Source organism: Plectrocnemia conspersa, unplaced genomic scaffold (genome assembly GCF_051122295.1).
Source record: "Plectrocnemia conspersa isolate PC_06_02 unplaced genomic scaffold, ASM5112229v1 ptg000002l, whole genome shotgun sequence".
NCBI lineage: Eukaryota > Metazoa > Arthropoda > Insecta > Trichoptera > Polycentropodidae > Plectrocnemia > Plectrocnemia conspersa.
This window is the reverse complement of record NW_028277166.1, coordinates 26,776,478-26,900,251: the sequence shown is the minus strand read 5'-3', so window position 1 is coordinate 26,900,251 and position 123,774 is coordinate 26,776,478. Positions and strand designations below refer to the sequence as shown.

The window sequence follows — 123,774 nt, the reverse complement described above, 5'->3', positions numbered from 1 at the left end:
CGAGGTACTGTGGCCGAGATTATTATCTTATCGTCCCTTTTACAATTTTTGCATATATTTAATTTATTTTAATTACTGAAATTTATTATTTTATTAATGTTTTTTTAATTATTTTTTGTGGTTTTAATTTAAAAGGCCAAGAAAACATGCTTGAAAAATAAAAAATGATTTTTAGACCAAAAACTAATCATGTCTTTGTTTCAGGGTCGACCGTGGGAGCCCAGGCAAAAAGTAAATTATCCATCTCTCCCATATATATTCAACTCATATGTTTAAAACATGGGTTTAATACATATAAAATATTTCGCGATTCAAATTATTCAATCGTATTATGATAATTTAACGCTAAAAAATAACGTCAAGAACAACTGTATGGTGACCACAGAACAAAGAATATAACGGTAGTTCACCAAAGTGTTCATAGTAAAGCGGAGGTGTAGAGAGTAAAATATATGGTTACATCGAGTCACTCTACTATTATGGGAGCTAAAACATATTTTATAAACCTTTGCTATGCTAGTATTAAAAATATTTTAATAAATATAAATTATTATTTTTGCATTTTTAGAAAAGTAAATATATTATAATTTAAACACAAATAAAAATATCTAATTATTGGTGGCGTTTTTAAGACTCCATGCCAACTGAGATTCTGTGAAAAATAATTTTTAAGTAATATAAAAGCAGGTGTGCTATAGCATTAATAAGTTTAAATAAATAAATATAATTTTATTATCCACTAGTACTACGAAACAATTTTGAGTGGTCTCTGATCGCATGCACGTGAGTAGATGTACGTCTGCTAAAAAAAATTTTTTTACGCATGTTACGCTTTAATATTGATTATTGCCTGCCTCTTGGGCTGACCCTAGTTGTTTCTGTAAACATCTATTAATATTGTGAGGCTTATTCTTATAACTACATTAATTTACTGTGAACAAGGAAAAATAACATAATGGATGGGACTAAACAAAAGCCCTCGATACGACCGGAAATAATCACATAAATAACACGCGAAAATTATCCAGTGCATTGAATGTATATTTTTTTGTTATAAAACGGTCACAGAAAACAATATAGCACCGTAAGGCCGTTACACATACGCAATTTATCTCGGAGATATCCATCAAGCAAATGTTGCTTTCTAAAGGCGTATACATATTTAGTTGACTCTAAGAAGCGAGTGCATTGCCAGCAAGCTTTGCACTTAAGCCTAGACTCAGATGAGGAAAAGGCATTCAGAAGCAGTCACTCGAAGAGACCAGCAGACTCCCGTCATGGACGCTCATATACAAGCACCGTAGCAGAGAGGTATCAAGATGCGCTATACAATTGCTGCAACGCCACCTACAAGACCTCTGAGGATCTTCCACCGACAACATCCCCGCGCCAGCTTCTCCACCACTGTTCGGAGAAAACATCTCGCCATTTATCGTCTGTCAATATGTAATATAATCTAATAAAATTCTCACTAGTTTCCACCTGCGTCTCACTGGCTGCGAAGTCACACCCCTTAGGGTTACTAAACATTAAAATATTGTTACAGATGCATAATATATACTATATATATGTTATAATGAACGTGTATTTTTTATCGAAGTTACATTTTCGAAGTAAGATTTAAAAATATATCTTCACTGAAAAATACACATTCACTTTAGCGAGTAAAATTATATTTATACTAGTGAAAATCTTTACTAGTATTCACTGTTACGTATATATGCAATGTCGTAGTAATAAAGTACAAACATAATGATGTTTTTATTTCCAAATAAAAATATTTAAAATGATTGGAAACTTCACTACATATCTCAGCGTAAAACATATGTTATTAATCATTGAAATTGAAAATAAAAATATTGAAAATAATAATAAAAATATATGAATAAACTTTGACTTTGAGTCACCTTGTTCAACAAAATTGTTTATTATCTATTCCGTTAATTTTAGTAGAATAAATAATAAACAAAGACAATAAATTGAGTTTATTTTTATTATTTTATTTCTAGTTTAATTTGAAAATGTTTAAAATGATTTTATAAGTAAGTATTATCTAATATTATTTATAGGATATTTTTAATGCTATTTAAAAGTTGTGAAATATATTTTTATCGATCTTTTATGAAGCGTTTTTACGTTTAAATATTTCTTAAGAAAGCAACAGGTGTCTTACGTTATCTTAAGTTATCAACAGGTGTCTTTAAGTTATATAGCATACGACTTTTAAACTCAATAGGTGTCGCTCTGTTATATAATATTAAACAAACATATATTTCTTTATGTTAAATTGTTTTTTTTTATTATTATAAATTTATGGTTTAAGAAAAATTAATTATTAAACATATTTTATTACTCAACAATGGATCAAAATAATTATTTCAATTCAATAGCAATACTGATAATAATACTAAACAGAATCGCGAGGAATTGGCACGTCTTCAAGGTAAACCACTGATAGTTGTATGAAATTTAAGATGACACAATCATGGTACCATTATATTAATAACAACATTAATAATAATAAAATGACGGTTTAGCAACAAAACATATTTATTCGATAATCAATATCACAATTGCATGTTAAATATAATTATAACTATATTACAAAAAAGTCATGGATATATTTATTATGGTACATTATAACGATACGACGCATTGCACATTGTCGGCCTGCAATTATTATATATGTACAATATATATTAATAATACATTTAAACTATGTTTAATATAAAAATAAAATATAAAAGGAACAATGGACATTTTGATTGTCCATTTTATTAATTATTTGCCTTGTTCGTGTGCATGTGTGTTTATAATGAATTTATTTATTTATAAGCACTAGTGTTTGTATGCGTTTAACTAAGAATTGGGTTAATAGATAACGTGCTTAGTGAATATATACAATCGTGCAAGGCAAACCAAACAAGTTTACTGTATAAAGCTGGCATTGCCATATTTGCACGCAAACTTGTCAGAGTCTAAGACTTATCACACAAAACTGCATATATTCTTTATTTAATGTACAATTTTAATCAATAATCTTATGTACAATATACATATTATTAAAACATATTAGATCAGCCTTGATTGAGGATGCTATTTTTTAAATGAGCAGAAGAGGCTAAGATGTTACAAAATACAAGACGATAAATATTAAAAGAATAAGAAACATAGTTAAAAATAAACATTTAACCAGATACTAAAATATAAGCGTTTAAAATAAATCATAAGTTATTTACATATCAAGTTATTCACAAACCGATGAGTGAGGGTCGCGATTTTGCATCAAATAGTGGTCAACAACATTTTCCAATAATTACAAATTGTGATCCGCTATTTGACGATACTTAATCCATAAACTAAATAATCTCATGGTACACATCGTTTAAAATTAAATTAAAAATAATATATACATCGGGTAAATCCAGGGAGGTAAAATAGTATAGGCCTTAAACTTTACTTGGCATATTATTTAATCCCTTTTATTGTTATTAACTTACTGGTAAGGCAAGCTCAAAGATATTTTTTGAGTAAATAAAATATCAATTTATTTTAGACGGAAGAGTGAAAAATATGCCAGTTCAAGTAGTAAGGTCTATACCCGTCGACTTTAGTGTAGCTTAAGCTTCTTCATCATCTTCATGACTTCCATTCCAGGAAGTGGACATGTCGAGTAGAAGACATGACATCCAATTCCATCCGAGCCGGAAATTAATTGTCCCATGTGAGCAGCGAAGTGATATTTCGATGGAACTTCAGCAAGAACGCCTAAAGTGGTGTCACTGAAAATATGTATTATTTGTTTAGTAAATGAATCATGGATATTAAAATATTATTAAAAAATAATATTTCTATATATTATTTTTTAATAATATAATTTACCACATATTCGAATAGTTACGAACTCTAATATAATACAGATAAGTCAAAACGATTATGACTCAAGTCACAAGTTATTTATTGTGTCTTCTTATTTATATAATATTTTACAATAAGCTATTAAATAATAATTTATAATTATTAAATATATATGATTTATATCTCTCATAAAATATCTACATAACTGTGCAATAAATCTGGTCGTTATAAGTGCGACACTTTCTAGTTGCAGCAACAATATGCCTTTGAATTATTAATATCCTTATAGTAGTAATAAAAACCATTAACACATATATTGTAGAAAATGTTTTAACGATATTTTAACCCTTTGAGTAGTGAGTTAATAAAACACATTTAATAATTTGTCAGTATAAACCTGGGATTGAGTTAATTTTATGTATTATTCCATAATTATTTTTGTCGTTATTTATTATTATTTATATTGCATTTAAAATAAATTTAATAAAATAGTGTTTCTCAACGTTTAATTGCTTTGATTGATTTTACTATTAGTGTGTTTTAATAATAATTTATTTTAACATTTTTCTAATATTAAATTTCGTTAATTTATTTGTCATAATTTTCAGCTTTTGTGAATTTTTATATCAATTCAGAAGCTCTTCATATTTTTTTTTTTAAATTATTATAACATATTTTTATTTTGTACATTTACATACTATTTTATTTATAAAAAAATATTAAATGTATTCAGTTATATATGTAAATATATTACTATCTGGGGTACCTCAAAACAGTGAAATATCGACCGCCGTACATATACGGCGATACCGCTCAAAGGGTTAAGGAAGACAAAATACTAAATTGTGCTGAAACATTTCTTTAGTAAATATATATAACACAGACCCTTAAATATTTAATTGCAGCACAAACTTTAAAATTTATCATAAAGCAGATATTTTCATTTTTTTTATCGACCTAATTACTTTGTATTTTTATATATTTTAGTAAACTCATACGATGTAGAAAAAGCGATGTAATTTTTATTTTAAATAATTATCTGCTGGTTTCAGGATGTCAATTTGTTTATTTAAGTTTTTAACCGTTTATGTGCCTAAATAATTTTGCGCAGTACGTCATCTCAACGCCACATATTTATATAGCTTAATTTTTTTTAAGTATTTAATACTTAAAAAAATTGCTTTTAAGAACTTGAAAATTATAATACACAAATTAACTTATTAAAATCAGTAGATAAATATTTTTTTTAAATAATTAAATCGCTTTATCGAATACATATATATACATTTATTTAATTTATATTTTAATATAAAAATTACTATACACAAGTAAAAAATACTACCTCACCACTATTCCCCTACATATATTGTTTTTATAATAATAATATAATAACTCTTGAAATTTGGCCGCGTAGTGCGAAATTTTGGAATATTCCATTAATCATTTTTTTACTCATTTCCGTTAGTCTACTACTAATTTACTCATAAAAGTTAAAGCACACATAATTTTCTTTATGGCGTTGATTTGTATGTTGTGTTGAAAAATCTTTATTACACTTGTATTTTAATTATATACAAATAATATAAATAATTTTATTGTAATACTTTCAGGGAAATAAATATTTGGAATCTGTTTATAAATTAATTGCTATATTTATGAGTGACTTTCCAATGACAAGGCTTACTAGCACGTGCTAAACACATATTTGCGCGGATTAGATGCACTTTCAGAAAACATTGACAATGCATAGTTAAATACTTGGTATATATTACGAAATGGTTCGGGTATATGAATGTGAGAAGCTTTTATATAAATCACAAAGTCTGCCAAATTAGAAATCATCGATGTTACACAAAATATAATATAACCAGATATTTATTAGACAATAATACATTTATGCTCTGAATCATTGCATTGGCTAGATGATTGAAAGCGAGAAGGGCGTATAATATGAAATAATAATAGATATACGGTGAGACCGCTTTTTTCTACCACTTCGCTTGCGACTTGGAACACGTAGGAGTTGAGCCGCACTCACTCCAAGCGGAGACGATCCGCAAAAGACCGAGAAAACAGCCGCTTTCCACTTCCATGTCAGACCAGGCCTAACTAAGAAGTCACTGGAATCCAAGAGTTCAACCAGATATTCTAAATGACTTATCTGCAGTTGTTGTTGAACGTGACGAAATACGGTGAAAATAATATTTTTCAATAAAATCTTTTTATATATAAAAATAAAGGAGCACACCGCTAGATACGATATTGTTATAACGACTCATATGCTTGTTTTTTTAAGCATTGATCTCACTAGCCTATAGAGTAATCCAGCTTTGGTTTGAATGAGGAATACAAAAAACAATGCCCTAAATATAATAGTTTAAAAATACCTTATGCGCCAAGCGGTCAATATTTTATTTAATATAAATACAGCAAGGTAAACCTAATCCACAACTACTTAGTAGTGTGACACCAAACTGAAATCAATTCTGTAAATCTATAACCTCTATTTTATTAACTGTAAACTACAATATTATTACAGCTTTCAATCGATACTATATTATTTATTGCTGGATTCCGAAAAATAATCTACGGAATCTTAAGACTCTATGAAATTATATTTTAATATATAAAAACAATATACATTTTCTTATTAATATTACAAGACATTTTTTTATTGTAATTTTATGAATGTAGTATTTATTATACTCTTTATTTTTTGTTATGACTTGTCCTTCAACTTGAACGCGGTTAACAATGGCCTCAAATATTTTTCAATGATCAAGAATTGTATAATACATGCGGATCGCTTAAATTAAATTACCTGTCGAAAACCTTTATTTTATGCTTATTAATTGTGACGATCAATGTCAAATATTATATTCTGAATTTTTAAAGCACTTTAGAGGTCAAATTAAGTTTAATATATATAATTTTAAAATAGAAGGTTAACACACAGTTTTGTATTTTAAATTTGTGTTTTGATTTATCTAGAATTTGAACAAACAAACATTTTATATAATTATCAATAAAATTATTCTAAAGAGGTATTGCCCTTCTGTTCTTCCGCGATCGTTATGGTGCATAACCATTTAATGAGTTGGATAACTTTCTCCAGCTCTCACCAACGCTATAAACACCTGCCGTAACGAATTTAATTCAGATTGAGATATATTACCTAACTTGAGGTAATAGATGTATTTTTTGTAATTTAAGACACTTTATTACCCAATAAGCTTCAAAAGAGCACTCTCATTTTCGGTTAGCTGACGACTGTTGGCCCCAGAGCTGAGTTCGCAAACCATCTTCGGAAGACAAACGTTCTTGACTATGGAGATCACTTCAGCTCTAGATTTGCCTCCTGAAATGAAAAATTGTAATTAATTTAATAACTTTAAAATGCTTCCTCAAACATTGTATATACAAGATTAATCAATCGATCATAAATAAGAATACAACGCAGTTGATAGAATTTGCACGTCAGGAAATCCTTGCGAATATGCGTATTAATGCGTAGTCTTATAAACACTACAAGGTAATTTAGTTTTTTTTAATAAATTAAAGAAAAAAGTCAGAGTTTTTATACTATATTAGATTAAAGGTCACATTCTAAACATTGTGTTATATAATTTGAAAATTATGTTAAGTACCTTCTTATTTAATATGTGATATATAGAGTTATCGATTTGATTAGCTCAATTTTTTTTAAATTTACTGTAATACGTACTTGAATGTAATGTAAAGTTTTTTATATATATTTATTTAAAAACTATATGATAAGAACATGTTATTATTTTTAAACAGTAATTAAAAAACACGTTAATTATTATCTTTAAAAAAATATACAATTTTTTCCATTTTTTCTGAACACAAAACAATTTTATATGTGATTAAATATAGACTTCAAATCAAATGCAGGTTACCTGAATTATAATAGTAACTATATAGATAATATAGATGCTCTTTTAAATGAACACTCGAATTACATAAAAATATGCAGGACTCTGATGTAAATAATAAGTTTACTTGCCTTTTCCATGGGGTTTTTCTATGCATATTTAATTTTTAACTTAAATGTGTTATGTTCTTGTTATGACGTTTATATTTAACGGCTTACTATGTTTTATATTATGTACTAAAATAAAACTGTTCTTATTTTTATGATTTTGTAGAAAATTTTTGTAAGGTATAAATATTTTTTTAGCAACAAAATAATAAGCTTATTTAAACATAACTTTTTCATAGGATCTTTATTTGTTAAATTTATGAAAATAATATAAAAATTTATAAAAATCTTATTTAAGCTGTTAATCATGCAGTAAGATATTGTCGCTTATGTCAAATGTATAAAATTATGCTTAAATATCGCACAGTGATTGTAAAACAGTATTTAGTCCAAAAGATTAATTTGTTACATATATGTTGTATATTTGATATTAATAAAAAATGTGCTTTGATAATATTTTTAGTTTATTTAAAAGCATTATTTTATTTATCTTCTATCATTCCTAATTATAATAATTGTAAGTTAGTTTATATTTTAAAACAAATTTTATAATTGAAACACTTTTAATTTTACTTCAAAATGTTTAAAAAAAGCTTTAAAAATGTTTTTATAATAATTTTTTTTCAGATAAAAAAAGTCAAGTTATATAATATTTGTTATTAGTTCAGATTACTACGTAAGTTTATAATTTTATTACAAATGATTAAAAATATATATTTTCTTAACTATCTATGCCTTTTATTATTAAAGAAAAAGTTGAAAAATATTTCTTAGCGTAATTCTTAAATTGCATAACTTATTTCTTGAGCCAAGTTGATACCAATAAAACAGTTAAAGATATCCTTATTAATTTTGGAGCGAAGAAATTTGGTATATATGTTACAGTGAATATGTATTACCAGTAAAGTTATATTTTCACTGACGTTTTAGTGAAATCATATCCTAATACATATTTACATATATTAGCGAGTGGAGCTAGTGAAATTATATGCTGCTCAAAATTATCGTTGAAGCTCAAAAGTCACGAAACGTGTATTTGCTGTTCAAACCCAAACCTAACATAGATTATTTAACTAAACCCAATATGATCTAATAAAATTATAAAACTAACTAAAGTTTTAGATTTGTTTAATTTGGAATATTTTAGTATTTTTAGTTAAAATAAAAAATGCAAGTTTAGCAAGGCAATTATTTTTCTAAATTAATATTATATAACATTAGCCAAATAATTCTGCCCTATGTACTTACAAATACAGGTACTGCCCCTCAGGGTGACCGACCAATTACAGGGCAAACATTTAAGAACACGTGCTGATCACCTTTCAACGATATTTTATTGAATATATAGGCATGCTACAATCAGTGGCCCGGGGAAATCTTTAAAATTGCCTCCCCCTCATACATTTTTTTGAAGGGTCATAAAATCAGCATTTCTTAAAATAATAAATTGATTATTGTTAAGCTCTTGCTATTCGTAGATTTACTATTCGTAGATTTATTTATATTTTAAGAACCACACTAGACGATTCCATCGCGAATATGCCGCCACCAAGCAAGTGCCGCCCGGGGCGGCCCGCCCCCTTCGCCCCCCTGGTTACAATAAATGTGTATTATTTACAATTTTGGAATAAGTTTAGCGTGTAAGTAAATGATTTATTGTTATATAAATGGAATATTATTAATTTCATTTTGCAATGTTAATTTTTATTACGAACTAAAAACAGAATCAATCATATTTTAAACTAAACCTAAGCATTTTTTTTAATAAGATATTTTTCGTTCAAACAGATAATAAATATTTATTAACAATAATATGTTTTGAATTTATTATGCTTAACTTTTATTATAAACTTAAAATTATTATAAAAACATGTTATTTTAAAGCACTTATTTTTTATTATTAAACCATGACGTTGTTACTTTGGTTTCTGCACTATTTTATTTATATTATTCTCCATACCTTTGACTGTAAAATTTTATGGACTTGATTCGTTAGCATTATTATTAATATCATTATTGATACTGACAATATGCAACCCACACTTCTAGCAAGCGGTTGCAACTTCAAGGCAATCAACATTATTTACAAGATGCAACTTTAACGCTGCAAGGAACATTAACTCGCGAGAATGCATAGTTTTTATTATATATGCAGGTATCAAATGATACGTCAAATTTGCCCTGTAACTGAGCAATAAAATAATTTACACAAATTGTAAGCACTATTCATTTAAATGGTATTGAAAAAACATGCCATATATATATATATATATATATATAATATGACATTGGATTATTTATAAAATAGATATAAATCTAAAACTAAATGCATTGGTTTTGAAAAACAGTTGCATGTTTCGACCTTCGATTTTCCATTCCAATTGCCAATGCCGCCTTGGAAGTAACTTCCTTCTGAATAAAATAAACGTTTGAAAAACCATAGTCGGCTTTTTTGATACAAAGTTCTCATCCCACCTTGAACGCGTGCAAAAAGTTTATTCACATGCAATTTTTTGCCGTTGATTGTCAGATATCAACGACCTTTTGTGAAGGAATTCGCTACTGAAACGCTAGAGAAGCATTGTTGAGACATTTAAATAAACATATAAGAAACATTAAATTGTCTGTATCGTCTATGAATACCTACAGCAAATATTTTTAGTTACTTAAGATATTTTTTATTATTTTTTTTGCTACTTTTTTTTTATTGATTTATTTTATTTTGATTACTATTATTCGTTAGATATGAAAAATATCACATTGTCCTCAAAAATAAGACCGTTTGAATAAACACTACATTAAAAAAAAATACGAACAGGACATGACTGGTTTTTTCCATAAATCGCTTACTCACTCTAATGTTACACTAATGGTATTATGCTATTTTTGGAATCAATTAAATTTTATAATATAAAATACATATTCATGTATTAGTATTTCATATCAAAACATATATTTATTTTGTAAACGCCTCTTTTAAAATATATATACAAAAACATAAATTGGAATGAAGTTATTAATAAATCAGATACATTGGAATAATTGCGGGTTTATCTTATTTTAGAGTTGTAAAAGATTCTTTGTTTTTTTTAAAAAAAAAAGTTTGTAAACAATTATTTTTATTTTTTATAATCTGAAAGTAAAAAACCAGTAAGGGCTGATTACGATGAATTTGCGGTACAAATATCTAATACATTTATTTATTTTACGCATTAAAACGTACCTAATACATTTATTTATTTTATCTAAGGTTATAAATAATGACGTTGACGACATTGAAATATATATGAAAGCATAAATACTTTATTAATATATATTTATAAACCTTAAAAAATATTTTTTTATATTATTTAAAATAGTTTCTAGGTTTTAATGAATTTTTTATTGGTTAAATTTGCATTCCTTCCTACAAAAACCGCAAGAATCAGGCATATATATCTGTACATAAAAAATGTGTATTTGTTATATACTGAAATTAGAAAACAGTAAACATTTCTGCCCTCCCGAATTTTTTTTAACGCAATTATAATATTTTGAATAACTGCTTTTTAAGATCGCGCTTATGATTTTTTAAATAGTCTTACAATTGTAGCTGAGTTTATTTTTAGAAAAAGTTTTATAAAGATCGGAAATCAGATCCCTAAAATATTTGTTTATTATTTTTTAAAAGTAATAATCACTTATAAAAAATACTTATAGCATAGCAGGGAATGTGTATTAAGCTATGCTACTTTTAAGTTATCTATGTAATAAGCAGTTTTTTGCCTAAAAACAGTACATGTCTACTGTATGGCTAAAAATATCGATATGTTGATTTTTTTTTTAATTTTTATGGTTTGTTGTAATTTTTATTTTTATACTATTTTTAAATAATGTAATATATCATAACAAAAAATATGTACAAAAAATTTTATTTTAAAAATTATTTTATTTTTTATATTTTAGTAAATTATATTTAATTCTATAAAATATATATAAATATATGTTTCAGTGTATTATCAGTGAAAATACGTATATTACTAGTCGCGTTCGGTCCACACATGCGGTAGATGCGGCGCATGCCTTGGAATTGTAAAACGATTCTAAAACCTAAATATTTTTTTTTTAATTTACGTAACATAATCTAATTTGAAACATAATCTATCAGAAAATCGGCTATAGACAACTATACCGAGGGAACGGCTAAAGCCGACTGCAGCGCAGGCGGGCTGGCTCCCCAACTGTCTGCGCAGTCGATATGCGTGCGACAAGTACTGCATTTTAATAAAAATATTAATGCTTCATGGGTTTTATATTACTTTAAATAATAATGCATGACACAGGGGTTGTATCACTGGACAAACTGTTGGCGAAAACATTTATCGACCGTAAAAGATTGTCTAAAAATGATTTAAAAATAAAATTTATAAACTTGTCACGTTTATGTGCTAATTACTAAAAAATATCTAGTCAATATATATTTACATTTTTAAATCTGAAATGACTTAATGAGAATAACGTGTGTTGTTATGTTTTATGAATATGAGAAAAAATTGTGTAATATATTATTTAGCCATAAAAATATCATTAGGTAATTTGATGAATTATTTATTTTTAATTTAAATGTCTTTAGTTATCATTGTAACCTTAAATGCCTTTACTTACCATTGAACTAACTAGTTTATTGATTGTATATATTAAAAATCATATGATTCATTAAATAACATAACTACCTATTTAACATATCACCATAAAGCTACTTGAGGTCGTTTAATGAATTATGGTAGGAATAAAATGTTTCGCCTTAACTAATTTAATTATAAGAAACAAATTTGGTAGGCGTGCAAAAGGTTAAGGATTCGATCAAGAATTACGATATTTCCTGACCGAAACCAGTTCTTACGCAACTATTAAATAAGTACCAAAACATTGTTCGCTTCCGAGTGAGAGTGAGTCTTTAAGAGATACCTTTCACCGGACGGTTGTACCACAATATGAGATAAACTTTACGAAAGAGACGTTAAAGAATTGCAAAAGAGGTCAAGAATTGATCTCCTTTTCATTCCATACAAATATCATTATAGAATACTAAATTGTCACATTTCTACCAACAAATTTGGAAAATTTTAATGTTGGTAAAACCTGTACTAATGGTAGAATAATTACGTAGTAAATCGACCAAAATAAAGTATGATATTTATGTATATAAATGTGATACAAATGCAATGGTGTGTACATTGAATGCGTCACACTTTACAATTCGCTTAAACGCTTATGTGTAATGATTCTACACTAATGATACCTGATTTAAATGGGGATGTATTATATTATAAATATGATTAAGAAAATAAAGCTCATGATTCAAATTCGACATCATAAGATAAAAACCAGTTTCTTTCCTTAAGTAACTTTCTCTTCGGTCATAAATATTGTGTAACTTTTGCTGAATTTCTTCCGGAAGTCAAAGATATACGCTTATGCAACATTGTATATTTTTTACTTGTTATGTGAACGAAATATATATTCAAGGAGATTTATAATCTTGGGAATGGATAACACAATAGAACTAGTTAAATGACCTTTTAGTGACACGCAATAATGTTACTATGGTTAAGCATTCTATAATATGTTTATATTGTTCATTATGTCATTTATATGTAATATAAAATATATTATGGTATAGGACAGATTAAAGCTTAAGATAAATTTGAAGGTTAAATAGTAGTTTATTGCATGATAATATTTTTTCAATTAGTAAATTATAAAAAATAGTTTCTATGTTTTTAAATATTATTTTTAGATTTATTTTTATTTTATTTTTTTTTAATACATATAATCAATGGTTTTTTTAATACAAATTTCATTTTTATATTTATACTTTAAATCAAAATAATTATACATACTATATCACAAATAAAAGAAGAAGAGTTATATATATATATATATATATATATATATATATATATATATATATATATATATATATATATATATATATATATATATATATATATATATATATATATATATATATATATAGAAATAATTGTAATAAAACAGATTAATCTTGCTTACAAAAATCACATAAAAAAAAAGGAATATATATTATAATATCAAATTAAATAAATAGAAACTTTTAAGTAGTAAATAGTTTTACATGCATTCAAGTAGTGTTTCTGCTAATTTTTACATCTTTAATATCCTTAAAAATAAAAGAAAATTAAGCAAACAGCTCTAGTTTGTTTAATGTATAGATTTACATAATAAATCTAAATATCTTTTCTTGTATCAATTGATAAATAATACATTGCATGAATTAATTGAAAAATATATACCGTTTCGGTTTGAACAATATAAAAATTCTATGATATTATTTTTATTTTTTAAAACAAATCTGACAAATCAAATATTACTTAAGAGGTTTACCCAATGCGTAATCATAGCAATTATACATTGAAAAAATAATTATGGCGCACATTAAAAATATTTAGATCTTACATATTTTTTCCAGCTCCTCATAACTATCGCCGAAAACATCCTTGTGTTTGGCAAGAGGAGGCCGTCATGGCCGCAATGGTAATTGAAACATATTAGATATTATTTTAATAATACGAAGTACTTGTCTTCTTAATTGATAATATATAAAAAACGATATTTTTACTCAAATATAATGATTGAAATTTACTTTTTTTAATTTATTTTTTACTTCTTGGGCCCTATGATTAATCTATAAAAACTATGGTTAAATTCCAAGTACATTTGAAATTAATTTTAGAAGTATTGTACAATATTAACAAAAACCGTTTGACTTATTAATATATACGCACGTACGTCTACAAAAATTTACATACACAATTATCTAACAGTTGCCATACATATATTTAGTATATATAAATTCTAATAGTTCAAGGTGATCTTCTTGTCTATTCTAATGATCACTGATACTGTTCACTACGATATAGGATTAGCGAAATATTTAACACTTCTATGCGAGATGATTTGAAGCTTATAAAAAAGTAGGAAACAAATTCCTAAACCGGCTTTTTAACATGCTCGTTTATCGTCAAAAATTAAAAATTCACAATGGAGAAACGTGAATCGTGATGAAAGAAAAATAATAAATGCAAACGTCAATAAGTAAACAAAGCATTAGAAAGTTTGGAAGAGGTTGCGTAACAATTTCTAATATGATAGTTATATCTTGATAAACGTTACGTTAACCGTAATTACGTTTTACGATTGGGATGATAAGTTGTTTTGTTATGAGACTCTTATCGATTTTGTGTACGTAAAAGAAAAGGTCAAATGCGAGTCAAAATTGATGTATTTTTTCTGCGATAATACACTATCGCTAGACGAAAACATTTTTTACTCAAAGCACAATGTATACGTTAAACCTGCGTTTACGAATCAATAACTCGAAGGTTTAGAACGTAATAATGAATAGTAAAAAAATGTGCATTAATTCCAATCAAGGCAATGGTAAAAAATTGACCTTCCACTATTGAACGTGCAGTTAACTATGTATTTATGTATTGATATGTTTTTAGTTAAATTATATAATGAACCATTTGAATGATTTATAACACTTTACACATTGCAACAATATGACACTAATATTTAATACAAATATATTCGACTTTAAAGCAATATATCTTGTTTTATAAGACAAACAACAAAACCACTATAATATAAACATATTTGAGTACCTAAAAAATCATTTTTTGAAATGCCATAAAAAAATGCAATTACTTTGTATTTTTATTTTGATTTTACTGTATTTTAATAAACGACTCATTCTATTATTTAATAAATATGTATATTAAAAAATAATGTAATTTTAGTAATGCAAAGATTCTGATAAAAATTATTTACAATAAAATTGTATATACATTTTCTATTTATATATCATTCATACATTATGAACATATGTAAAGTATTAAGTTTAAGTTTGCTTTAATTAGATATGGAGAAGTGTCGTTGATTTTTGAATAGGTGCAATGCTTGTTAGTAATAATAAAAAAAGATTTGTTTTACTCGGGATTGGAATAATATATTAACTAATGGTTCAACTAGGTTTAACTTGATTATTTTTTGTGCATAAATGTTAATATATGTACATATATTTATGTATTTATGATAATTTACATTGTGATTATTTTCACACTGTTTTTAAAATACACAACAATATTATCAAGGAGTACATGAATATTTTATGTACTTATATATAATAATATATTTTGTTTTAGTGATAGTTATATTTTTTTTTTTAAATATAACACTAGGTTTAATATTTCTTATTAAACAATATTTAAGTCACTTTCCATGGAATCAGTTTTTTCACCGACAAAATAATAAATTCATTTTCAAGTATTCATAATACAAGTACACTCAACTTTTTTTAGATTGGGAAATAACACGGTCCAAAAAAATAATGAATACATATTTGTATTTGATATTTTTACACGATTACCAAATATTCCAATTCGAAAAAAGACGAACTATTTCTTTAGATGATATTTTGAAAATTTTGGACCGTCTTGGAAGAGCCAAAGGTTTTACATATGTGGATAAAGGTATTGGTCTGATCGAAGCAAATATTAGAACAATTAAAAATAATGAAAATTCTATCCAAAAATCAGAAATTTCTGGATGAAAAATTAGTTCCAAAAAATCATCGTATAGTCGAAATGTTATCTTAGAGAAAATAGATTTTTTTTAATATTGTATTATTTTTCCCTAATTAAAATACGTATGTATAATATTTTATTAAAAATATTTTTAGAATTTATTTATTTGGTTTTTATTATTATCTTTTTTTATACGATTTTCTATTTTATTTCTGCCGATATTGCATTGATTTCATTAGGACTGTTGCCCTTAAGTTATTGCAATCTTTCCAGATATCTTATTTCCTTTTAAGACCTTTTCCTTCGAATACTAGCACAAAAAAAGCTTGGCACTGTAAGATCAGAAGATTTTGGAGGCCGGTTGAAATCATTAAAGCGTGAAATTAAACAACCATTAAGCATATATAAGCAGCACGATAAATGAATGGTAAAAGTTGTGTCTGGGAGATCGGAATTAATGATTTTTTTAATTATAATGCGTATCGATAATCACAAATTATGTTTACCTAAATTTTTCTAATCTCAAGGATGTATTTCGTGATTATTAATTTATGTCATATATTGTACATTAAGGTATCGAAAATTCAAAAAACTTTTGCTTATAATGTATAACTAATATATATAAAAATATATTTTTAATTTTTTAGAATCAGATATTTACCTAAGAATGTGATGTAATTTTTTAGCTTGCAAGATTTCAATATTTTTTGCAAATCTTTAAAATTCTGCTTAAACTTCGTCTAGCACGTCGCAGAGTTGCTGATTCAGGAGATTCTCATTTTCGACTACATTTGCAATATTTTCTTGATGTATATTTATTCGAAATTAAATCACTTAAAACCAAACTGACAAACTTTAAAATAGCAAAATAGGAGCAAAATAAAATATTAATTTAAAATATGGCATAAGTCGTACTAATAATACATAAATTATGAACGTTTAAATTTTAACTACAATCTAATCATAAATTAAAAGCAGTCTAAATTTAGGTTATTCAAGAAAATATTTATGCCCTAATTTGTGTATATATTTTGTATTATTGATATTGCTATTTTTGTGTACAACCTTTATACAATACTGTACCATCATGTTTTGTGTATATTACCTGCTTTTTATAAATAAGATATTCTTTCCGATAAAAAAAATGAAAAACATTAAAAATGAAGATACACAAAGAACAGCAAAAAAGTGACATTACTTTGAATAGCTGCAACCTCACGCTAATTGTGATTTTTAAAGATGGGGAATTCTGATTCTGCTATTCATGATCTTTTAGACATATTTTTTCTGCTTTAATTATAAATTTTTGTTCCCCTGTACTATTTATTACATGAAGGAGAGTATTAGTTAAATTAATGAATCGTATTTCTTTGCAACAATCAATTAATGGTAATGTGAGCGTAGTTTTCGTGCTAACATCCCAGGTCGAAAGAACAGTAAACGAATAGTCACTTACCGAACAGGTTTAGCTTGCTGAAGTCAACATCCGCCTCAAGGTCCATCTCGGTTTTATCCTCCCTGAAGCTCGACGGACTCTGAAGGATGTCCAGGGTCGAATCGCCGGTTCCGCTTTCGTCACCGTCCACAAACATCGTCCTGGACTCGTTGCTGCTCGCCACTGACTCGTACAGCTGAGTCAGCAGAGTTGTGTAGTCGCAGACCAAGACTACGAACAGCGCAGTCAGGATGATGGTACGAACGATGCCACCGGACTCCATGTCTACTGCACCAACGCATCAAACCGCTGTAAAAGGATCATTTTGTTTTAAAAATCAGACACGATTAATTTAAAAGTCATTATAACGTCAATTTCAAACAAATCAAAAGAAATATCAACTTGTCTCAGAAGTGAACAATGGAAGAGAGATTTCGAAACTAAGCGATTGAGTCATTAATTGTCATTATTTCAAGAACCATGTCTGTCCCAAAACATTAAACTGTCAGATTCAGCGCACATTGCAATGTACAATAATTTATTGTTTGTTTTTGGAGCCATTTTCGATTTATTTTCACTAACATTTTATACATCACAGTGTACGCCATATTAATTTAAAATACAGTAAAATATTTTTCATGCCCTTTTAATTCAATAAATAAAAGAATAATAAAGGAAGAAAACAAATAAATATTTTTTTTTATGAGATTTTTGATGAAATTAATTACCTAAAATATACACGATAGACAATGCGTTCTATTTCGCGCAAAAGACTATTTATTTTCTACCCCTTAACGATTGCTGAAAGTGGCCATCTGGAAGTTTCACTTTTGCAGCGTAAGCATATTTCATGGTTGTGTCCAAGAAGCGATGCAACTGGCCCGCCAACATACTCATCTGTGATTCGCCAGAGCTGACTCGAACCAGTAACATAAAATATGTGCCACATGCTCACAAGGGGGCGGACGGATAGACGGAGGAAGACGCATCATGGACTTGATTTACTATTTGCCAGAAATAATTGTCTTCTTATTGAAAAAAATGTATATTACTAAACGTTTGATTTGGGTCGAGATTGTTGAAGACAAAAATTAGAAAGACAGAACTGATATATTTATATAAATACACATACAATTGCTTAGAATATATTTTTAGAATGAAAAAATAATTAATAAATACGAAGCTTTAAATAAACAAATAAATATACAGCACCAATTTTCAATGCAAAAGAATAGACATTGTCAACTAAATTATAACATCTTTATGTACATAACTTTATTATGATTCACAGATATAAAAATTGCTAACCTTATTATCTAATCTGAGTTTTTTTATATTTAAAAAGATATATGTTATATGAAAAAATATTTTATTGAATAAAAAAACTATTTTAATGAAATTCATATTTAAAAAATAATTTTAGTAAAGTTGTAAACAAACGCGTGTTTAGTTTTTGTTTACTAAAGCTGTTATTTCTAAAAAAAATATTAATAACTGTAAGTTGCAACAATAAAATAAATTGTAAAAACATAGACAATCCTTTTTTTTCATAAAAAAATAAACAATCTAAAGTTACATTAATTTAAGGTGGATATGTCAATCAATAAATCGTAGTTTATTCCATAAATATTATAAATGGCATTATAAATATTATTAATAACAGTTTGAGAAGGCTACAAAAAATACTATATTAATAATATATATATAGAATAAGAAAAATAAAGCTGATATATAGAATGTAGAATTTAATTTGTCCATTCGATTAAGAATTTGCAAATAAAACTAAACAAATAAAGAAAAGTAAAAGCAAATTTTAGACATTTAGAATAGAATTTAAGATTAATATTATCTATTATTTTTATTATAGAGAACTTGTAAGTATTATATAATAGATTAAGATAATGTAAACATTCTAAAATATATAATAAATAATATATTATCATTATCCGACTATTATATAAATTAAGAACAAGTTATATTACAGATATTAAATTTAAAATATCAATCAAAATAAGGATATTTAATGATGTAGAATAAAATTAATTAATACGATTATTATAACCAATATTTTAACATTATTATAAACAAGCTTGGAGTAGATTAAGATAATGTGAACATTTTAAAATACATATTATATTTGTCATTATCTGACTCTTAAATACATATTATATATTATTATATTATTAAATACACATTACTAGAAAAATATAAGTCATAATATGAATATCTAAAGATGTAGAAAATACTTTATTGATACGATTAAAAATCGCTCAAAAGGTTAAGGTAAATTAAAGATAAATAAACATCGTAAAATATTAATTATATAATAGATATCATTATCTAACTATTAGATTTATTAAATTATATTAAAGAACATAACAATTTTAAAGACTAAGTTATTGAGTCTTGCATACGAAGACATGAAGAATAGAATATGCAAATCTTACAGAATATTAATTACTGGTGTTAAATAATTAAGTGTGAATGAAAAAGTGAAAGTACGTATATTTTATTATGTTTATTTAAAGAACTACTACAGGTATATTTACATATTTTATAAAAATAATTGGGGACCATCCGCAATCGCTTAAATGAAATTTGTCACAAAAGACTATTTTTTGTGCAATAATATTTATTTATTTATAAATAAACAATACTGCATATCTAAGTTTCAAAAGAAAAAATATAAATATCTGTGCCGGACTAATTCACTAAAAAGTCGATGCCAAAATACGAAGAAATCTGCTGCGTTTGCAGATTACACATTCCATAGAAAAACCCAAGAAAGCAGCCGCTTATCATATTTTTTGAGAAAATAAATAAATCAAAAGACTTTAAAATATGATATCCAAATAAATCGAACTTAACTTGATTTTGGATTTTACAAGTTTATTTAATATTTTACGTGATTATATTATTTTTCACACATTTATTGCTACAATACTATTTATTTACATCCACATTTCATTGGTAATAATGAAAAGCTGTTTATATCCTCAATCTGCAGGACAGATTAAATTATTTTTATTATTAAGGAATCGACACAGTGATATAAATACTGATTGATTTAACTCTATTTAAATATATTTGTTATCAGTCACTTGATAAAGCTTAATTGACTAAAACAAAAGTATAATACTTATAGACAAATAGAATATGTGTAGCTTATACACTTTTTGTTAATTTGTTTTTAGATTTAGTTTAGTCCAAGTCGTATATTTGCATAATATAATATTATAGATATATATCAAAAACTGTTTCTGATTGTTTTTTAAAACACAGACATGTAAAAACAGTATAATCGAATGTATTTCTTATAGTCGTTTCAAAGATTAAGGTATCTCAAGGTTATAAATAAAATTGTCTATTGTTCGATAATAAATTAATCGACGGACAAGCTTAACATTTATTAAAAAAAATATGGTTAGAAATATAATGTTTCAAACTATTTTTAATACACCATATCTTAAAACATATTAAATTCACTAACCAAAGATCGATGTTTGCAGTGTGACACTAAAAATTAGACTAACTGAACATATTGAATTATGATTAATCAACTGTTTTGATGCTAATTTCGTAATATAAACAACAAAAGTTTTGTTTTGATTTCGTTATTTGGATCAATATTATACTCGATTTGCAAATAAATTCTTAGAAAAACGTTTGTTTATTATGAGAGTAATTAGTAATGATTTTTTCATAATTATATTATTTTCTTACGTTTATGATCTTGGTGTTTTTCCGTCATAAAGTTTTATTCAACTGATCATTTTATATATGCTAAGTGAAATGATGTAAAATTATATTGCTATGACGCTGTATTTTTTACGCATTATTAAAATAAAATATGCTTATCAATTTATTAGATTATTATATTCATAATAAAACATTTGCTTTTGAAGATAATTTGAGCAAACTACAGCACACTATATTCTATTTTTGTTGAACTTATAGATAAACGTTAAAAAGTTGCGTTGCAAGTTATAGAAGCAATTGTATTTCGTCCCTTCTAATATACTTATAACAATATGAAACTAAACGTAAAAAGTGAACGTTCTCTATTTAAGTTCAGAAACGTTTTTATATAAACGTTGAAAAAAATCTGCGTAAACGTGATTGTTGTATTATATTTTAACAATAATATTTTTTTACAGATGTTTTTTTAAATATAAAAATATAATCTCTCTAAGAATATATTATAATATTTTTAATAAAATTGCAGTTAGTAAAAAGTCTCTTTTTATATTAGCTATTATAATTGTATGATTAAATATTACTGTAAAATCAATATCATTTTTTTTTAATCATAGTTATATTAATTAGTATTATTTATATATAAATAATAACCGAAATACTTTACGTTTAAATTGTTATCATCTTATAAAACAGCATTTAATAACAGACCGAGATCAAAAACTATATATGATTTATAAAAACAAATCTATTTGCGAAAAAGATATTTTTTATTCGTTCTTAAAACGAAAAACGCATATTTTAATGATTATATAAACACAATCTATATGTGGCAAATTTTCGATCACGATATTAATAAAAATTAATAAGTAACGCTGGAACGCTTTAGAAAAACACCTGTCATGTTTTAGTACTATATTCACAATCAATGATATTATTAAATAATTTGCTATGATATTATTAAATAATGTTAGTTAAAGTAACTGTATTTATAAAAGTTTTATTTAACTCATAATAAGTTACGTATTCAAATTTGATTTATACGTTCTATATGGCAAAGGTAACTCGCTACATTCTAACCATTAAGCTATTTATGTATGTTATGTAATAATATAATATTATCATTGATGAAAGGCTACAATCGGAATATGCAATGATTATATAATTATAAATTAATTGTGACGCTAAGAACGCACAAAATAAAAAAAGTCATAAGAATCAACGTTGTGAGTCACTGTTTATAAATTAAAAGTCAAGGGTAAACCCTAAATTAAAATGTCTTAAAAATCTCGTATAATAATAAAAATAATGTTTTCATAGCTCTTAAGCTAAAGAATGAATATTAAATTTGCAGCACGTCTTACATTAATATTATTAAAGTGCTCTATTAAAAATCATGCGTAAATTATTAGCAGATAAAGATATATTTTTAATAGATTTGTAAATGCCAATTGATTTTTAATCATAAAAATCATAAAAATTCAACATTTTTATATCAAAAATGACTCGAAGGATCACTGTTTAATGTATAATTTTATTTTTCCAAATATTCTAGTCTAATTTCAAGAAAAAAGAACTAACGTTATCGGCTCGCGCAGGCGCGTGACGCGTCGCTCCGGTCGTGGTACCGGCAAAGAACTGACAAGCACTCGAGCGGCCACTTCACCCACCACTTCTTTTACTTCTTCTCTTGGCTTCCTGCTTCGGCCGATACACATTGGCTAGCGAGTTAGCCACGCTTCCGGAAAAACCAAGGTCTTTAGAGCAAAAATCGCCGGTACGCCCATAAAAAAAGATAAAACGCGTCTTGGTTGCGATTTAGATGTACATATTTGAGTATCATATAATGATAGTTATGTGATTGAAATGATCTTGATTACATAGAAACTAATAAACTATGATTATAATGTTAAATTTATAATAGTATCATAAATTCATCAAATTAATTATAAAATAATTTACTCAAGAAGGTATAATTATTTGACAAATAATTTAAAAAAAAAATGATCAATGTACTGAAACAATAAAAATAATAAAAAAGCTAAGAAAAAGCGATAAATGTGCAAGTTTAATTAATTTTTCGTATACAGAGTGAAACATTTATATTTAAAATGTTATAAATATTATTTTAATGTAATATATACAATATGTAATGATGTATTTATATTCCATATGATATTAATGCTTCGTATATTAGAATATGGACCTAAAATATAAATTTATAGTACATATCTTAGTCAACAGATAATTCATAAAATATTTATGAAGAAGTACAGAGCTTCTTGTCAGAATTTCCAAGTAAGTTTCTCTTTGAAGAATATGATTCACTGATCTCTCGCTTGAATATTTATATTAAATTATCCTTTAGCTAAATAAATCCAACCTCGAACTAAATAAGCAGCAAGATAAATATCGATGGCTTAAAGTGTAAATTTGCTCCAGTTTTGGGTGATAATGATTTAACAATGCTACCTTGTACCTTTAATCGAAATACACTTGCTCAAAAAATATCGATTTAAACACTGAAATTTCATATCAAAAAATTGAGATATGGTTTTATTTTCATGTTGTTTATTTATATTTTGTACTTTTATTTATTAAGCCGTAGATATGTTTCTTATTGTATACAGAAATTATAATAATTCCATAATTTAGCTCCGTTAATAAAACACGTCACGGCTTACTGAGCACATTATCCAGGGGCGCAGATCTTTGCCAGCATGTTATCTTGGAGCTAAATTTTCAAGAGACCGTGACTGTCTTCTCTGTCGTAGTCACCGACTAAAAACAATATAACTTAGAAACTAAGAAGATATAAAATTGCATAAATTATACGGCAATATTTAAAATTATTTGTATTAAAAATACAAAAATTAAAATAAATATTATAGTATGATATTAAAATTCATTATTTAACCTCAAATATTGTCTTAATTAAAATTGTATTAACAATAGATATAGATGTATCAGATATAGTTTATTTTGTGTTACAGTTATTTAATTCCTCTAATAAAAAATATCAAGTAACTAATTCACCGCTTTGAAATAAATTATGTCTTAGTCAAAACGATGAATTTGCTCTCTGGTACCTGTCGAATATGTATGAAAAAATGCAAAAAATCGGAATGCTTGGAACGTACTTTTAATTATGTTTAGATATTTAATAATGTGATTAAGTTTTACTAATAATATATTCTAACTATGAAACAACATCTTTTTATCAGTTTCTACTGTTCAAATAGCGTTTAAACTGCTTTTTGCTAATATTTAGTATTAAATATAATATGTATTTATCAAAATGGTAATTTTGCTCCCAAGTATAGGCATAATATGATACAAAAAAGCTTGGCACGCGCTTTAGGTAGTTTGTTTTGTTTTTATATACATATCTAGAGTTATAAAAAAAAAGATATTATTCGCATCATAAGATTCCCTATCGAACTCGACGGTTTACCGTTACATTCTAATTAGAATCCACTACTATTTTCCTCTCAGCCATACACCGTGGGGGTGTTACCCTGCACTTCTAAAGAAATATTTACCATTTTATTTTTATTATATAATAATGCTATTTTCTTATAATAAATATAAATGTTTTATTGGTTTTGGAAACAAAAGTAGTAAGAATACATTTAATAATGACTATAATAATTATATTTATTTAAAATATCGTTGAAATTCCGCACAAAATTAAAAAAAATCAGATACATAAGTAGTAAAATTATAGAATGAAGTTAGTGGTATTGTAGGTTAATCAAATTTGTTCATTTAGCTATCCAGAACTGACGCCGATCCCCTAGAAATAAAAATGGGAGTGGTGTCACATGCAACGAAGAAAGAGATAAAGCATGCTCTTTCGTGTAACGGTATTTCGTCCAGATGACATGAGAATCTTATGAAGCCTACGGGAAGCTGTGGTTTTGTTTTACTAATAAGTTATTCTTAGTGAAGAATAACAATACGACATATTTGTGGGTTCCTACTGCTTAAATATTTTGGCAATATAATTATATTTAGTCTGCTCTCATTTATTTAAAAAAATAATATGCATTTTCCGAAACGATAAATATTTAATAAAAAAAATGGAAGGCTTGGAACTCACTGTCTTAATTACGTTTTTTAGTTCAATTATTTATTTAAAAATGAGTTAATTAAATTTAATCTGTAACAGAAATTAACATTTATTTCAAGCAAATTTAATTCATAAATTACACATTATTAAGTCATTACATAACTAATGGTTTAAATTGAGATTGTTTTATTTTATAGTATTTTTCGCGCCATCCAGTATAATTAAATAAAAATACAACACATAATAAATACAATTTATACGCAGTCTTTATTTAAAATCTATAGAAAGTATTGCAAAGCTATATGTATTATAAGTATTATATAAATTATCAATAAATGTAATAATATATAATTTAATTTGAAGCAGATAAAAATTGTAAAAACCAGTATTTATTACTTTAATATATATATTTTTGTATACTAATTTTGGTTAAAGAGAATGTAATTATACAAATCTTCAGTCATTATAATGCTGTCAATACAGTGGATTGTATTTATAATATAATTTAATTTATTTCATCAAATAAAAGTTATATAATTAATGATTTAATCAAAATGTATAAGACATATAAAATTCCATTTGCTCTATGTCAACTATCATTGAATATAATATTATATAATTGATTTTAAATTGCTAAATTAGTTAGAATTGAATTAAATGCAAATAAATGTTATAAATACAAACTAAAACTATATGTATTTATTTATACAATTTTGTTTCAAGAATATTACTAATTGTATATTTAAAATGATTATGAAAAATCACTAAACTTTTTATGTTACACTGTCGATCATATTGATTTGCATACGCAAGATAAATTAATTAATATATAAATACACGTTAATAAAAATTAAAAAATAATTAATAACGGTTGTATGTTTGTATTTTAAGGTTTTGAGATCAAAATGCGTTATAAATTCCGTGTGAATAAGGCATCTAAAATACCAAGTTCAATAGCATGTGAAAATTCATGACTCACAATAGGAGCAGATAAGACACGTAACAATATAAAATAAAAAATAACAGTACAATAGTTTACAATATGACTATAGTTTGTCTAACTTACGATGATCTTGCGCGATTAAATATTATTGCTCAGGTTCTATTGTATTATAAGTTATTCTTACAATTGAATGACAAAACGTCACCTTTAGTCGGTTTCTACTGTTTAAATCTTGTGACATTATAATATCATTCGAATGTGGACCGAATGCACATTGAATACCAATTAAAATGTAGAGATTGATGATTACGCAAATTGATTCGTGACCAAGCATTTTTAGTGTTTCTCTTTATGATGCAATTGATAATAGAATTGTAAATATTTCATGATTTTATCAATGCAATTTGCGTCACAAGACATTTGCAAAAATTTTAAATTATTTAGGCATACGTTAATATTTTTTCACACTGTGACTTGCAAAGTAAATATAAATACGAGTAACTACCACATTTATTAAATAAACATTTAAAAAAAATATTTGCCATCTTAACAGCTGTTATTATACACTTCACGTATTTATATTATTCAAGCAAAATGTTTGCTTATTGATTGTAAAAAATATTTAGAATAATTTATTAAGTAATAAAAATTAATTTCTTTAAAATAATTATCAATACGGAATTGTTGATATATTTTGATTAAATCATTAATTTTTTTTATTAAATAAAATATTTTTAATCCACTTAACAGCATCATTTAAATTTACTAAAAGCATATAAAATATTTTCTCTTTAACCAAAAATATTTAATTAAATATTATATTAAAAAAATGCACCCTAAAATTTACGTTAGCTTTTTACCAAGTGAAGAAATTATACAAATTGCAAATTTTATTTGTTTATTAATATTATGACTGGAATTTGTTACGAATGTTATATATCATCCACCATATTCTCTAGACCTTACTCCTTTTGACTACATAGACGTAAAAAATAAAAATGCAGACAATGTGAATAATTTGTAGCAAAGCTTCCAACTTATAATGCCACTGAAATTAAAAAATAAAGTCATAAATGGAAGAAGGGTGTATATTTAGAAGAAAATTATACTTTGATTCATTAAAATTAAGCTAAAAATTTTGTTTCATTAAAAAACAATAAATTTATAAATTAAATGAATTAATGTTGTTTTTTAGGATCTTTTAAGATTGCTAAAACTGTTATATGAAACAGTCAAATGTATTTACTTAATTAGTACAAGCTAGATTTTTATTATAAAAATAAGATATGTGTAACATATAACATAAATCAGGGATATGGAGTCGTTGGAAATTTTTCCTGACTCTGACTCCGACTCCGATTTAAAAATTTGGATAAGATTATTTTAAAATAAAACAACAAAGTAGAAAGAATAAAAAATAATTAAATATTTTTGGTATACAATTTACGTGATTTTTCTGTTTTTTGAGTTCTGAATTTTTATGACAGGATGTGAGTCAGACGATGTGTTAGTTAATACACACAATTTCTAATATGTCATATGTTAATATGACCGGTGTAGAAGCATGACCATGGATGTCATTCGCATGGATTAGTGCCGCGCCATTGTATGTGTACGCCGGCCGGGTACCGGTCGGCTGTTGTTGGGTATTTGATTAGGTACATAATAACTTTTGTTTTCTTCATATTACTGATTTAAAAACCATGGCGCACGACGACTGGTTAAAGGGTTAAAAAGGAGTTGTAGTCGGTCGATTTTTTACGACTCTAACTCCGACTCCACAGCCCTGGATTAAATATAAAAAACATATTCGAATAAAATATATTTTTGATATTAATTTATTAGCAAAAATAATATATTATAAATAACGAAAATCGAGTAAATTGAACCACACAGTAAAAAAACAAATTTATTAAAATAATTTTTGAATTTTAACTATTTTTTTAATTAAAAAAATCATACATTTTTTTAAAAATAAATACAAGAAGATATTAAATACAATTAAAATTTGTTTAAAGCTTAATTTTAAAATTTATGTAATAATAAAAATATTTTAAAGAATAATTTAATCACAGTATTTAAAAAAAACATTATTTTTGTTATTATAATGATGTACATAGAATTAGTAGTCTTAGATTTTATTTTTTATTTTTAATGTGGATTGTTTTTCATTTATATTAAAACTTAATTTTTTTTAGCTTTCTATACTCTTAATTGTATTAGTTTTTGCTTATGTAAATATATTTATATCTGACCTCTTACATTAAGATGTATGTATTAGACTTTTATGAAATTTTTAAATAATAATCTTTATTTTATTTATTTAAATCTTTATTTTATACTTTATGCTATTTTATTTTTATTAATATTGTTTGTTTAAAAATATATAAGTACATAATATACAACATAAATAAATACATATCTTAAAAAGCGAAATAAAAATTATTTAATAAATATTTATCAAGAGATATTTTTGGTCTTTAAGATATATTTTACCTTCCATAAAAAATTAATCTTCAACTCATTTGCTTAGAAATCATCGACTGAATCATGCATTATTAATAAAAACTAAAAAATAACATAGTTGATTCATATAACTTTTCCTAAATTATATAAGTTGCATAAACCAAAGAAAGATCATCATCAAACTCCGACGTCAGCGCTAGCAGACTTAATCGCTTCTGACAAAAAAAACATGCATTGCGCAACGCATTTCACTTTTCGTTTGTTTGTTATAATAACACCCTGTAATTACATACGAATTGCACTAAATCGTGCACATATGTAAGTTTCGAATCACAGAGCGGAAATTTGGTGATGAAAATAAACATAAACGACCGTGGCGCAGAAACGTACTATTTGTACTATTAATGTGTATCTATCACATGATTTATGAATTAGATACTATATAAAATTTGATAATAAGTGGCTACTTTAAAAATGATAAAATTGCGTAATAATTTAAATAAAGAAAGCTCGTCGCTATAACCGCGAATTTTAATTTATATTTTAACATAAAAGAAACCTTTTAACATAAATGTTTATATAACATCAGTATTCAAATACGTTAATGATAAAGTATGTATTAAACTACTAAATATCAAATTATTTCATGCATACACAAAAAAGTAAAAAATCGATAAAGTAACTAAACTTTCCACCTATTTAAAAATAAACCAATATTTGATGGCAGAAAGATTTCTATAAATATTCGAAAAAAGTTACACAACTCTTATATAAGAATTATATATAGATAACATTCAGAGTGAATGTTATTCTTCGCGTGATACAAAATTATGCGTCTCTTTCACTCTCCATGCACACAGAAAAGTGTGAGCGAAATAGGGAAGCGTTCATCGCAAAAGTGAAAGTATGATGACATCGCTTTCGGTCTCATTGTGTGTGCAAAACACGAAAATTTCAATCGTATAAAATTTTTTCACTTTTAACAATTTCGATTCAAATAGAAAATACCTTTGATAAAAGAACGCACTACAATAAAATCTATTGTTAATCATTTGATCAATTCCATGTTCCCATTTGGTCACTTCAATGGTAACTGTTAGAGCTAAAATGATCCTTTCTTTTGTAGTTCATTTTTTAAATCTGAACTTGACTTTAATGGTCAACGATAAGAGTTGAAAAGGACAGCTTTCAACTATCGGACATTGTGTATAGCAACCCGATGCCAATTATGGTTTTTCGGTCGCTTTTAATACATATTATTAAGGGTGGATTTATATATAATGCTCTTTCATCAACCCCTCTCAGAATGTATATTATTAGGGTAGAAGTTCCTAAGAGCAGTAATTTAAAAAAATAATATAATATATTTATATATTATATTATTTTTTTAAATTACATCTAAATATTTCATTGACTATAAAAACACGCACTAAAAGATAAAATAATCACATATTTTTAGTATTGAAAACACGTCCCGGATTTTAATGCTAATAGTCTGGTTACTTAATTCTCAAATAACAGTAGCAATAAAAAAGACGAGAAATTGATTCTAGGTAGAGATTCTAATTTGTTGTGTCTATAAATTAATGTTTTAACAAATATTATATTATTTTTTATTTGCATACAAAACACGCAGCGTCGTAATAATAAAAAAAGAAAGTAATAAAATTAAAAACGTTTGCTAAAGAATGGGTTTATTAATTGTTATATTACTGAAAAGATAATAAAATAAACCACTGCTTAATTCATAAACAAGCTTAATTTTTAGTTATGTATTAATAATTACACAATAATATTTATTTACTAATTTATATTCATTATGTGCAATGATTTAACTCTTAAGTGCATCATTTTTCCAAATTCAAAAAATACATATTTTCATACTAAAATTAGGTTGAAAATGACGGCAAAAATAATTTAAAATATATTTAGTCTTATTTGTGGATTATATTTATTAAAAAAATGCTTGTCGTGAATATGCAACATCATGCAGAACGCGACCAAATATATTAAAATTAAAAACATACAAAAATATTTACAAGTGATTAAAACATAAGACCACACCAAATTTTTATGGTCAATATGGGTCAATGTCTACAACTGCGTTTTGTTTATTTTATGCAACTATTACAAAAAATAGAAATCAAAAATAAATAAACAATGGTGGACTAATCGTTTTGGAATATATAAATTAATTTGATTTCTTTTTATATTCACTAGTACCAATGAAAACAAAAGTGACACATCTGCACCCAAAGATTTTTTTTAATAGCATTATCACGCGTGCAGAGACATTTATCGGAATAATTTGAAATCATAATGGCTCGGCGTTTGTTACACATATGTAACACTATGTTCCTTTATTGAATGTAGACTGAGTTATAAGCGCTTAAATAAACTGTTGCAGATTTGCTACACCATGCTTTTAAGGGTTATTGTATGTTTATATCTAAATTATTCAGATGTGAAATAAAAGTGATATTGTAAAATTGTATAAAAGTTATATTATATCATTTTTTTATATGCAAATGTTTTTTTTAAATTCATCTTATACATACGATACATTACAATTTTATAACTAGTTCTGTGGTAGCTCTAAAATGACTTGCAGTTAAAATATTTTTTATTTAAGATTTAGAACACCTCCTTAACTATATTTTTACATATAAATACATATATTTTATATAATTAAAATACATGTACATTAAGGAACATAATTATTATATATTTTTATTTTCTACAAAAATTCAACTAGGTATTCTAGGATTTTTATTTATTTAAATTTAATTGAGAACATCGTAACTTACCAGATTACTCCAATGCGTCACGATGGTCAGAAAATAATACATAAAAAAGCAGCTAAAATAAAATGTTAAGCATATTTTAAATATGAAAATTACAATAACATAATATTTAAAAAAATTATGGGAAATTTAATTCAATTTTGTGAATTTTTGGACTTTTATAATTTTTTTTTCTCAAAAAGACTTACTTTGAATAACTTTAAACTTAAAACTTAATCTTGGGAATATTTGCCTTTCGTAATTATATAATATATATGTATTTATTATTTTTTTATATTTATTTAAAACCTTTTGCAAAACATTTTTTTTTAAATTAATTTGCTTGCTTATGGTTCTAAAAAAATGCTAATTATACTCTAAAATAAATTATGTTTTAATAATATTACAATAAAAAAATATTAAAATAAAATATATACATGCAAAAATATAGATTTTTATTACAATTTGATAAGTATACGAAAAAACATGTTCATTACCCCATAATAATTATTCATATGAATTATTAATATGATATCACAGCCACGCGCCACAAGGCGATACTAATTCATTTTTTTATCCATAAGAAGCTTAGATGCGTTCTCTTCGACTAACGAGCCGTATGCGGCTCGCGATCCGCACTTTGCCCAAAAATGGCATATTAATAAACCGCGTCAAACAATAAAGAACAAATCCGATTTGGTGCTCACTTTGACCGTTGGACGCGTGCCGATGTGTGGTGCAAAAATTTCATTATCCACCTTTTGCCCAGGGGTGGACAGATTTCGGGGGGTGGCAGTTTCACGCGCCGGCGGTCACGTGACTGACGGCCGCGACAACGCGCTAAATGAAAACGTCAATCGGCAGCCGCGGTCCATAGACAGTCCGTGGTCGAGGCAATAATAAGTAATTATCAGAGGATAAATTTATACAAATCTATTCAAAAATTATATAAAATAATAATTTTATTGTGTCATCAATTGACATTAATAAAGTAAGAAACAAAGATAATAAACTGATCGAAATTGAGCAGTTTTTTTTAAATTGTAGGTAAAAGTATAAAATATAAGTTAGGGTTAAAGATGTAGATAAAGTAATAAATAAAAATTCCAGGAAGGTATTTGATCAATATGTTATCCAATCTGTCAATTCCAGGACTTTTTTATTTTTTAAATATTTTTTTAAATCATTGCATTTTTAATCTTTATCAACCCTAGATGAATTTTTAGTGAGTTCATACGATATAGGAAAAGCGTTATCTAGCATTTCTACCTTGTCGTGATCTATAATATGTTAGATATAATATTTTTATTTTTTTATGGTTTTTTATTTTTAAAGAATTTAAATAGTTTTCAAAATAAATTATTTGTTGGTTTAAGTTTTTTTTTATTTTTTTCATCACGTTTCGTTAGTAATAATCTGAATTTTATCCCGAATATTATCGGCTGATTTGCATATTAAATCTTTTAAATGCAGAAATTTAGTTTTTTAATACTAAGCTTTAATTTTAATTAATTTAATAAATAATGCTTTTCTAAATCAAATTTAGTAATCTACAAACACAAAGGAGTGTCATACTTTTTGTCAAATGCTAACATTTCTAAATATATTTTTCTATGTTATTTCCCAATAAGGATTACCTTACAGTTAATATGTCATCACTATTCTCCGCCACTGTATTTCATTGAGGCCAAGTGAAAATTAAATCGTTCCAATTACACATCACTCCGGAAAAAGAACAGCGATTGAAGTTCACCGCCCTTTCCTTGTTATTCTGACATCTTTCATGCCGATTATTCGGATCTGGATCTCTTTAACTTCGTAACCACCCTAAATAGCCCATCATCCCCTTTGCGGACCTGTCTAAAAGGCGGGGCAAATGCGTGACACCGAGATTTAATCAATCACATCTGCACTTGTTACTATTTCATATCATGCAGATATATAAATGAATATATCAATGCAGTCCATAAATTACTGCTTCTTTGCATTATATATTTTTGTAATGACGAGTTTCGTAAAATAATGCATTGTCATGTGGCGAAGCACATGTAAGTCACAAAGATAGTATAATTACACGCTGTTTTCAAATATGTAATTTGCTATGACTTAGGTATTATCATTTTTTTTAATAATTTTAACACTTTACCGACCGGCAGTTTCACACCAGACTTACGCTAAATACCGGCCCTTTTTCGCAAAACTTCGCGAATTTTACCTTTTTTGTTTAAATTTATGTATCTTTTGATACGGTCCGAATATTTCGTTAAATTTTTCTAGATATGTTATAAATGTATCAATGCATCAATTCAAGTTATTATTAGATGGTTCTCAACATGTGGTTCGCCTTATTACTTTTCCTTATTATTAGATTTTTCAAATGATTATCTTGATTTTAAAATTATAAAAACGAATAACCTAGAAATTTTAGTAAAACTAATTAAAATTAAGTTAACCAGCGGTTCTCAAACTTTTTTTAATTTGTAAAAACTTTTTTCAAGCAAACTTTTCTTTTGTATTGTGACATTTTTACTAATACGAGTTTACTGATATTTAATTCATTTGCAATAAAATATTCACTAACCGTTGTAATTCACTCCATCGTAATGTGGAATTTTCCAGACACATACACAGATAATTTACATTGTCTTTCACGTGTAAATCACTTTTCACAATAACTAGTTATATAATGAAAGTTTAAAGTGTCTCGATTTTTTACCGTTTTTCGAAATTGCAACAATATTACCCCATATCGTTTATATTTGGTTTCAAATATTCGTAATTTTGCATTTTTCAGATATTCTGGTAAAACCCGATTCTTCCTTATGGTACCACAGATTCTATTTTTTTTCAAATATATTTTTTTTGCTATTTCAACACTGTTATAAAAATTGTCCATATAAAGATGATGCCATTTTATTTATTGTCTGATGTTAGATGTGATATTGAATCTTGTAACGAAATTCCAGGTCCTGAATATATTTTAAATTTCGATATGTATCCTGACACTAATTCACATACCATTCTTATCACTATACCGTACTTTGTGAGCTTACTGGAGTTGTATACGTGAAAATTTAATCTTCCACACCATGGGATCATACCCTCATCCAGAAATATGTTTTGGCTTGGTTTGTACATATTTTTTAATCTTTCGGAGAAATAATCAATTATTTTTTGTACTTTGAACAGTAATCCTACATTATCAGGAACATTTTCATTATTGGAAAAACGCAGGTAACGTAATATTTGATAAAACCTATTTCTACTCATGGTTTTTGTAAATATCAAGGTCCCTATTAGTGGATTTATTGTCTAATACAGATGTAATGAGCCTCTTTTTACCAGGCCCATTAGCAGTATCAACTCAAACCAATTTTTTAATTCTGGTACCGTTACATCCACCCATTTTTTAGATTTTATTTGCAGTTTGTATCTGTTGATGTGTTGATTATGGTGTCTATTCGTTTCTTCTGCAATAACGGGAAACAAGTCATCTTCAATAAAGTTTTGTGTCTTGTAAAGTGTCTTCTAAATATTTTTCTTGTCCATCTTCCTCATTGCTCATGAGCATCATAGCATGTGGATGATTTCTTTCATGAACAGAGGAGTCTGAATCACTATCATTATAATTTTCATTGTCACTTGGAATATCTATATATATTTAACACTATATTAAATAACATTAACTGTAATTATTTTCACGTAGATTCTACACTCGTATTTAACTAAAAAACTATGTTTTATAAACAGTTCGTAATATTTTTCGAATATTCACTCGTGCACACGAAAACCAGATGCACTTCACACGATAGTATAACTTAAACTTAATTCTTATCCATAAGTTTTTATGTGTATCGTGCTAATAATTCAAAAATAATAACTTGAAAAAATTCACACTTTCTACAATAATGTGTTACTGAGATTCTGTATTTCCAGTAAGCCAGTATTATCTGACGGGAGATAATATTTACTCACAAAAAATATGTTGGAATTTCCTTATAACAGGATAGAAAAAAATACAATAGAATCTTACTAATCTGACAATCTTGAGATTCTCAGTAATCCAATACTATCTAATGGTTAATGATATGATAAATTTTTAGTGTCTTGTATTTTTTATATATGTACATCGTATTTTTTAATTTTATGTAATTTGACTTTATTTCTAAATAAACCCATTTACCCAATAAATTATTTTTAAATATACATATTTATGTTTGTGTATAAAATATCATATTTTTTCTGTTTTTACACCGTCCGAAAAAAAAGTGTGCTGGATAAAAGTTTTTAGAAATTTGAAAAAGTTTGAGAACCGCTGGTTAACTCAATTTAAATTATTTTTATTTAAATTCCTAGATTACTTACTTTTATAATTTTAAAATCATCAATCAATTTTAAAATCTAATAATAAGGAAATGTAATAATTAATTTCTATTTCCGGCGAACCACATGTTGAGAACCACTTAATAATGGCTTGAATTGATGCATTGTTACATTTATAACATGTCTAGAAAAATTTGTTAAAATATTCGGACCACATCAAAAGATACATAAGTTTGTCTGGTAGTGAAACTGCCTGATGAAAGAAATATAAAATATATTTATAAAACCTTCGCATTTGTCTAAATATAATTAAAAAAAAAAAAATTAAAATAAAATGAAAATTCATACATTTATTTAGTCATCTCTTAAAAAAAAGCAAATAAAACACTAAACATATATTTTTAATTTGACATGGAAACGAAAACATACACAGGACGCCAATTGGCGTCTGCGGTGTTTAACTTTCGGCACACTCAGGACGCCAATTGGCGTGAGCGGTAGATAAAGTGTTAAACAAATTTATTGTTTTACGACACTTATGCTACACTTTCTCATTATTTTATTATAATTTATTTAAATAATTTGTATATCAACACTATCTAGAAAACAGCTAAAATTCATATAATTAAAAAAATAGGATAGAAGATGGAATTCCCATTAGTTAATTATATTTGCTTAGTAAAATATTTTAATAATATATATTATCCCGCATAAAATAATCTATCGGTAGTCAAATTATTTCCGAAATGAATTCAACGACTCATCATTATAATAAGTACAGGATTATTATTGATGTACATAGAAAAAGCATTCGAAAACGTTTGACACGATAGTTTAACCTATAAATTATTTAAATATGAAGCTCCTTATTTATTCTACACACACGCTTATTTATAAATAATAAGCTCGCGATACCGAGTAAAATTCTAATTGGAAGTCCCGCAGGGTAGTTTTCTCGGTCCATGTGTCTTTATTTTATATACTAATGACATTCTTATTTATAAAAATTACTGTTTTATCAATGTACACTGATGACACAGCCGTCATAGCGCACTTAAACCAATTGTAATTAAATTACAAAAATCTAGAATATTGTATTAAATTGAAAATTATAATATACCTAGAATAAATTGAAGGAATATTATTTAAAATATGAATACAACCCTTGCCTTCAAAAAAATGTTTTTACCTTATAAACAATAATCTCGAGCTTATAACTGAGTAATTAACAAATCCAATAAGAACTATAATCCATTATAATTGTTAAATAATATTCAGTAAAAAGTTTTTTTTTTTAAATATAAAAATATAATTATAACATAAATTTTATAAAATAAATACTAAACATATTTTGTAACGTTTTTTCTACAAATAATTTTATTATTAAAAAAATAATAATAAAATATATTAAGAAAAAATCTACATGTATATTTATAAATATTTATAAAAAAAATAATTCGTAGAAACACGGCTGTTAAATACAAAAAATATGAATTTTACCGAAAATTGTCTACAATAAAATCAAAAATATCAGAAGATAAACCTTATAGTAAAAAACAATGTCAGATTTTAGATCACCATTTTAATTCAAATCAAGTCATTATCTTTGTGGTAAAATTAATGCTTGATTATTGATCTATAGCAATAAATGAGTCAATTTATTTACATTGTATTTTAAAGATTTTATTAAATTAATAACAATTGGTTTATTAGACTTTAATGAAAATATTAATTGCATTGCCATTTAAATTACATACAATCTTACATTTCTAAAACAGTATTCATGAAAAAGCGTCTTTACAATTATATTGTTAATAAAAACAATACTAAAAAATGCATAGAAAATACAACACTATCTATAAATAACATAAAAGCTATGTATTAAATAATATTTAAATCATTTTAATATTTTATTCTGTATTTCCTGTAAAATTTCCATTTAAGTAGTTTTTTGAATAAGGTATCATAACAATAGTCATGAATATTGTTAGTATTAGTCTTTTTTTACTATCTATGTACATTATAAAATATTGCATTACAAGCATTTCTGGAAAAATTTCCTTTTATGTATAGACTTTCCATTTAAGTAGTCAATTTGAATCAATAATCATGAATATTGTTAGTATTTTTAAAATATATATGTACATTCAAAAATATTGTATTACATGCATTTTAATATAATAATATTATATCATACAATCGATTGTAATAATTTCCTGATTTATAAAATGCAAAAGTTATGCTTTTTACATGTTGAATTAAATCGGAGCTTTCGCTTCCAAAGGTATGGTGAATTCGCGCGAGCTTTTCTCTACGCGCATGCTCGAAAAGCCCGACTTTTCCGACAATCGTTACCACGTAATTTTGCACCCCTACCAGCGAGGTCCCATGGTGTAATGGTTAGCACTCTGGACTCTGAATCCAGCGATCCGAGTTCAAATCTCGGTGGGACCTTCCTTTTTATTTTTTATATTTCGCATGTAAGCTTTATAATGTCGGTCAAGTTATATTTAGAACTAAATCGAAACGTTTTGCTTGAGCGAATATTTTTACACTGACTATTCCGGATTAACTTTAATCACAAGTAGCTCGTGTGTTAAAAAAATACACTTCAAATATAATCTGTTGATTGTTTGTATTTTCAGCAGTGCTTATTTAGGTTACGTACATAGGTTAAGCCAATATAGACAGATCGATATTCTTTGTATGTATTATACATATTGTAGGCACACGTATAGATTTTGTTATATAGACATTTCAAAGCTAGTTATGGAATACAGTATCACTAAAAAATGATCATGTATTGTCATTAAAAATATTATTAATTTTCAATAAATATATGACAATTGATTTAAAAAAAATAAGGTTAGGTTCATATAAACAAACATAGTATAAAATATCAATAGAAAATCTATAACCTAAATATCGAGATTTTAGACATGCTTTTTATTTTTTAAGACAAAATTTAAATAAGTGTATCGTTTTAAAGTTTCCCATCTGATAAATTCCCTAACAAAAAATATTTCAAATCATCCCTGACTTTATATTGTAGAGCTGTCAAGTTAATCTCTTTACTATTCAATTTATTTTCGTATCGTTTCTTGATCTGTGGAGATCAAAATTGTGTATCGAAAATTTAAAACTGTATTTAATAAAAAATAATATATCGTTAGTTTTTATTGTGAGAACTCAATTAAATATTATATATTATATTAGGGGTATATAACTTTTCACACCAATTGGAATCCTTCTAGTTTATAATTTTCTTCAATGAACCCTTAATTTATAATAGATAACAATTTTAGATGGTGTTTCTTAAACTTTAGTTATCTACTCACGTTCCACCTGAACATTATTTTATTTATCACAATTAACCATGGGGGTAGACTACTTCCGGAAAAAATGTAATTGCAGACCATTTTTTGAGAAGCACTAGTTAGAAAAATATGAAATAAAATTTCATATTCTATGAAACACGTTAATAAAAAACAAATTAATACACAAAAGATAAAGTAAATATTATAAAAATGAATAAAAAATATTAATGAATGAAAAATATTATTTTTTTATAGCAAAATATATTTATATACGAAATAATCATTGCATCTAACCTGTTTTTGTATTTAGTCTTTGCTGCTGCGTACAGAGAGAATGATCTTTCACATATACACCTTGATATAAACGACACAATTATATTACAGCTCGTGTAACAATCTCAGGATATTTATTCGTAATTTGAAGCTAAAGATGCATAATATAAACTTGAGTAAATATTATTTTAATTAAAGAGTAGGTCAATATAATAATGCGTTTTTTTTAATACTCCAAATCAAACATATTTTATGTAAAAACGCATGCATGTAATGTAGGTGCAAAAGAAAATGCACCTACACTTAGAACCTCTTCCACTGCCCATGCAATTTTGAGTGCACGCGTATCGCTAAAGATTTTTTTGTGAATACTATCCAATCGTATATCACAAATTTCGTTCTATGCCTTGATTTACGCGATATTTTCTGGAACGTATCTATCGCGCAAATCGAGGGATGATTGTATTTGGATATCCTTTCTTCAGTATTTGAATAATATTTCGCTTCATAATGTTACAAGAAAATAAAAAAAAAAATTAATTAGGTACAGTATTTATATTAAAAAATATACATACTATTCAAAAAAAGTTTAACATATGTTTTATTGGGTTTCATTTATATTTAACTAGATTAATTGAAAAATTCATTTTTATATCTAATATTCCATTTAGTGACTAGCAATATTTTAACGACCGATAAACTCTCAGATTTAATTCGCCCCAAAAAAATACGACAAAGGGAGATTTTAATAACAAAGCGCCGAATAAAATCTTAGCCGAATTCCCACTGCCCTCAGATTTTTCTCGCGCAAATCCATTTTTTTATTACCCGTCTCGAAAAATACATAATACACTTATAATCGTAAACGTCGATCGTAAAAATGAGAATTCGCGATTTTTATTCGCGGATGCTGTAAAAGTCTGAACTTATCCGTTCAAAGATCGCTTCCGAATGCGAATTTTTCAATGACAAAACAGAGATGCAAGGTGGAAAAACAAATAACGGCCGATAAAACAATAAACTGCTGCGTCTGCTCGATGACTTTCCGAAGATAAAACTGTTTAGTTTCAAATGTGTCTACTTAAAAATATACTATATGCAAATTGTATCAGGATATTCCTATTCGCGCAAATCGATATTGAAGCGAATATCCAATCACCATAAACTATGAAGAAAAATAAAAAAACCCATAAAATTGCTCTTCTTATTTAAAGAAGTTAACTGTAACACTTCCTACCATCTAACCAGGGGTTACAATTTACATTTAATTTTTATTTTAATCTACTAAATTTAAAAAAATAGTTATTCCTTAAACTTGATATTCGAATAATGTGCACCTTATCTCGGTTATTAGGGTCTCCTTATTGGATTAAATATTAATATTTGTCGGGTTGTTTGTGCGTATTGAGAATCACTCGATTAACCCTCCGATTCGCACGAACGCACACGGGGTGACTAGAGACCCCACTTTATTTATTTATATTCGCACATAAAACACGCATCTCATCTCGTCGGAAATTATGGCAGTTTAATATCTTCACGTTTTTATATACATACTTCCATATATGATACATATACGTATTTGTAAGGGATTATGTTATTATAGGGCGAATTTAAAAGCGGAAAACGTAAACGCACAGAAGACGCTCTGATCCTTGAAGCAGGGATTTTAAATTAAAGCTTGTATGTATAGACTAGACCCCATAGATAAATATTAATAAATATTAAATATGAATTATATATTATTCTTATCTATATATCATACTTTTTATAATTCAATTAAATCTAAAACACATTTTAAAAAGCTCAAAAGCTCAAAGCTTTGTTCCAAAAAAGCTCAAAATCCCAAATGTTATGTCGGAACTATGGCAATATTTTCTTGACATTTATTTTCACTATATTAGTATTATAAAATAATAAAATATTAGCCACTAAGTAAGTTGTTAAGACCAAGTTGTATGTATAAATGTTAAGGCCAAGAAAATTGATCAATGACTAATGAACGAGTGCGCGAGCAAAATCGACGTTTCTTTCCAAACCGGTCTAATAAATGTTTAATCAACTCCATTGACTGTTATTTCGCCGAGCTACTAAATACTAGATGTATATGTATTAGATAAATAACAAGAAAAACAAAAAAAAAATTTACACCGTAGAGACTATTCTTCACCAAAATTCTTGTTGTTAACTAGACTAGCTTCATCTGTTAAAAAACAAATTGATACATAATTTTAAATTATGTTTATTGTAAAAATACAATATCGGCCCTCACCAAGTCAAGGACGATCCGAATTCGGAGAAATATTGTGTCAAGTTGTAACGTTTATCTTAAATTCGAATCGAAATATTTCATTATACTGAGATCAGTCTTCGTTACAATGAAAACATATTGTATAAAAATATTTCCAGGACAAATTGAAGATTCGTTATACTGGGAATTTCGTTATTTTGGTATTCGTTACAAATAGATTTCACTGTGTTTGTATTCTTGAAATTTAGACTTTTACAAGTTATTTAAAATACAGTTTCCAAATAATCCTTATTTTAAACTATTTTAATAAAATTATACTAAATAATAAAATAATAAAAATTTTATGGCGTAACTCTGTGGAAAGCCGTTATACATTTTTACAATCTGCCGATTTTCACGTGGAGCGGTTTCTTCTTGTTTAATTATTAATGTAGTTTTTAGATTATCAAAGCAAAGGTAATGCTGATTGGAGTAGTTAAGACAATTGTATACAATTATTTACTACTGAAATACTTCCGATATCAATTAAAAGCTTCCAATAAAATATGCATATTTGAAAACATCTGGTATAGACCCACCCTGTTTTATTCAGCGGTATAAAATAATCAGAAATTTGTGCTAATTGTTCGAAGGCCGTTTTGTTAGGAATTAAATTTTTACTAATACTTTTAAATATTTTATTTAGTAGTAAAAAAATCAGCGGTTGTAAAATATTTAAAATTATTTGTTCAAATTTTTAACTAAAATAGGCTGCATGAAAATTTTAGAAAAATCTAAAATTTGATGATTTTTCAGAACATCAAAGCAAAGATAATGTCGATTAGAATAGTTCAGAAAATCATTAACATTTTTTGCCATATAAATATTTCCGATCTCTTGCAAATCTTTCAAGAAAGCACGCATATTTAAAAACATCTGGCATGGACCCGCCTTTTCTTATTCAGTGGTACAAAAAAAATCAGAAATTTTAATAGCCTATTCTGTTTAAAATTTAATTTCTACTAATACTTTAAATATTTTATTTAGTAGTAAAAAAATTATTTGTACAAATTTATTTTTTAACAAAAAAATCAACAAAAGTCAGATTTTTATACCACTGAATAAAAAAGGGTGGGTCCATACCAAATGTTTTAAAATATGCATACTTTCTTGGAAACTCTTAATAGAGATCTGAAATATTTAAAAGGAAAAAAAATGTTTATTATTTTCTCAGCTACTCTAATCGACATTATATTTGCTTTAGTATTTTGAGAAATTTATTTAACAAATAAAAAAAACCGCTCCGCGTGGAAATCAGTAAATAACAAAAATGTATGGGGGCTTTCAAATGAAAATTTTCAATTTGGCATATTTATTGATAGCTTTTCGATTAATTTCATTAATAATTTAACAGCGTCTGTGATCGTACCCAGTGGCGTAGCTATGGGGGGGGGGGCAGAGGACGGGCCGCCCCGGGCGGCACTTGCTTGGAGGCGGCATATTCGCGATGGGATCGTCTAGTGTGGTTCTTAACCCTGAATGCACTAAAACATACATGAATCCACGAATAACAAGAACTTAATAATAACCAATTTATTATTTTAAGAAATGCTGATTTTATGACCACTGTAGCATTAAAAGCGAAAATGCCTTGATAATAGATTTAATTTACAATTTTAAGTGAGTGAATCAATGAAGACATAAAAGTTGTAATGGTTATGATATTGCCAAGGTTTTTATAAAACTTCCTCTTTTGATAAAAATATCTTCAAGATTATAAGCAAATCTAGCTTTCATATCAATGTTATACGGCATTTATAAATATTATTTACCGAAGCCCATTTCACTTTAATGAATTTTAAATCCTCAGTATATGATTAAAATTCCGAGTAAACTGCTGAGTTAGTAATAGAAATCATTAATAAACAGTGTGCCAAATTTAATCCTTTGTAGTACTAATATCATATTAAGAACTTATTTAAGTGTCACGAACTATTATAATTTGATCGATCATTTTCAGATCAATTTTTTGTATAATGATACGATCTTGTAGATAATGTTTATATGTAAGATCTTGTGGACTAAGATGCTGAAGTTTATGATGGTGAATTAGGTTAAAAAAACATGTACCTAGCTATTAAACATTGATTGAATAAACGTAGTATATTCCATTCGTTATCCATCCAAGTAATTACCACGCTCAACGTTGCTTACATGTGGTTTTCTGATGAGAAACGGTGCTTTTAACATAGTAAGATCCTTAGCGATTAATGATTTGAGAAAAAAAATAAAAATAAAATAAGCCTATAAAACACATATTGCCTTTAAATATAATATGTATTAATAATTAACTATTTAATAACATATTTTATTTACCCACAGAACTAGTACTGCCATCTATTGGTAAAAAAATTATTTATAATATTTTTTATTATCGGCACATAGAAAGTGTTTTCACGCACAAAATATGAAAATAAAAAAATCCTATATTATAGGGAGACTATGCAAATTATAAAAAAAGTCCATACATATCCCAACACCCTCATCGTCTAATTCCGCGGATTGATACTCCCAAACGCGCCCCGTTTAACGATAACAAACAAATAAAAATAAAACGCATTAAGCCATTGCCTTCCTTCCGTTCGGTTACGCTAGGAATTGCCCCGTTTGGTGCTCAATCCTTATACGATCCAATAAATCACCCCATATTATATGGCCCTCTTAAAAATATGACAGACACTACCCGTTTTACGATTCCTCCTGGTCCCATACTAAGAGTGTTCGAGATGATCATACATCGACCGTTGAATTTTCTTTAAGATTGCATACAGAAGGTTTTATTGTTCTTTTCTTATTTATTACATAATCGACTATTTTCAAATAGTGTATACCATTTTTTAAATAAAAGCAAGTTCGTCTATTCATAAGGTTTGTTCATAGTATCAAAATAAAAAAGATTTGCAACGTTTAATGTCAATATAATATAATAAAATCCATAGGCCTGAAATTTCTCGACTGAGATTTCTGGGTTCTAAAACTGATTGATGACAAAGCATCATACACTAATTTGGTAACTTTGTTAAGTAACTGGATCAGGGTTTTAATTTTACGTAATTTTATTGATACCTTTCAAGTCTGAAGTGAATTCTGAATGGAAGTGCATAATATGTGCTATGTATGCTTGGTCGAGAGATTTTAATTCTCAACGCGATGATGAATTATAAAAATTTGTATGTGTAATTAAGTTGTCTTTATTATAAGAATCGTTGCAATGATAGTGGAACTTTTGGTTTTAAGCAGATTAATATTTATCAACACTACACCTTCCACGTACCACCTGCTTAATATAAATAGCATTTTTAAAGACCCTGAATGCTAATCTTAGTATCATATTTATTTATTGCGCTTTTAACGCGTATGTGCGACAAGTCCTTTTCTTGTGGTCAATGCGTATTTGCGATTATCGGACAGTCCCCAAAACAGAATATTTAAAAAAGTACAATTTAAATTTTAACATTGAAGTGTAACACAAAATTTGAATAGGTTACTGAATTCTGATTCTCGTATTAATGAACGTTTCAAAACATAAAACTTCTAAAGAAAATCTTAAATTTATTTAAATTTTATGAACAAATGAACTAAAGCTAATAAATATTTTAGAATTTAACTCACTTCAGTAAAAATCACAAATTGCTATAAAAGTCGTTTCGGTCGATACTCGGCCCAGCTCCGCATAAAGATAGTTTGACTGAGCTTTCAGTTAGAAGTGAAGTGGGGGTTCTATATCAACTTTTATTCAAAGTGTCGATATATTTTTTACAAAATTTTCAAAAGAATGTTCAAAAAGGAAGTGGTTTAGTCTGTTTTCGAGCTAATATGTCTTTGATAATTGGGAGGATGTCCCATTTCTCGACATTTGACCAATGGGACTTTTGGGGCGGAAACAGATTTTTTGATATTGCTTAATAATGTTTCAATAAGACTATCTGTGATGTTTCAAAAATGGGTTGAATTGCCAATGATGATATTATATAGAATGTGAGCTATGCATCGCATTGTAGTTTTATTCAGATAGCCAATTGTATTATTTACAAGTTCTTTAACCCTTTGAGCGTTATTGCCGTACATGTACGGCGGTTAATCTTTCACTTTTTTTAAATAACCCAGGTAGTTATTTCAAAAAAGTTATATAAATTTAATTTTTTTTTAAATTTAATTTAATATAAATGATTTCAATATAAAATAATACCAATATATTAAAACGTATGAAATAAATCAACATAATAAAAAACATATTATAATAATTTCATAAAATATATTAAAAGCCTCTGAACTGACTTAAAAAATCCACGAAAGTCAAATAATATGTAAGAATATGTTTGAATAAATTAACGAAATTTAAGTATAAATTATTATACCATTATATTACAAAAAGTAGTAAAATAAATCAATGCAATAAAAAGTTAACACTGATTTTTTTCTTTTTAATTTATTATAAATGCAATATAAAATAATAATAAATAAATAACAACAGAAATAAAAATAGAAAATAATGTGATATTAACTCAATCCCAGGTGTATATCAACATATTAATAAATGTGTATAAATTAACTCACTACTCAAAAGTGTTAAGTGTGATTTAATCCTTTGTATAACGGATACGAAAATATAATAATAAACTTTTAGCAAGTCCTTGTGACTAATTTTATAATTAGGGAGAACAACCACTTGCTCTCAAAAGTGATCTTAAGATCTTTAGTAGAACCACAATGTTCCATCGATATATTATAGTAGGAATAATCTGGTACTTTTCGACACTAAAAACGACTTGAATAAGTAGTGAAAAACAATAAAAAATGAATAATTCCTACTCAGAATAACTGTGAAAATAATTTTATAGCAATTTCAATTTATATTTCCCCATACTACACTTTAACCTAAATACTGTTTTAACCCTCTTTGGTTAATGTTACAAAAGTTTTGGTAAATCTATTTTATGACATAATGTGCAACAAAATAAATACAAATTTAAAATTATTTTTAATACCCTAAATATATGTATTTTACCTATTATTTTAGATTAGTTTATAAAGCATAAGAAAAAGCTTAGCGTTCAGTACATAGTTATGAAAAGATCTTTAAAATAAAATACATATAACAATATAGCTTTTTTTAAAGTAGCTCTCACACTTTCGAAGCAGTAAAATTATAAAATATATTGAGTAGTTTTAGATGCTACGATAAAAAGAGATGCAAGCTGCATCCCGACGTAGGCAGGATCAAGCTCGCCTAATTTTAAGCATATTTTTATTGCTTATAAATCTGCATCCCGTATTTTTACGACGCCCGTCGCCATGAATGCACCGCGTTCATCCAATTGCGAAAGATTAGTTTGATTTTAAACCGGGGGAAGCTTCGATTTTATGATATTATTTAAATTTCATGCTTTTAACGACGCCCGGTTTAATTTGGCGAAGGAGACGGGGAGTCGTAAAACGGGATATACCGAAAAACACGTAGCATGTCACAAATCGTTATATCCTTATTGATTGATGGGACAAAAAGGCGCGAGTCATGGTTTTTTGAACTGTGCATGCATCATTGAATTGGTTGAATGGATTAAAAGCACGAAAACATTATGAGCTTTATTGATCAGAATCATATCGATTGCACAAATAAAGAATTTAACCTTAGGAAAAAATACCATGCACTAAAACCAAATAAATTAAATTATGGTATTATGTAAATCATTTTTAAGGGTAATTAATTATAAAATAAGTATTTGAGGACCACTCTTACTTTACACTACAATCCAAATATTCAACTATAAAATATAAATGTCTGATTCTATCTATTCTTTTACGTATTTCGTCAGTGAGAAAGCTGTATGTAATTAAAATATATTGCTTTGGGGTGTATTATTTAAAAAAAGGAAGTGTACTCTTTCTGAAGAAGCGCCTTACAATCAATGTATGTAGTAATAATAGCACTTTTCAGATATTATATTTTGACTTGCTAAAAAAATAAATACGAAGCAATAGTGAGGGTTCACCCACTACTGTCACTCTCACATTAAAAAATAAATTTAAAATTAAATTATATATAAACACGGTAATCTCTGGGTAGCATATGAAGTCGTTAGTAAAATAAATATTTGAATAATGGTTTTGAACTTTATTGTATATATACTTTACTTGTTGTAAATCTAACAATATTCTTGTCTATATTTTTAACTTTTGTAAGCATTTCAAGTTAAGAATATATTTCAATTAAATTTTTCATTGGTATTGTATACACAAAAATCTATTTTTATTATTCGTTATATACTAAATTTATGTTGAAATTTGAAACTCATCATAATCCATTACACTGTATTAAATTTTCCACCTCGCACATTTTGCCGCACAATATCCTTTAACCCAAAACCGTTCATTATTAGCCATAATACGCTAAATTTATGAACTATTCCACACGCATTAGGGTCTATTAAAAAATCCGAGCGACGCTCGAGCCACGTGTCGTCTTCACGTGGGGTTGATCGAAAACGCCACAGGTGATCGAAAAAGTGGTCCATTTCATACACCAAACAATAACCTGGTGCGTGTTAGGCCAATCTATCCATTAAGTCCAATTTTAGGAGCGTGCAAATTGTACACATATTGTTATTGTGTTCCCACGGATCGAGGCGTGATTTTGAAGCTTCATCATGCCTTATAGGTAATAATAATAACAATTAAGCAAAGGTGCTTATGTCGTGTGTGTCCTGTATAGTGTCCTGATAGAAATTTACGCTCGTTAGGTGCCATCCTCCGTGATAATGTACAGATGTAATTGGAATACCCATTGGCTAATCAATTGCTATACAAACATGCATAAATTATGTTACACCAACCGATTGAATCAATAATGGAGACGTCTTTGATGCTGATGCTGACAGTCTCATTGTGATACTGCAAAAAATTAATGAAGAAACGTGATATCCTCCAGGGATCATATCGTTGGTGATGTGCAATATAGCCATCAATCAAATAGGTATAAGTCTCGTTTCAATTAAAAGTGGCGTAGCCGAAAAGTCCTTCCACTCCAATTAAGGGCGAAACTGGGGTAAAAACGGCGCAGTCACGAAGTTGCCAAATTTCGCTAAGTAATTGCGTGAACGGGAATTAATGCGGGGTATTTGTAGTGAAACATACAATAAGCTAAAATACGATAAAATGTACAACATTTGATAACACATAATCTTGACTAATATAATAATAAATAATATCTTTTTATTTCACATATTTTTTAAAACAGTTTGTTATATAAAATTATTTACAGGTATCACGACACTAATCGCCTGGATGCAGATCATTGAACTACTCGGACGGTCTGGTCTCTTAAAATATGTTTGTATCTAAACGATTAATCGTACAAACGTTTATCTATGGCATGAAACTTTTACTGTTTCTAAATTACCAAATCGCAATTCTTGAGTGAGGAATTATAGCGATTCTCAGGCACTTATTTTAGATTTCCACTATTTTCCGCAAAGAAATATCCGATATTCACATTGCACCCTGCGATCAATCATAGCTGTTGGTTATTGCAACCTAAGGACAAACTGTCGGATGGGTATTGATAATCGGTAATTAGCATTATCAACGATCGGGTCGTTCCGGTGTTCTCACGTTCCGTTAATTATTCACCTGAGATGCACTTGCAGGTGAGGGGCGTTATGCAATTAATACAACATGGCTGTGATATATGTGAGGGTGCAGCATTCACCGCCCTTATTGATAATGTGAAATATGGATAATTGATAATGATCATGTAGGACCATAGCAACAATATTTCTAGCTATTTATAGAAACGCTAATATTTTTATATAATTAATTTTTCCTCTAATGTGTCTTAAAAATACAGAGTAGAGTAGATAAGCATATTATATATCAGTGAGTACGACTCTTTTCTATATTTAATATGTCGCTTCAAGATTAATTCGACTGATTTAATAATAAAAAACGACAGTAATAAGGACTAATTTTCAATCAAATAATATAAATAATAAAAAATATATATAACGTCAATAAAAAAATATTAAATAAATATATATAATACAATTTATAATTTAGATCAATATTTTTTTTCATATATTTACAATATTTTAATTCATCCTCGATCTTTTGTGTGGTCTTGTAATGAAGCAGTTGTCAGACTTATTATTCTGAGACATACTGAAACGTTTTCCTCCAAACTGCTTTCTAGAAGATTTATTTTTATCAGCAACAATTTCCAATCGTCTCTGACTGATTTGATCCATCCTGGCAGTTCTGATATACTGTCTCAATTTGATCCTCAGTTTCTTGTCACTCTTGATGATCCTGCACCATTTATCACTGACGATTGAAGCTGTGTACAAAGATCGGCTGTCTAACATCCTGTAAACAAAAAATATGTATATTAGAACATATTAAATTATTATAAAAACAAATTTAATAATCGGTTAAAATATTTACCTGAAGATGATAGAAGCTACTTCCAGAGGGAGCTGTCCCATTTTATCAACATTATCGTCGACCAAAGGAGAGAATCCCATGATGCAAAGCAACGAAAAGAAGCTGTTCATTTTGGTTGATTTTAATTGTTAGATCACAAATTAAAATTTGATTAAATAATGGGATAAATAGAAGGGCTCAGTTAGATACGAACGTAGCTCGCCGAAACATATGGTATGTTGAAATGAACGTAGCGCACCGAAATCACAATTATGAATTAAAAAATAAATATCAATCCTTATATCTAGTTTATGTATTAGGGCATGTAATTCAACAATTAAATTTGCTTTGACTCAAATAGAAAAAAAAAGTTTTTATTTATTTAAACTTATCTGAATGATCATTTTTATGTCTTACGATATTGTTAATAATAATAAAATATATTACAACAATTTTTAATTCCCTGCTTTTTATTGAAAAATTATTAATTAAGAATTTTAATTTTAAAGACAAATAATATCTACGTAGTGATAATGTAATCAAAAAAATATTTTTTTAAGCGAAAAGTAGATTTTACTATTTTTTTATTTTTATTAAAATCATCTCCTTCATTTGTGTTGCAAATATTTTATGAATTTCATAACTTATTTTTGCGATCCTTGCAAGACGTTGCATCATCTTGCAGTCCAATTTTAGCAAAACATTCTACCATCGTTTATGTACTTTCCAGATTTATAAATATATTCAGGCGTACATCTGCGTCTCTTCTGTAAAGTCTCTCCTACCTTTTTGTATAACTATAGGAAATTTTCGAATTGCTAATCAAATTCCCTGGACCCCATGCGGCGGTAACGTTTTCGGTAATTTGACAGATGATCCCGTCGAATCTTTGTCCTGTTTCACGAAGCGTAACAGCTTAATGCACAAACCATTAGCGTGGATAAGTAAATAAAAATACACTTAACAAAGTTAAGTATTGAAAAAAAACATCAAAGATAATTTTTCATAAAGTTTGTGACGTTCTCGCGTCCATTTATCAATTTCGCTACGCCCAATTTCGATCAATCATTATCGATACACCCCGATTGAATTTTTATTAAAATGAGAAATAATTACATACGCACGATTTTTATTCATGGGAATAAGAGGTGAATAAAATTAATAATAAATATTTTATTATTTTAATATTTAACCTTATATACAATAGAATTAACTATAATTTATAAGACATAATTGAAGCGTGTCTTAAAAATTAAAAATGCATTTGTTTAAATATCAATCACTAAAACATAAAATGTATGTTTATTGTAATAAGCCAATCTAGCGTTTCTCAACAAACAACGACATTTTATAATTATAGTTTCTTCAATTAGACGTCATATATCAGCTTTTGGACCGAAGCCAAACCAAAGAAACAATAATTGTGAGTGTGGGGTCGAACAACGGATTTAGACTAACAACGCGTCTTTGTTCTCGGACTTTGTCAATATATGTACAAAAATTAAACATATACTATTTTTTAATTAAATGCGGGCGTCTCTCGTCAAACTCCTGTCATTTTCCTGTCAGACACGTGGGATTGTTCGCACCGTCTAACCGACTGTATCTTGCTAATGGAAAATAAAAATACCATAAGAAACCGCAGACATGCGATACGGTCGTCAAATCGGGGGTAAATTGACGAATGATCGTTTTGTAGTTTTTTTATTATTATTATTCGTATCCTTCAGTTTAATGATCACTTTACAATCGCTTTGAGGGGTGTCTTCCTTAGTGCGGGATGGTTTCTGTAATTTTTATTATTATTATTGGGTAAGCTTTTCATTTCATATATGTATATACATATATTATTTCAATGTATAATAATTGCTACATTAAATAAATAGTACTTTTTCAAGGCAAACCTTTCATAACATTAAACATATTAATACTAGTATTGTTTCCGTTAAAAATCATTTAAAAATAGTTTTCTATGTGTATTATTCGCAGTAAATATATTTATACATAGCACATAATAAGATTTATTATAAATAATCATAAATATACAATATATGATTATTCAAAAAAAAAGTTTAAATTAAACACAAATTATAGTAAAAAAAAAATGCGTTACTACACTTTTTTAATAAAAATATAAGATTCTTCTAAAAGTCACTAAATAGTAACACAATACTAAATTTCGTATATATAACTTATTAAATTTCTCAAATAAAATGCTGCTCTATACGAATGTTCTATAGTTTTTTAAAAATCCGTTATTTTTAACTAGTCAAATCGTAAACTATAAAATCTATCATAAATAATAATAATAAAATAAAATAAAATACCAAGATTATATTTATTTTCATTGCTCCTGCTGCCTGGGTATGCTTAAAATTATTACCATAGTTAATTACAGTTAAAAAATAAATATGTATGTTAGTTTAAAAGAGGAAAAGCAGTAGCAGTCATTAAGAAAGTCCACAGCTACACAATAATAACCCGTAAATATGAGTAATTTCTGTAATTTCGGCATTACAAAGTGTTTTTTTTTTTTGTTATTATCTTGTTGTTCGACAATGGCTGTATAAAATAATAATAATATACATTTCGCATTGGTTTAAATATCATAAAGATAAGAAGATTTATTTAGCAAAAATATTATAGATACAATTGGGCATAGATTAGTAGCAATAAATAAAATAATAAAATTGTTTACTCACATTCTTGAAATACTCAAACTTAGAAATGATACATAACTGTGGTTTTTGTATTTAAAAAAATAGAATAATGTAAATATATTTTACTATAATTATAAACCATTATTTTTTATTATTTTTTACAAATCTAACGATTATGACTTTACTGGTTTTCCCAATGCGTCATTATGGCTATTAAACAAACAATATTTATACGATTAAACATTAAAAAATAAAATCAAAAACAGTTATGGCACTCATGTAAAATAGTTGAGCACCATCTCACATTTTTTTTCAGCTCCTCATAACTATTGCCGAAAATATTTAAATATTTGGCAAGCTCTTTAAGGAGCTGGAAAATTTGTGCAAGAGGAGCGTTTTCAAGCATACTGACCGCAACGGGCAAAAACAAGGGACGCGATCGCGATTTTCTAGACCACTCTGAAACGCACCCGAAAATTTCCAAGTATTGTCGACACCGCCCTTTGGCAACTTAAAAAAATATTTCATTGAGTAGACGCTACTCCAAAATTACAATGAATTATATCACAACGCACATAGCAAAAAATCACTAGGATTCAAAACATGTGTAACATTCTATATTTTAATTTTTTTATGTATTCTTTTTGGGACTTTGTTTGAACGTATGCTTAGTATTTTAATAACCCTTTTCTATATATTATGTTATAATCTATATTCGTCCCATTTTAAGTGTTTCATAATTAATAAATATTTTAAATATTGCCATTTTGAAAATAAAAAAAGATGCATTTTTCAGTCTTTATCAAAACCTGTGGTTAACAGCTCTGGCTTTTTCCTGCCAGAGCTGGAAAATAAAAAGATTGAAAGAAAAGCTGTATGCTCTATTGTTAACAGCACTTAGTGGAATCGATAATTAATGGCTGCAGTACGCAATACCCTTCAAATCACACCTTAGCGATTTGACTTTCTTTGGATGAAATCTATCTTTGATGTATACTGATTGAGAATTCTGTGCCAAAAAATCCGGGAATTTCCGGCTTTTGTGCCGTCTCATACCTCGGGAATTTAAAAAAATACCCGAGGCATGCGACTCTCGGATTACTACTGAAAAAGTAGTCTGAAGTTAGCACAACTTTATCACTAGATACATTTCAACACTGAAATCAAAAACCAAAGAAGGAATAAATAAGCAACTCATTGTTTTAATACATTTTATAAAAATCCAACTATTAGCAATAAAAAAATATAATATTATGGTTACTACAAGAATATTCACCATGAAAATTGAAAATAGACTATCAGATTTGTCCCTAAATGCCTTGGTATTTCAAAAATATATTTTGCTAAGTAAAAATAAAATATTTAATTTTACAATTATTTTTTTTATATAAAAAAAGTCCCGATACTTGGAAATTCTCGGGGTTTTATTTATTCGTCTCGTTTCCCGGGACTTTTCAGAATCAACAATATAGAAACATTTTGAGCATGATGTTTAAGAAAAAAACAAAAATATTCAGATAATAAAATGACATGTACACAGAGGGTACATGTCATTGTCTTATCTCTATATATAGAAGAAATTCATATTTTGTGTATTCTTCCGTAATATATTTACATATAAAATTAAATAATTACGCATGTTATAAATATAAATGCATTTTCATAAAAAATTGTTTAATTATGAGTTAAAATTAAAAATAATAATATTGTACTTTTACAAACGGTAGATATTCACGCAAAATCTAATTTTTCAACACATTATAAAGTAGACATAACACCAAAACGATTATGGTATTATCCCTCGGGGGCAATATGTTAGACACCCAGACATAGGGTGGACAGATGAAAATTTAAATTTACAATCATAACCAACGCCAATTTTTTCCCAAAAGGATAACAAAGAATATCACACACTTTGGAACGGGAAAATAATAAAAAAAATACGACTTTCAATGAATCGATTTATTCATAATCTATTCATGATTTTTATAGCACTGTTTTTATAATAATATATATTTATGATAGTCTATACGGGTAGTTTCAGAGGAATCGTAAAATCAAAACGTCAGCATATGTTATGCACGATGATTGATAACGGTGTTAAAGTTTAACGCTTTAAGAGCGACGGTTTAACTATACGGTTAAGCTTGACAGTTAAATTGGCGAAACAATTATTCCTCTACAAAGAGACAATTTGCATTGAGCTATTTTTAATTTGACTGCTACCAATAAAATGATCGATTATGCCAAATTTTCGACTATTAACATAAATAATTCATACGTATATTTACCTGCGTTTTGTTATACAATAAAAGACTAACCATAATAGCTCCCTTTAAAATACTATGCAAATCCGTTTGACTCTTTATGGTAATTCTTTAATCTTCCTTTTTTAATTTTCGCTATTAAACGGCGCATTTATTATTTTTTTTACGCTTTCAAAAGTGCTTTGATGTATTATATATTCCCCATTTGAGTCTCAGACCTCAGACGAAACCATAAGCCAATATTTATTTTGACCCCCGTTTAGGGGAATACCCTATCACAACAAAAATTATAATGCTCTGCGAAAAGATACTTTGACAATTTGTTTAATATATAATATTAAAAAAAAATCTTGTATTAATAATTTATATATTATTTTACACTGAATATGAAATCATTAATGTGTCTATATATAACATAAGGTACTTTTATTTAGGTATGTTGTTTTAAAATATTCGCCTCTGATGAGCCCTCTGGGTATTTTCATAGTTAACATCTCTGTTTTTGCTTTTGGGGAGTACAAAATAAACCTTACACCGAATCATCAAAGCCAACCCTCTAAACGTTTGATCCGTTGAAACAACAAACTTTTCAGAGACACGCCACACTTAATTAATTTCGTCAATTTTCTAAATATTATTCTTGAGTATATTAGCATAGGCTAAATGTAGATATACGTAATTTAATGCAATTAATAATGAAAATAAATTTAATTTATACGGTGATTTTATATATTTAATATGATACTATTTTTATTTTGATACTTTTAATTGTGGCAACGTTGAAAAATCAACCAAATAAATATATAATTAATTTAATATGTTCCTATTTATTATCATAAGAAAATATGATTTATTCATAATACGTGTTTTAATATAAATGTAAATTTTGGAATAATGTTTTTTATTATAAAATTATTATTGTATTGTATATATATAATACATAGATCTACTACTAACATAAAATAAAAATATTTTTACATACATACATTGGTACACATATATTACAATGAATATTTAAAAAAATCAGTTTAAAATCATTGATTTAAAGAAACGTTTAAGAAAAAAAATATGTACTATGTATATAATTGTAAATATATATATTTGATTTACGTTTTTTTTAATTTTACATAAAAAAAGGATCAAAAACAACTAGTCATATTCAGACATTTTCTGTGTTATATTATATTTTTTTATAATAAAAATACATTTACTTATTTTTATCTATTTTTTCACCATTGACTTCATTTTTGGGCCAAGTTTCTTCTGGTCAAATTATTATAAAAAATAGTGTTTTAAATATTATTACGTAAAATACATTCTCAAGATATAATTTATTTTCCTAATTTTTATTGTAAAATTTTTTTATTGAAAAGTTACATAGTGGCGAGAATTATTATTTATATAGAACAGACTCTTTAAAGACGTTCTTATTAATGATTATAATATTGTTGTATTTTAAAAACACAGTAATACAATCAAAATAGAATTTAATTTATTTATTATTAATATATTTTTTATATATGACATACAACACAAATATAGGTCGTAATAAAATTTTGCTCTAAAAACTTATTTAACCATTGGCAAAAATGAGGTGAGAAAAAATAGTCTGTTAAAATAAGGCACGCTTATAACGTTAGAGAGTCATTTCTCTTATTCTTAAGAAATCTTTACAGAATTTAAAAAATATTTTACATATTGCAAAAAATTTGATATGCGAAATTGACGTTAAAAATAACTGTTTCGACTATAAATTCTAATACAAAAATAATAAGAGAATTTTAATTAAGACTTAAGAAATCTTTATAGTGTCAAAAAATATTTATAAAATTACATCTAAGATTTTTTTGGACAATGAAGGCTGCTTTTTTTTCAAATTTTGTTAAAATAAAAAATACGATAACTGTAAAACCAGAATAAAATTTGATGAATAAATTAAGATAATATGTAAAAGAAATATGCACAGAAAATTATCTTAAAAAAATAATTCTGGCTAATCATGATGCGTTACACACAAATGTATTTTTTTATAATATTGAAAAAAAATTAAAATAATGTATTTACGGTAATTTAATAAATTCGATTTTTATTTTTATATTAGTAATGGACCGTTGAAAAATTAACGAAATTTTGTATATTAAAAAATTGTACTAATGTATATTTGAATGGAATATATTATTTATTTAAATAATACATAATATTACTGTTTAATGTAACAAATTGATCATGACACAATATTTATTTATTACAGTTAAAAGTAGCCCGAAATAAATATTTAAAGTTTTTATTTGAGTGTTAGAATCATTAAATTTCCTCCATTAGACAAAACAGTTTTAAGTACAATGTATGGTTCAAATATCATATATTAAGGTAAAAATACATCTTTACTCCCCCAATAAAAAAACGCCCTTAATTAACTTAGCCTTCAAATCGACACAAAGCTAAACTACTCATCTACAATCGTGCGAACATTTAACCCTAACATTTACACAGAATAAAAAACAATATCAAAACAACCCTAATTAAAATGCGTAGCAGATGCTAGTTGGTGGTCCGCCGCGTGAAATGTTTGACGATCGCTGACCGTCAGGGGCGCGAGGGCACAACGCCCAGCTCGTCAATATCACATTCTACACTACTCTCACTTCACACACGATTCACTGGAACGGAAGATAAAAACGACTAAATAACACTACCGGACTTTAAATTTGATTGTTGACACTAAAGTTACAGTGTGGCTAAAATATATTCGATAAAAAAATATTTAAAAAATGGGGGTGAGGTTTTATTTTATTTTTTCAAGAATTGACTTCATGTATAGGTAGGTTGGTATATATTATTTTATTGATATATATTTTTGTATCACGGTGTAGTTGTATGTGTGTATGTACTTCGCCCCCAGTTGTTCACGGGCGTGTAAACATTTTTAAACATCTTGTTCATTGTTCGCATCCCTAGAGATGGGATGCGTTCCAGTTTACCGATTATTTATTTAAATCGGAGCACGCGACTAAACGATTACTACCACCATTTAAAGTTGACTGGTTTACAATATTAAATTTAATTTTGTAAAATTAAAGAAGGAATAGTAGACTATATTATTTTTGTCTTAAGTTAAAGTGCTCTTTTATAAATAGTTTAATGTTGAAAAATTCAGGCAGAAATGTTCTGCTCCTCTCTCAACGTTGGCAGCATTTTAAGAATAATATTAATTTTATATTAACGTCAAAATAACGCTATTTACTTTGCATACAGCCCAATATTTTTAAACTGTAATAACATTTTCGAGATCGATTTATGTATTTTACAGTTTTTATGGAAACATTTAAAAATAATGTAATTTAAAAAATATATTAAGTACTCTATTATTTTAACACATTCACTGCACTTGAGCCGTTTCGTATGTTCGACAATAAATTGCTCCCGTTCAATTCGGAGGCGCACGAGCGCGATAAACGCGTCGTTTAGGACAAACTCAAAAGTTTTTTCTTTCTGTTTGTTCAATTTAAAATAATATATGAGTGTTTTGACTTATGCGCGAGGGTTGTTTATCGGTTTGTACCCTGGAGTCGAAATGAATAATGACCGCTTATGAAAAAAATATTCGCACGCCGGTGAATTAATAACGCGCGATTTGGCATCAAGCATAATTGTGGCTGTGGGAAAAAGTTAAATAATATATACTTATTAGATACTTTTTCACCTATTTTAAAAATGTCTTAAATCATTTAATGATTTCAGAATATCAAAATATATTGATGGAAAATCCAGATGACAATTCTCTGTGGAACATGTTATAAATTTTAAATTGCGAGCTCTCAAAAATTAAAAAATCATGACTTAATCATAGAGTATTGTTTCTTTTTTTTTGTAAAAAATCAGAGACTACCTCACAAAATCCATTGAAAATATTAACCATATAATAAATCTAAATGACTATTCCTAACAGTCTTTAAAAAACTTCCATCGATTGCTATCAATTACTTTCTAAATTAAATTCATCACTGCGTTAAAGTAAGTTTTGCCTGTTGCAAGTAAAATCTATAAAAAATGAATTCAAAATATAGTACTAAAATATTTTAATAATATCTTACTCGATGAATAATTTGGTTTTAGATATTCTCATACCCATAACGGATCAACTTCATTGAGTTGTGAAACATATACAAAAGGGCTTCGACAGAAAACTGACTCCAAAAGCAGTGTTTTGTAGTCTAGAAAAAATAGTCGCCCGCTATTCACCGCCAGCAATTAATCGCTAGTAGTTTACCGTCACGTCAATTGATCACTAATACATTTTACCGTCTAAAAGCAATGAGATGTGTTTATACAAAACTTATTCATTGGTTGATTGACGGTGTGGCAAATCTATAAATTATTTTTTAATAGCATAGAGAGCTAGCTTAATTTGAATGATTTATTTTAAGAAAAGCTAAAAAATCCTAATTTAAAGAGATCGATCGAAATTTTAAGAATAGAAATGACTGATTTTGATATCTCTGTTTCAAAAGAAAACACTAGTAATAGAATAAAATAATTTAATATTTGAAACTATGACTTTCAACCCATTAAGCATTACTTCTACCATTACGAAAGTGTGGTACAAATAGGAAATCTAAATTAAGATGGCAAGTATACAGTTAAATAATATATTTATATCTATAAAAGTATACCTTTATATATATTATATTCAATTTTATGCATTGAGAGAAGATAAATCAAAATAAAACCTTCTATTTTTATTTAAAATTAAAAAACGTGCATATATACACCGTTGAATTTCGCACACCTTTGTCTTGGCATCTATCTGGGTTAGTGGTGCATCTCTTAGTATGCATATTTCATCTCCCCCGTTTCTGCCATGTACATATATCCATATCGAAGTTCCCCTAGCAATCTCCCCTAGCCCTCAAGACCCCTGCAGGAGCACTCGGATCCTTTGTGTAACTAGGACACGCACCCCGAAGGAGGACGCCGTAATCAACATCTGCATCATGATTACAAGAGATGCACGCACTGCAGTTAAAATGTAAAACATTTAACTTCAACAATAAACTCTCAGATATACCCTTGTCACCAGACGTGGACAGTGCCAAACGTGACAAATTGTACATCTTCATAAACCAGTTTGCACTGGGAAAAAATATTACTTTTTTATGACAGTGTTGTGACACAAGTACGTGACGTTCGATAATCTCAAAACCAGAAATGGACACTTGAAAACCAATAAAACGAAAAGACCGGTAGTGGCCCTTTGTCCGTTGGGGTTTGCCGTAATTTTTATGGTGAAATCGAGTGGTGGAATTAAAAATCCGAGAGGAAAAGCGTAGCTCGTTATCGTCGTCTTCGTTTCCAATCATTAGCGCTCTTTTGTGCGAGTAAAGCGACGGAAACCGTGCGTCGTCGGTTAATCGGTTATCCGATCGCCGAGAAGTGTGCAATCGAATCTCGTGGATGGGAAAAAATCTAAGCGAGAAGCGAGCGTGTTGAAGTGGGACTTGAAATGGAAATGCGAAAGCTCGTTTTTTATGAAAAAATTAAATACAGATTTTTTCATTTATGTATTACATATATTTTTTATATAAATAATAATTTAAATTTAAAATTTTACATAAAAATAAAAATTTTAAGCATTTTGTTAAAAACAAATTGCATTTGCAACGTTTTACAATTGTTTTTAAATCTATTATTAGAAACTAATAAGTAACAAAATTCTTCATGATTATAATTAGTTTATGATGTATTAAACAGTATATATTGTGTATATGTTTCGTATTGCATTATTTAGTCAAAGCCCATTCGTGATTATTGGTTCGTGAATAATTACCCACAAATCGTCTGACCCCACAATTAAATCGCGATCCGGAAATTGGACCCTCGCCAGTCATTCAACATTCGCTAAAATCAAATCGTGTCTCTGCATTGAAATATTATTCCCACAATCCGATGGCCAGATTCAACTATTTATTGTTTCCATCTTGAAACTAGTTTCATGCAAAGATCCACAATCAAAGGTATTTGATGTATTGATTAATGGTTTTGTGGGAAAGCGACTGAGTAACGATCCTTACCACTTCGAGTAGAAAATTGGATAAAACCCGTTATTTACAACTCTAGTTATGGGAACAAATTTTTCTTCAATCACATATAGAGTAGAAAAATAATAAATGCAGAGATACAAACACATCACTTATACTATTGACATATATTATTAACAATTAACAGACCACACAATTATGCGATTAAACTTCATCAGATAAAAGCAACTTTTTTTAAATATTAAATGAAAAATTATTTAAAGAAAAAGTTGTTTTTGCTAAAAGGGATGAGAATCCCTGCAAAAAATAATAAATGAGTTGTGCTATAAACTGCTTGACGAAAACGTGGCAAGCATGGAGCATATGCTGTGCCATCGGACATGAACGATTGTTCAGGCCATGGCACACATGTTGTGCCATCGGCCAGTATAGTATAGATAATAAGTATAATTTGACACAAAAATTATACTTTTAATGTTTTTCAATATTTTATTTTATTTTTATAAACTGTAGAAAAGTTTTAAAATATATTTATGTATATCTTGAATATTGTAATATATGTTTTAAACAGCAATACTACAAAATATTCAGAGTTTTGTCTATAAACTAAAGTTGAATTTTGACAAAAAAAAAATATATATTGTAAAAATTAAAAATTAAATTAAAAATAAAATGTTTTAATTTTAGCGATTTTAAATATATTTGATTACAAAGGTAAATATGATATTGTTTTTTTTTTTAAATAACCTAACTCTTTAGAAATAAGTAAAACATTATAAAGATTAAAATAAAGTAACGCAGCTTTAAAAAAGTGCAAATAAAAAAGAGTTTAGAACTACTTAAAATATTAATAATAATTTATTTATTTATTACATAAAAAATATGTAAAATATATAATAAGAACCACAATAAATATAAGTAAAATTATAAAAAAGATAATAAACATAAAATAGTTTATTCATTTTATTAATAATTTTGACACTGCTTACGTTGCTTTTAACCCTTTGAATAGTGAATTATTTATAAGTATATTTTCATAATTATTTCTGTTGCTATTTATTAATTATTACTTTATTATAGAAAAAAATCACTGAATCTCAACTTTGATTTATTTTACTACTTGTTTGCATTAGATTTTTTTAATAATTTATTTTAACACTTTCCTATTACTAAATTTCGTCAATTTATTTTACATATTTATTAATATTATTTGGGTTTTCTTTCATTTTAATTTATTGGTAAAAATCTATAAATCATATACACTAAATCAAATTTTAAAAAATTATATATAAATATAATATTTTTTTATTTATTATAAGTTATATATGATGTAATTATCTGGGGTACCTCAAAACAGTAAAAGATCATATCTGAACTTAGCCCTTTGAGGAGTATCGCCGTACATGTACGGCGAAACTCCTCAAAGGGCTAAGTTCAAATATGTATATACATTATCTATTTGCGTTATTAATTATAATAAAAAAATAATCTACTCTTAATGTGAATAATATATTTCTTTTAAATGTATTAATTTTTTAAATGTCTTTTGTTAAATGTTTTAAAATGTTGACATAAATGTACAGAATTTGACTAAAGCAAAGACGATTTGCATAATTCACATATTGACGGTAGTGATTTACGTAACTCGAAAAAAAAACAGTTTGTGGAATACTTTTTGAAAGTCGGAATAAACTACATAGACCTGGATTTAAGTATCGAAGGATTTGTCACCCTCTTTGAATTACAAAATCGTGTTGTCAGCGCCTTCGAGTGACAAAATCGTAGTGACCGTGGAACGACTCGGACGAAACCCCTGTTGTTGTTGATCAGGGTGACTTTCGTACATTTTTACAAATCAGAAAACGATGCGTTTTAATAGACAAATTGAAAATTAATTGAAGGGAAGCAATAATAATAACCTAACAGCCCTTCAGGAAATATATTATTATACTCTATAACATTTGTTACGGTAGATTCAAAATTTTGTACCTTTGGCAATGGTGTAATATGCGATTTGGGGATTTTATTTTTTTGTACCTGCTCAGTGGCGATATTCTGCATGGACCATTTTTGGTTAAAGTAAGATTTTAGCCTAAATTATTTCGGCGGAAATGCTATTTTTGTAAGGTAATTCAAACTTAAATTTTTATTAAATTCAAGGGACACACGTCTATTTTCATTTTACGTTTCATGATCTTTTTAACAACTAATTTTAACAATCTTGACAAAATAAAAAAGTTTTTTAATTATATTGATTTTTTTATAAATTGAAATTTACTACTATAAATAATATTTTTTAATAACTTTTCCACATGAAAACTTATTTAATAAATTAAAATACTCATAATAAACTTTGAACGATTTTTGATATAAATAATTTTGATTTAAATCTGACTTATTCTTACATAGTATATATTTATAACGGTTAGTATTTCCCAAAACAATAATATTTTCGAGTACTTGATTTATTATTTTGAAATAGTTTTTTTTTTTAAATAATACATACATAGATATATATTATAACTACTAGGAATATGATTCTTCATCGATCCAAAGCTGACAAATGCATTCACCCCGAGGCGAGTTCAACGTGACAGCACGCATGCATTCTCCTACAGTCAGTCCTATAGTATATTCACGCACCCAAGTATGTATGCGCAATATGAATGCATACCTGTGTATTATGCATGTGGATGCAGGAAGTGCGTAGGGAAGGCTGAAAGGTACATACGCCCAAGCAAAGGGGGAAGATAAAGTCTTCAACTAGGTTTGTCATGATGAAAAGTCGCTAAACATGCATACGCGAATCGTGTGACGTTTCATTCTAAACGATCATTGCTATTCAAATATTTTTTGATGATAAAAAATAATTTCTAATCATTTCCATAATATGCTCACGATGATTCAATGAACGATGCAAAAATAGATTTTATAGATACAATGAAAATAGATAATAATGACACATAATAAAATAATGACACATCGTAAAATATGTTTTACAGAAACAAAACGTCATATATACAAATGACTAATATTTAAATTAAGATGATCAAATGACTAATATTTAAATTATTTCGTTAATTTTCGGTTGTTAAATTAAAATTATAATAATTTAAGTAAAATGGTCTCAGTTTGTTATATTTTTAGGAAAATTTTATATAATACGTATTAATAAAAACAAAAATTAAAGTAGCGTAGTGAAATAAAGCAGTAAAATATATAACTAAATGCTATACAAAATATAAAAATAAATGCAACTTTAACCTAAATATTTGGATAGTTCTAAAACACCCAATTAAAAATATGAAAGATATTTATCTCTGCAGATAGTTTGCTTAAGAATCAAATTACTTCCGACAAAGGTGAATATAAATGTCTTGTTAAGCAAATATAGTACTAATTTCGAAACAGTATCGTAGATCGTAACGCTCAATCGTATTTCAAAGCAAAAAGTATAATAAGATTTTCCTGATTGATAGACTGATATTTTTTATTTTAATCCAGATACAAATATTTCAGAAAGCAGTTAATAATATATTTTCTTTACCCAAACTATGTGACTAAATATGAATTTGCATACTAACCAATGATCATCATTATTTATCCAGTATATGTCGTAATATCATAATCATTTTTGAGGATTATGATCCGAAGGTGATATAATTTAAATTATAATATACTGATTTTATGCAGATTATTTAATTAAAATAAAAAAATGTAAATCCGTGGTTTGAAACCTAGGTTATGTCATAATCGCGTGCCCTCTTGAACGAGAGTAGGAAGTCTATAGAAGGGCACATACAACTAGTTCACTAGGGCATTAGCTCTAATGATTAAAGACCCTACTGCCTTTCAGAAGATCTCCTTTTGTGCAAAGCTCTGAGGCGTAGTTTGCACGGATCCGCCATTTTATCCCGTGGGCTACCGATAATGAACCATTGCATGCGTTAATTTTATTATACGTATCTATGCTTTAAATTATATACCTTTAAAAAATAATATAAATATTTCAGAAGGAGCATCTTTTTCAAGTAAAATTGTAAATATTGTAACGTAAAATATAATTTTAATAACAATCCAAAAATATTCATACAACAAATATGATCGTTATTATTTCTCGATTCATCTACCCCAATTATATTATTACGCAGCTCCCTTGATTGATGATGGTCGATTATTCGCTTCTCAATGCTCGATTATTCACATCAAAGTGTCCTATTGATATCACGTGTTCGCAACAAGAAACTCGGACAATTGTCCACTTTGTGTCTCAGATTCATCATCATCATCGCGAGATGCTGAAATGGACCATAATTTATCATCGCAATACAATGAAATATCTGGTTTTGGAACGAAATCCAGTTTTGGACTCGATTAGTCATATATATAATTTAATTTTAAATAAGGAAAATACAAAAAAAATCAAAAAAAAAAGTGGCAGTTGCGTTAAATATTTTTAAAACATTTGCGATTAATAGTTTAATTTTTTTCTAATTTTACCGGTTTCTTACGATTAAATAACCTTATATTTTTAATTATTTATGTAAGGTTGGAATAGAATAGTCCGTACGGTCAAGACCCAGTTTTAGTCATTGCAACAGATTCGAATTTTTAATTTTTTTAAATTTAATATTATAAAAAAACGTCTTTCGTTGCAACGTGACATCTAATAATTATCAATTATATTATATTAAACATAATAATATACAATTATTTAAATATATATTACCAATTAACAGACTTAAAAGTCTGCTGGTTAATATGTATAAATTCATTATGTCTGATTGACTCAATTAGTTGCTACAGATTTACCCCATTGTAACGCATTAGACTTTCGCCTAGCAAGTTACAACATAAAATTATTAAAAAAAAAATTCTTGTAAATTTAGCTAAAAGCTATTTGACCGTTTTTAGATCAGTTAATTTAATAAAAAATAAAGGTCTACATTTACAATAATAAATAAATTTAGAAAAAATTGAATCAATATGTTATTGCTAGTGTTGAAAAATGAAAAAAAAATACATTATTCACACAAACAATGGTATTTTAAAAATCAGGTGATTACCTGAAAATAATATTTATTTTAAAGCAACTAATAGTGATAAAATAAATTAATATATCAAAACAATTGTTAAGCAATAAAAAAATATTGCAATCATAGGATTTTTTGTGAGGTTCTAATTAGACTAATTGCTTTATATTTATCTTTTAATCAAGCGAGTGTATTAAAATAAATATCCAAAAAGGTCGACGCAAAATACAATGGATAAGGTTTATGCCCTAAAATCGCTGATTAAGAATGCCGATAATTTAACCAAGCGTCTGGTAATGTATATTAGACAAATTCAAAGAGACTGGTTTTACCACAAATAATCGTCATTGGTCAAAGTAGATCGAGGACTGTAAGAGACGTTGGATATATAAGTCCAAACTTACGCTACTTTCTTCGGATAATTTACCATAGATCCACTATAAAGCTCCCAAATGTTCAACTCATTATTGCACAAATTGTATTATTTATAAGTTAAGAACTTTTTTTATATACAGAAGTATATTATTAGATTTTTTTTATATCTAACAATAATATTTTATAACATTAAAAAAATACATGAAAAGAATTCATCCAACCATGCAAGCTCACATGAACTTAACCCCAGCGGTTGGTAATGGTCTCTACAGTACCTCCACAAACATTACACAAAGATGCATTCAGACGCACAAGTACGTATGAGCGATAAATAAAAAAAACAAACATTTATAACTCGGCATTAATAACTATTCATTCGGAGGTGTCCCCCTCTGCAGCATCCCTTTGACAGGACACCGTTCGAGATTTGACGCGACCGTGTCACCGGAATCATTTATAACGCCTTTTGTCATCCTCAGTGCGAATTCCCATAGTTGACACGCATTATTCGTGGGTAATCAAGACGTGTAACCCCAAGAGAAAGGTTGAAAGTACAACAAAGGGGGTTTGATGACCAAAGACCGGTATGTATGTAAATCGGCATGGTGAAAAATCGACGTGGCGAATGGTACGTGAATGGGACAAGTGTGACGATTTGGATGGTCATCGAAAGAGATTCAAAGATAAACCAGTTGGAAACTGGATATTTGTGCGAATGGAAGACGCCTTCCGAGATGTGATTGATTGAGTAAGATGCGCTGATGGGACGACCGGTAAGCTTAGGATTTATTTTGTAAAAATTAATGCAGGAGCTTTTGATTAACGACAATGCGCCCTATGTATAAAAATAATAACTTAAAAGTAAATTCAAAATAACAGCAGAAAATAAAAATAAATCTACTCGTTCTATAACAATACACGAATTTTACTAATAATATTCAAGAATTTATAAGCTATTATCTACTATATGTTTCGTGTTTAAACCGCAAAATTATTTTTACAACCATAGCGCCCTCTGAGCTCACGGAATAGATGATTATCTAAAACCGCAATAGACCCTAAATGCAACATATATAACCTATCGTTTAATAGATATGATTCACTATTTCTGTACCTAAAGGTCAATCTCTATGAAATATGTAACATCACGTGATGATGGAGAATTAGAAATATCGGACAAATGTCCGTATTACATCTGGGATTATTCTCATAAGTCAAGCTCGGTGAATTTTCCAAGCTTTGGAGAACAACAAGGGTTGCTCCCCAAATCTTGGTAGCAAAACACAATAAAGTGAGATACGCGATCAAGCGTGCTCTATGTTTTGATGGTTCGCATTTCGACTCATTACCACCTAATGCAGACGGCTGGTTGCTATTTTTTTGGTTGTAATGTACCGCAGTGATTTATGGCCACCCTTTGTCGAGTAAGATGATAAAAAGGTGTTGTTTCCATAAACAGTATTTGGGATGTTGCCATTAATTAACATGTGTTGCATTTATTTTTACTTCCCAAAAAAATATCAGTGTTTTTATATATTCTTAAATAATTAAAAATATATTCATATGTAATATTTTTATTTAATTATTAATAGATTAAATTCTTAGTGCTACTTAACCGCAGAACAGATAATTTGTACAGACTAGTTTTGTTAAACAGTTTTTTTTTCACATATGTTATTCTCCAGAGGATGCCGAAAAATATTTTCGGCGAAACGACGAGAGAAGATTATCCTAATTTGCGTTTAAAAATGTTTAAATATTATTATATAACAACAAAAAAACATAAAATAAATTTATGTGCTTGATCAATAAAAATATAAATAAATCAAACATGTGCATAAATAATCAAATCATTCTCCAGAGGATACCGAAAACCATTTTTAGCGAAACGTGGAAGGAAAATATCGTAAATATTAAAATTTATATTTATTTTGATTAAAACAAGTCATTTTTACTCCACTTTTAGATGAAAATGAAGAATATCATCTTGTACCTTTAATCTAAATACACATGCCCAAAAATTTCCATCTCCAAAATCTCAAGTTAAACACTACAAACATGGGATATTTTTTTTATTTTCCTATTTTCAATTTGTCTATTTAGTTTTTTGTTTCTACTGTAAAGTTGTCAAATATGGAGATATGTCACGGTATGTCACAATAAATATAATACAACGTGTATGTTATTAGTATAAATATAATTTCACTAACTTGTCCGGAAAATTTATCGCACACAGTTCACCGCCAGTAATTTACCGCCAGCAAATCAATTGATCACATAAACAATTTATAGCCTAAAAATGATCGCTAGCATATATTTTCACCAGGCATGTAATTTATATAAATTTATTGATCATTGCGAATTAGGTTTTCCATCGGTGTTATTTTTACCATCCGTGCAGTGAATAAATACAGTTATTGCTAAGTGAAATTATAAATCAATTGCTTGATACATTTTTACTGGCCTAGTTATCGAAATTATTTTTATGTTAGTGAAAATATAAATACACTGAGCAATAATAAATAATAATTCACTTAAACAGTTGCGAAACGTATATTTACTAAACAAATTAACCAAACCCAAGTTGACCTAATGAAGGTTTTAAAAGTAACTATAGATTTTAAACGTTTATTTATGAATAAAAATAATTGTTAGTATCATGAATCATGATATATAATTCCCTATTTGTTTTCCACAAAATCTTTAAAAATAAATATAATAGAAAATCTTAAAAATATATATTAATAATTAGGTTTTAAAAATACATTAACACAAAATTAACTCTCCTTTTGTCATTAAATAACAAATGTCAATTTGTTTCTTCTCAATCATTCGAATGTTATGAAAAAAATACTTTGACGTCGCAAATTATATTTGTGCGATTTTACAGAATTCTATTATATGATACTATCAATATTTAAATCTTTAAAATTTCTGAGAATAAATAAAATCTTGATTTTATTTATTCTCAGAAATTTATAAATATTTTAATTATTGTCTCCATTGTATCATATATTTTTTGCTGTCCAAAATCAGCTATTACTCATTTTATTTATGACTTATAAAAGATATTTCGAATGACGTGATTCTCTAAAAATATGTATTATTTACGTATTAGAAAAATCATCGTAAATTTTAAATTTTGATAATTTCATTTCTTAGCTCTCTGTTTCGCTATGTTCCTGTAGTATATACTTAACTCTGCTAAAAAAAATATTGTAATTTAATTTCTGATTAAGGTTTAAATATTCTAGTCACATATTTAAATAAATAAAAAACTTCCATTCTACCCTAAAATATATAGTTATCACAGTTTCATGATTAGATATCGATGATAAATATCCACACTTTACAAAAGTTGGGGTCGGTATGATAATTTCATTACAGTCTCTCTTTCAGTGCACTATCAAATGACCCTCATTCGTCATCTTTACATACAATTTGACAATATGCATTTATATATCTGACATTCGCATCACTCTTGCAAGAATATACGAATAAGATACACATATTTTTATCCAGAATTTAATCATAGCGTAAATATCTGCATAAGCATAGTTAAATTTAACTTTAACGGTCAGCATAGACTCGATGAATATGTATCATATATAATGTACGTTATAATGCACTTTTTTAAAAAGCTTTTACTATGTTTTATTATCGTGACATTCAATGCGATCAACGGCCGATTTTGTATTATTATTATATAAAATGCGAATCATAGGCACATTGTCAACGATGCGACATTAAATTTTTTTAATGGGTTTTTATCGTACGAAGTGCGCCATAAATATATTTTCAATCGGGCTTAAGGGGTTAAAAGGCTTTGGTTAAATATCAAATTGTGGGAATATTTTTCTACAAGAATTCAATGAGCTAAAAATGACAGAATTTTGAATAATATTTAATCATTGGAATATATCCATATATTTCACAAATATCATAAAATTAATAAAATAACATAATGTTTATTTTTTAATGGTATTGCATATAAACAGTATAGACTTATTGAGAACCCCTGGACTCATAAAATCGTATCGGTTAAATCATGCATAGGTCGTAAACGTTACAAATTGTTAACGCATCAACCCCTTCGCCGCGTTCGATCAATTCCTTTGATCGCATCTTCAATGTATCCACAAAGAGCGGCCATAAACTGGAATACCTGGATCATGTGAATAATAGATCGTGGATGACGATCGAAATCGATGAATGGATCGTATAGATCCAAAGCTATGAATAAAAGTGCTATATAATTTTTTTAATTGTGTTGAAATGCGCAAACGCGTCACGGTGTGATTGAAACATATAAAAATAAAAGTCTATTATGATTTTTTAAAGCTTAGGAGTGATATAAATAAAAATCATAAAACTATATATATATATTTCACTAAAAATATAAATAAGTTAAGTCTAATAGATATGTTTTATATTATAAAATTCAAAAAATAATAATATTTGGTACCAAAGATATTTTATTTATTTGGTCTTTATTTTGTATATAGAACCTAATAATTTATATAGTTATTACCGATTGAAAATATAAATGATTCATAATACATATTTCGATTCAAATATTTTAATGTTGTATTTATAAAAAGACTGTTTAAAAACAGTTAAATATGTATGTTTTATTTTATATAAGATTTATTAGCAAAAAACTTATTATTTATTTTATTAAATCTTACAGGCATTAATCTGTAATCTGTAATCTGGGAATCGGTGACATCTAAATTAATTAATAATTATAAATAATTATATGTAATATAATTTTTCTAACCTATAGATGTCACTGCAGATGGGGCCGGTTTTTTAATAATAGCGCATTTTTTTTTAATAAAAATGCGAGTGCCGCTGCTGGGGCTTGAACCCATAACCTCAGAATTATTAGTCTGAGACGTTACGGACTACGCTATTCCGTCCTTATTATTGTTCTTTGTTAAAATATACTGACTCAATTAATTTATAATCTAAACATTAAAAATGAAAATCAAACTTTTTTATAATTACTGACAGTTAAAAATATTGATCAAAATCAATTGAAATAAATAAAAATACATATTTTCAACTTAAAAATACATTATTATAAACAACATAATAAATCTTATTTTAACATATTTAATCATAAAAAATGTTGAAAATCTTAAAAAAATCTTAAAAACAATAACAATTATTCCACGTTATATGATATTTTAAAAAGGTTATACACCAATGCTTCTGACACACAAACTAAAATTTGCATATCGTGGATCGTAAATTGATTCGAAATTCATTTAGCTAATGATATTTGCCATGACACTACCAATGTTATTTGTTTTGCGTTAGGGATGCACTTTCACATATTTTTCACTGACACCACCAACACCTTTCTGTGTGACTTTTGGTTGTAAATTATTTTATAAAAACGTTGATAACGACTGCCTCCACATAAAATTCTCATAACCAAGCTCGTTAAGCTAATTATTAACTGTGCAAATTTGTATCACTATAAACTAAAATATATCTACAGGATGATTTTATATGATTTAACATAAGATTTAAAATAATTACATCAAATTATATAATTACTACTTCCTTCAGACGCACGTTAAAATTTTGACACTTTAATTATACATAATGATCTTGAGTAAGATTTTACATCAACAATTTAGATCCCACAGTTCTTATTAAATTAAATACTTCTCAAATAATTAATCATTTTGTTATAATTCCATTCAGATCGTATTACTCGCGATCAAGACGCAATTCAACCCTTGGGTAATGATCGGTTTAGTATTATATATTAAGGGTGTGTCTAAGGTATCAACTGTATCGAGTGGTATTTGCCATCAAGAACCTCCTCGGGCATCGATATGACCCTTTGAATTTCCGTAATAAGATATCCTGAGGCAATCTGTATTAATCTGATATTTGGTATATTAAAAATATGCATAATCCGCTATGTCACCCTCAGCTGCATTTTGGTTTATATAAAAAATATACAACAATAGGACAGTTTTTGCCATCTTCTCTGGGCGCACCTCGGCACACCTGTGTGATACGGGAATTACTATGCGAATTTTATTCGCGCCATATATAAAGGGTTGTGAAGGTATGTCGTACTTTTTGCACCAAAAACGAAGGCATATTTAAACGAGTCACGACTAAATACGTTTCAATATAGGGTTGGGTGCCGGAATAACGATGATTGATTAGATTGAATGATTAGGCATAGTGATGAGTGACGAAAATGTGCTTAATATCTTGATAGTAAAAATCTTGCTAGTAGCAAAAAAAATATTGATAACAATTATTAATTCGAAAAATGGTAGCAACCATTTTTATTTATTTTTTTAAATATAGTTAAATTATAAATTTCGCCAATATTAGAGCTTTAACTCCAACTCTATACAGCTTAACTTTTTAGAAGAATTTATAAAGATCTACATTGTAGATCTTTATAAATTCTTAATTAAACTTTTACTGATGAAAATATTATAGCTTGATTTAAATCATTGCTTTTTAATTTTATTGTAATTAAACAAAATTTATTTACTTCTAATCTTTTAAATCAGATTATTATTTTTTTAATGAAAAAAATTGTATTGAAATTGAGACATGCTTTCAAAAAATATCTATCAACTGTAGTAGACTAAAACTATTATAAATAGCGGTTTTATTACTTTAGAAATTCAAAATAATAATAAAAAGCCTCAAATTTAAATAAAATAATGATTTAATTTATATAATATTATATAAAGGTTATTTAAAAATATTTTTTGCGTACCATATCACAGCATAAGTGCTTGAAATAATTAAAAAAATAAAATCAATATAATTTAAAAAATACATTTTAAGCAAAAAAATCATTTCGTTTTTTTAAATTTAAAATAAAGTCAGTCTATATTTGGTCGTTGATACCTGAGTATGTCTTTGGTTATATCTATGTTGGGCCCTAGAATTTACGATGGCAGATTTTTTACCATTTAACATTTAAAAGTAATACTTTTGCCTTATTAAAAAACGACATTTATTTCGGCATTACCTGATACATTGTATCTCAACTAATTTAAAAAAATATATAAAGAAACATATCAAACAATATTATATGATAGCAATAATATTTTTAAACAATGTTTGCGTCATTAATTATAAAATAAATTAATCACAAGCAAAACTTTATTTTACTACTCTTACAATTGATTAAAATCCATATAATAAAAAATAATACTTATCAATAAAAATTCAACGAATCATATCTGAGACTCACATATGATAAGATATACAATCATACAGATAAATGAAATTGCACTTTAGTATATATTTTAACACTATTGCTTTAACACATATGGTTGTAATAAAAATATATAGTGTGACATATTTAAGCGAATAATAAACAAGTGTTACAATTTACAACATATTTTTAAAATAATGTTGCAACTGGAATATTTTATGAAGGATCCTGGATTTGCATATTTTGAAACCATTGATTTAGATATACCACCAGGTATTTATATATTTCTAAGCTAAGCCTTCGTTAGCATTTGTAAAATTAAATATTTATTTAATTTCAGATGCTTTAAAGAGAATACAACCTTGTTTCGAGCGCTTAGGAATTTCTATTCCACAAATAAATAATGAGCATTTAACATATGATGAATTAATAAATGAAAAAATAAGTCGTACAAGTTGTTTATTATACGTGCTAGTTAGTACAGCAGATTCTGAAATAAGGTCAGATTTCTTACAAAAATTCCACAACGATAAACATATAATTTTGCAAGGAAGACCAAAGATTATATTCATGATTGAATTGGTAATTCATTTAATTAAAGTAATATATTTTTTAATATTTTAATTCAAAATCTAATATTTTCAGGAAAGTTTTCAATTTTCAAGGCTCCTTAGTCCTGCATCGATAGTATATCCTAAAGAAGCTGATATTGTTGTGGTTAAATATAAGGGCGCGTTTACAATCGAAGCCTTTTTGGACACCTTGATGAATAATTTAAATTCGATCAAAGAAAAAATTTTAATTCATGAATTTTTGATGAAATTAAATCGAGAAGAATACAAATCTGTTCAAGTCACATCTACATTACGCAAGCGTTTATTTATCGAACCAAAACTTGACGTCTGGTATGAATAAATAATTATAATATATAGATACTAGGTATATTTGCAATAATATAGTTATAACTATATGTACATTAGTATATCTAATTTTAAATTAAAGTATGATGTAACATTTTTAAATATTTTTTTCCGTACATGCAATATTTAATACATAGAGCTATATCTATGTAATTAGGAATTAAAAATTTTCAGCATTTTATGTATAATTAAATATATTATATTTGCAATCATTCATTTAAGAGTGAATAAAAAACCAGAAAATATATGTGGTGTAAAATAGCATGATTCTATTATGTATTTTCTGATTATTTAAAATATTACTTTGTATATCTGTTTTACCTTATTATAAATAAATATTTATATAGCAAATTATTTGTTTTTAAGCAAGCGTTTTCAGACATCTGAGGTTTCGCCGATTGGTTTTTATACTCCGTATCGTTTAATACTCTGGAGTAATAGCTTTGAAAGCTTCCGGGGTAAAAGCTCGTGTGCAATTAATATGCGAAAGTTTATGTGTTGGTTTGTATATAAAATACTGCGCGAATACGCATGCAGCCGTGCATTTAACTATAAACTTAAACTTTTAAACGTAACCATAAATTAATTTATGTTCACATTGTCCGTCACTTAACGACTGGCGTGTCGGATTCAGATAGGGATATGTGCAGGGCTGTATCTACCAAAACCCTAATGATTTCCATCCGCATAATAATATAAAAATAATTAAGATAATTAATGTTTTAAGGTATCATAATGTTAAAATGGTAATTAATCAATAAATAATATGCCACTAGACTGTTAATCAGAAGTGGAAAAATATTTTGCAGTGCTATTTTTCAATTAAAACTCTATCTACTATTATTAGTCATTGTTAAATATATCATATGCATGTGTAGACAAAGAACAATGATTTATCTATCGATCTATGAAACGAAAAACAATTAAAATATAAATCAATATGTCCTAGAGGCATAAATAATCTAAGCAAATATGTATTAAATGTTAAGAGTCGCAAAAGACGCATATAAAAGACACGAATCATCAGTTTAGAGTCAATTAATCATATTTTAATCGGCTGACGTTTAAAGTAATTTCCGCCGGCCGATATCCGACATCTTCCAACAGTCTTACTTTTATAAAATCGTAATCCATTCCACATTTATAGAATATGTTTTATTTTTGTTACTCGAAAGCTACACTCCCATTTGCAAAATGCATCCGTGTCACTAAACAAAAACTGTAAATCACTGATATTTCTACAAAAGCCACACCACATTTATTACCAACGTGACGTCCTATTTCCCATATCAATTCAGTAACTCTGTGATTTACAACACGCTTGCATGTTCACAGCTTAAAAATAAATACCACTGGGAAAGATCTGGAACGTTTTCCAATTAATTTATATGATTCTTCAACGTTATTATATTAATATTAAAATTAAGATTTTAATTAATAATACTTAGTATGGTGATCAAACAATTAATTTGCTCGGCGCATTATCTCCTAGGTTTAACGAACCGCAAATCTTTATTATCGATAAAAGCATGAATGAACCATCAACCTATCAGACCAGACGTTCTCAACACTCACAGCAGGATGTAGCGTAATAATATCTCTGCTTTGGGATGCCTCATATAACGATTTCGCGTCTGAATTTGATTCGCTCGTAAAAGGTAAATATGCATTTGGTAGGGCAGCAGCAGTAAAGCTAAAAGGATGGAAAGATTCGCTTTTTATTGCCCACTATAATTTTCTTTGTTTATTGTTAAATTTGTAGAGGTGAGGTTTGAGCTTTTCAAAACAACCGCCCCCTAAAAAACGGGGAAATGTGATGACGCGGAAGAATAATCCAACTATATACGTTATATTCAATTAAATTACTCTGAATAATAATTTTAATTACTTGAAAAGACACTAATTTATAAAACATAATTAATATTGACATTGATATCGACCTCTGCTAAACTCGCCAAAGTATGCTGATACGCTGTAGTTTCCCGATAATAACCGTTATTGCAGCGCAGGTAGAAACAAAAACAACACACAATTTTATTTTCGTGCAAATAAATTCAAAGCACGATAAAATAATATTATATCTATTTATTTTTAAGCATAAACTGTCTTCTGGATTTAGAACTGTTAAGGAAAATTGAAAATTTCATACTTTTGGCACGCCCCTGGAGCTAAAACCTTCAAATATTTTTAAAACTAAATTCGCTAATGACGTACAGAATTTATCTAGTGGCTTTCACAACTGTCAGTTGATGAGAAAATATACGTTTCACGCCTGGTAAATGACGGTTTAGAGCAGCATATAATTTTACTAGCATCTTTCAGATAAATTATATTTTCACTAGAATTATATTATATATCTAGCGATGAAAATGTATTTCGATATGATTTTACTACAAAGTCAGTGAAAATATATTTTTACTGGTAATACAGCTTCACTACTATATGATACAATTAACATCAAATGATCATCAACTTTTAAAACGGATCAAAGTTTTCTTTGAAAATCTATAAAATAGGTTAAAATTAATAAAAATGCTATATTAACTATGCAATTTTATTATTTCTGAAATTATAAAATTTATGTATCTTAGTATAGAAGAGTATACTTTAATTGTTTTTCTCCTGTTAAAACGTTATTTTTAATTACCGCCTAGAAGCATATCGTCGGAAATTTGAAAGAACGCCAAAAGTCATCCTGTTTACAGTCGTCTCCATAATAAAGTATTTTATTTATATGAATGAATAGGCGATAAAGCCCAGTATACAGCAGCCACCATAAACCGGTAGGGGTTACCTACCACCACAATTATGTTTGCTTGTAATTTTGCCAAAGTCTTAATGTCGAATTTCATAGCATTGTTTTAATGAGGACAAGGGGTCTCGAACAGGGGCGCTGACAAAAAGCTAATCACCTACGAGGGTAATTCTGTAATGCTATATAAATTATTTCATATCGTCAACAGGGGTAAAAATTTATTGAAAAATAAAACAAGAAATTGTTTTAAAAATATATATATAATGTGTCTACTAAAGATTACTATCAAATTTAGATAAGAAATGATTTATATATTGTCTGTGTTTTTAATGCGCATTTATTCCATTTAATTAGTCATGTATTAAAATTCATTGCACAATATTTTATTTATCGGAACATATTCCTCACAAAACAGAATAATCATACTAACGTTTGGTTAAATTAAAAATGTAATCTTAACCAACGGATGTTTGCGGTAACTGTCGGCTGTAAAAAAGAGATATGGTTTCAGGTACGATTGTTCCCCTTTTAGTGCCAATGTTGAACGCGGACGGATGGACGGACGGCTATCAAACGATAACGACGGACACGGAAGAGATTTTCGTTTTACGTCTTGAGGAAATGTTAAACAGCGCCGATTCGCAGCAACAATGAGACCATTTAACTGGCGAATTAACACTAAATTTTGCAACCCCCTAAAAACAACGCACCCCCGGCACTTATCGTTCAAGAGCAAGAATCAAATCAAATCTGAGCACAAGCCTACTGCGGATTCGAACTGACTGATCAGTAAATAAACTCTGAACCTTGATACATGGATAATAGATTTTAATGTAGTAATTGCAAATAAAAGGGTATCAAACTTCATAGCGAATATGTTCTTGCCATATTAACTTTTGAAGTGCTGACTTTTTATCAGATGTGACACCACTCTTTCACTACCAAAACTTATCATATCTCCTCAGAGACATTCGCTCGCATAAAACGGTTGACTCAATTAGCAAATGCGTTTAATTTGTCGACAATGGGCTGATATCCGAGTCGGTGACAGGGCCGAAGGGTTTATTACCACCCACCCCCACTTTAACCGCCCATCGTAATCGCGAAACTGTTTTAGCCCTCCGACAATGGATCATCGCTCGCATAACCCAATCGGTTGATGGGGTTGCTTGATTAAAACAGAGTTGGACGAAACCCTAGAATAGGACCTGGTCATTCTAGTTTGAATTACATTCCGACAGCAAATCATATTTTATTTATGGACTCTTGAAATCATTACTTCAGGTCACTAATTTTAGACAACATATAAAACAGTAAATATTTAAATTCCTCTATTATACAAATCTCTTTCTTAGTGTATACTTAAGAATATTGATTCATTATGTAATCTCGTCAATAGTATCTTAATAGACATGCCTGCCGAGAGGGGGAGGGAGAAGGGCCAAAAAAAAGAAGGGCCCCGACACGGAATATATTTATAAAAAAAAGTAAAAATCGACCTCAAATAATGAATCTAAATTAAACTAGAGTTGTTTGAGCTGTATATACTGATGTATTTCAGGTATAAGTTCCTTCAAATTTTTTAATCATAAAATAAATAAAAAGAGCGGAACATTGCCTTCAAATACACCCACTTTCTAGGTAATACTATCACGATAAACATTATTATTCAAAGAGACAGATTGTATTTTTAAGCGGCTCCGTTTGTGCTAAAATTTTTTGCAATCTATTGTTGACTTTATAGCTTTTTAAACGTTTGAAAAATATTAGACATGAGAAGAAATATTCAACGAATGTAAATTAGTATCAGTAAATTTAGGTATTCGATCTGAAATTGATTATGATGTGTTAGAATAATAGTGTTGTATTTTATAAAATGAGAGTATATTATTATTATAGTTATTGATCAACTAGCAATTTAAAACAAAATTATATATTTATTTATGCATTTATAAATTAAATACAAATAATACATCACATAAATGATATCTAAATATTAATAGCAACATAGCAATAATTAAGATAATTATACTGTAATGTATGTATAATACATATGTATGTAGTTTAGGTTCTGAAACAAATATAATATTTTTGATGCAGACAATAAGAACTATATGAGGCTTGGTGCTCATAAATAGCTCAGAACACATGTCCGTCATTGCGGACATCAGGCCATGCTGGTGTTTCACCGAGCGAGCAATTTTTTTGCTAAAATATCGCGTAGTGGATGTGAATAATGCGATATGAACGATGCAGTGGCGTACTATAAATAATTTACGTGGGAATTTTTTTGTGAATATATTTTGAAGTGTAAATCAATACCTAAGAAATTGAATTACTTTGTTTTAAAAAGCCATATGCTAAATGTGCATATTTTATATATAGAACTACAAAAAGAAAATTTTATTTTTAGGAAATCTTTTTTTTTGCCAATATTATTGCTTTTACTTTGGCGAAATATTTTCATAATATTTTTTTTAATTGATTGTAAAAAAAATAGAATTATTCTTCTACTGGTATCATGTCTGATTCCGGACGTTTGCAACCGTCATATTTTATAAAATACAACAAAATTAGTCTATCATAAGAAGGACATTATATTGAATAATTTGTTTCTGTGTTGTGTATGTCGTGTGTGAATAATTAGTCAACTAGACGTTTGACATACAGTTTATTGTATAAAAATATATAAATCATACTGAAAACATACAATAAAAATGCACGTGTCACTATCAAGCGTTGTTTCAACAGAAAAAAATGGTAAAGCAATACAATTCAGGAAATAGCATCTCTCTTGTTTCAAATTGTTTAAAGCCAATTTAGGACCAATAACGTTATTATTTATCAACGCTTCCATTACATACCTTGGTAAGATCGTAACTTCCAGGTAGTCATTTATGTGCGAACATTCGATAATGACAAAAACTGGTGTACAAAGTAATGTATCTGTTTCGAAGCATATGTCTCGAAGCTTATAAAAAAGTTTTTATTGTTGTAATATAATGGCTTTCAACAGTCTACGAGGCTTTTATTAGATGTAATTTTTGTTCTAGCTTACTGCTAGGATTTTTGTCAAAATTCTTGCAGTTTAAAAATATATTTTTAATTTTAAATTGGGAAAAAAATTAAGAAAGAAAGATATTTTTAAAAACATAACTTACAATATTTTTAACACTAAAAAGCGTGCATAAAAATCACGGCAAACAAGCGGACCACTAGAAAGGAAATTTGATGTAAATAAACTAGCGATATGACGCTAAAAATTCATTTCCAGCACAAACGCAAATTTATTTTGCACTGTTACGGTAAAAAGAAAACTGACCGTTATGCTAATATCTTCAATATACACATAACAGCCAGAATATCAACTTTTGTCTGCATAAATAATTTAACTAAAATTTGAAAAAATGCATGTCAAGCATTCTTACCACACAACTTGATATTTTAATAAGCAATCTAAAGTTTTCTTTAAAAAAATTGTTTATTTTTAAAAAGCACCGCTTTTAATTTTTAATAAAACATTAGTTTTAAAACTTCTATTACATGATAAGCTAATTTTACTATTCAATTTTAAATAATAAAATCTAGTATAGCTCTGATGGGTTTAGAATCAAAACCATTGTTTTCAGGGATATTTTTGTAGCAAAAAAATTGTTGTACAGTGCTATTATAAAATACGCCACTGGACTAGTAAAGCATTACGCTGTACTAGAGATGCATTCTCTTTCGTCGAACATAAATTACTTATGAGGTGGAAATGGAGAAAGACCCGTCTTTATCGACTCACCCAAGGGCTTCCCCTCCGACTGTTCATATTTCCCCACCCAGTTCTTTCGCGGATAATGTCAGTCGGTTGCCCAACGACCGGACGGCGTTAATGCTTAAACTTTAAGGATAAACTTTAACTGCCCAATCGGCAATAAGAGAGTGGGTCAAACGACGGCGACGGTGACGACTTGATTAAAGTGGACACAGAGTAATGGGATGACAACGCTGTCCAGTAATGTCACTCAACGCATTTGCATACGCAAAGCTCTCCATTACTGACCGGTGCCCATTTCGATGATGAGCTTTAAATCGGCACGAAAAAGCTTCTAAAACGTTTATTTATTTTATAAAAAATATTGCAAGCCATTGGTTTAAATATAATATAAGCAAAAAAAAACAATATTTATAATATGATTTTAAAAACGATATCCTAAAACTGTATTAAATTTTATTTCTAATTTAGAAATAAGAGATATTCTTTAAAATTCAATGCATATTGTTAATAATTAAAAATAATTGAATCTTCCTCAATATAATTGGCACAAAAAAAATACATATGTACATAAAATGTGAAACTTTATGTTAAATAAAAAAAATATTTTAATTAAAATACCATTTCAGAAACGTTGACCGATTCTAACCCTTTACAACACACCATTCGAAATCCAACATACTCTAAATAAACACGAGAGAGAGACAAATGGCGTAATAGGTGCAAAGATGCCTCGAGCGTTAGCAAGACAAAGGGTAATTTGTGGTCCAGCAATGGCCATCGGTCAAATCCTGGCTAATCTCGTAGAGGGGGCAAACCATCCCGTTTAATAATGCCGAATCTGCATAATGTTCGTATTTAATGTGTTTAATTTTGACGAACCAAAAGCACCCCTGAATATATGCACATTTACAAGCGATAACATTAGATACAACTTTTAATGAAACGAGAACTTTACTGACTAGATTATTTTTTGTTTTTAAATATTGCATATCCGGAAACGTTAGTACAGGACATAAATGGTTCGAAATTTTAAAAGCCTTGTACGTGTATGCAATTTCACAGATTATGACACGTGTAAACCTGGCTTTATAGTTGTCGTAAATCCATGACCGCGATCGTTTACTACCGGTGACGTTTTAAAAAGCACATGCGCTCGTTTTTATCTGTTTAATAATAAACAGATATGCGCATCTATCTACCTGTGAAATGATTCGTTTTATTTAAAAAATAATAAATATCTATAGTAATATGAGAATCGGTAAATTTGAAAAAAATGTCTATGGAATGTATAATGTGGGCTTCGGTACCTGTTTTAATGCACTTGTTTGGCGCAGATATTTGGATATATTTTTTATAATATTTGCAACTTTTTTAAAGGGAATGATTTTGGAGTAGGAGTTATATCCTAATGCAATTGTTTCCATATCACTCTCATCTCCTACCCGTCCAAGCTTTCTCAAATGATATAAAAATGTGACACAGTCACAACACGAATTTTATACAATGTATATGTAACATACCTAAGTATTTAATACATTCATATAATATATATAAATATCTCTACAATCACTTTTAGCAAGTTTTATTAGACCAACAGCACGGGTTTCGTCCTGCCCGTTCCACTGTTACTAATCTTCTGTCGTTCACCAAAACGGTGACAACTTCTCTCGATGTCGGAATTCAAGTAGACGTCGTGTATACAGATTTTGAGAAAGCCTTTGACAAAGTTTGTCATAGGTTATTATTAAAAAAATTGTCGAACCTCGGTTGCTCGGATAATTTAGCTCGGTTATTCTCGAGTTATTTAAGCAATCGTAGACAGTTTGTAACCTATGGTGGTCGATTGTCGAAAGAACATTTTACCCCTTCGGGGGCTCCTCAAGGATCCAATCTGGGCCCTCTGCTTTTTGTGTTATTTATTAATGACATAAATACAGCAATTACAGATTCAAGTTTTCTTCTGTATGCAGATGATTTAAAATTATATAAATGCATTCGATCTGTTGTGGACTCCTTCTCTCTACAAAGTGATTTAGACTCTCTGTGGAGATGGGCTTCCGTTAACCATCTGCCCTTTAGTGTCGGAAAGTGCCATACTGTGTCATTTTCTCGATCCAATTCGCCATCAGCTTATTTCTATCATCTCGGTGGTAACATTTTGACTAGAGAAACTTCCACTAAAGATCTCGAAGTTACTTTCGAGAGCAAATGGAGGTTCTCTCTACACATACACGACGTCTGTGATAAATCTTCCAAGATGCTCGGCTTTGTTATGAGGAATGCCTTTCACTTTGACGATCCGTCAGTTATTCGCATCCTCTGTGACACCTTAGTTCGTAGCATTCTTGAATCGGGATCTATAATTTGGAATCCCCGAATAGCCAAATATTCCCTTTTAGTAGAAAAAATTCAAAAAAGGTATTTAAGATACCTTTACAAAAGGACATTTGGTTATTATCCGTTCTTATATCCCAGCGCCTTTCTTTTAGGAGCGTTGGGATATGATTCGCTGAATTCTCCCAGAAAACTGTATGTCGCTAAGCATTTTTTCAAACTACTAAAAGGTGCTGTCGACAATCCAGCTATTCTCGAGGAATTCCAGTTTTGGGTTCCGGAACATTTTCGAGAATCACGATCGAGACCTCTTTTGATGACAGTTAGGGCTAGGACATCCGCACTTGCCGACTCGCCTATAGCTGTGGCCATACGGCTCCTTAATACGCTGGCATTGAAAATTGATTTATTTAATGTTAGCTACGAGGATCTGATCCGGTTTATATCTTTTAATTTTAATATTTTATAATTTTTTTTGTTATGTTAAAGTATTGTTATATTTATTTATATATATACGTTTTTTTATGTTTTATAAATTTATAATTTGCTTTCGACCATCGTGGCGCATTGGGGTAACCTGTTAGGCCACGATGGTCTTAATTTAATCGAAAAAATAAAAAATATAAAATTCGTTAATTAATTTTGATTTACTAAAAAAATGACGAGAGTTGACATTTTGATAATTACATTTCGGACATGTACTTCCATCCATCATATACAACACATACCTCCAGATTCCAATATTCAAATCAACCCCTACATTAAACAACTGTCTACCACCACCAGCTAACAGCACATACACACATTTCTACATACGGTGGTCACAAATCGCCGCATGATTGGCGCCGACCATTAAACCAAACGAATCGCTCTCCTGGGATTATATTCATCAAAACCGCCATACATTTATCAACGCTTAGCGACTCTTCCCATTATTTTTTAATCCGACCGACAAACCAACTTTTTTCATTTAGATCTGCTTCCAATCATCCATTTTTTATTAGACGCAATATGTTACACACAGATCAAGTTATCCACCCCAAAAAAATAAATGATCTAACAAAAAAAAATGCTGACGTTTCGGCGCAAGAGTATATGTTAATAAAAACATTCAATCAGTGAAATACTGTGCCATAATACAGAAGACAATAAAAACGAATCTGATTAAACGTTGAACGATGGTCAGATTCGGACACTTTCAGGGTTATCGATGCGCCACAATCAAATTATGATATGTGGGGGTTATGTTGCACATTTTATTCGAAATGTAGCTATAGGGGATGGTTTCATATATAACTTTTACGGCTTTCGATAAAATAGTTATTCATTTACACTGCATACGAGTGAATCAATCATAATAATATATTTATTGATTGAAATTTAACAATTAATTCAATTTAATTATATTTAATAAAATAAAAAAATAATCTCAAAACAGATAAATTAAGTACCTAACGAACAAGATTTTAATAGGAAAATGCACTGGAGAGTAAATACTACATATTCGGTTTATGTTAGCTTTCAAATATAAATATGGAAGCAATTTTCCAATAAAGGTATTCTACCTACGTTTATAAAATTATTCGAATATTATAAAATTAAATATTAAAATATCGAATAAAGATAATTAAAAAATACATCAAAATCAACAAAAATACTATGAGGTATGTTGCCAAAATGATTATATCATCGTATGTATATACTACATAAAATAGTATAATAATCATACAACTAATTTTAACAGCAAAATAGCCTTATTCCAAAAATTCTAGGTAAACGACAAGAGTACCAAAAAAAGCAAACACACGCAAACGTATTTGTAATTTCAAAGACACATAGCCCATTTTATTTGATTTCTTATTAAGATAATCGTCCGTACCCAATCTTGATTGATTGCTGTGTTTTTCCGGAGAAAAAATCTCGTTTATGGTCGTTTATCCGGCTGATACGGCACGTACGATTCATTTTTATTGAACGTGTATGACAACTTTATGTTTGACGTCGTTACATAAAGCAAATCGCTGCTCCTCTAAAACGTATTTTAGATCTGATTCTCAAGATGTCATCATTTGGAAATGCAAAAGTCATACATCTTATTAAAAAGGGTAACAAATTGTGTATAATAACTATAAACCAGAAGCAAAGATGTAGCTCTTGCTAGATTGTTCGAAATAATTATCCATGGATGCTTCTTTAAGGTTTGAGAACCCTAGAGGTGTGACTTCATAGCCAGTGAAATGCTTAGTGGAATCTAGTTAGTTTTATTAGATTGATAAATGGCAAGAAGTTTTCACCGAACGCTGGTAGAAAAGCCGGCGCAGGGATGATTTCCGTGGGGGGTCCTCAAAAGTCTAGTAGGTGACGTGGCAGCGAATATACAGCGGAAGTTGATCGTATGTTTTCCGCGGGTGGTGGGGCGTCTGCTGGTCTCTTAAAGTGTCTGCCTGAGTTTTCGAGTGGCTGCTTGTGACTGCCATTAGATGTAATTTTACATTTTGGTCACAGTAAATTAACGTGAGCATCTGTGTGTGGTCGCCACACTTCAATCACTTTCGGCGAATTTTATTTAATCAACAAACTAAAAATACTAATTTTGAAAAGGCCTTCGACAAGGTTTGTCTTGGGTTTATTACTATAAAAATATTTGAACCTCAGTTGCTCGGATGATTTAACTCGATTATTCTCGAGTTATTTGAGCGATCGTAGTCTGTTGTAACATATAGCGGATTGTCTTACATTGCTTTACTTAATGTCAGCTACGAAGAGCTGTTCTTAAATATTCTTAGAAGTACAAATTAACATATCTGGTACTAGATTAAAGGGGCAAATATAAAATTGTATTTATTATTTATCCCAAAAATATTATCAAAGTAATCCTTGCCAGATATTTTTTTAGTCATATCTGTGCTCAGACAAAACTAAGGTTTTCCAAAGAGCTTTAATCCATTTTCTTATGCGGTTTAAGGGTACAAAAAAATAATAAAGTAGAGCATATGAAACATGACAGTTTACTAAACATTCAGTGGCATCTGACTACCCACCCCGATGTGGCCAAACGGTCATAAATATGAGCCGATGTCACATTTGTCGGTGAGAATTGATGCCGGCACCCCACCGTAATCGTAAAGCCTCTCTCTAGGTGGTGATGCACGATTTTATTGTGGCGTCGGAAAAGCGTACCATCGCTCCCCGGTTTCCCTCCATCTGGATAGGTACCTCAATTACAAAGCCTTGTTGTCGGCACTCAAGGAAAAATTACGAGTGGCGTCTTGTAAGTGCGGGTGTAAGGGATATTATTATGAAAATGCTATAAGAGATGCGCACATTCGTATTATTCACATATTTACAGTCTTTCATTTTAAATTATACTGCTACCTATACTATATGCATACGACGGTTCTCAAACTTGGGTATTTTTAGAATGATAATCCTTAGCCATGGATAACAAATCACACGTCTAGGTTTTGAGTGGTTGGCACAGACTGGTCAAAAAATTGTTTCCTAAATCCATCGATGATTAACAGATTTTACCATGAATTTTAGTAATTTGACAATTAATTGTAACATCTAATGATCATAAAATAATTTACAAATGATAAAAAAAAGTGATCATAAAATAATTTACAAATGATTAAAATTTAGTAATAATGTACATTTTGCTTACATTTATAGAAGATGCACTTTAACACGAAAAATAATTCAGACGAGATTTTAACATGCAAAAGAAAATCATTTGGAAAGAGTGTTGAAAAGATTCCTCGCCAGACGTCCCTCGAGTGTTCAATCTTGAAAAAATGGAAGACTCGAGTGTCTTTCTGGGATATATATTCATATTCATTCGGAAAAACTCGAGATTTTTTAACGAAATGGATCGTCAGCCATCTCATAATAAATTCGCGGAAATTATTTTCAAGAGCCCACCCATTAGGGAACGAGAACTCTCGACAATGCCCTTTTATCATGTCTCTCGCTTCAATGGATATCAATTTTTTAGTGATTATACACCCCACGGGAGATTTTTAAAGTCACGTGGACAGCGTCCATGATAAAAAACATTTTAGGGGGTAGGTATTTTTTTTAATCTCTATATGGAAAATATTCATTTTTTTATTGAGTGCATGGTGATTTTTTGTGTTTTAATCGCGGAAATATTTCAAGCCCCCCGTTGGCTTTTGCAAATGCGTTCGGGACATTCCGAAGCTCAAATGGGACAAAACGGGGGCGACAATGGTCCCTGAATATTCATCGGACAGGGAAAGGGGGACAGAATGCGGTCTCGTGTTAAATGACCGACGCCGAAAATGCGAACCGGCTCATTTGATCCTTTTTATAAAACAATATTTTCCCCATGAGAGTTAAGAAACGCAAAAAGTACGAGTCTGGATATAAGATCATATGCAAACTTCAGGGTAATGTGTAGGAAAATATAAGATACTCATTGTGTGTTTAAAATGGCCGTGCATAGTGCCAGGTTCATGCAGTGAAATATTTTATTTTGTGCACAAAGATCATCAATTTTTTTATTTTATTTAAAATTATATCTTAAAATAAATAATATCATAAATAAAATAAATAAAGCGTATTTTAAATATTTAATTTATTTTATAAATATCTCTATATAATTAAATAAAAGAATAAATTTATAAAACAATTCTTATAAATATTAAATTAATCATTCTTATTTAAAGAAATCAAATGCTGTTAAATTGTCGAATCTTTGAGCAGAGAAGATTTTAAGAGTGTATATGTTACAGTGAATGTGTATTACATTGAAGTTATAATTTCACTGGCGTTTCAGTGAAATCATATCCGAATAGATTTTTACTTCTATATATAAACATATATTTCGTCTAGCTAAAAAAGAATTTAACTGATAGGCGCTATTGAAATTATATGCTGCTCTTAAATGTCCATGAAACTCAATTTGACAGTTGCGAAACGTTCATTTGCAGTTCAAAAAACCTAAACGAATTAACCAAACCAATCTCAACCTAATGAAAGTTCTAAAACTACCTATAGCTTTTAAATTTTTATTATGTGAGATCTGGATTTGACTCAATTTATTTTAAATATTATATTATTTTGCCAATTTTTTTTTATTTTGCCCTTGATAATGTGGAAATACTGAGTACTGCAATTTTAAGTCAATTGTATAATACATTTTAACTGTCTAAATTATTGAAATTATATTTATACTAGTGTAAATATAAATTGACGAACAAATATATTATTATTTTGAAATTTAGAACAAATTAATTTTGAAATAAGTACTAAGCCACTTAATGAAAATAAATATATTCTTTAAGATGGGTTCGAAAATATCAATTAGATTATCACTAATGTATTTAAAACGACTGACAAAATTCCAAAAAAACTAAGTCATGCATTGTATATGATTAAACATACGTCCAAATGATTTTATCACAAAAAGTGAACTCAAATGACCAGCTTAATGTCAGATGCGTTACGTTATCTACAAAAGTATTAAAAGTAAATGAAACTTCGTAGATTAAGGTAATTTAAACACAATATGTTTGGGTTTTTTCGTATTACACATATCTAAGCTATATAGCTAAATTTATTTATAATCTATTCTAAATTTTCCGTTGCAACCTGAAATGAGTTACAAGGTAAACACAATCAACACCTAAGTTAATAGTGAGACACATACATATATTTTGATAATTTTAAACTCATATGCTCTAGCTCGATTTTTTTCAATTTTCATCCGTGAAACTAGGAAAATCTAAAAAATTCTAATGACCGTTTGGAATTATAATTATATTTTGCTCTTTAATCCATGAAAAAAAATTGAACCCAGATCTTTCATGTATTAATCTATATAAATATATGTTTTATTTAAATATGAAAATATTTTCTTACTAATAAATATGGAGAATTCACACATCATCGGACATACATATTAGTAATGCTACTTACGACGCCATAAATCTACGGTAAAGGACAGCGGAAATAATTCTCCCATCATTTATTTACGTTTATTGCTTTTCGGCGGTCGTGATCGCATCATCGTCCGGACGCATACCTACCCTGTGGGTAGCCATTATTTTTATAATACTTTTACCCTCCCAGAGAATTAATTATTTCTGCCACCGCGACCGAATCCAATTACGCTGGAAATTAAGACGACTAATGGGAATTAGCAATGTTTTTATTTTCCTTCTTTTAAAAGGACGAAACAATATTTAATATTTGGGGTACTCTAATTGTCTAGGAAATGGTTCGGGGATGCTTTGCATAAGATTCGAATGAAAACGAACGACCCGTGGGGTTTCTTGAAAGTAAATGTTAAATGAGTCTTGTGTAAGATGCCATCCATATAATATAGAATTTTGAAAGAGTGAATATAATATATAAATTATTATTTTCATGCGTCATAATCAATTGGGCAAATTATGCATAGTCGTTATTATAAAATACAACAATAGCAATTATTCAATTTAAAAAAATTGTATTGTCCTTGAGTAAAAATACAAAATATAAATTAATTTTATATACTCTCCAGTTCTACGGCTGTTTTTTTGTAGGCATGTACAATACTATTAAAATGCACGATTTATATGTTACATACGTAAACCATTACGTGTTATCGAGAAGAAGATATGCACCGTTTGCCCATTTACTCAAAGACGTTCTCCAAGAATCATTTTCTAGTCGACAAACACTCAAGCGAGATAGGGGGTAGAAGGTGGTAAATTATCGTTATTACAAATGCGGATGAATAACAATAGAGCAGGAGGGTTGATCGCGGTCGAGATTTTGCTGCAACAAGGGTGGATATGCCAAAACGGCATTTCGCAGTAATGTCTTTCATAAATATTGATTTTTTTGATAAAAATAATGGCTTACTTCACAAAATCTAAAATAAACATTTTTTAATCCCACTTTGCAGAGAATGAAGTCTTAATTTTAGCGTATGTGCGATTTATAAAAGACGAGTTATAATTTGCTAAAAAAATTAAGAACCGATATTAAAGAAGAATCGGTATTAATTGAGTTGAAAGAATTAAAAAAAAAGTCTGAGTAATATATTGTCAGTTGCTACTGCTTATGCTGCAGCCATGTTAGGTTGCTAGAGGGGATTTCTGGCATATTTAAAAGAAGCAGCGCTGAATGTAAAATTATAGCTGCAGACTGTGTCTTTCCAAAAATCTTAATGAACGATTACAAAATTACATTATGTAATTTAAGCAATCAATAAAATTAAAAGCAACTTTAATCGCTTGTTGCTTCATACGAAAGCTCGTTGCCTATCAAAATGTGTATGTTTGTATCAGGCGCGTACGGCGAGATTCTTTTCTTTTCGTTCGCTCGCGTGTTAAGTGACGAGAGTGAGCGAGAGATAAGGGCGTGCGGAACACACGCACTTATCTCTCCCTCACTCTCGTCACTTAGCACGCGAGCGAGCAAAAGGGAAAGTATCTCACCGTACGCGCCTGGTTTGTATCAATGTTAAAACTGTGATTCAGTGCTAAAGTTAATTAAAAACAAGATGTAAAATTCTTGTGAGATTATAATAATAAATCGATCATTGCAAATTCAAATAAAAAGTACTCCCTAACCTAACATAAGTAAAACCATATACTGTTCTATTACATTACAATGTCCTCATAGGTTTTTTTCAAATCACCTTTAGTCTTACTAAAATAATAAAAAACAATCTTACTTGTGATGTAGAAAAGTCTGGTGCTGACATGGCCAAATTAAATTCACTTGAATCACTTATCTTCAGAACTTCACAGCACGTCGGTTACTACATCGCCAAGGCTCTGGCATAGGGTAGTCAATACTACAGAAGCAGCTCCTCCCAAAGAGCCTATTCCCCCCAGGGGCTGAGCCGCTAGAGATGGAGCATATGCTTCACCTCCATGATGTTCCGCCTTCAACCAGGAAAGAAACTACATACAGAAAAAATATATAAATATAACTATTAAATAAAATATAAAAATTTTTTTTTAGATTGGAGCAAATCCAATCTAAAAAAATGCTACATAGTAATAATACTTACAAAAAATTTAAGTGAAAATATTTTTATAAATTGGAGGGGGAGTGGTTGTTATTTTATGTTGGCAGAAATGGTTTGTAATGTATATAGCATTATTGGCCTAATAAATAATTAATAATGTTTCGTTATTAAATATAGTACATAATTAAAAATATGATAAATGCGTGGACAAATTTATAGCAATATTTTTAAAATATCTATTTAGTCAATAGTCAAATAATAGTCTGTTACGGCCAAAATTTATCTCTAAGCGCGCGTTTGACGTCTCAATTGACAGTTTGTATACATGTTATTACCATGTCGTCAGATGAAGATTATATGTCTGAAAGCTTTATAGCAAAGTAAGTAATCATTTATTATCGTTTAATAAGTACAATTGCATATAGTGACAGTTTGATCTATATACATTTGTTTTAGTATCCCCAAAAAAGATGACATTAAACCTGGACTGATTAAAAACAAAAGCGCCAAACGAGAGCATGCCATCCATAAGAAGAGAATAGAAACAGACAATAAAAGGCGAAAAATGGGATCCAAAAACTCAGAGATTGAGCGCCGAAACGAAGGTTTGCAAGTTCCGATCAAGAGCGATAATAAAGGCTTTTCTATGCTTCAAAAGATGGGGTACAAACCAGGCATGGGTATTGGGAAAAAAGGTTCGTGTTTCAAATCAATGTTATCAACATTTATGCTATTATATTTTAAATAATTTTTATTTTAGAAAGCGGAACTGTTGAACCTGTACCGATTGCAGTGAAAAACGATAGATTCGGTTTAGGAAGAGAAACAGTGATGAAAGAGATTCAAGAGCTAAAGCTTAGAAAGAGAATCGAGAAGATGAAGGAGATTAGTGCTACCTGCAACGTAGAAGATTATCGAAAGAGGATTTATGAAAAGAAACGAGAAAAATCTACAAAATTCGATGTGCTAAAGAGTCAAAAGATATGCGAACAACTTGATAGAAATAAGGTTTATATTTTATCTTCTTTAAAAATATTTAGTGAATACCTTTTAAAGTATTGTAGAGATTTTAGATTCCAAGTTTCAGTATCCGTTTATGTCAATGCAATCCTCGATTGTATTTCTTTACCCAGTTACACGTGTGAATTGATAGTTGTAAAACATTGTCCTTTTTTTATCTGCGGAACATAAAAAAGTCACATCTGTTGAATACAGTACTGCAGCATCATGATGTCGTTTTTAAATAAAAATTCATGAATTAGTAGTGAAGTGTGAGTCGGTGCATTATCGTTTCTGAACAAAATTCTGGACAATTTCATAAGATTGTCTGAAGCAAACAATGTAAAACTGTAAAATAATACTTATTGTCCATACACTTGGTGGTAAGAATATCTTAGTGGACTATACTGTTATAATCAAAGAAAACAGTAACGAAAACCTTGACATTCGATCGAACTTGAGATGCTTTTTTCGATCACTCTTTATGGCGCTTCCATTGATATGATTGGATCTTTGTCTCTATTATAACTATATACCCATGATTCATCACCTGTTATAATGCAATAGAGGAATTCTAACTTGTCAACGACTTTGTTCTATAATTTCTGATTGTTTTTGTTAATAAAATTTAAATTGGAACAAATTTCAGTAAATGTTGCTTTACATAAACTGTGCTAGATACTAACTTCTTCAGATATCTTCTTAATAGTGATTCCGCGATTACTAAGCACAATGTCCTTAATTCTTTTCACATTTTCATTGGTGATTAATGTTCTAGGTAGCCCTTCTCTCATGTCATCTATGATGTCTTCATAACCCTCTTGGAAACGTTTGTACCATTCATAAAGCCTCTGTTTAGACATAGTATAATATTTACAACACCCAAATTTAATGCAAATAACTGCTTTCGAAATAAAGATAACGCCATGTGTGATAGAATGGGTCATCAATTCGTAGCTGTTGACCACAAACTACATTTCCAGTATGACTTGATTTGACAATTGACATGCACATCACAGCATGCACAGAAAAAAGTGTTGTAAACTCGTTCCTATGTTGTTTTTGTCACTTGTAAAATCAATAAAAAATACATTGCTTTTTTGCAAATTCAGATATTCATCTTAAGTACTGCTAGTGATCTTTTCTTTAGCAACTTCCAGTATTTATGTCTTCTATTCATTGAAATTTCTTGACACTTTTTAAAAACTGCTTGTTTTAACAATCCTGATAATTTTTTTGACATGAAAACTAAATATATTATTAGTGAAAAACATCATTATTGAATGTCATACTGTCGTGCATAAAAGTTATGCCACTTAATATTACATGGGGTACTCACTTCAGCTCTTGCTCTCTAATAGATCTGATCAGATTGTTGATCTGGATGATTGCTTGGACAAGGATAAATGGGACTTCTAAGTATGTCGTTCGTAGTCGGAGTAGTTTACACCAGTGCTGGGGATGCCAAACATAACGACCATAATTTTTTTTTATTGCAGCTAATTCGTAATTTATATAGCTTTTTTTCATTAAATATGAGTACATACTCGCATACACTGCCTAATTGTTGTCACCATGCAAGCCGCACAAAACTTCTATATCTTCATCTCCAAAAGTACCAGAGTAGTCATTGCAGTTTCACTACAATTATTCTTGAATGAACTTTATCTACTAAAAAAATAAACCATGTCATGTTTTATTGTGCTCCTAGCCAATACAACCAGACTAACCATAATTTTATTTTTTTACCAGGATATACTTACACCCACAGAACCTTGGTTTTGGCCACCAATTATCAAAGAGGAAGATGAAGATGACCAAGATGAGGAAATCATCGAAGAAATTAACTTTGAGGTGAGTGAATATGAAATTACAAGACCAATATTAAGAATTTATTTAACCATTGATTACTTTCCATACAATTTCAGCCCTTTGAACAACTCAAAATATTGACAGACTACCTCAGAAAGTGTCATCTATATTGCATATGGTGTGCAATTCACTTTGAAGACGATGAGGATTTAACATCGAATTGCCCCGGCCAGACAAGAGATGACCATTAACACGAAAATTGAAATTCATAACTCCACCAATATTGATTACATGTTTAGTAAATTGGATCGACCGTTTTACAAGGTGTGTGAAAGGACTGCCGCTGGAATTAACCTAATGTATATTTTCAAGAGATAAAACAATAAAAACATTCAATTGAACAGTTCCAACTTTTATTTCGAACATGCAAAATAATTACACAAATTATAATCTAAAGCAGAAACAAAATCTGCACTTTCATCACAACGCCAAAGTGATGACAGTAGACAATGTTAAATTTTAGTCACGCGCCCATCGGGCTTTGTTCACTAACCTACAATTAGTTGACAAAATTAAGTCATTTAACATACTTGTTAACATTGCTTAAACAATAATAGTTTACATCAATCTCTTATATACGATGGGGACTCTTATAACGTAAGGGTAACCGAAAAAATTTAGGCTTACTTTTGTTACACAAACGTTTGAAGATTCATATATGTTTTTCAATATAAGCAATCTTTATAATTATTTACAAGTTTTGTGTTGGACAAAACGAAACAAAAAGGAATGTGCCATCTGATCAATTGCAACAAAAAACGGTTTCGTCGGCAAATGTATTTATTGTAATACATACATTCTTAAAATACATCCAATATCAATTAAATCGAAAAATAATGGTTCATTGTTTTTGCTGTCTAACCTAGACTAAGTTATATATTGTAGGTGTGATGTATGAATAAAAATATAAGAAGAAATGCGCACACCATAACTCATTATACGTCTCGATCAATATAACTGATGGTTATTTCAAATTAATTAAAAACGTCTGAAAACTTGACCAGTATATCAAAAATATTTTTATGGAATATGTGAGATATCAAAGACAAAATCCTATTATAAAAATGATTAGAAATGAAAGTTTTCGTGAATGACAAATCTAAAACTAAGGATTTAATCTTCAGTGCTCTCGTTATGGTCAGAACCGGCGCCGTTGTCTTTATGATCGTTCGGAGTAGGCGACCTGGATTTTGATTTGCTTTTTTCCTTACTGGCGGAACGAGACCTTTCCCTGCAACAAACAAGACGATCAAATTAGAAAAATAATTACTGCAATTGAAATAAACGTGCATAACAAAGAGTAATGTCAAATAAATACCTCGAGTTCCTTGCCGAAGCGCGACTATTGGCTGACTTGGATCGCGAACGGGATCGGGAACGCGAAGCAGGGGATGCGGAGCGCTGCCTGCTCAACAACACATGCCACATGCATCAGTTATACTCATCTCATACATGTCATTCACAAAGTACATTGAATTTATTTTACATTTTGTAGCTAACGATGCAGACAGATCGAAAAAGCTGAATATTATAATGAACACTAGTCTTATATCAAATCAAAAGTTCAAATATACAGACTATTCTAAGATGAAGAAACTCACATCCATACTATTTCTGCAAATGGATTATGTTAATCCTATAAAACTTAAACTTTCATTATATTCCAAGGATATTCTGTTTTCGGCATTGGGAATTACAACCTTAATTTTTAATTAATATAATTAAAAATTACAATAGAATGGATTCACATTTTTTAACAATAAACATGCTAATATTAAATAATTATAATAAAATAAAGAAGTTTGCTACAAAATCAAATAAAATACATGTACTATGTGAGATGAAAAAATTAAAAATAACATTGATATAAACATAATTAAGCTTATCTACAATCAAAACATGGTTGTGTGATAATTTAACAAAAATATTTACATGAAATTGAAACAGAACTAAGCCATCAATAATTATTTCATTTGAATAAGATACAATGGGATCAATAAACTTACTTAGAACGAGATCGAGATTTGGGAGCTGGAGACTTGCTCTTCGGCCTGGTCTTTGAGTTGGAGCGAGAGCGAGAACGACTGGAGCGACGACTGCGAGATCTGAAACATTAATTTGGTAAAAAAAAAATATCCCTGCTATACGAAAAAAATTTGAGTCAACATGCAACAAAGCATATTTTTACCTGGAACGGGATCGAGAACGACGGCGAGAGCGGGAACGAGAACGGCTGCTAGAGGAACGCGAATGACGACCGCCTCCACGGCGGCGATCCTCAACCAGGCGTATGCGTCTACCGTTCAACTCGGTGCCGTCCAACTTATCAAGGGCATTGCGCAAATCGGAATGTGTGGCGAATTCGACAACGCTGAAAATTAACAAACTTATCAAAACATAATTCTAAAAATAATATTAAAAAAATAAGATTCAAAATAATAATCAGAATAAGTTAGCATCAAGGTATTCAGCCCCGAAAGATGAAAAAATAAAGGTCATCATGTATCATATTGGGTAAGCTCAACTGAATAAGAGCAAATAAAATAAGAAATCATATCTCACCCTTCATTCTTTCTTTGTTTGTGAGCATCTGCGTATGTTACTTCACCAGCTTGGCGCATGAAATCCTTCAAGTCCTGTAACGACAAATTGATGTAACAACGATCGCAACAATACATAAAAATCGCATCAAGCTCTCATGAATAACAATCTCACTAATGATTTCTTAATAAAAAATAAATCTCGATAGTATCTTACAGTATGATCTTTGCGAATATAACGAATGTCAAATTATAAGACACCAGCAATTTAAACGGATATATAAAATGAATAATGAGACTGATACATGAGAATCTCGAACATCTAATAACAAATATTACTAGACATTCTTTGAAGATGTTCTACATCTTTTGTTAATCAACACAATTTTAATATTATTGTTCCGAAATTTTATATATTGAAATATGATTATTTACATCGACTAATACTGTGAGACCCAAAAGAGGATGCCTAAACGAAACAACTTTGCATCTATAAATGGTGTGTGTGTGAAAATAGAAGATTGACATCTCGCGGATCCCGGACAAACGCGAAGATCCGATGGCAGGTGGCACATTGTGTTCCAAACGATTCTTCCTTGTGACGGATCTTCTTTCTTGAAACGGTGATGCAGCGGTCGAATGGCTCCGTGATACGAAGAGGGCATGATTCTCAGATTGACTCTCGCCTTGCCGGATTCCAGTGATAGTAATGTCGCAGTAGTAGGGCCAAAATATGAGACAAGTTCACTTATCAGTGTTTATTCTCATTTTAATGCAGTCTTTCATAGTTATGGCTTCTTCTCTATGCCGTCAGTGAAAGAGGGTCCCATCCTTGGTAAACGGTGTTGAACTTCCCGAAACGATTGTGTGAATGTTTTTAAAGTTAATCTGTGCTACTTTCAAAAGTCGATAAAAAGCAAAAACATTGCAAAAGAAAAAAAACGAGAAAATAATATTTTGAAGACCTTATTTTGAAATTGAAAAGGGGCACATGTCGCATGACAAATATTTCAGAAATAAATGTCGATTATAAGTAAACAAGAACGAATGCAAATTAAAATTGCTTTTAAACTCAATGTAGTCGAAAGCGAGTATAGAAGGACATTTGCCATTTTTCAAATCAGTCTTTACCAGAAACAATTAAAAAAGCACAAATTAACATTGAAAATACTCGAATTTATAGCGCAAAGTTGATATGTAAACAAGACATATAGGAATCGACCTTTGGGCTCACCTAACGAGTGAAAGCATAATAATGAAAATAGTGATACAATAAATAAAATGATTACTCGTGATTTTCAGCTGAGAGTCCCCCAGAGTGATTGAGTGGTTACCTTCCCTCTGAGAGCGACTGGAGCTCGAGAGCGAGCGTTAGTCAGGAGTGCCCTCACCGGGACCAATGGCCAAACCACCTTCTACCGTGTGGGGGGGAAACCTGGGAACGTCCGTAACTGACACCTCCCTCAGAGATCTTACACGGGTACCTCTAGTAGTGGTAGTGGGCTCTTTGAAAATAACATTTCGTTCTTTTTGTTTCAGATGTATATCAACAATTACTTTACTTATTACAAATATAATAATTATAAATATATCACACAATTTATTATAGCATGCAAAACACGTATTTAATTTTATCATAACACTATTTGCACACTCCGAAGCACTTGTGTATATATATATGCGTCCATGGATAGTATTTCTTGTCCTCGCTTCCTCGAACATGGTCCAAGTTCCATTGTATAAAAAGCAATCCTCTTCGAAGAGATCGATCTCCACAATCATGCAGTGTACGTAGATATCGATTAGGCCCAATGTAGTTAGTCAATATCAGATACAATCAGTCGAAATGTGGATCGTTCAGCGTTTATTCCTCAAATAATTGCTCTTTAACTTTCTCAATATTCATTAACAAGATGCATCCACGCGCGCCTCCGAAGCTCTCCTTGCAACTCTGATACGAATAACGTGACACCAAGTTTCCAACGTAGTTTAATTTGCATTAAAACGAAGAGTTTGCATGAACGTCGTTTTTTAAAATAAATTAGAATCGGGTCCACGTTGTTAAATCTCAACACAAGTCTCCCCCGGGTTCTTCAACGTTTGCCTCCCACCACTTTGTGTCTGTTGAATTTGATAATGTACTGTTAAGAATAAAAATATTAGTTTACCTGCCAACTGATGCGACTGGAGAGATTCTCGACGATAAGTCTGAATTCTGTTCTTGTCGGAGGTCCATACCTAAGCGCAAAAATATCAACATTATATATTTGCTACGAGCGTTTAAAAATATATCAGTCAATACACAGTGAAATTGAAAAGCAAAATTTAAATTCATCATAACATATATTGAAATTAATCAATCAATTCCACTGTATATTAATTTGTATATTTAAAACTAAAAATTGAAATATACGCAATAAAATAATTAGTAGACGAGTTATTACTTTGTTACATAACCATTCAATTTTTAGTTTTATATTTTATATCTACTTTTTTTCAAGGCAATTGCTAGTTGAATCGGTCCCTCCGGAAGCTTCAGTCCTCTTTCTTTAAAGAAAAGACTTGAATCACATAAATAGAACAACTTTTATTGACATAATTATTAAGACCATGCAAAAAGGGCTTCATCGTTACACGAGTGTCTTCTTCTAATAAGGATGTCAGCATTACAAAAAATTCTATAAATCAATAATTATTAGGGAAACGTAATAACGTAAATTTTAAGGTTATAACTATTTGACGATTAAATTAATACGAAAAAAATTTAACAATAATAACAGAGATTGAAAAACTTTTATGATGGTATTTTTATTATTTTAATTGAGATTTAACTTATAAGGCAATTTCAGATATAGACCTAATAAACGCAAAAAGGGCTTTGGTTCAAACAATCAATTGCTTTATATTATCAATCAAGTTTTAGTTAAAATAAAATAGACATCAATTTTTTTTTATTTGCTGAACTTTATATGCCCTTTCCGCGGGGACCGATTCTATATTTTTTCTAATTCAATGTGTAAAAAAACAAATTAAAATAAATCAATTGAATTGTAAAGTGATCGCCATTACATTTCTCTATTTAAATATTTGTTTTCAAATTTTACTTTATTTTTGCCTTATTTGAGAAGTTAGTTAGGTCTAACTGAGCAAGAGTTAATCTCAAAAGCACGGTTTTTTATTACTATATTATAGGGAGTATATATTCAATTAATTGTCACATGGGAGCGCGCGAGTCGTATTTATCCCGGCTACGGGGTCTGCGCGGCGGAGGTGCCCCATAGCGCCCGTAGTCGCGCCACATGTCGGCCCCTCTCGGTGTTCCACGGGCTCTCTCCACAGAAACTCTGTAACACAATACACCACTACCTCAGCCACGTCCCCCATACCTGTCTTCGGTATACCAGTAGGGCCATTAAAATGTGGAAAGTCACGCTGTGACTTTGACCACACGAAACATTTTGTACATGTAATTTTTTTGGGGAGTGACAATTTTTCGGTACCTGAAACGGATTGGATAATTAGGATTGCGGTTAAAAGAAGGGATTTTTTTTAAAACTGAACGACGCAGCTACTCATAGCAGGTAGCCAGAGAAAGGGTCAGAATTCAGATAGCTCACTTGTCTCCGTAGCGAGCCGGACGCCTCCAGTCGTCGCGACCGGAATCTCGGCGCCGATCGATGCCACGTGCCGCCTCCACCACCACCCTGTCAACATATATATAAGCTGCTCTCAGCCCTTGACCCACTGGCAGCATCTGCCCGTTCCACCTATGTTCTACTATCGTTCGTTCGGTCCGCATTCGATAAATAAAATATGTTTCACATTCGCACGGGCCGTGCACACTTCGCTAAATATGCAAACTAATATTATAATTTTTCAAAATGTATATTATTAGATTAGATTTAGACAAATCACGGGACACTAGCCAGCAGATTAGTGCTTTAAAACTTAATATATAAACTGCAGTTATTTTTTTGTTACTTCTTGCCTATGAACAAAATATACTAATTAATAATAACGATTAAGATAACTATAAAAACTGATGATTTTAAATCCTTTTCTAACTATGCGGATTTGTTGATTTTTTTTTATATTTAACTAACAGTCTATACTTTTGTAACTAAAAGTCATAGGCGAGAAGTCAATCGGGCACATAGAATTTAATAAGTACAAATTTTATGATTAAAAAGGCAAAAAGTAATAAAAATCATAAATTTATAATATTATAAAAAACACATTGAAAAAACGAAAATTAAATCATTTTATATCAGTAATTTTAACGGAAAGCGACATACCTTTCTCCTAACAGTTCTTTCCCGTTGAGTTCGTAGACGGCGTCGTCTGCGTCTCTATAGTCGTCGAATTCCTACAAAAAGAAATGAAAAAAAAGAACCATATAATTATACTTCAAGCTATACGAATAAACAGATTTTCATTCAAACGTTTGTCAATCAGTGAGAAAAGGTGGCATCAAAATTTTTCAGCCCCGAAAGATGAAAAAGCATCATTTTGACGAGTTAAAAAAAGTTTTTATAAATTCCTTATTCACTCACCACAAATCCATATCCATTTTTTATCAATATATCCCTCGTCTTTCCGAATCCTTTGAAGAATTTTTCAATGTCGCGCTGGCGAACTCCAAAAGGGAGTCCTCCCACGTAAACACGGGAACCGACCATATTGTCTGAAATTTAAAAAATATTATGAAATTAACCTAAATATGGTGTAGTCGATATTATACAAGTCCCGTTGATAATAATTGATTCGAACATACTTCGCCATTCTTACGTTTGGAAAGTCACTTTTTTGTTGAAGCATAATTTAGAAATTTGCGATCGTTTGTTTATACGACGAATAATGAAACATATGGTCTTATTGAAATTGCAACAGATCTGATCGACTCGTGGCCAGTCGAGAGAAAGTGGTGAAAGCAAAAAATAGGTCGAATGTCTGAATTTCGTTTATTTATCGGACATTTAAATTAAAGTGAGAAGCGACAGACTGAATGCGTAGTGGAATTTTATGCAGAGTGGATGCAGAGAATCTCCTGGACCTACATGTGGTTTGAATACTGGATATGTACTAAATGAGCTGCACTGTCCGCATATTAACGACTTGTTAAATTTGAAGTACATATGGATATTTCTAATATTTTGTTTTTGATGAGGACATTATTGTCTTAATTTGTATCAGTGATTGAAATTTTGGACTTCATAACTTCTATCAATTGAAGGTACAAATTTGCTATATTGAGACGAATCCGATTAAAATATTTTTTATATTTTTCAATCTTAGGCATTTTTATGTAGGTTTTATTCAATCACTGATTTACTGAATGTCGTCGAGACATGGAAAAGAATTCCTCGAAATAAGATTACTAATCTATTGATCATTGATGCTAATGACTGTCGAGATGGTTCTGAAGATTAAAATTAAAACCAGGAGAATAAAGAACAATCAGTGGTAGGAAACACAGATTACAGAGGAAGATTTCTTAAGACAATAGAATTTCAGTGTCATCGACAGAGACAAAGGGCTTTTATGGGATAAATGCGATATATATATGCAAAGAGGACTTTCCGTTATCGTTAGTATTCATTTTGATGTTTGTGTAACAAAAACGAGCGTTTTCAATGTAATTCTTGGTTGTCATACTTCGTCAACTAAACTAATCTATTTATGTAATTTAAAGACCATATTAATGTTAAAATATAGTTGTGTTAATAAATGAAATTATTGTTTAACGCATTTAATATCCCTGATAATAAATGTGCTTCACAACTTTCACAAGCAATTGTAAATCTTTATCAGTTAGATAAGCATTTATCATAAGGATAGGCCTCATGTACTTATGCAAAAACAATTTCTAAGAAAGTTTTTGGTCTCTGTTCTATAACAAGAAATGCCAAGGATATTTCAGCATGCTTGAGCATTAGTTATAATCAATGCTATGGAACATTTTTTTTATTTTTTACGAAGATATGAATAGCTGCTGCTTTGCAACAAGACAGCTGATTTGATAGGCTAAAATGAATATCGCCGAGATATGGTCCATAATTACTGTCCTCAAAAATCTTTACATCCCAGGTAGATACATAAGGCAACATTTTGACACGAGTAGTGTCAAAATGGGGTCTTAGGGTCTCTCGGCGATATCTAAAAATAACTGCATAGAATTATTTTGGAAGTAGCAGCGTAACATGTTATAGAAATTTACTTATAATTATGGCACTATAAGTGGTCCATAAAATTGATGATTTATGAATATAAATCTGCCATGTAATCAAGAACAAAGCAGTCAATGTAAACAATACTATATTTTTATTTGTAAATACACCTTTACCTTGATTTATGCGGTTTCACTTTAACGTGACCAAGAAAATGTTATGAAAACTTCAGCGAGATTTAAAAATAATTTTCGGGCAGTATCATAAAAATTGAAGGATTTGAAAAAATAAAACGCAAAAAATGGTAACAGGTGTTAATCCAGAATAATCTGCTACTAGATATCACTGGTAATGAATATGAACCAATTCTAAGGAAACAACAGGTTGGATCAGAATACAGAACTGACGAAGAGAAATATTAAGTTGTTATCTCGTTTTAAGCTATGTATAAAAAAATTGTATTGATGTTGTAAAGTAGTAATAAATAATATTTTCACCACTGCCATTTTTTATATTGATATACAAGAATGTACATTTGTAATTGTATGTGTTACATTTATGCGATTTTTTTGTAACATCTCTTAATTTTGAGTTTTAAGTATCGATTTTTGCAGATTTTTATTTTTTGTAACCTATCTTCTATATTTGTGTTCTATGCTTTGATTTTTGCCAATTCAATTTACACGAAATTTCGCAGAAACTATCTACCGCGCAAATTGAGATATGCAAGAAATATTTGCCTAAAAACTATGAATCTTGATTTAATTTTTTTGTTAATTTATTCTAAAAATATATTTAATAATTTGTTTATACATTTTATTTATTTATGTACAAGCGGCAGCTAGTGAGCGTTGGTTAGAAAGCGAACACCCCATGAATAACCCTGCGACGAATGTAGTTAAAAAATGTCATTTAAAATTGTAAATAAATAAATAAATGTATTTTTTAGAACAAATTTGACCCCTGATAACAGGAAAGTACCATTTTTTAAATTTGATTTTAACTCTTACACATCAAAAAAATACATTATGTTTTTCGCATTGTGATCTTACTTACTTCATAAGACATATGGACAAACAAAAAGTTCACTTGTTGAAAGCTATTTTGTTATACTTGTATTATAATTGTATTGTTTACAAATTTATTGCAATCAAAAATGAAATTCGTTTCCTGACTATTTAACGCGAATAATTGAATTCGAATTTACACGAAAACGTTGTTAAATGAAATTTTGAAATACTCTTGTCGGTTATTATATTATATTATTTTCTTTTGGTCTAGAATAGTTAAATGGCAGAAGATATGCTTCTATATTGGAATATTTAACATTTGCTTTATGCATGTCGTGTGGTAGGTAATTTAAGGCATTCTAAATTTGAATCAACTATTTATATGTCCAGAATATTTTTTCAATGCAAGTTATTTTTTTAACTATAGTGAATTTTTATAGAGCATTTGCAAATTCAGCTTAAATTTCAGATATACTTTTAATTAAGTTGACCAAAGTGTCTTAGATCCTCCGCATAAAATTTTTTTAGCTCTCGCATCGCAGCAACATGTCCTACATATAATGGAATATTTTTATGCTTTCTATAATTTTAGATGATGCGTTTAAAAATAGCCTTACTACAAAATCATATAAATGGATTGTACTACATGGCGAATATCCTCGAGAAGTATCACACGACATAAAATATTTAAAAAAAATCCTATTCGTCTCCTATGTATAAATAAAAGTAACATGGTGTTATATAGCATATTCGCCAACTATTCTTAAAGTTATGGCTTTGTCTGAAAAACAGTGAATGTTTGATAATTTCTGATATTTCATTTTGTACCTATACAAAATAGGTCGTCATGGTAACTGAACAAAAATAATAACATAAATCAAACAGTACTGATAAATTGGTAAACAATTAATACAAATCTAACAAATTTTGCATACAGTTGTTTTAAAAATTGAAGCTCCGTTTATGCTAATAAACAAACTAAAACACTGCTACCAAATGTAATCGGGATGACAAAACAAACGTTGTTTAGAATGAAGTGATTTATGGAATAACAATATTTGTATAAGCATTGCTGTATATGTGGTTTTAATTATTGTTAGGTAAGAATTATTCTGTGAGGTCAAAATCACAAGGGCTGTAATTATATAATTAATTAAATTCATAGTAAAATCAGCACGTGGTAAGTAACGTTCAGGAGCATGAAACTGGCATTCCTGTTTTTTAAAAGGAGGTCGTCAATTTCAAAATCATTTTGTATTTAAGATAGCCGAATACAATATAAATATAATATATGTATGTAGTTATAAAAGCAACTTTCCCCTACGCACGAAACAACACTCGCACACTCTCGAATTCATACAACACAAGGAAACATCATAACGTATCACATATACAGGCGATTCGGTGATAAGCACTCTACACGGAGAACACGCGTGTGCGTTTGCGTGTGAAACGCCGGCGGTGAAAAAATATGAGATCGGAATCGGGAGTATCAGCTCGGGGACTCGAAGACGCACCTCCGACTCCGCAGCTCGTGACGATCTAAGCGAAATAACACCTAAAAGCGTACATCGAACGATGGACGCGTCCGACTGGAACGTTCCACGCGGCAAGATGGCGGCCGCTAAGCGTCGGGGCTTTTCGGAGGATTAATCGAGGCAAAAGCGACTCACCTTACGGCTCGAGCGAGCGCGAAAGATCCGGCTGAAGGCGGAGCGATCTCGAAGGTCCCCGGCGTCGACTAGCGGCGGTAGAGATCGGAGAGTCTCAAACGATGTGCGCGCGGCGGCCGCTCTCGTTCGAAGAAGACTGACGCCGGTTTGCTACTCGCCAAATTCACGCCACCCGACTTTCACTTACAAACCTGACTCATTTTCATTTCGAAATTAGACATCGAATTTTAAAAGCTTATTTCTTTGTTATTTACACCATTTATTATGCTTACAAAGCGATTTTGTGACGAAACACGAGGTAATTGCAGAAGTACTTTTGTTTCAGGTGGTAGTCTGGATTTACCGCCACTTATGATGTCACTACCGGGCGTAATACCGACGCTTATCGACCATATTCTTAAAATAAATAATATATTTTTCGTTTTTAATAATTTAAATAAATATGAATCAAGATTTTAATAACAAAACGTGAATGTGATTTTATAATAATTTTACTACTTGATGCTAAAGTTTTTCTTTAACAAAATTACACTAAAAAACATTTATTTTTTAATATTTTATTATAGTTTATATACTTTTCATTAACGATGTAGCTGTTTAAGCAAATTTAAATTTTTAAATACTAACTACAACATATAAAAATTAGATTTGAAGAATATACTATTCAAAATAGATCAACAAATAATTTAACATAATTGACAAAAAACTTTACTTAAATATGTATAATGCATAGATGAGATATTGTAATACAGGTTGATAAAATTCAAGTTTCCTATAATAGCAGCACTGTAAATCAGACAGCTGTCAATAATCATGCGTGTTCAAAGTGTCAAATGTTAGCTTGCAACAATCCATTTACAAAATGGGTCGCTTAACCACTACTCAACGTGCTAAATTTGCTTAATTGATTTACAGAAATAACAATTCTGTACGAAATGTGTGTCAAATTTTACGGGAAGTTTATAATCAATTACTAGCACGATAGACGAGTGGTATAAGTCTCTTACTATTGACGTGAAAGATATGGGTTTGAACATCTTAGTGTTTTTTATCATGTTTAAGAGATCAGAATTAGTGATTATTATATAATTATATTTCCGCTCGATCATTACTGATTAGGTTTAGCTAGATTTTTCTAATCTCAAGGATATATATCGTAATGATTAATTAAAATCGAGCTAAGTCGTACATTTCTGGTACTAAAAATTCTCTAATAATGAGCTAATGCAGTTCATAGAGAATTTATTATATGTATTTAAAAAAATAATCGTTTTAGCGAGCGAACAATTCGCAACGTTGTGAAAAAATTTAAAGAGACTGGAAGCGTTGGAGATAGAGTAAGGCATCATCGTAGTGCCCGTTTAGCCGAGAAGATTGCTAATGTAAGTGCCATTTATTTATTATTGTTTTTATATTAATCTTAGCTATTCGTGGATATGTGTTTTTAGTGCATTCAGCTTAAGAACCACACTACACGAACGGTCCTTCCATCGCGAAAATGCCGCTCCCAAGCAAGTGACGCCCGGGACGGTCCCCCCTCTTTAGCTACTCAACTTATTGTATTCGTATTTGTATAATATTGCCTTTTGCTAGGAGCGTTGGGATAATTTTATAATACATTGTTTTCTCGACGCAGCGTGTACTAAATGATAATTTGAAGTTAATGAAGGGCGGTGTCTACTATCCGTTATTAATTATTTTTGACAATGTTGTTTGTTACTTTGACAACGTGGTAAACTGTACGAGATGATTTTCAAAATTGTACAGTAAGCATACCGATGTAATGTTTGTGATTTAGGTCGTAGCTACAAGGAAGTGGAGCAATTCATGTGGGATGTTGATCTGTTTTGTGTGTGCGCTGTTATATTTTGCTTTTTAATTTTATAAAATATTTTATTACGAACATGCGTGTTAACGTGTGTGTATATTTGTATGTATATGAGTATTTTAATATAAACGGATTTAAGTTTTTTTATATAAACGTTTATTACAATATTAAAAACATAAGAAAATACACACATTAAAATAAGGTATAAAGTGCTGGCTAATAAATATTTTCTATTTTACAGGCGGAAAATTAAATAGATAAAATTAAATTAGTAGAAATAAAAACATAGGATAAATTCAGAAAAAAATACAAAAACATTTTACAAAGCGTGAGACATATGTGTTTATGTGTAAGTTTGTATGTACATATTTATAGGAAATGTTTTAATAACTATATGCATAAAGGCGTATTGTAAAAACCTGTTAAGTCATGATTTCTGTAGAAATAAATTATTATAATTAACTAAATTTCTTGTAAATGGAGCCGGAAAATATGGACAACTCTGCAGCTCTGATTTGTATATATTCGCTTAAGATTTGTTCTTATCATATTTTTCTCTAAAAGTAACTAGTATGTAGCTTAATTTATAAACATAAAAATCATTCATTTTTGCAAAAAACAATTGTAAAAAATATAAATAAATTTAATAAAACTTTATTAATAGTTATCACAATTCAATGACACTGAACCATCACACCGAAATTTCTTTTAGCGATATTGAATCTGCCATTTCTACCCAGATAAAGATGACTGCAAGCAATATTCTTCTTTCTCTAGTATGTATTTAAAAGTAGTCGTATTATTTCCTTTATATTTCTTAAGTCATTGGCTAAAATGCATTTTTGAGAAGAATAACTTTAAAATATAGTTTATGCTAGGGCTACGGATTCGATACAAAATTTTTTAACTCCACCCTTTTTGTACGCCCAACTCTTGATTCCTACACATATAAATTGCTATGTACAAAAAGATTTTAGTTTTATTGAAATATAGGTTATCATTAAAAAGGGTTTGTGAGCGCTTCGTAAATTAAACATATACTCGTATTTGTATCTATTTTATTTTTGGTATCAAAAGATACATTAATACTTAAAAACATGCATATCTCAATTTTAATTATGTAAATTTAATTTTAGTAATACATAATTGGATATTAATATATATAATTAGTATGTTCAATCCGTCAGTTTGGATATACAGAAACTTGTTCAGTTTCTGGTGTCATTTTTTAATTATCAAGTGTAAAAATGTAATACACAGTTTTATAATTTATAAAAATTTAATGCAATATTAGGCATTTGCTATATTTTATATAAACGCTAGTAAATTTTGGTTTTAGCTTATTTATTTTTCTTTTTTCTTTTTTCATTATGTCAAAAATAAATAAATCAACAAGCCACATTCATGTCATCATTATTCTTAGAATACTTATTCAATGCAAATACGAAAAATATAATTACTTTACACAATCTTTTATCAGTACAAAAATAGTAAATGGATGACATTATTATTTCACACGGTCCTTAATCATACCTTAAAAACAAGCAAAGCGCAATAATATCACAATAATGAGAAAATTTATCACAGAAGAAATTAGATGTTGACGCAGCGCAGCTTCTTGGCTGGTAATCTGTCGGCAAAGTGAAACGATGTAGACGCCTCCGGCCTCGGCGACGGATTTGGATTCGGATCTGGATCACCTCCTAGTTTCACCAAACACAACTTCAAAGTCTTAGCACTACTCCTGATCATTCTTTCTAGCGAAAACAAATGATCGTCCCATGCCGCCGGCATGTGCTCCTTCATAAATCTGGCGAGTTTCAAAACATATTCTATGTTGTGGCCAGTAATGCCACTTGCACTCAGCACTTGATTTGCTATTAAATCTATGGGAGCTTCGCCCAACCAATCTCTGTTTCCTGGAACGGCCACGTAGACCATAGTCGATATTGCTGGTTCAGTGCCGATAGGATGGAACTGAACTTGCCGGACGATGTAACCACCCAATTTGCATTCTCTGTGTTGGAGATAGGAGAGAGCCGCTTCGCCGACGCATTCGAAGGCTCGGCCCCATGTTACTTCCTGAAATAAAATAAAATATATAATAAATAAAATGTAATATAATTTCAACGACTGGTTAATAATCTAGATAAAAATAAAAGAACAAAGAGATTTTGCTATATCTTAATATATAACCATAAATTTCCATATTATAGGACACGTTCCAAATGAGAAAGGAAAACAACAATATACAATAAATTATGATATAATCAGGTTAAGAGATCACGTTATGAAATATAATAATATTATTATGCAATTTAATCTCAAATATAATAAATAAACACGAAAATTAATTAGAAATTGAAAACAAACAGAGATAGTTCAAGATTCAAAAAAACAAATAACAAAAAAACTTGGGTGAGCAAAAGTGATTGTGAATATCATATCATTCAGTAAAATTTAAAAAATAAAGTATTAGACTAACATCTTTTACATCTGAAAAGTTATTCGTAGAATTTAATTAAGAAAAAAATATCAAAATGATATTTTTCCGATGAATCCAATATCAAAAACTTATAAATAACAAAGAGGAATGCAAAATAAAAGTGATATCACATAATTAAATTCAAGTTTTATTCCATTAGTATACGTAATTAAAAAGCAATTTATAGAAAATTGATAATACAATTTATCAGAAAATAAAGAGAAATAGTTCAAGATGGTAAATAACAAAAGGAACGTGAAATAAACGTGATTATGAATACCATATAATTGAAATTGTAAATGTTGTTTTTAAATTTAAAAAAATTAAATGGTCATAATTTAAATCAACTTTGGGTTAGAATAAAAATCAAATCTCAGTTAGAATTTTATTATATTAACAGCCTGGTCATAATTATATTATTCTGGGTCAGAATAAATAACAAATGGTCAGAATAAAAATATAGGAAGAATATGTGAATTAGAAAAAATAGTATAATATAACATTTATGAATATAGATGAGCAATAAATTATTTAATTTAGAAATATCTAATAAAATATCACGCTCGCACCAAAACTATTGGACAGGTTAGGTGCGAGTGAGCGTTGGTTAAAACATTGCACACCCCATGAATAACTCTCAACGAATCTGCAATGAATCTATTTAATTGTATATAGGACATGATGGTATTCAGAGCGACGAACAAAGTGGGAATAACGACGGAGCGGCGGCGGAGAGCACTCTTGGCATGTTGTGTTGTCTAATTTAAATTCTAACCATTTAATATAAATTCCAAACAATTAATATAAATTCTGACCATCTAATATTTATTCTGGCCGCTTATATTCTGACCGTTGTATTTTGACCTTTTAATATAAATTCTGACCCATACAATATAAATTTTGCCTACAACCATATTAAAATTCTGATCCAAAAAATACGAGCTGTTTTTAACTATTATAGTTATGAAAGGTATTTATCAATAAAAATACTTACATTTGAATCTTCGATTAAGGTTGCAACTCTACCAGGCTGAAAAAATAAAATAATAACTATATTAAAAGTGTGACATTATTAAAATAACTAGCATTAGTACAATTTATTTCATAAAAAACAATATAAAAGTGAAGTAGATCATTATTTTTACATATAGGCAAGAACACGTTAACCGAGATAATATCCACTAAATTTTGTAAGTTCTTGAAAATACTAGATAGAAGACGTAGAACCATGTGAAGAAATTATGAATAAAGCCCAAATGTTATTTACGGCAAGAATATGTTAAACTACAAAGTTGATATATTCTTGCTATAAATGTTATTGAATGAATTTTAAATACATTTAGTCAAGTTTAAAACCATTATTAATATATTTATTATATCATTTGTAGCTTACTTCATGCGTTATGCATGAATATAATAACTATACTTATTTTGCTTATAAACATTATTAAATATGAACTAACAAACGTTCATATAGGCTAGAAATGATTTCTATTGCTAAGTAAGAGATAATTTAATAATGTTTGTAAATTTTTGGCTCTTAATATAGCCGGACTCGTTATTTGTATTTAAATACACATTAAACAGATTTGCTTATATTTTAAATGCGCACAAACATTCAGAAACAAAGAATTTTACATAGGTATTCCATAGTTGGCAATGTCCCAATTTTACATTTGCGTCTAATTTTCTGAATTGTATCTTACCATATTTTATTAATCATAACGTACGTAATCAGTACGTATGTACTTAATATGCATATAATTTTCTACACAAGTATATATAGTATACACTATGCAGTGTCTAGACAAAATCAATACTGAACAACAGCGCCCACGGTTTCAGACGACGTGGTCCAGACGGAGAGTTAATAAAATAAGTCACAAGGGCATTAAAGCATTATCGATTTTATGTTCTGTGAAAGAGATGAAGATAATATTCCAGGGCCACATTTATCAGAAATATAACAGCATAATTGATTAATTAGCACATGAGTGCTTTGTAAACATTCATGTGATAAAAGAGCTAATGAACTAACACCCTTGAAATAATTTGGCAAAAAATGCTAATGATATGGATAGACAGAGATAATTATTCGATACAACAAACAAGCTGTAATGTAAATATTTAACATTTGATACACGTGTCCAAAACTTTCCACGTGAGTCGTCACAGAGTAGAAGTCTTGCCAAAGGGCAAATATGTCATTAGTTTCTAAAAATAATACTTGTGACATAGGATATGCTCATTTTATGAAAGTATAATCACATTGTTTGGAACATTTCAAGTTTCTTGTTTATATTCACAATAAAAGTCCTTTTACACAAACTGCGATTGTTTTTGTTTATCATTATGTATAAAAAGAATAAGTTCAAGGATATCATGGATTTGTATACACTTGTGTTTGTGTTGTGATAACATTTATTTATTTGCACCATTATCACAAAAGACGTCCGAATAACTGGTAAATACTGGCGAAATCGTCGAACAGTAACCGGTGAAGACTGGTTGGATTCTATAAAATTATACGTTTATTGTTAAAATATGCCAATATTTTACTTTTAGATAATATTCTAAAATTCTAGATTTGAATCTCTCGTATTATAACTGGTAAATACTAGTTAAAATGTTGGAATAATCTCATTCCCAGTCAAAATACTTTTGCATAATATTAATTAATTGTTTATTTTACATTCAGGGTTAGCAACACTGAATGTAAAATAAACAATTAATTCTTTATTAATTAATTAATAATTAATTAAGACTTTTCCAAAAAAATCTATAACAAAATTTAAATATATGTACATATTTTGGAAGCAGAAAAAATGTCGCTAGCAAAACTTTTGTATGTAGAAACCAAAAAGAATGCAAAAAATCATATAAAATTCGATAGAAAAAAGGGGAAGAAATATATATTCTGGCAATATTATATACACCTAATTTAGACTTGCACAATCGAGTTTGAGAACCATTTTGAAAATCTTCAGTTTTTAAAATGGCCGTATGTGTAAAAGTGATTTGATTTATGTATATACAATATAAGGTGACCAGATTTTAAAAATATCAAAGGATACTAAAAATAAAAAGGCTATATTAGAAAATTTTGTTCATGGCGGACAAAGAAGGGCAAAAGGAGGTCAAAAGGAAGACAAAAGAGGACAATCCTTCCAAAGGAGGACGTCTGGTCACCTTATTTACACATCAAGCTGTAACTTTTCTTAATAAATTAAATTGAGGACAATTTAAATGAGCAATATATAAAATAATCGTTCTATAAAACGAATTGTTTGTGCATTACTGTTGAACAGTGAACAGTTTTCTCACATAAATGTGCAAAAAATTCGTTTTATGGAACAAACTGTTTATTTTAATGCACATATATCTTAATATTATTCATTATTTAATAGCACCGAATTAAATTTATGTTTTAAGCTCCATTTTGATGATTTATTGTTGCGTCTATTTTATTAATGGCGTTCTAAAAATGAAATAATTAGAAATAAAAAATATTTTTGAGTGCTATTAGAAATCATAGTTTAACATTAGAAAAATACTTGAGAAGATATCTTTCAAAAATAAATGGGCTTACATTTTTGTTACATTTCCATCGATTGTTTATATATTGCGGATGATAAAATGCATCATTCGAATTTCCGATTTATTATAAATTTTCTGAGATTTTCTCAGATGAAACGGAGGTGAGTAAAATTAGTTCATAATAATTCCTTTTCCTTAAAGTGATTCATATAAATCTTTGCGTGTTAAGTTACTTGTATCGATATGTTTAGATTATTTTAAGTCCACTAGTTAAATTAAGCGGTATTTCCTGAATATTTGTATTGCCAAGAATGTCAAGGGCAAATGCCTTTTTATACATCTCATATGATGATAAAATATACAAATTTTCTCTCTACCATATCTACTTTAGAAAACCTTCAATTTATTATAGAATGAATGAATTATTATTACTGCTATTACTAACGCTTAAGTTAAACGCTAAGGAGAGAATTAATAAAAATCCTATTAACATCTTTAACGTTGGTTAAATTTATTTATTTATGAATAAAATAATATATGAATTTTACTGACGCATCATAATGTACGTTTATCTAAAGTATTTAATATATATTTTACATTTTAGCTTAGTTTATGTTTATGTTAATAATGATGTGAGCGATAAAAGCTCACTTCGCAAAAAATATTGTCACAAATTTCAGTCAGAGATAGCTCAACTCAGAAAAATTGTTGGACCTATATTGTCATTTATAATATACACGAGTGCTATACGGGTAAAATCCTTTGATCATGAAATACAAAATGATCACAGCGAAGAAAACTGGTATGATTAAAGGATATTGAGTTGGGGAAGGATTGAATTGATCTTTATATGTAAAAGGACAACATCCTGCAGGTCAATGGGTAAATCGCCAGAGCGCTGATCTCCTTTGATCTTTCCCCTTTGTGAAACGCCGTTTGAGGTCATTCACAATTGGTAAATGAACTGTTGGCTATTGAATCAAAATCCGTCTCGTCTCAATCGAGTCGTGAATGACGCAAAAGGATGAGAGTATGCCCTTTGTTCTCATCACGTGCGAAACACGATCGTTGTTGGAACACATTCAAAAGCAATCTACAACACGAAGCTGATGCGTGCTTTAACAGCATTTTCAAAGTATGTAATCGCAAGTGAATACTTTCACGTATATTTTATTTAGCGCTATCAGCGAATTGTGCAAAATTGAAAAGCGATTGCGAACTTGCCACAGTTGGGCAAGGTTGAAGCTAATCGTAGTAATTGGAAATTGCAGTTAGTAAATCTGGCGTGAGATTGACCGTGAAGTTTTCACCGAATGTTTGGTAATGTGCAGTTGAGAAAATGGCCTTAGAAATGGCCTTTCATTGGCCAAGTTTCTTAGTATTGATCGAAGCGACTAAGAGAAGATATTGATCCGATAACAGGTAGGTATCAGTATTTGAACTTAGTCATACTAATGTTTATCCAGCTTTAAAGGAAATTGGTGACTTACAAATAAATATAGTAAATTTAAGATGTGACGCACCAATGACGTCAATTAAAATAATATTTTAACAACTCTCGTCTGCATTGTCTTGTGCAAATGAATGCAAAACACCAATCTTTAATCAATCTAGACTTCTAGAGCAAAAGTGTAAAGGTTGGACGATGATCACAATGACCAATGATCTCAAAATGTAAACTAAATTATCAGTATCATTAAAACAATTACAAGCCACTGACCTCGATGTACCGCTTGCCAAATCTTATGGGCAAACTTCTAAATCAATCTATTTCAGATTTTAACACTAAATAACCGCAAACCATGAAAGCTACGTACATTCTGTGCGTCATAAAATATCCATATCATTTGTGGTTGTGTTCTTATTGCGGTTTGATTTTAATATAATATAATTAGTTCTTCTTAACGCCTTACAACTTAGTACATGTAAATAAAAAGTAATGGCTCACCTTCTCTTCAGTTCCACGATGAACTCGATTTCCCTGCCAAAACCTCCTGGCGAATCCTTTTATATGTCCTGCCATAGCTCTCTTGAATTCAAAGCCTGGATGCCAGCAAAGCGATCCATATCCAAAGACCCAGATTGACTGAGTCCTCTCATCCTTAATTATTTCTTCCGTGGAATCCATGGTTCGGTGATCCATTGATTTTTATAAACTTCAAACTATTATTATTAAAAAAAAACACTATCTCAAAACTTTGTCAATGCTATAAATTGTTGTCTTTCCAACGCGAAAAGTAAAAGTTTATATAAAACAGTAGCTGAAAGTTTGGAGTCAGCATTGGAATCCGTTTTTGTGCGCACTAATTTTTGACATCTGTAAAAAATAATGATAAAAAAGAATTAGTATGGAATTATTTACAGAATCTTATAATTTATTTTAATTAAATTAAGACTACTGCGACCTAACAGATTACACCAATGTATAATGATGCATAAAAAACAATAAATAGTACTATTTTAATACATAGAAAGGAACAATTATCATATTTTCAATGATATGAACCAGACCAGCTCTTCATAGCTGACATTAAATATATCAATGTGCAATGGCAACGTATTAAGGAGCCGGATGGCGACAGCCATAGGCCTTAATGGCATTAACAGAGGGCGCGATCGTAATTCTCGAAGATATTCCGGAACCCAAAACTGGATTTACCCGAGAATAGATTAAATATAATTAACTAACAGTTAACCTTTCAATGGACAAGTATCTAATCGAATTAATATATTACCTTAATTGATAGTCCTTGTAAATATATGGGTGTTAATTGTTATTTATTAATGAAAACGGACAATAAAAGCAATGACCATATATCTGTTAGGGTGTGTTTTATGTCAGATACTATTTTGTTAATTAATTGTAAAAAGGTACGTTCGTCGATTATACATATATCGAGTTGATATAAAGTTTGGTTATCATATATAAAAATGTGCTCAAAACCCACCACAACTGGTGGGTTTTGAGCATAGGGAAGTAAGTAACAACTTACTTCCCTATGCATTTTTTGTGTTGTTCAAACCCAAACCTAATTCAACCGTAACAAATTAATTAGTTATTATTTTCGTTTAGGTTAGGTTTGGGTTTGAACAGTAAAAGGACGTTTCGCAACTGAACTAACTAACAAGTACTTTAAGTTTAGTTTATGACGTATTATTTGTTCGCGTAAACAATAAAAAAAACTATTAAATTTTTAATTTAACTATAACATTAAAAAATAAATGTTTACAACTTATAGTATTTATCCTTGAACTTCGATGTCAAAAATAAGCAAACAATAAGTACAAAAAATAAAAGTGATAAAATAAATTAGCTTATTATTATATAGCACCTTCGTATTTTTTAATTCAAAAAGATGTAAAAAAATGGCAATAAAATCGTATTTTATGTATTTACGTATACATATTTCTAAAATAAAAAAGGTAAAACATCTTATTATATGTGTGAAATTAGTATAGAGACAAATAATATAAATATAAATCTATAATATTGCTTACTTATAGATTTATATTTGTTATTGAAGGCAATAAAAAAGTAAAAAATTTGTATTATTTTATATAATATAGTCGGTAATCAATAACTGAAAGACCTGGGTTCAAATTCTATACCAACTATTATGTTTTTTAATTTCTATCGTTCCTGAGAAATCTAAATTAGCAATTATTATATAATTTTAATTTCGATCGATCATCAAATATTAGGTTTTCCTGGATTTTTCTAATACCATGGATGAATATCGTGATGATTAATATTAATTCAGCTAGGTCGTAAATATTAAGTATAAAAATCTAATATTGAGCTACTTCAGAAAATCATATATGAATAAAAAAAACTTGAAAATGAAATATTTACAGCCTAAGGTCTTTGTCCTACTTCAATGTCAAAAATGAGCAAATAATAAATTTCAAAAATAAAGTTAAAAAATGAAATAAGCGAATTCCAAAACACCTTCATATTTTGGATTACAAATGGATACAATTATATTTTATGTACTTATAATAAAAAGGCAATTACGTTAAGTTAAATTTGAAATAATGAAAACTGTGAATTAAATTGTTATTTTATTAATAAAGATGATTTTAAATTAAACCACAAAGTATAAAAAAGTAATAAACTGTTAGTGTTAATTTAACCACAAGATTTAAAAATAAAACGTTTACAGCTTATGATATCTGCCTTTGAACCTCAATGTCAAAAATGAGTAAATAATAACTGTTAAAAGAAAAATAATTATTAAATTTGTAATTAATATAGAAGCAAAAAATAAAAATATATAATATTACCTACTTAATTAGTGAATGTTAAAAATCAGATATCTTCGTATTTTGGAATTAATGTATGAAATTACCTACTTGGAGCAAATGGCCAATAAGGTTAGCATTTATTTATTTATGTTACATTGTTGGTTAGATTCGTGAGAGCAATAAAAAAAAATATTGTTTTCGTTTTTTTAATAGACCGTAAAATTTATTGTTGAATGCATGACATAAAACATTCGCATACGTCATTAAAATTAAAATCAGGTGTAGCATTATAATTTTTTTAATAGATGGTCTATAAATTGGATCCAAAAAAAGTGATAGAAGGTACAAGAAAGAGACCTACGACCTACGTGCGTGAAAGCGCGCGCCGTCCGTTACTCGAGATCGTTCGAGAAATATAAAAAAGAAAATTCAAGGATTGTATAATACTTACCATTGACGAATTTGTAACACTGAAGGATTGATGAATTTTGCAGTAAGAATTTGGAGCGGATCCCAAATGCGAGTTCGCTCGCCACACTGGCGGACTGGCTGGTCTATAGCGAACTGTCAGTATTTCAACGTGCTGTCTCGTGGCGGCGGCAGAGGTAGGTGGGGGAGGGTAAGAGCGAGACAGCGCCAGCGAATGATTCCTATGATAGAGAGAGAAGGAAGGTTAGCATCGATCGGCTGATGCAACACGAGTGTTAATTTCTTTCGGTACTTTTCTTGCGGAATCTCAGTTTAATATATCTTCTGTTTGATTGTATTAGTAATTACAAATCTTGTAAATTGATTGCAGTGCTATATACTATTTATTATTTATTTAAATTAAATTAAATTAATTTAAAAAAAACAGGTTACCCCAATTCGTCGAGATGGGAAAAAAATAAGACATTATTATTACAGTTTAAGAAAAATAAGACAGTAACAAAAAAAAATATTATATGAGATGGACCAGCTTCTCGTAGCTGACATTAAACCAGGGTTATGGAGTTATGGAGTCGATGTATTTTAGGAGAAATTGTAAAAAAACAGGGTCGTCATTTGAGGGGGGCAGGTGGGGGGAATTGCCCCTCCTTAAATTTAGCCAGAAAACTGCATGTCATTTAATTAAATACTATGAATCTTATTGAAATATAAATATTTAAAGAAACTGAAATAACGTCCCTGATTCAAAACCAGAAATTCTCGGATTATCCATAAAATAAAATCTAAATCTACCCCGAAAATATTTTTTAAAATATCATTTCTGTGAATCATATTAGAATACATTTTTACCGGTAGATATATATTTTTACCATTGAAAATATAATTTATCTGTGGTGCTAGTACAATTATATGCTACTCTAAGCTTTCGTTTTACAGCCGTGAAACGTCAATTTGCTCTTCAACTGACAGTTTTGAATGACGTCCTACATTTTGACCAGTAAATTTATATGTATACTAGCGAAAATATAATTTAATTGGTGGGCGCTAGTGAAATTATATGCTGCTTTAATTAAATGTCTATGAAATTTAATTTGACAGTTTCAAAACATACATTTGTTGTTCAAACCCAAACCTAACCTACACGAATTAACCAAACTCAAACCTAACATTAAGAAAGTTCTAAGACTAATTATAGTTTTAGAACTTTTATTATGTTTATTTCAAAATACAAACTAAGTTAACTCAACTTTCAGGGGAAAATAATCGAAAGAATAAGTACAGACAGACGTCGCATCTCGCATATTTCTCTATAGTTTGTCTGCGCTTTGATATCACACTGTTTTAAATATATGATGACTGTCCTTACCGATATTACTACAGACTTCTAGTATGAGAGTATTGGTCAAAGTGTATTAAAACCGAATTTTGGTCGATAGGAGAGCGCAAAAACAATTATCACTTCTCAGAAGTCCAAAATTCACGTCAAAAGTAATAAAATCAGGTTGGCGCCGTCGCAGTGGGAACGCTCGGTAACGAGCGTTTGGAGAAGAGAAAAATCGTGCCAATACTCTTCTTCCATTTCTAGAGGGGCAATAAAATAAAATTACCCATGTTTCAAAAGAGTATCATAAATATTTTTGTATTCGGTTGTATGTAGTTTATATATGACTAACGACATTCTTGTAAACTGCTTATAGGCTATCTAGACACAATAATGTTATCGACGATAGCTATGTGAAGCTGAAAAGCGTTATGTGGGTTTATGCAAATCTGTTTTAGAATATTTTTTTAATCTGCTTATTTAACAAAACATTTCGTGCAAATTTGTAATAATAATATGTATGTAAGTGTGTAGAATATGTGTATGAAATGTTTTTGTATAAATGCCATCATGAGCATTGGAATAACCTGTGAAGTCATGATGGTTAGAACTATAACAAATCAATTAAATAAACACATGAACAATGGGTTTGGAATTTGTTATAATGTTTCTGTCCAATTTCTTGGTGTATTCTGATAGACGATTGCCATTGTTTAAGTATTACGCTGGCGAGCTTTGGTTTAAGTTGATTTAAGATGGCTAATTTTTAATCTGCGGATCATATTGCAATATGGCACAAGTAGAAATAATAAACTTATATGGGTTCTTTGGTGGAAAATTTGAAAATGGTAGAAAATTCCAATTGTGTTATAGGAATCCGATGGACTATTTTCCTCTTCGATGAGCTAATTGTTACAGTGCGTTTTTATCAAGAATTATCTTTGATGATATTCTAGCTTGTTATTATGAATACCCACTGATTTAATTAAAAAAGTTTATTTTACAATAGTAATTATTGTAATAATTTTCGGTACCTCACTATCGTTAGGTACCGCAGATAGTGAGTGTATGTATGTTTTAAATTTTATTTTTGATTCGTTCTATTTTTTTAAATATATTTTTAGTATTCAATTATTAAAATTTTAAATTTATTGGTAAGATATTAAAATTATGGTGTGAGTTGTGTGTGGGATGAAAGGACATTTGTAAGCTGTATATTTTATTATTTGTCGGTTAGGTCAAATTATATATTACTAACTTTTGTAATTAAAATAATGTAATTTTTTATTTCATTTTTAATTTTTATAAATAATTTTATTAAAATCAATCTAGATCGTGCTTAGTGACATCTATTGATTGTAATTTGTAATAATAGTTTTTAGTTTAATAAATAGATTCCACTGATTTGCAGACTTTTATTTCAGTCTTGTGTCTCACTACTTAGTAGTAGTTAATTGTGTTTTTTTTTTTAATATTTTTTTGTTATTAAAAATATATAGCATTTTGTAATATATCTACAGAAGATTTCTATTTTCAATCAATTAAATAAAAGCGTTATTAAGAACGTGAATATTAAACCTACTTGGTTGATTTTACAACAGATTATATGTTAGTGAAAGCATCATTTATTGCTTTTGAAAGTTCCCATGAATATGATTTTACAATAATCTTGGTGTTGTTGCATTGTCTTATTATTCAATTTTATATTTTTAATTGAAAAGAATTAAAAAAATATTTTGCTCTCATGTGCTATCTTTAAAAACTTAAATGTTACAAACACATACCATTTCTTATTTTTAATAAGTAAAATGGAAAGGACATTGAATTCTTAAATATTAGCAAACGTTGAAATTAAATAGCCGTTCGAGAATCTGCTTTAGACCTAGTGTCAAATCGTACGCACGTGCTTTCGTTGACATTTGAACGTTTTTGAATAAAACATGTAATTTTACGATAGTCTGCGCCTTTTTGAATGGAAGTAGAAAGCACGTTTAACTAATCGTTTTAATTGCTATCATTTAAGATATTGCACGTAAAACTGTTTAATATACACATCACAGTGAAATCTAATCGTTAAAGAGCAGATACTAAATGATGCAAAAGGTATAAACTTCTGGATTTCATATCGCTTATTAACAGTGAAAGAACCAAATATATGTCTAACAGGCGCGAATGGTGAGATACTTTCCCTTTCGCTCGCTCGCGTGCTAAGTGACGAAAGTGAGTGACAGATAAGGGCGTGCGAAACGCATGTAACGCACGCCTTTATCTCTCACTCACTCTCGTCACTTAACACGCGTACGCACCTGATCATTATAATCAATGGGTATTTACATTACTTTTAGTCCATACATATAAAACATTCGCACTCTAAACAAAAATTGGTTTTGTTTTTACATCCTTTAATTTACATATTGTCACTTACAGACTGCTTTTTAAATTAAAACTTTACTAATTTAAGTTGCTCAATAGTTTATTTAAGTATATCATTTGTGCTTTTGGTCGTAACGTAAATGGAAATACAAATATTTCACAAAAAAATTAAAATTCGACTTAAATCAGTATGCTGTACAAACTAAGTAGTGAATTTGTCATATTATCTGCGAGTATTAGGTTTTATAAGGAACATATTAAGTTAAATCTTGCTGTATATGATCGTTATTCAAGAAAAATGCTGCATAGAATTTTTTTTCTAAAAATCCTTAATAGAGATAGGATATTTAAATAGAATTAAGTTAATTATACCAATTTAAGTAGACGATTTGAGTATTAGTTGTGTTCTTTACGATAATCCAGATATGTATCTTAATTAACTGAGGCTTGACTATGGAATATGATTTATTCTAATATATGCTATTTACTAACTATGTATATACTTTATTTATTACATTATATGTATTATAAATTGGTATCTAGTTAATTTGCAATCTGAATATTTATATTCAGTCAAATCGAACAATGCACGTGAAGAAATGAATGAAAATAATTTGATATTGCATATATGAAATTTATTTATATTTAAATGCTGATTTTTTATTAGTCGACAGTCAGAGCCTCCGAGCAAAAACAAAAGATTTCAATACCGCAGGCTCGGAAATGTTGCAATTTTTTTTTTATTAAAATTTAATATATTTATTTTGTTTAAATGTATACAACGTTAATACAAAGCGATATGATTAACATAGCAACAAAGTAACGTAGAGCATTTCATTTTAAAGCGTGCGGGAGCAGAAGCGAAAGCGGTTCAGAATAATTATATATAAGATATAATAATATTATAAGCTTGAAAAAGCTAGATATTAAATTTATAAATTCGTAGATGTTGAAATGAATCAATTTTTGCTATTTAGATACATATTCAAATATAAAAAATAATTAAATTTTTCTGTGACATTTCATAAAAAATCAAACTATTATAATTTAAAAATATGTTCGCTTTTGCCAATAGATGTCACTAATAAAATAAAATAAATTATTTAAATAAAAAAATAGTATATTATACGATAAAAGAAAATAAAATATTTTTAATTCTTGATTAAGTTTTATTTAATATCCACAGATGTCTATAAAAATATAAAATTAGCTATAAATAGTTTTACTATATTTCAATAGATGTCTATATGAATTATTAATATTATTATTTTAAATATTTTTTGTGTTTATTATATTTTTTAATAAATACAGGTATTAAAATATAACAAGCTCGTGTAATCTTGTTTTTATATTGTATTATTTTTTTATTTTTATATTACCGTTCTTCAATCTTCACTCTTCCTGCCTACCAAATTTTAATCCTCTCTTCCTTTTGATCAATCTTTAACCACATCCGTTGCGATC

General features: G+C 28.8%; 6 protein-coding genes and 1 non-coding gene across 23 annotated transcripts; 3 read left to right on the top strand and 4 right to left on the bottom strand.

Annotated features, from left to right (window-relative positions):
- Nucleotides 1-2,532: 2,532 nt before the first annotated feature.
- Nucleotides 2,533-91,674, bottom strand: geko (olfaction protein geko). 3 transcript variants are annotated; one of them, XM_088206172.1, is made up of 4 exons: nucleotides 91,532-91,674; nucleotides 17,927-18,214; nucleotides 7,084-7,216; nucleotides 2,533-3,782 (listed from the first exon to the last, which is right to left on the bottom strand). In XM_088206172.1, the coding sequence occupies exons 2-4, from the start codon at nucleotides 18,186-18,188 to the stop codon at nucleotides 3,611-3,613; spliced, it is 567 nt and encodes a 188-aa protein (XP_088062298.1). In that variant the 5' UTR covers nucleotides 18,189-18,214; nucleotides 91,532-91,674; the 3' UTR covers nucleotides 2,533-3,610. The 3 variants fall into 3 exon arrangements, with proteins under 3 accessions (XP_088062298.1, XP_088062296.1, XP_088062297.1); XM_088206170.1 differs by lacking the exon at nucleotides 91,532-91,674 and adding an exon at nucleotides 23,183-23,307; XM_088206171.1 differs by lacking the exon at nucleotides 91,532-91,674 and adding an exon at nucleotides 21,629-21,693.
- TRNAQ-CUG (transfer RNA glutamine (anticodon CUG)) lies at nucleotides 38,571-38,642 on the top strand. The gene has a single exon. It is a non-coding gene; the product is annotated as a tRNA-Gln (tRNA).
- Nucleotides 50,156-50,629, bottom strand: LOC148238223 (uncharacterized). Its single transcript, XM_088181388.1, has 2 exons — nucleotides 50,508-50,629; nucleotides 50,156-50,429 (listed from the first exon to the last, which is right to left on the bottom strand). The coding sequence occupies exons 1-2, from the start codon at nucleotides 50,615-50,617 to the stop codon at nucleotides 50,156-50,158; spliced, it is 384 nt and encodes a 127-aa protein (XP_088037514.1). The 5' UTR covers nucleotides 50,618-50,629.
- On the top strand, nucleotides 74,178-75,153 carry LOC148238222 (uncharacterized). Its single transcript, XM_088181453.1, has 3 exons — nucleotides 74,178-74,345; nucleotides 74,413-74,654; nucleotides 74,718-75,153. The coding sequence occupies exons 1-3, from the start codon at nucleotides 74,270-74,272 to the stop codon at nucleotides 74,985-74,987; spliced, it is 588 nt and encodes a 195-aa protein (XP_088037579.1). The 5' UTR covers nucleotides 74,178-74,269; the 3' UTR covers nucleotides 74,988-75,153.
- A 405-nt stretch (nucleotides 91,675-92,079) lies between the features above and the next one.
- On the top strand, nucleotides 92,080-95,043 carry LOC148238220 (G patch domain-containing protein 11). The gene is made up of 5 exons (XM_088205122.1): nucleotides 92,080-92,211; nucleotides 92,288-92,526; nucleotides 92,592-92,839; nucleotides 94,583-94,684; nucleotides 94,759-95,043. The coding sequence occupies exons 1-5, from the start codon at nucleotides 92,168-92,170 to the stop codon at nucleotides 94,891-94,893; spliced, it is 768 nt and encodes a 255-aa protein (XP_088061248.1). The 5' UTR covers nucleotides 92,080-92,167; the 3' UTR covers nucleotides 94,894-95,043.
- Nucleotides 95,039-106,230, bottom strand: B52 (serine and arginine rich splicing factor B52). Of its 15 annotated transcripts, XR_015812613.1 has the most exons (13): nucleotides 106,093-106,230; nucleotides 101,796-101,926; nucleotides 101,538-101,608; nucleotides 100,860-100,946; nucleotides 100,461-100,586; nucleotides 99,733-99,789; nucleotides 99,411-99,480; nucleotides 98,532-98,747; nucleotides 97,265-97,338; nucleotides 96,891-97,073; nucleotides 96,709-96,807; nucleotides 96,021-96,107; nucleotides 95,039-95,933 (listed from the first exon to the last, which is right to left on the bottom strand). XR_015812613.1 is itself a non-coding variant. In XM_088205107.1 (12 exons), exons 2-12 carry the CDS (start codon nucleotides 101,919-101,921, stop codon nucleotides 95,816-95,818), a joined length of 1,098 nt encoding a protein of 365 aa, XP_088061233.1. In that variant the 5' UTR covers nucleotides 101,922-101,926; nucleotides 106,093-106,230; the 3' UTR covers nucleotides 95,039-95,815. The 15 variants fall into 15 exon arrangements, 14 of the variants coding, with proteins under 14 accessions (XP_088061233.1, XP_088061234.1, XP_088061236.1 ...); XM_088205107.1 differs by lacking the exon at nucleotides 98,532-98,747; XM_088205108.1 differs by lacking the exons at nucleotides 98,532-98,747; nucleotides 99,733-99,789.
- Nucleotides 106,231-108,961: 2,731 nt separating this feature from the next.
- LOC148238218 (glutathione-specific gamma-glutamylcyclotransferase 1) lies at nucleotides 108,962-118,753 on the bottom strand. The gene is made up of 4 exons (XM_088205862.1): nucleotides 118,639-118,753; nucleotides 115,891-116,259; nucleotides 111,400-111,435; nucleotides 108,962-110,002 (listed from the first exon to the last, which is right to left on the bottom strand). Exons 2-4 carry the CDS (start codon nucleotides 116,083-116,085, stop codon nucleotides 109,514-109,516), a joined length of 720 nt encoding a protein of 239 aa, XP_088061988.1. The 5' UTR covers nucleotides 116,086-116,259; nucleotides 118,639-118,753; the 3' UTR covers nucleotides 108,962-109,513.
- Nucleotides 118,754-123,774: the final 5,021 nt, after the last annotated feature.

Bases quoted from the DNA above. Each gene is read 5' to 3' on its own strand.
- geko (XM_088206172.1), bottom strand. From the start codon at position 18,188: ATGGAGTCCGGTGGCATCGTTCGTACCATCATCCTGACTGCGCTGTTC. The intron at 7,217-17,926 runs GTAAGTGACTAT...TTTTCATTTCAG, and splicing joins CAGCAAGCTAAACCTGTTCG to GAGGCAAATCTAGAGCTGAA. The intron at 3,783-7,083 runs GTAATAAAGTGT...ACATATTTTCAG, and splicing joins GCTCTTTTGAAGCTTATTGG to TGACACCACTTTAGGCGTTC.
- LOC148238223 (XM_088181388.1), bottom strand. From the start codon at position 50,617: ATGAACAGCTTCTTTTCGTTGCTTTGCATCATGGGATTCTCTCCTTTG. The intron at 50,430-50,507 runs GTAAATATTTTA...TTTTGTTTACAG, and splicing joins GTAGCTTCTATCATCTTCAG to GATGTTAGACAGCCGATCTT.
- LOC148238222 (XM_088181453.1), top strand. From the start codon at position 74,270: ATGTTGCAACTGGAATATTTTATGAAGGATCCTGGATTTGCATATTTT. The intron at 74,346-74,412 runs GTATTTATATAT...ATTTAATTTCAG, and splicing joins TGATTTAGATATACCACCAG to ATGCTTTAAAGAGAATACAA. The intron at 74,655-74,717 runs GTAATTCATTTA...TAATATTTTCAG, and splicing joins TTATATTCATGATTGAATTG to GAAAGTTTTCAATTTTCAAG.
- LOC148238220 (XM_088205122.1), top strand. From the start codon at position 92,168: ATGTCGTCAGATGAAGATTATATGTCTGAAAGCTTTATAGCAAA. The intron at 92,212-92,287 runs GTAAGTAATCAT...CATTTGTTTTAG, and splicing joins TCTGAAAGCTTTATAGCAAA to TATCCCCAAAAAAGATGACA. The intron at 92,840-94,582 runs GTTTATATTTTA...TTTTTTTACCAG, and splicing joins AACAACTTGATAGAAATAAG to GATATACTTACACCCACAGA.
- B52 (XM_088205107.1), bottom strand. From the start codon at position 101,921: ATGGTCGGTTCCCGTGTTTACGTGGGAGGACTCCCTTTTGGAGTTCGC. The intron at 100,587-100,859 runs GTGAGCTATCTG...ATTGTGTTACAG, and splicing joins CCGGCTCGCTACGGAGACAA to AGTTTCTGTGGAGAGAGCCC. The intron at 96,108-96,708 runs GTAAGTTTATTG...GTTGTTGAGCAG, and splicing joins AAATCTCGATCTCGTTCTAA to GCAGCGCTCCGCATCCCCTG.
- LOC148238218 (XM_088205862.1), bottom strand. From the start codon at position 116,085: ATGGATCACCGAACCATGGATTCCACGGAAGAAATAATTAAGGATGAG. The intron at 111,436-115,890 runs GTGAGCCATTAC...TTATTTTTTCAG, and splicing joins ATCGTGGAACTGAAGAGAAG to CCTGGTAGAGTTGCAACCTT. The intron at 110,003-111,399 runs GTAAGTATTTTT...ATTTTATTTCAG, and splicing joins CCTTAATCGAAGATTCAAAT to GAAGTAACATGGGGCCGAGC.